The sequence below is a fragment of the Stenella coeruleoalba genome (assembly GCF_951394435.1).
Source record: "Stenella coeruleoalba genome assembly, chromosome: 10".
Classification (NCBI taxonomy): domain Eukaryota; kingdom Metazoa; phylum Chordata; class Mammalia; order Artiodactyla; family Delphinidae; genus Stenella; species Stenella coeruleoalba.
In genome coordinates this window covers 15,681,730-15,825,908 of record NC_137156.1, presented here as the reverse complement: position 1 = coordinate 15,825,908, position 144,179 = coordinate 15,681,730, and the positions used below count along the sequence as shown (strand labels likewise).

At 41.1% G+C, this 144,179-nt stretch overlaps 1 protein-coding gene across 4 annotated transcripts; it reads left to right on the top strand.

Annotated features, from left to right (window-relative positions):
* Window positions 1-22,795: 22,795 nt before the first annotated feature.
* On the top strand, window positions 22,796-136,583 carry MBOAT1 (membrane bound glycerophospholipid O-acyltransferase 1). Of its 4 annotated transcripts, none has more exons than XM_079935073.1 (13): window positions 22,796-23,141; window positions 78,810-78,955; window positions 79,840-79,917; window positions 84,174-84,269; window positions 105,984-106,039; window positions 108,308-108,362; window positions 109,820-110,003; window positions 111,978-112,104; window positions 116,783-116,886; window positions 118,861-118,925; window positions 121,027-121,159; window positions 123,696-123,847; window positions 135,270-136,583. In XM_079935073.1, exons 1-13 carry the CDS (start codon window positions 23,046-23,048, stop codon window positions 135,394-135,396), a joined length of 1,419 nt encoding a protein of 472 aa, XP_079791199.1. In that variant the 5' UTR covers window positions 22,796-23,045; the 3' UTR covers window positions 135,397-136,583. The 4 variants fall into 4 exon arrangements, with proteins under 4 accessions (XP_079791199.1, XP_079791198.1, XP_079791200.1 ...); XM_079935072.1 differs by having other exon boundaries at window positions 111,912-112,104; XM_079935074.1 differs by lacking the exon at window positions 22,796-23,141 and adding an exon at window positions 34,611-35,311 and having other exon boundaries at window positions 111,912-112,104.
* Window positions 136,584-144,179: the final 7,596 nt, after the last annotated feature.

The window sequence follows — 144,179 nt, the reverse complement described above, 5'->3', positions numbered from 1 at the left end:
AGATGGGTTAGCAAATTGCTCAAATTCCCAAAGCCATCAAGTAGTTAAGTGCGGAGGTGACCTTTATATCCAGTTCTGTCTGAGTTCAAGACCCCGGTTTTCCTTCTTTACACCATTCCATGTCGCACAAGGCAAACCTCAAATAGTTCTGGATTTTGGACTTCCTATTATTTCTTATAGGTCAGTATCATATTTTGCTGGTGCTTTGTTGTCTCCCTCCTTCCACCTTTCCTGAATATCATTTTAAAAATCAGAGTTAAATAGAGCTTGCAATTGTAACTCTTTTTTAAGATACACACCTCTCCTTTCCCCTTTGGTGAATATTTGCAATTATGAAATTAGAATTCCTCTCTTGAATACTTCCCAAGAGTCTTCTTCCATGTAGAGGACTACTTGCTGATTAATTGATAGTAGGCACTCAGTGAAGATTTTTAGAATTGAATTTAAGGATTCCCAGGGAGCTAGCATACTTGATAAACCTTACAGCCACAGGAATTTTAATCTTATTGTTGCTTACATTTGAGAATACATTTTACTTTTTAATTGTTTTTTGTTTTTGTCTGTTTTCTAAACTGAAGTATAGTTGATTTACGATACTATATTCATTTCAGGTGTACAGCATAGAGATTCAGTATTTTTACAGATAATACTCTATTACTATAAGATAATGGCTATAATTCCCTGTGCTGTGCAAAACATCCTCGCTGCTTATCTGTTTTATTTATTTATTATCCATTTTATACATGTTAGTGTATATATGTCAATCCCAATCTCCCAATTCATCACACCACTCCACCGCCCACCGCCCCCCCCCCGCCACTTTCCCCCCTTGGTGTCCATACATTTGTTCTCTGCATCTGTGTCTCAATTTCTGCCCTGCAAACCAGTTCATCTGTACCATTTTTCTAGGTTGCACATATATGCGTTAATATACGATATTTGTTTTTCTCTTTCTGACTTACTTCACTCTGTATGACAGTCTCTAGATCCATCCACGTCTCTACAAATGACCCAATTTCGTTCCTTTTTATAGCTGAGTAATATTCCATTGTATATATGTACCACATCTTCTTTATCCATTCATGTGTCGATGGGCATTTAGGATGCTTCCATGTCCAGGCTATTGTAAATAGTGCTGCAATGAACATTGGGGTGCATATGTCTTTTTGAATTATGGTTTTCTCTGGGTATATGCCCAGTACTGCAATTGCTGGGTCATATGGCAATTCGATTTTTAGTTTTTTAAGGAACCTCCATACTGTTCTCCACAGTGGCTGTTTCAGTTTACATTCCCACCAACAGTGAAAGAGGGTTCCCTTTTCTCCACACCCTCTCTAGCATTTGTTGTTTGTAGATTTTCTGATGATGCCCATTCTAACTGGTGTGAGGTGATACCTCATTGTAGTTTTGACTTGCATTTCTCTAATAATTAGTGACGTTGAGCAGCTTTTCATGTGCTTCTTGGCCATCTGTATGTCTTCTTTGGAGAAATGTCTATTTAGGTCTTCTGCACATTTTTGGATTGGGTTGTTTGATTTTTTTCCTATTTGAGCTGGATGACCTGTTTATATATTTTGGAGATTAATCCTTTGTCCATTGATTTGTTTGCAAATATTTTCTCCCATTCTGAGGGTTGTCTTTTCATCTTGTTTGTAGTTTCCCTTGCTGTGCAAAAGCTTTTAAGTTTCATTAAGTCCCATTTGTTTCTTTTTGTTTTTATTTCTATTACTCTAGGGGGTGGGTCAGAAAGGATCTTGCTGTCATTTATGTAAAAGAGTGTTCTTCCTATGTTTTCCTCTAAGAGTTTTATAGTATCCAGTCTTACATGTAGGTCTCTAATCCATTCTGAGTTTATTTTTGTATATAGTGTTAGGGAGTGTTCTAATTTCATTCTTTTACATGTAGCTGTCCAGTTCTCCCAGCACCACTTATTGAAGAGACTGTCTTTTCTCCATTGTATATCCTTGCTTCCTCTGTCATAGATTAGTTGACCAGAGGTGCCTGGGTTATCTCTGGGCTTTGCCTTTCTATCCTGTTCCATTGATCTGTATTTCTGTTTTTGTTCCAGTACCATATTGTATTGATTACTGTAGCTTTGTAGTATAGTCTGAAGTCAGGGAGCTTGATTCCTCCAGCTCCTTTTTTTCCCCTCAAGACTGCTTTGGCTATTTGGGGTCGTCTGTGTCTCAAATTTTAAGATTTTTTTGTTCTAGTTCCATAAAAAATGCCATTGGTAATTTGATAGGGATTGCACTGAATCGGTAGATTGCTCTGGGTAGTATAGTCATTTTCACAATATCGATTCTTCCAACCCAAATACATGGTATATCTCTTCATCCATTTGTATCATCTTTAATTTCTTTCATCAGTGTCTTACAGTTTTCTGCATATAGGTCTTTTGTCTCCCTAGGTAGGTTTATTCCTAGGTATTTTATTCTTTTTGTTAAAATGGTAAATGGGAGTGTTTCCAGTTTCTCTTTCAGACTTTCATCATTAGTGTATAGGAATGCAAGAGATTTCTGTGCATTAATTTTGTATCATGTTACTTTACCAAATTCATTGATTAGTTCTAGTAGTTTTCTGGTGGCATTTTTAGGACTCTCTATGTATAGTATCATGTCATCTGCAGTGACAGTTTTACTTCTTCTTTTCCAATTTGGATTCCTTTTATTTCTTTTTCTTCTCTGGTTGCCGTGGCTAGGACAACAAAAATATGTTGAATAATAGTGGTGAGAGTGGACATCCTTGTCTTGTTCCTGATCTTAGAGGAAATGCTTTCAGTTTTTCACCATTGAGAATGATGTTTGCAATGGGTTTGTCGTATATGGCCTTTATTATTTTGAAGTAGGTTCCCTCTATTCCCACTTTCTGGAGAGTTTTTATCATAAATGGGTGTTGAATTTTGTCAAAAGCTTTTTCTGCATCAATTGAGATGATCACATGGATTTTATTCTTCAGTTTGTTAATATGGTGTATCACATTGATTGATTTGCATATATTGAAGAATCCTTGCATCCCTGGGATAAATCTCACTTGATCATGGTGTATGATCCTTTAAATGTGTTGTTGGATTCCGTTTGCTAGTATTTTGTTGAGGATTTTTACATCTATATTCATCAGTGATATTGGCCTGTAATTTTTTTTTTTTTTCTGGTATCTTTGTCTGGTTTTGGTATCAGGGAGATGGTGGTCTCATAGAATGAGTTTGGGAGTGTTCCTTCCTCTGCAATTTTTTGGAAGAATTTGAGAAGGATGGGTGTTAGCTCTTCTCGAAATGTTTGATAGAAATCACCTGTGAAGCCATCAGGTCCTGGACTTTTGTTTGTTGGAAGATTTTTAATCACAGTTTCAATTTCATTACTTGTGATTGGTCTGTTCATATTTTCTATTTCTTCCTGGTTCAGTCTTGGAAGGTTATACCTTTCTCAGAATTTGTCCATTTCTTCCAGGTTGTCCATTTTATTGGCATAGAGTTGCTTGTAGTAGTCTCTTTGGATGTTTTGTATTTCTGCGTTGTCTCTTGTAACTTCTCCTTTTTCATTTCTAATTATAATGATTTGAGTCCTCTCCCTCTTTTTCTTGCTGAGTCTGGCTAATGGTTTATCAATTTTGTTTATCTTCTCAAAGAACCAGCCTTTAGTTTTATTGATCTTTGCTATTGTTTTCTTTGTTTCTATTTCATTTATTTCTGCTCTGATATTTATGATTTCTTTCCTTCTACTAACTTTGGGTTTTGTTTGTTCTTCTTTCTCTAGCTCTTTTAGGTGTAAGGTTAGATTGTTTATTTGAGTTGTTTGTTGTTTCTTGAGGTAGGATTGTATTGCTATAAACTTCCCTCTTAAAACTGCTTTTGCTGCATCCCATAGGTTTTGGATCATGGTGTTTTCATTGTCATTTGTCTCTAGGTATTTTTTGATTTCCTCTTTGATTTTGTCAGTGATCTCTTGGTTATTTAGTAACATATTGTTTAGCATTCATGTGTTCGTGGTTTTTACATTTTTTCCCCTGTAATTGATTTCTAATCTCATAGTGTTGTGGTCAGAAAAGATGCTTGATACGATTTAAATTTTCTTAAATTTACTGAGGCCTGATTTGTGACCCAAGATGTGATCTATCCTGGGGAATGTTTTGTGCGCACTTGAGAAGAAAGTGTAATCTGCTGTTTTTGGATGGAATGTCCTATAAATATCAATTAAATCTGTCTGGTCTATTGTGTCATTTAAAGCTTGTGTTTCCTTATTAATTTTCTGTTTGGATGATCTGTCCATTGGTGTAAGTGAGGTGTTAAAGTCCCCCACTATTATTGTGTTACTGTCGATTTCCTCTTTTATAGCTATTAGCAGTTGCCTTATGTAGTGAGGTGCTCCTATGTTGGGTGCATATATATTTATAATTGTTATATCTTCTTCTTGGACTGATCCCTTGATCATTATGTAGTGTCCTTCCTTGTCTCTTGTAACATTCTTTATTTTAAAGTCGATTTTATCTGATATGAGTATTGCTACTCCAGCTTTCTTTTGGTTTACATTTGCATGGAATATCTTTTTCCATCCCTGCACTTTCAGTTTGCATGTGTCCCTAGGTCTGAAGTGGGTCTCTTGTAGCATATATATGGGTCTTGTTTTTGTATCCATTCAGCCAGACTGTGTCTTTTGGTTGGAACATTTAATCCATTCACGTTTAAGGTAATTGTCAGTATGTATGTTCCTATGACCATTTTCTTAATTGTTTTGTGTTTGTTTCTGTAGGTCCTTTTCTTCTCTTGTGTTTCCCACCTAGAGAATTCCTTTAGCATTTGCTGTAGAGCTGGTTTGGTGGTGCTGAATTCTCTTAGCTTTTGCTTGTCTGTAAAGCTTTTGATTTCTCCATCGAATCTGAATGAGATCCTTGCCAGGTAGAGTAATATTGGTTTTAGGTTCTTCCCTTTCATCACTTTAAATATGTCATGCCACTCCCTTCTGGCTTGTAGAGTTTCTGCTGAGAAATCAAGTGTTAACCTTATGCGAGTTCCCTTGTATGTTACTTGTCATTTTTCCCTTGCTGCTTTCAATAATTTTTGTGTCTTTAATTTTTGCCAATTTGATTACTATGTGTCTCGACATGTTTCTCCTTAGGTTTATCCTGTATGGGACTCTCTGCGCTTCCTGGACTTTAGTGACTGTTTTCTTTCCCATATTAGGGAAGTTTTCAACTATAATCTCTTCAAATATTTTCTCTGGTCCTTTCTCTCTCTTCTCCTTCTGGGACCCCTATAATGCGAATGTTGTTGCATTTAATGTTGTCCTAGAGGTCTCTTAGGCTATCTTCATTTCTTTCCATTCTTTTCTCTTTATTCTGTTCTGCAGCAGTGAATTCCACCATTTTGTCTTCCAGGTCACTTATCCATTCTTCTATCTCAGTTACTCTGCTATTGATTCCTTCTAGTGTAGTTTTCATTTCAGTTTTTGTATTGTTCATCTCTGTTTGTTTGTTCTTTACTTCTTCTAGGTCTTTGTTAAACATTTCTTGCATCTTCTCAATCTTTTTTTTTTTTTTCCTGTGGTAGGCAGGCCTCTCACTGTTGTGGCCTCTCCTGTTGCGGAGCACAGGCTCCAGAGGCGCAGGCTCAGTGGCCATGGCTCACAGGCCTAGCCGCTCTGAGGCATGTGGGGTCTTCCCGGACCCGGGCACGAACCCCTGTCCTCTGCATTGGCAGGCGGACTCTCAACCAGTGCGCCACTAGGGAAGCCCCATCTTCTCGACCTTTGCCTCCATTCTTTTTCTGAGGTCCTGGATCATCTTCACTATCATTATTCTGAATTCTTTTTCTGGAAGGTTGCCTATCTCCACTTCATTTAATTGTTTTTCTGGGGTTTTATTTTGTTCCTTCATCTGGTACATAGCCCTCTGCCTTTTCATCTTGTCTTTCTGTGAATGTGGTTTTTGTTACACGACTGCAGGACTGTAGTTCTTCTTGCTTCTGCTGTCTGCCCTCTGGTGGATGAGACTATCTAAGAGGCTTGTGCAGGTTTCCTGATGGGAGGGGCTGGTGGTGGGTAGAGCTGGCTGTTGCTCTGGTGGGCAGAGCTCAGTAAAACTTTAATCCTCTTGACTGCTGATGGGTGGGGCTGAGTTCCCTCCGTGTTGGTTGTTTGGCCTGAGGCAACCCAATACTGGAGCCTACCTGGGCTCTTTGGTGGGGCTAATGGCAGATTCTGGGAGGGCTCACACCAAGGAGTATTTCCCAGAACCTGCTGCCAGTGTCTTTGTCCTCATGATGAGACACAGCCACCCCCTGCCTCTGGAGGAGACCCTCCAACACTAGTAGGTAGGTCTGGTTCAGTCTCCTATGGGGTCACTGCTCCTTCGCCTGGGTCTTGATGCACACACTACTTTGTGTGTGCCCTCCAAGAGTAGAGTCTCTGTTTCCCCCAGTCCTGTCGAAGTCCTGTAATCAAATCCCACTAACCTTCAAAGTCTGATTCTCTAGGAATTCCTCCTCCCATTGCTGGACTCCCAGATTGGGAAGCCTGACGTGGGCCTCAGAACCTTCACTCCAGTGGGTGGACTTCTGTGGTATAAGTGTTCTCCAGTTTGTGAGTCACCCACCCAGCAGTTATGGGATTTGATTTTATTGCGATTGTGCCCCTCCTACCGTCTCACTGTGGCTTCTCCTTTGTCTTTGGATGGGGAGTATTTTTTTGGTGAGTTCCAGTGTCTTCCTGTTAATGATTGTTCAGCAGTTAATTGTGATTCTGGTGCTCTGGCAAGAGGGAGTGACAGCATGTCCTTCTACTCCGCCATCTTGAAGAATGTAAGTCTGCTTATCTATTTTATACATGGTAGTTTGTATCTCTTAATCCTATACCCTAATTTGCCCCTCCTCCTTCCCTCTCCCCACTGGTAACCACTGGTTTGTTTTCTGTATCTGTGAGTTTGTTTCTGTTTGGTTATATACATTCATTTGCATTATTTTTGAGACTCTACATATAAGTGATGATATACAGTATTTGTCTTTGTCACTCTGACTTATTTTACTCATCATAATATTCTCTAGGTCCATCCACATTGCTACAAATGGCAGAATTTCACATTTGAGAATACATTTTAAAGTCCATTTACTTAACATATATACCATGAAATGAGGGAATTAAAAGTGGAAATAGCTTTAGTGACTATTTCCCCTCCTTCTCTGCCTTCATTTTACAATGAATTAACTAAGTTAAAGGGGTTAAATTATTAAACCAAAAGCATGTAGCTAGCTAGTGAAGACATCAACATTAGAATATAGAAATATGGGTTCAATTTAATAGAGATAAATATATCTGAACTGTAAAGCTAAAGTGGACATTTGTTTTTATTGAAAGCCTGAAATCCACTCCTCCTCCTTCTTTGGGTAACAGAACTCTATTTTTTTTTCTTAGAAAATTACTCTTCCCCCACTTTCAGTTGAAAGGTTGAGTTGTGCTAATTCAGTCTCCAGCTCCACAGATGGGCATGTGACCCAGGCCTGACCAGTCAGAGTGGTACATTCTTTATTTGGTTCAGAGATGGGCATGTGACCCATCCAGAGCCAATGAGACTCAATCCTGGGATTCCCGTTGGGAGGATAGGATGATAGCCTGGAACTGCAGGCAGCTGTTTTGCCATTTTAAGGGGAATATTGCATAAGAATGGAACATCATAGAGGAAAACAAAAGCCAGAGATGGCAAAAGACCAATCCTGAAAACACTGAGACCTGGGATATAGATGTGTCTGAAGTGTGAATACACTTGGACTTTGCAGTTATTTGACTAATCACTTTATTAGCCAATAAATCATCACCCTGTTTTTTTGTTTTGTTTTTTAATTGCCTAAGGATGCTTGCAATGGGATTTCTGTCATTTACAACTAAAAGAAACAATAAAAATGTGATCAAAAGCTAATAGATAAGGATAGGATTGGGGAGACATGGCCTAATAGTTATTTGTATGGAAGAGGCTCTTAGGAGAAATTCTTATTCATATTAATTTAAAATTGTTTTCTTGGAATAGATGACAATAGGTCTGAGTTCTATACTGAGGGACAAAAAGAAATAATGTAAATTTACTTCTATATGGCAGGGATATGTTTAACTTCTAGAAACAGCAATTTTATAGTCTCCATCTACAATGCACTGGTCATTTCTTCCTTGGAAATTTATTTTCAGTTTTGTGTAATGGTTTTTAAGAGAGACAGGGACATATAATAGTTTCTCAGGAGGGGGGGTAACTAAAATAGTATGGGATCTTAAAATCACACCATTATTGAAGGACTAGTTTAGCCAATGGAAAGGAAGGCTTAGAAGAGAAAAGAAAAAAAAGGCTCTTTTCACAGATTTTGACTGCAGTCAATTGGAAGAAAATATTTTTTATTTCATTTGGCAGAACTAGGAATAGTGGTTAAGAGTTTTGGGACAGCAGATTTTTAACGCAATATGAGCAAAATTTTTAACCAATATGCTTTTCCCACAGTGACTGTCATGGGTTACCTATGAGCCCCATATATTTGTTATTTTCTTGGAAGAACCAATTGACACAAAAATGTTTCACTGTTTAAACAGAGTCCCTCCCCTTCCCCAGTTAAAAACTGAGAGCAGACTGTGTTTGTCTGTGCATCAGTATACTGTATGGTTGGGGACAATGTTGGGTAAGGGTGTTATAAATATATGTTCAATACATGTATGAATAAAATAATTGTTTTTTAAAATCTATCTTCTCATTTCAAAAACAATGTTCTACCTGTCTTAAGACTTTGTGAATGATTATATAATTGACTTTGGTTAGCAAAATATTAATGTATACTTCTAAGCTACAATGATAAGTATTGCATGGGCCAAAAAGTTTGTTCAGGTTTTTTTGTAACATGTTGCCCAAATGAACTTTTTGGCCAACCCAATACATAGTAGGACCTGACCTCTGTCTTCTAGGGAGGAATTAAATGTAGCCATACTCAATTTCCATATAATTTATACAAACTATTCCTATGTCCTGTCACGATGTATCATATTGATGAGTTTACTTCCCTCAATAAAGCACTTCAAGGAGAAGGACTATGTCTTCTCAGATTCCATATGAAAGTACTGGAGGTTCTAGCCAGCTCAATAGGATTAAAAAAAAAAAGAAATAAAAACATAAAGATTAGAGAGGAGGACATAAACTATAACTTTTAAAAGAAGATATGATTTTCTACTTAGAAAAATTGAATCTATATACAAATAAATAAAATGAAAAAAAATTTAAAAGGTTGCTATATATAATAGATCAATTTCAAAAGTAAATTGCAACAAACAATATGTAGTGTAAAAAAAAAAGAGAGAGAGAGAGAACATTTACAAGTGCAAAAGAAAATGTAAAGTACCTGGAACAAATCTAATAAAAATGATCAAGGTATTTCAATAAGACTTTATTGAAAACATCAAGATCTGAATAAATCGAGAGAAATACAATACTCATAGAGCACAAGATTCTATATATCATAAAGGTTTCAGTTCTCCACAAATGAGAATTTCTCCACAAATTGAGAAAGAAATTCAATACAATTCCTGTCAAAGCCCAAGAGTTTTTCATGAAACTAACAAGCTGGTTCTAAAATTTATATGGAAGAAGAAGGTCCCACATTGTCAAGATGCTCCTGAAGAACTATGTGGTGGAACACATCATACCAGCTACCAAGACTTTCATACATCAACTGTAATTATGACGTTGTGGTATTGGCCCAGAGTAGACACAGAGGCCAGTGGAATAAAATAGTGAGCTTAGAAACAGATCAGCACAAAAATGAGAATTTGATATATGACAGAGCTGGATCGGTGGGAAAAATAGGAACAGGTTGATAAAAGTTTCTGAAACATCTAATAATCCATATGTAAAAAATGAAATCTGAATTCTATCTCACATCATACCCAAGAATTAATTCTAGATGAGACTTAAGTATAAAACAAAATTTTAAAAAGCTTTAGTCAACCAAGATGTCTTTCAGTAGGTAAATGGATAAACAACTGTGGTGCAGCCATACAATGGACTATTACACAGTGATGAAAAGAAATGAGGTGTCAAGCCATGAAAACACAGGGAGGAACCTTAAAAGCATGTTGTTAAATGAAAAGAGCCAAGCTGAAAAGACTACAAACTGTGGGATCTCTACTATATGACATTCTGGAGAAGGCAGATCTACAGAGGTGGAGATGGGGGAGGGAAGGATAGATAGGTGGAGCACAGAATATATTGAGAGCAGTGAAACCACATTGTTTGATACAGTAGTGATGGATACATGTCATTATACACATTTCAAAACATACAGAATGTACAACACAAAGAGTGAACTCTAAGCTGAACTGTGGATTCCCGTTAATAATAATGTATCAGTATTTGTTCATTAATTGTAACAAATGTATCACACTAATGCAAGATGTAAATAATAGAGAAAACTGGGGGTGGGTGGGAAGAGAGGGGTTTGTGGTAACTCTTTGTACTTTCCAATCAATTTTTCTGTAAACCTAAAATTGCTCTTCAAAAATCTATTAATTGGGCTTCCCTGGTGGCGCGGTGGTTGAGAGTCCGCCTGCCGATGCACGGGACGCGGGTTTGTGCCCCAGTCCGGGACGATCCCGCATGCTGCGGAGCGGCTGGGCCCGTGAGCCGTGACCACTGGGCCTGCGCGTCCGGAGCCTTTGCTCCGCAACGGGAGAGGCCACAACGGTGAGAGGACCGCGTACCACAAAAACAAAAACAAAACCAAAAAAAAAACCCTATTAATTAAAAATTTAGGAGATAACAGAAAATAAGCTTATCTGTGAATTATGGGTAAGATAGATTTCTTAAATAAGATGCAACAATAAAGAAAAAGGTTGAATATGTGACTAAATTTAAATTAAGATCATTTACTTAAAAACACCATGAAGAGAGTGAAACTCAAGCTACAGCCTGGGAGAAGATATTTGCAATAATTATGACTGATAAATGTTTAGTACTGGTATCCAGAACATATAAACTACTCCTAAAAATAAAACAGAAATAGATAAAACACAAAACGAGTTATAGAAAGATAGGCAAAAAACATGAATAGATATTTCAGAGAAAAGGACACATGAATGGTCCCTAGACAAATAGAAAGACGCTAAACTTCATTACTAATAAGAAAAAATAATAAAAGGACCTAACCTTCACCAGTCTGACAAAAGCTTAAAAGGCTATAAATACCAAGTGTGCTTTTAGTGTTTTTTTAGCTTTTTAAGGAACCTCCGTACTGTTCTCCATAGTGACTGTATCTATTTACATTCCCACCAACAGTGCAGGAGAGTTCCCTTTTCTTCACACCCTCTCCAGCATGTATTGTTTGTAGATTTTTTTTTTTTTTTTTTTTTTTTTTTGCGGTTCGCGGGCCTCTCACTGCTGCGGCCTCTCCCGCTGCAGAGCACAGGCGCCGGACGCGCAGGCTCAGCGGCCATGGCTCATGGGCCCAGCCGCTCCGCGGCACGTGGAATCTTCCCGGACCGGGGCACGAACCCATGTCCCCTGCATCGGCAGGCAGACCCCCAACCACTGCGCCACCAGGGAAGCCCTGTTTGTAGATTTTTTGATGATGGCCATTCTGAATGGTGTGAGGTGATAGATACCTCATTGTGGTTTTGATTTGTATTTCTCTAATGATTAGTGATGTTGAGCGAAGATGTGGCACATATATACAATGGAATATTACTCAGCCATAAAAAGGAACAAAACTGAGTTATTTGTAATGAGGTGGATCGATCTAGAGTCTGTCATACAGAGTGAAGTAAGTAAGAAAGACAAAAACAAATACCATGTGCTAACACATACATATGGAATCTAAAAAAATGGTTCTGATGAACCTAGTGGCAGGGCAGGAATAAAGATGCAGACATAGAGAACGGACTTGAGGACACAGGGGGGGAAGGGGAAGCTGAGACGAAGTTAGAGAGTAGCATGGACATATATACACTACCAAATGTAAAATAGACAGCTAGTGGGACGCAGCCACATAGCACAGGGAGATCAGCTCGGTGCTTTGTGAGGACCTAGGGGGTGGGATAGGGAGGGTGGGAGGGAGGCATAGGTGGGGGATATGGGGATATATGTATGCATATAGCTGATTCACTTTGTTATACAGCAGAAACTAAGACAGCACTGTAAAGCAATTTTACTCCAATAAAGATAAAAAAATACCAAGTGTGAGTGAGGATGTGGCAACTGGGAGTTTCATACACTGCTGGGGGAGGGCAGCTTGGTACAACCACTTTGGGAAACCATTTGGTCTCATCTTGAAATGTTGAATGTGCATTTAGCTTATGATCCAGCAATATTCACTCCTAAATCTTTACCACAAAGAAATTCTTATCTATGTTTACCAGGGGTTGAGAATATTTACATCAGCATTGTTATGGTTTTATGTTAGTGTTTTTAAAAGCAAAAATCTGGAATCCATTGTTTCCAGATATCAAACGAACCAGATAATTGTTAATTAATTTATTAATTTATTTATTTTTGGCTGCTTTGGGTCTTCGTTGCTGCGTGTGGGCTTTCTCTAGTTGTGGCATGCGGGCTTCTCATTGCAGTGGCTTCTCGTGTTGTGGAGCATGGGCTCTAGGCACCTGGGCTCAGTAGTTGTGGCATGCGGGCTTCAGCAGTTGTGGCTCATGGGCCCTAGGGTGCAGGCCCAGTAGTTGTGGTGCACAGGCTTAGTTGCTCTGTGGCATGTGGGATCTTCCTGGACCAAGGCTCAAACCAATGTCACCTGCATTGGCAGGTGGATTCTTAACCACTGCTAATGGTTAACTTGTGATAATTAATTGTTAAATAATTGTTAAATTGTGATATAGTTTATATAAAGGAATACCACACAGCAGTGAAAATGATTAAGGTATTTTAACCACATCCCTATATGGATGAATTGCAAAAACCTTTTGAGTGTTAAAAAAAAACCCCACAAGGAATGGGGAATTCTTGTACAGAGGTCAAAACCAGCTAACCCTAACAATTATGCTTAGAGATATATACATACATGGCAAAGTTACAAAAAGAAGCAAGTACATACTTAACATAAAATTCAAATAATTGTCACCTTTGTGAGATGGTAATTCATTGAGAAGGGACACATAGGACTTTTTAGTTCAAATCTTTTGTTCACTTATTCCCGTAAAGAATTTTGAGAAACTATGTATTTGTTCCTACATTTTAAAGTCACCATCTAAAAATGTTCATTATAAGTTGAAAGAGTTGCAAAGAATGTAATTTCCAGTGTTGTAAAATTTGACATTTAAAAATAAAACTGTCATATCTTGCTTTTAAAAGTATTCAATAAGATATAAAACTATAATAATTTTATACTGTTACCAACAACCATTTAAAACATATGTAAACAAGCTCTTTAACTTGTTAAAGAATATGGGGAAGGGGAGGAGGGATAAGTTAGGAGTTTGGGATTAACATATACACACTACTATATATAAAATAGATAACCAACAAGGACCTACTGTATAGCACAGGGAACTACTCAGTATTTTGTAATAACCTATAAGGGAAAAGAATCTGAAAAAAATAGGTATATAAGTAGGTATAACTGAATCACACTGCTGTACACCTGAAACTAACACAACATTGTAAATCAACTAATCTTCAGTAAAACAAAACATTAAAATATGTAAATCTTCCCTTTTTCTCTTTGAATAATATTTCTATCCTACTTCCTCCACAAGCTTTTGTCCTAATATATCTTTATGATCGAAACTCTTCTCTTGATTATCCTATCATACTTATCTAAAACAAAATACGCGTATACGTGTAATCTTAACATTTATTTCATTTTCTGAAGTCATAAGGCTCCAAGATTTAAAAAATTTACCTTTGTAATTATTATTAGTGTCCACTTTATCAAAAATTCTTAAATATGTTATAACTGTTGATAAATAATCATTAAACACAAAAAGTAAAATTTATTGGAAATAAATCCTTTTTTTTGCTTATTTATTTATTTATCTATTTTACATTTTACTGAAGTATAGTTGGCTTTGGAAATAAATCCTTTTATAAGAAGAATCATGATCTTCTTCTATGCTTTTAATAAAGAGAATGGTTTATACTGGTAATAACTGGTGGGGCTAGCAGTTATTTCATATACTTTTTTTTATTAATAGGAGATATAAAATAATAAACATTTCATAGGATGAAATAATATGAGGATGCAATGTAATTACAAAGAATTCATAATATAATTGATAAAATGGCTTTTAATTACTACATTGAGTACCACATACCAAAATGGAAAGAAGTTACATAAAAATTTTAACTTTGGATTTTACCCAAAGTTATCCTGATATTTTTGGCAGTCCCAGAAAACATTCCAGTAACACTGAAAAGAATCAGAATCATTCTGCTTCTTCAGCTGATCAAGATGTTTTTATTTCCAGCAAATGACACACCCTAGGAAAGAGTATTGAAAATAGCTGAAAAGAAATGCTTGTTTTTAAATATATGAAAAAAGAAAGCCCAAGTTTTCAGTGTTGAGTATTTCTCATCCATGCTTTCTTTGTTTTTCTCTCCCAGGACTCTTCCTCATTCTTTGAAAATAAACTGGGGAAGAAAGAGGTAGAAAATTATCATTGCCACCCCCATCCTTATCACTACCATAGATCTGATTTCAGAACATCTTGACAGGAGCCACAATACTTGATTCTAAAATTCATGCTTTACCATTGACAGAAATATGCATAAAATGGGAAACACAGAAAGGCCTGTGGGTTTATGGTACCTCGCTTAATCCTCAGGAGACCTGGCCCATTTGGAGATGAGAGGGGTTCACACCCAGGACCCTGGTGCACTGTGAGATTTGCAATGGGTGCTTTGGTCAAGTGGGAGAAGGACTATTGGGAACTCAAGAGTTCTCAGGCAAATTGAGTTAAGGAAGAGTATATATGGAATTTGGGTATCTAGAAATAACTTACTTAAACTGGTGGATGCTTAGGTACGCCCAGAAAGTCCTTATGTACCTGAGTTGGGGTGGGGGGATGAGGGCGGTACAAGCCTTGGTTTGGAGAGCACTGTTGATGATATTCCTGATGTTCTATTTCTTGAAAGAGTTGTGGGAACATGCATATATCTTTAATTTGGTTATTTTAATTTAAATTATATATATGTGTGTGTATATATATTATTACATTTACATATATAATGTATCTCTCAATAAATATAGTTTAAAAAATCTACAATGCTTGCAGGGCAGTTTTATTTCTCATCCACATACATGGAAACTGCAGCCCAGGAAGACTGAATTCATAGCTGTGACATTTGCCGGAAAATCTAAAATTTTCACAGCTGGCAGGAGAATCTCTTTCAGGGAGAAAATTATCTTTATGTAGGAAAATAATAAGTCCTTTTATAGGCTGGATTTTAAAGAGCTTGGAAGGAAAGAGATAGCTTAATTGTTTTACATTAAAAAATGAGGGAATTCAGATAAACCCTCACACATATGGTCAAATGATCTTCAACATATGGGTGTCAAGACTACTCAATGGGAAAAGGACAGTCTAAGATTGTGTTGAGAAGCTGGAAATCCATCTGCAAAAAACTGAAGTTGGACTCTTATCTTACACCATATCCGAAAATTAACTCAAAATGGATTAAAGACATACATGTAAGACCTAAAACTGGAAAACTAGAAGAAAACATAGGGGAAAAACGTTATGACATTGGATGTGGCAATGATTTTTATATATGACAAAAAAGCACAAGTAACAAAAGTAAAAAGGGAGAAATGGGACATCAAACTTAAAAACTTTTGTGCATCAAAGGACACAATCAACAGAGTGAAAAGGCAACATACAGAATGGGAGAAAATATTTGAAAATTATATATCTCATAAAGGGTTAATAGCCAGATATACGGAGAACTCCTACATCTCAACAAAAAATCAAATAACATGACCAAAACGTAGATAATGGGCTTAAACAGACATCTCTCTAAAGATGATGTAAAATGGTTAACAAGCATATGAAAATGTGCTCAGCATTACTAACCAGCAGAGAACTGTAAATCAAAACCACAATGAGATTACCTCACACCCGTTCGGATGGCTACTACCGAATAAAAACAAAACAGAAAATAACAAGCGTTGGTAAGAATGTTGAGAAATTGGAAGCCTGTGCACTGTTGATGGGATTGTAAAATGGCACAACTGCTATGGAAAACAGTACGATGGTTCCTCAAAAAATTAAAGAGAGAACTACCATATCATCCAGCAATCCCACTTATGGGGGATATACCCAAAGGGTTGAAAGTAGGGTCTCAAAGAGATATTTACACACCCATTTTGATAGCAGCACTATCACCATAGCAAAGAGGTGGAAACAATCCAAGTGTCCATCAACAGATGAATGGATAAACAAAATGTGGCCTTTACATATAATGAAATATTGTTCAGCCTTCAAAAGAAAGAAAATCCTGTCACATGCTACAACATGGATCAACCTTGAGGACATGAAATAAGCCAGTGACCAAAAGAAAAATATCGTATGATTCCACTTATAGGAGGTATCTAAGGTAGTCAAATTCATATAGAAACAGAAAGTAGAATGGTGGTTACCAGGGGCTAGGGGGAGGGGAAAGGGGAGCTGTTTAAAGAGTATAGGCACTCCTCTGCTCAAATCCCGATCGAAATCAGAGGAACAGACAAAGTTGTTGTAATGGCCCCCAAGGTCCCCATAGGCTGGCTCTCCATACCTCTCTGGCCCATCTCCTCCCTCTCTCCCCTCAATCACTCTGCACCAGGCTTCCTGGCAGCTTGTTGTTTCTCCACTCTGCCAGACCTACTCCTGTCGTTGGGCCTTTGTGCTAGACAGTTCCTCTTTCTGGAACAGTCTTTGCCCAGAAATCTGCCTGGCTAACTCCTTAGCTGCTTTCAAGTCTTTGTTCAAATGTGATCTTAATGAGGTCTACCCTGGCCACCCTATAAAACACTACAACATATGTACCCTGCATATACATATCATATACATATATACATATATATATATATATATATATATATATATATATTTAATGTTTTTGTTGTCTTCCCCTGCTAGAGTATGAGCTCCATTGGGGGAGGTATTTTTGTCTGTTTGTACTTTAGGATAGTGCTTTATAAATAACGGTTCCTTAATAAACATTTGCTGAATGTCAACTCAATCTTCACAAGCAAAAGCCCTGTCTCCCCAAGTGAATCTGGGGAATGTTAATTCTGAAGGATGCACCACGTACACACACAGAAAGTCCTGTGGTCAACGGAGCTTGACGTTCCTTTCTTAGAGACTGCCAACAGGAGCACCTGCTAGTATGTTTTTGAGATACTCTGAAATAATTGACCAATAATGATGGAAATTGTTTCAAAGTAAATGAAAGTTGCAGAAATGGCACAATAGGTATAGGAAAGGCTTAGGGAATAGGGACAAATACCTAGTTTAGTCCTATAAATAACAGACTACAGTGTACACTCAGCATTTAGGGCTGGCCAGCCTAATGTGCTGACACAGAGAGCCACGCAGGCTCTGAACAACAGGCTGGGTCATGAGGATTTAAGTGAAAAGTCATGAGTACCACTGGCCGCACTGATTGCCAGGAAACCATCCATCCCTTCATTCTAAAGCATTGTTGTGCTTGACACTATCATTGGGCCTAGGAATCAGGCAGCAGAACAAAGAGTGAAGAGTAAGGTAAAAATATGGGTTGAGGGAGCGTCCAAGTGGCCTCTGATCTGAAAACGAGGTCTAGGATTAAAGGATTAATGCTGGGCAGCTCCCTGAAGCCTAAGATGGCAGCGGTCTCAGCAACGACACCCACAGTGGGGCTGGGGCACGGGATGGAGAATGTCAGGACACCCAAAGCGTATCAGGACACCAAGCATGTCAGGACACCCAAAGGAAGTAAGAAAAAAAAACAAACAAACCTCTGAATATCCGAGATAGATAGCATAGAGCTTACTTAAAAACGAGGTACGGTCGGCCGTCCATACATATAGTTTGCATACAGTACTACGTTTTCCATCAGCAGTAGGTTGAATCCGCGGATGTGGAGCTCGCAGACAGGAGAGTCTACCGTAAGACTCGTGCTTCCATGGATTTTGATGTCTGCCGCACGTCCTGGAACCAACCGTCCCCGGATACTGAGGGACAACTGTACTTGACTTCTACAAGCACTCCTTAGGCATTCAGCCAAAGCCTAGCAATTTTAGAGTTCCCTAACTCACAGGAGAACCAGAATAGCAGTCAAGGCAGCAACAACCGAAATATGAGAGGAGATTGGAAAACTAGAAAGTAGACACAGTAATTGAAAAAGCTGACCTCTTTGGGCGTAGTTTAGTGTACGGACAAATTGTTGACAAGTCAGTGGACTCCAAGACATCACTCTATTGCAGGATGGGTTCTTGACTCATCAGCAAAAACTCAGTAATGGTCACGAACTCCATTTAAGTATGCAGGGACATGTGCGATCCATTTTAGAAACCTCTCCTTCCCCAAAGGCTAAAGTTAAAAATAAAATGTTAGCTTGTAGAGGGTAAGCTCCGCTGAGCAGAGATAATTAATATTTTTTGAACAATTACTTGATGATGGGTTATTTCGTATATAATCTTTCCTTCAGTCCTTACACCAGCCACAAGAGACTGTAATTCTTTTTTTTTTTTTTTTTTTTTTTTTTTTTTTTTTTTGCGGTACGCGGGCCTGTCACTGTTGTGGCCTCTCCCGTCGCGGAGCACAGGCTCTGGACGCGCAGGCTCAGTGGCCATGGCTCACGGGCCCAGCCGCTCCGAGGCATGTGGGATCCTCGCGGACCGGGGCACGAACCCACATCCCCTGCATCGGCAGGCGGACTCTCAACCACTGCGCCACCAGGGAAGCCCGAGACCATAATTCTTATTTCCACATTATAGAGGAGGAAGCGGAGACTTGCAGAAGATAATTGATTTGCTCAAAGTCACAAAACTAGTAGAAAGCAGTACTGGTTTTCGGGTCCAGTTTTGCTTTGCTTTAAAGGCTGGGTTCTTTAGATTTTCATTACCTGTTTCTTTTCTACATTTTAGCCTCCAATCCTGCCCACTCAGAAGTTGTGCAAAATCGTATTTATAAATATCATTCTGTGTATTTTTAGTTAATGGTGTTTTGTTAGTGAGATTTATTTCTACATTTGCTTATCCGTGACTAATTTCTGCTTCGTATTTCTCATAACTGGCTTCTTTCAGAGGTTGGCATATTATTTTGGATTCTTTTGTCTTTAGACATATCAGCATCTCCCTGATGTAAGTACAGAGGTTAGCAGGCTGAGAGGATTTGTGTCGATTTATCTGGAATGACTAAATGATAGTATTCTCAGGGGAAAATGCTATGTTATGCAGCAGTAAGAGCTAAATCTAGTAGGTGTTCAGCTATATTAATTTCTTAATTTTTCTGAACATGAACAATTATAAAAACGATGTTTAACTGAGACCTCAACTCAGAAAATACGTTAGGCAGGTAGGAGGTAACAGATGGTCCAAGCAAACGCAGAATGGTTGAGCTAAGACGTGACGGAGTAGGGCACTGATCGCAAAATCTAAATTCCCTGTGGTTTTGTGTGGACGATGCTTAAAGAAACTGCTTAAAAAGCAAGAGTGATACCCATCGTGGGTCAGTTCAGACCATTCTCCGGATCAGATCTCAAATGTTAGGCGTGGAGTTAAATGTTCTATGCAGGCAACAGTTTCTGCCGTTTTCCTGAAGGTGGACTCCTAGTATAATAAAAAGATCTCTGTGTAATAAAAAGAACAATGGAATAGCCAAGTTTGAATCCTACTTTTGCTGTTTACCAGCTGGATAAGCTAGCTGCGATGTACCAGAAACTTCGTACTCTCGTGAATAAAAATGGAGAGGGTGATGACATAACAATAAAAGTGATAACACCTGCCCTTTCAACCTCATAGAATTGTTGGGAGGATCAAAAGGGATGATATAACTGAGTGTGCTCTGTGAATACACAATATCATTACACGAATATGTGGTATTATTATCATGGTATTTTATTTTTACGTGGGTTATGTCCTTGTAGATGGTTTTAATTAGTTTTGTTGGTGATTATTTTTGATTGAATCATGAGAACTTATCTTCTTGAAGGGTTACACCTTTGTAAACTTTGAGGCTGATTTGAATTCAATTTTGTTGTTTGAGTATCTTTGGCTGGGTCTGGATTGGCATGAGACTGGTGTTGGATTTTTATCAGTCGACAGTATCACGCTGCCTCCCTGAAATATGCCAGATCCCTTTTCAGGTCTTTTTGTCTGGCCTTTAATTTTAGACCAGTCATCAGGATCAGCACTGGATCTTCTGGATGACTTCACATTCTGAGTATAGCTTCAGAAAGGAGATTAGAAACTTGACCTTGATATCATGCCTCATTCTACGGCAGACAGAGAACAGGTGAGACCGAGTGCCTGTAGCATCACCCCAAGCCACCTCATTTTTGAACAGTAAATACACTGCTTTGTCCACAGGAATGACAGGCCTGTGGGTGTATGAGTGGGCCTCTTGATAAAGAGAGAAATGTTTTGTTTCAGAGGAGGCAACGTGGCATAATGACTGAGGGCCCAGGTTCTGGAATCAGACAGGCATGTTTTATTCAACCTCCCTAAACACGGCCAAGATACTTAAACTCTCCAAACTGCAGGCTTCTCATCTATAAAATAGAGATTATAATAACAACCACGTGGGTTATTGTCATTGGTAAATGAGAGAGCTTTTTAAAAGGTGTATCTAACATGTAATAATTATTATTATGAATTGATCTCTGATGGAAACAGAGATAAAGGAGAAGGAAAAGAGAGTGATGAGTCCATGGTACAGCTCTTATACATCTTAGAATCATATCCCATCCTCCAGAAGCCAGCTGAATTAACCTATAGTGTAACCGATCCATTCTTTTGATGCTGCATCACCTGATAGTTCTTTGAACATTAATTGTACTACAGCATCAGTAAAACAGAATTATTAAGATTTAAGTTCTGTGCTGTTTTGTTTTCAAGATCTAAGCGTAGTTCCTCCATTTTTAAGGGGAAATTTTAGACTAGATGATAATCTGTGTTTTGTTGAGCAGAAGAAAATCCGTGGAGGGCTAATCTTCTGTTTTTAAACCTACGCCAATGTGAAGACTAGTTTTTGAAGTCTGAAGAGCATAGCTTTGCGGAAAATTATGAGTGGTCTGAGCATTTGCTTCGTAAACACTACCCAAACTGGCCTACTTTTCTTTTCTGGCAGTTCACATTTAAGTGTTGATTTTTTTTTTCTTTTAACAACGCTTTCTAGCTCCTTCTGCCCTCAGACACCTCATGTAAGCTGTCATTTTGCTCAAGATAAGAGGAACATTGCTTCAATTCTGGGCAGTTTCTAGAACTGTGTGATATTTAATGAGCCTGTCTGGCCTAACTGAGCCTCAAGCATATGCCTGTGTGTGTGTGTGTGAGTGTGTGTATATGTGTGCGTGGTGTGAAAAGCAGATTGTCATCTGGTGGCGGTGGCCTCCTATAAAATCTCCATGGGGACAGGGAGTGGTGGGGACATGAGTTGAGAAACTCTGGCCCGGCCATTTAAAGTTCTGTGCAGCTTTTTGGTGATGAAGCTCTTCCAGAAGGCCAGGGTGAGGCCCAGCCTTGGAGGGGAAGTTGTTGTGACCATCTGACAGGCCTTCAGTTGGATTTGAAGCTGGAAGCCATGTGGATGACAATGTTAGTTCTGCCCCAAAGTTACTGGCCCCCTGTTTGGTCGGATTCTCCACCAACTAATCCGCGGCTCTGTGGCTCCTACCAGCTCCCAGGAAACTGCTGATGCAAAGCTTTGGGCTTGGTTACCTGGTGAAGCCTAGAGATTGACACCAACTCAGTTTTCTTTGTTTTTTGTTTTTTCCTACCCATCTGATTTCCTGCTTTCCCGAAAGCCTTCTTCATCAGCGAGCATACAACAGTTCTTGGAAAGGATCAAGACGTTTATGATTCTCAAAACCTATTAATCAACTAAAGTTTTCCAAGTGCCAGTGATACACTTGGGTGTCTGAGGACAGAGAAGCGAAGGGGCCAGGTACCTCTTTTTAGAACCGGTTCTGGCAAAAGCTGATCAGAATGCACATAACTGTAGCGCCGTTTCTTACAGGGGTAAAAAGAATTCACAATCCAAAGGGCCGAACATTAATGGTCAGAAGCTAGCAGTCCTAGTGTCTGAGCCTGTGTGACACAGACCATGTCAGATCAGGGTGTAGGAAACTATGTCTTGCCCACAGGCATGTAAGGAGAAAAGGAGGCTGGGTGCTGGGGTGCTGGCTGGGAGCCCCGGGGTGTCCTTGGGCTTCGAGCCCCTGGCAGATTAACCCTTTGCCGCAAGGACTGCGAGGGAGAAGCCTTGCAAGGAAAGTGCAGGAAATCTTAGCCGGCGCGGGGACCGGGAGGGCCGCGGTGCCGACGCTGCGACGGAACCAGAACGGGGTGGGGTCAGGGTGCTCCCTAGCGCAAGGAGCGCGCCAGGGTGACCGGGATGGAGGTCGTTTCTTGTGGCGGGGAGGGAGGATGGGGAGCTCGGGCGAAGTAAGAGCAGAGGATCCTCCCGCCCCCGGGGCCGCGCGCCACCAGGCGCCGGGCTAGGCGGCGGCGTCCTTGTCGTCGCTTTCCCTCTCGGGTTGGCCCGGGCAGGGCGGGCCGGGTGGCGCTCGAGGGCCGGGCTCCGAGTCCGCACTTTTCCTCCCTCCCTTCCTCCCTCCTCCCGGGCAGTCCCGGGCGGCCGGGCCAATGAGCGGCGAGAGGAGGGGAGCGGGAAGCAAACGCTCTCGGCCGCAGCCCTCCTGCCGCGCCCGCGGCCACTGCGCCAACGCCAAGTTTGCGCCCCGAGAGTTTGCGCTGGGTCGCGTCCTCCGGCTCGCCGCTCGGTCCCCGCGAGCCAGGCGGCCGCGCGGCCCTCGGGACAGCCACCCGCGCGCACTCGGGCGGGAGGACGCCGAGCGGGGTGGCGCGGCCTGGGGCCGGGGCTGCCGCCTCCCGAAGATGCAGGATGGCAGCAGAGCCTCCTCCCAGCCTCTCCTACCGCACCACGGGCTCCACCTGTCTGCACCCGCTCAGCGAGCTCCTGGGCATCCCTCTGGACCAGGTAACGGCGGGCGGGCGGGCGGCCCTCGGCTGGGGCGAGAGCGCGGGAACCCTCCCGGAGCCGGAGCGGGCGTGAAGCCTGCGGGGGTGTTGGTTGGGATGTTATCTACCTCCGTCCCCGCCCCCATAGCAGATTTCACTGCTACAAACTAGACAGGTGGAGTTTTGTTTGTTGGCTTTAAATTGATGTTTTTCTCCTGTGAATGTGAAAAAAATTGGTATACCTTGCACAGAAGGTTCGAATAAACTTTTTTGTTTTGTTTGAAGTTTTGGGTTTCCTCGTTTCCTGTAACCCAGGGCTAAAACATTCTGATAAATGACTCAAGTGTTTCTTTCATCAGTGTAGTCAAGTCTTTATTATTTTTAAGTTAGATGAAACTACTTAGAAACTGAACCTGAGTGATCTATATGCAAAAGCCTGTAGCTTTTGAATGAGAGACCTGGGTTTTCTGCAGTGAGGCTTGTGAAATCGGGTTGACAGTTATTTTGTACCACCTGTGATCAACATCGTCAAGGGAGGAGGGACACAGGATGCTGTGGTTTTCCGAGGGCCTTAGGTTATTCAGTCAGTCTACCCTCGGGGGTCCAGGCTCCCTAGTAGGACGGGTTAGTGGGAGAAGAGAGGCACTGTTGCAGGTATTTGGACTGTCCAGCAACTGTCTGCTACCATTAAAACTGAAAATGGCAGCAAACAACAGTAATTCCAGGTAAGAAATTTTCCCAAGGGTTGAGGCTATCTTAACCTCTTTTCTTGTCTCCTTAGGTGCTGCAGGCTAGATAGGCCCTGTATTTAGCAGTGAGTCAATAAATATACAGTTGACCCGCGAACAACACGGGTTTGAACTGCATGGGCCCACTTATATGTGTATATTTTTCAATAGAAAATACTACAGTACTGTACCATCCGAGGTTGCTTGAATCCACAGTTTCCGAGGAACCACAGATACAAGGGGCCGACAGTAAATTATAGACAGATTAACCCCTATGTAGTTCAAGGGTCAGCTGTATGTTATTTAAATGGAATTGGGTAAGGCATGCTGGAGGACGGCCCACTAGTGATCTTTTAAAAAATTCTTCTTTCCTTCAAACAAGAGTATACCTGCTGCTCTTTCCACTCACATTCCCTCAGCAACGAGGAAGTGAGACCTAGATGTTTCCCGTACTCAGATGCTGTTTACTGAGCCACCCTTCCACCTGGCTCCCTCTGAGGATCTGATTCAGAACTCCACCTGACCTGACTGTCGGCCATCAGTTGTAAAATCCAGACGGTCAGGAAATTGGGAGAGGTATCAGCTGCTAACGCCTGTTCTTGTAGTGAGAGTGTAGTGACTGCCAAGGACCTGCAAAGGCAGAAATAATAGCAAATTCTTTAGCCCTGAAATGAAATATAACTCAGAGCTGAATTTCCTTCAGGGGAGTTCGTTGGTACTTACCCCTCTACTCTCCATCACAATTTATTTTAATTGCATTTTCCATTTTCAGCAATTCAGCACAGCTACAGAGAAGAGGAATCCAGGGAGGTTTTTTGTATGGAAAGAGTTAGATTGTTAATGAATCCCAGAGATTGACGACTGAGAGGTGCCTAGGATGATGTTATTAAGTGCTTTGTAACTGCATCCACCCTCATCTTCCATCTCCTGGATTTCTGGCAAAGGAATTCTGGCTTTAATTTATAAACAAGAACAAGAGAGCCTGTGGGATGTTTAAGGCTGGAAGGAAGGGATTTCTGGGATGAACTGAAGGAAAAATGTGGGCGATAGGCAAGGAAGGAGCACCTGTGATCTCTTAGATCTTAGGAAACCCCACTGCCCTCCAGCAGGGTCAAATCTAAGCAACTCTCAGTGGAAGAAGCACTGAAAGGGCAATGCCCCAGCTGGCTCATTTCAGGCCGAGGGAGAATCCCAAACCATAAATAATGTGGTTTGAGGCTAAACTGTGGCTTGAGAGTTTGGAAGCTTGATGTGTTTTTCTCCCTCGCACTTTCAGGGGCTTTTTAGTTGTTAGACTGACTTGGGAGTAATTTGTGCTCTGCCAGAAAACTTCCTTTATGACTGCTGGCTGGTATTCTACCCTCCTGGAGCCTCAGAGTCTTCACGTGTAAAATGGGAGACGACAAAAAGACCTACATTTTGGAGCCGAGACATTTTATATAGATATGAAATGCCCTACAGTCCTTGTATCAGACAGGGTCCTGGCAGGAAACAATTCAACTCAATGGATGGCAATGAAGAAACTTTGATGAACTACTTAGAGAGGTGTGGGTGGCATTAAGGGAACCAATAAAGGAGGTTCAGGTACCAAGACCTGGGCAAGGGAAAGGGAAGAAAGTCCTCTTGCCAGGATACAGGGGGGAAGTAGAGAGAGAACCTCAGCCCTTCTGCTCCCCATCTCCTGGCCTTTCCATCTCTTTTTTCTTGCGGTACGCGGGCCTCTCACTGTTGTGGCCTCTCTCGCTGCGGAGCACAGGCTCCGGATGCTCAGGCTCAGCGGCCATGGCTCACGGGCCCAGCTGCTCCGCGGCATGTGGGATCTTCCCGGACTGGGGCACGAACCCGTGTCCCCTGCATCGGCAGGCGGACTCTCAACCACTGCACCACCAGGGAAGCCCCCTTCCATCTCTTGCAGTGGCCCCCAGTGGGTGGCTGGCCTGGGGCACCTGGGCGATGTGGTCTGCAGGGGCTCCCCCTGGGGCACAAAATTGGGAAGAGAAAAGTGGAGCCAGGTCTGGAGGACAGTCCTAGGGTGAGAGCCCAGTCCTTGATACATGTTTGCTCCTGGCCCATTAAAGAGTGACTTTTTATTGGCCTTCGATTTGCTAACAGTGATAAAACATTAACCTCACGTTGTCCAAGTGGCTCTTCATATGCCACTTAAAGATAGTGAATCCTTTTCTTAATGTCTTAACATTTCACACGTATATTTTTAATTTCTGTATTGATTGCACTTGTGAGAATGTCTTTGGCTTCTGGGTCTCCCTGTGTCAAGTTGTTTATTATTTGCAAAACCTGAAATATCTGTTGAGCATTCTACTATGTGAGTGAAGAACTCTTTTTTTAAATATTTTTACTGGAGTACAGTTGATTTAAATGTTATGTTAGTTTCAGGTGTACAGCAAAGTGAATCAGTTATACATATACATATATCTACTCTTTCTTAGGTTATTTTCCCATATAGGTTATTACAGAGTATTGAGTAGAGTTCCCTGTGCTATACAGTAGGTCCTTATTAGTTATCTATTTTATAAATAGTAGTGTGTATATGTCAGTCCCAATCTCCCAATTTGTCCCTCCCCCAACCCTTTCCCCCTGGTAACCATGTTTGTTTTCTATATCTGTGACTCTGTCTTGTAAATAAGTTCATTTGTACCATTTTTTTTAGATTCCACATATAAGCGATATCATATGATATTTGTCTGACTTACTTCACTCAGTATGACAATCTCTAGGTCTATTCATATTGCTGCAGATGGCATTATTTCATTTTTTTTTTAATGGCTGAGTAACATTCCATTGTATACATGTACCACCTGTTCTTTATCCATTCATCTGTTGATGGACATTTAGGTGGCTTCCGTGTCCTGGCTATTGTAAATAGTGCTGCAGTGAACATTGGGGTTGCATGTATCTTTTCAAATTATGGTTTTCTCTGGATATATACTCAGGAGTGGGATTGCTGGATCATATATATGGTAGCTCTATTTTTAGTTTTTTAAGGAACCTCCATACTATTCTCCATAGCGGCTGTCTTTAATTATTTTTCATCTGATTCTTCCATTTATCTGTTCTGTTAGCTTATGGGGGGAGCCTGTGTGCAATTGTGACTATACTCAGGAAAAGTCTATGGTTTTAGTTTCCAGGGACTTTTACTAGCCTGGCCTCCTCCTAAAGATGTTAAATGCAAAATCATCTTATTTAATTAGAGACTAGAGCACAGCAGTTCAGATCCAGAGTATAGGAAATGGATGACTTGGGGCCTTCACAGGTGCCTCACAGATGAGTTTGATGAAAACTGCGTTTCTAGAATGAGTTTCTTTCGAGCAGATGTGGAGCTCGGGCAAAGAACTGAGGATGACTATTTTGTTTGATTTTTTTGTTTAAATCATCTGCTCATGCCCTCTCCACTCGGTTTTGGTCGTGGGGTATGGCATGATCTGTCTTTAAACTATCCTAGCCTTCGAAGTTTGCAGAGTTGACTCAGCTACCAGGATAGACGCGGTAATACTGACGTTCCTAATTTGTGTGGTACACGGTCGTATCCTAGGAGCTGTGCAAGAGGAGAAATTCCTGGCTTTAAGGAATTTGCAATTTGGTGGTGGGGAACTCTGAGTGCCAGGAAATGATTTTTGAGATTAAAGCAGTCCAGGTTTAGGCCTATTTATGTAAGCTTGTGTTACAGTTTAAAAGGCAAGATCAGTGAAGACCAGCTCTGAAGGCCTGACCCTCTCGACTTATGGTGATATCAGCAGTGGGTTTTGATGACTCCACCGGGGCCTCTGACCACAGTGTCTGTACCTGCCTGGAGCTTTCACCTGGTTGGTTCTTTTGCCTATTCTTGGAAAGCCCAACCCTCAATTTTCTCTTCTTATCTAAGTCTTGCCCTTGGTTAAAAGCCTAGCTCACATTCCACAGTCATTATTAAATCAATTAAATATTTATTTAACACTAGTAGTACCAGGTCTTAAAAAAAAAAAATCAAGGTTCCTATCTTTGAAGAGTTTATACGCCCATGGAGGAGACAAAAGACCTATAGAAGTGCTATGTCCTCACAGACCTATGTAGGTACTAATAGAGGTTTGTAGGTGGTACCTTAGTGAAACAGAGAAGGGAAAGCCACAGGACACCTTGGACTCTTGTGGAATTTACTGTTTACCTTTGACACGGTTTATATTTGACACTTGACACAAAATGTTACCTTATTTTGTTAGGTATCCTGCCTGGTTTATAATACTGAGTTTCAAACTAATTTAAAGTCTCCTTGAAGTCTAGGTTTTCTCTATCCTGGTATTCCAAGCAAGTAGTAGCGTGCTCAACAAATGCTTTTCATTAGTAGCAATATATGCCAGTGCTGACGATATACATGATCAGACTTTGATACAGAATCTTCTGTTTTTAAAGTGGAGAGAGATGGATCTTTGTGGGAGGGGTGGGGAGGGTCCTCTACCGAACATTCCCCCTGTGGGTGCTGCCTCCAGGCTGTACTCTTGGGTTTCTGACTTGAACAATCTACTCTCCACCCTGGGGCTTTCCAGCTGACCCCAGGCTCAGGATGCATATGGCAGGTCACAGAATGTCCATCCTGCAGAGAGCCACTTCATTCATTTTTTTGGCCTACAAGGCTAGGTCTCCTCTCCCTACTTAATTTCCCTTTCACTGTCTGATAGTGAAATCATCGGCTTATGGGAGGAGCATCATTTGGTTAGACTACAAACAGCAAATACTGAGTTTCTGCCATGTTCCAGGAATTCCTGGGACTGGGTGAGGCTGTTATCATTCAAACATGAATAAAATAGGGTCCATCCTCGAAAAACTCATTGTTGGGTGGGGTGGGGACACAGAAGTCAACCAATGTTGCTCCTGTGTGGTGCCTGGACCTGCAGCATCAGCCTTGAAACTTGTTAGAAAAGTTATTCTCTGCCTGGCACCCTGTCTGCTGCTCTGGGCACAGACCCAGCCAGCGGGGGATTTCATGAGCCCTCTCGGTGGTGCTGGGATGCCCCAAAATTTGAGAACCACTGCTGTATGCAGATAAATGGGATACAAATTAATTAAGCGCCGTGGAGGCGGGTGAGGTGTGGTTGTCAGAGAGCATCTCACAGGCGGGGAGGACCACGAACTGGGTCTTGAAGGCCGAAGAGGTATTTGTCAGGCAAAGTGGGTAGAAAGAACAGCACATACAGAGGTGGGGAGGTGTGAAACTGTGCACTTCGTTCAAGGAACTGAGTCCACTGAAGTGGCTGGTGAGGCTGCCCTTGTGAAGATTTTGGGACTCCAGGCTGGGGAGGGAGGCAGGGGTCACATCATGAGGAAGCTGGGAGGCTCTGGTGAGGTGTTTGTACTTCACCCTGCAGAGACCAGGGGGAAGCAAACTATTTCTGTAACGGGCCAGACAGTAAATATTTTCGGCTTTGCAGGCAGTACAGCCTTCGTTGCACGACTCAACTGTGCCATTGTGCGGTGAGAGCAACCATAGACAGTATGTAAATCGTCGGGCCTGGCTGTGTTCTCATGAAACTTTATTTATGGACTGAAATTTGAATTTTATGTAATTTGCACATGTTGTGAAATTTTCTTCTTTTGATATTTTTTTCCCAACCCTTTAAAGATGTAAAAACACGTAGCTAACATGCAGGCCACACAAAACAGGCAAGGGCTGGATTTGGCCTGAGGACTGGAGTTTGAGACCCCTGTTATAGATAATTTTCCTCACATTTGGCGGATGGACCGTCATCAGTATCTATTGCCAAATATGCTTCTGGGATTTGACTCAGACCTAGTGAATCCAAATACATTTCCGAGTGACAGGGCTGCCCAGGTGATCCTTGTGCTACCTGAAGTTTAGAGGCATTACTACCGTCCAAGGGAAGGCGTTGAAGGGTTTAAGATGTGAAAGGATTTTCATTTTGTGAAGTGGGGCGGGAGGTCCTGGCTGAAGGAGGCAGGGATGGAGCAGGGGTTTTTGACAATGAGTGGATGTTTGGAGTAGTCTTAATGGGGGAGCAGAGAAGGAGCGGCCTGGGGTCAATTTAATGGGTTGCTGAGTATAATCGACGCACTGAAAATCAAAAATTTCAGGATTGGTGCCAATATGTGGTTTTTGTCTTTCAGCAGCTCCTTGTAGGAGCAAAAGTAAAATAAATCGCTGGACGTTTGCAGGGAAGGTTGTTGGAACGTTAAGAAGTAAGGGTGTTGAAAGATGCTGACAGGTAGCTGGAGGTGATGGCAGTGAAAAGGGAAACATTTGGAGATTGGAGGGACTTTGAGGGGCGGGTGCAGGGGAAGTGAGAGAGCCGGGGGCCAGGGTATTTAAGATGAAGATTCCTAGGGAAGCTTCCCTGGGCAAGGATGAAAGTCAAGGTGTGGCCATGGGAGAAGGGGTGAAAGTCGACTCAGTTTAGCAAGTTGAGGAACTGGGGAATTTGGTTGATCGTCCTAAACATTGAAGCTGCCTAGGTGACTGGGGATGTGAAGTGGAGAGAAAGACTCTGTGCTACCTAAACTCTCCAGGAATGTGGAGGTAGATTGGTAGATCCTGACAATGAAGAAGGACCAGAGAGGGTATGACAGGCTCTGCTATCAGGCACTCAGCCAGCCACTCTCCAGGGCGCATCTCATTTAATGTTAGGACGCAGAGTGGGGTCTGGAGGGAGGTACTTCCTGGCTGCAAGGACGGTGCCTCTCAAAGGGCGTTGGAAGAGCTCTCTTAGCCCCTTTATCAAAGGAGGCAGCAGCTGAGCCTGTTGAGCGGGGGTCAGCCTGCTCTGTTCTTTCAGTCCCACCACCCCCTGTTCCCTCCAACCGCCATCCTAGGGCCCAGTTCACACTTGGCACTACTTAAACACTTTATTGAATAAATACAATACCAAACAAAATGCATTCAAATGCTTTCTAAAGAAGTCAATTTTAAAGGTCTTTCCATTCAGGTTAATGACAAACACAGTAAAGGCAGATACGCTACTTTCACATAATTGGCTGATTCTATACAGCACTTATATCTTTTAGTCCACAAGTATATTCTTAAATGACAGAAGGATGGTGGAAGAAAAATGGTCCAAAGCAGCAATGGGGGAATCTGGAAAAGCAGTGACTTTCTTCTCTCTCCTTGCCGTTTGTGGTGGTAAAATGGGAAAGCAGACACCTGGGGGCGGACAGTTCTCCCTCAAGGCTAAGAGGGAGGGAGAGAGCTGGGAAGACACCGAGGCTTCCGGGAGCAGAGCAGACTGAAGGCTTTGAGGAGGACCTCGGAGCCCATGACTGCAAGCCTGCATGCCGGGCACAGGAGGCTCAGGGATGAGCGGCGGGGTGCTTGGCAGGTAGAGGGGTCCCCGGGGGCCCCAGAGTCCTGGTAAGGCCGCGGCCAGCGACTCACCCTGGGCCTTGTGGTCTTTCCTGGAGCTGCACACAAAGAGGGTGGGCAGCCTGGGAGCTGGGCAGGGCTCGAACCCAGGACTGCCTCTGCAGACTTTGCTCGTAGTCACTGCCCTGCATCCCAGCCGCTGCTTCCCTGGGCGCTGTACCATCAGTGCAGCGGATGAGTTCTTTCCTGTGCCTCAGATCCACTGCGTCGTTCACACCTTCCAGCTTCTGCTCACACTTTTCCCTCTGCCTGATATTAGTCCTCATCCTCATCCTCATTTCCTTTTTCATCCCCTCCTGTCTGCTCTCTGGAACCCTGGCCTTGCTCTCTCCTCTCCCCTTATAGATCATCCCCCCGCCTCCCCCAGGGCCAAATGGATCCGATTTTATTTTCTTTTTTTCTCCATAGCACTCTCTCCATACTGTATGTGCTTCTCTTTTTGGTGGGAGAGATTATGTTTATTGACTTTGTATATGCATATCTACTTGTCTGCATATTGGTTATGTGTGTGTTTCTGTCTTTTTTAAAAAATTGAAATATATAGTTGATTTACAATGCTAGTTTCAGCTGTACAGCAAAGTGATTCAGTTATATGTATATTTTTCAGAGTATATTCCATTGTAGGTTATTACAATATATTGAATATACAGTACATATATTCCCTGTGCTATACAGTACATCCTTGTTGCTTACCTATTTTATGCGCAGTAGTTTGTATCTGTTAATCCCATACTTGTAATTTATCCCTGCCCCCTCCCTTTCCCCATTGGTAACCATGAATTTGTTTTCTATGTCTGTGAGTCTCTTTCTGTTTTGTATATAAATGCATTGGTATTATTTTTTAGGTTCCATATATAAGTGATATCATGTAATATTTGTCTTTGACTTACTTCACTTAGTAGGATATACGCTAGGTCCATCCATGTCACTGCAAATGGCAATATTTCATTCTTTTCTCCCACATGGTGCCTCTTACTTTATGTCTCACATATTTATCGTCTTGCTGCCCTGCCTGATTCTGAGAGGCTTCTCTCTGTACTTGCTTATGGAGTACCGGATGCCAAATATTGGGCTGGAAGGGGATACAGAGATTAATTAGGATCTCTGCCTTTTAGGAGACAAACCAATACGCACTTGGTAAATTACTTTATTACGTGTAAACTCTTGTAAAGCAGTGTGCTCAATGCTCCAGAAAATGTGTACGTGTGGGCCTCAGCACTCCTGGGCCTGTCCTGGGGAAGGTGAGGGGAGCTTCCTGGGAGCTGCTGCTTTAGAAGGAGAAGGGGAAAGTGCAGCGGTGAGGCCAGGTGGGACAGGCAGAATATGCCAGGAAGAGGAAGCTGTTTGAGCAAAGGTACTGAGGCTGAGGAAAGATGACCTTTCTTCTTGGGCAGTGAGTGAGGCTGCATCTTAGTCATCTTGGTATGCTTGTTAGTACGAAGTAAGAACTAAATAAACTTGGTTCCCTTGAAGTGGAATTTTATTTACATAATTTGCACTGGAATGGGTGACTAAGTGATGATAAAATTAGGAGCCGGTTCTTTTTACCAACTGGTTAAACCTGTTTATTATTTGGACCCTACACTTCAGATCGAATAGGCCTAATTTCTGATTTGAGAGTTAATTAATGGCCCAATTACTGATAGTTAAATGTGAATCTTGGGTGGTTTAAATATAAAATTCTCCATTCCCGTTTTCATTATGTGGAGTTGATAGATGCATTACCTACCATTATAAAGGCAGATATTAATATCATTTTTTTGGACCAGTTGTCTCAAGTGTGTGTGAACACCATGTACAGTTTTCCTTTTGCAGTTTGAAGTCAAGTCACTTACATACAGAAAGTGCTGTATACCCAAGTACTCCCAAGTGTTTTTGAAGCACAGCCTCTGAATTACATTTATAAAGAAAAATTTCATGGAAAGATTATAAGGAGATACAATCTGGAAATATCTTTTTGTAGCAGCAACTTGTAAAAAGAATTCAGCCTGTGTAATTTAATAACAGTATTTGGTTGTATGCTTTTCAGAAGCTTTCTATTTTAAGTAAGTCAACCCTTTCAGTAAACAAGACAAAGGGAGAACTTGCTGCAGTCTTGTTAATGACAATATCTAGTAGTTTTGCCAGGATAGCAGAAGGATAGAGAATAATCAGCGGGAAAAGTAACTTCAAGTAGTTTATTCGGGTTAAAAGTGTGCTTTTTTAAAAGCCCACTGTCCCATAGGGCTTAGAAATGTGATCATCTGCCACAAGATGAACTCATTAACCCATTTTAGTTAGCCAAAAAATAGGCACTCGGTTAATCATTTACCGTCTTCCTTGTAATAGTGGGGCTCTGCCTATAACTTTGTTATCAGTGGTTAATCATTTTTTGAAGTATGGTTTTGAAAGTCCACACAGCATAAAAGGGGCTCTCAGTGTTGCGTTAGGATTTCTGGCTGGGGGATGGTGCTGGGGATTTTGCAACCATCATATTATTACAGATACTCCATTCTCCAGCCTATTTACCAAAACAACAACACAAAGCTCGGGTTTGAAAGCTTCATTTGAAAAAGGAGCAGGGGTACATTGGAAAAGTTTTGTTCAGAGAGTTCTAACTTCTTATTTCAAACAAGTAATTAAAAAATGAGTGGTTGTCTCCCCCCCACCCCTATTTTTGTCTCATTCATCATTCTGTACTTCTCATTTGAAACAGTCAGCAGAGGTATACAACACAAGGTTGCTAAGGCCTAGAGGAAGTTGCTAAATTCAAAAGTCATTTTGTGAAATTTTATGAAGTGGTTTAACTGTGAGTGTCCCTGGGTTGAGACTTCTTTCCTCCAACGGCTTTTTTTTTTATCCCTGGCATCATTTTTTGCTCTTTTTTAAAATTTAATTTCATTTATTTTAAATATTTATTTATCTGTAATGTTTTGTGTTTGATTAATTTTTTTGGTTTTTATTTTGTATAAATACAGTTTAAAAAAATGAGTTTTCTGACTAGGTAGCTTATGGACTTAGTATCAAACCACAAGGCAGAAAAGGGGGTATAATGAAAGGTCAGTCCCTGTGGTGTACACCCCCCTCACGCCCCGCCCCCAGTTTGCAGCTGCTCAGATCCGCTCCCCGCTGGTGGCCAGAGGTAGGCGAGGCTTCCATGTACACAGAATCTTTTTGTCTTTTCTGACACAAACGAGAGTGTACGGTTCTTCCACTCTTCGCCTTTTTAAAAAAACTTAACAGTGTCTCTTAGGGATTGATTCATATCTGCATCTACAGAGTTCTTGTGACGTTGACTTCCTTTCTGCCTTTTCTGAGAGTTCTGCTTCTCTGCTTCCAGGAACGGCCTTGTCCTTTAGCAGACGCTGAAAGACGCTGGTGGGGGTGGGTGATGAGTTTGGAGAGGGGTCTCCCACATTGGCATGGTCCCCAGGAACATGGAGAACATGGGGACCACGTTCAGTGGGGCAGGTGGGGCGACGGGATGAGCACTGAGTTCAGGGCGAGCAGAAGATGGGCTTTGCCTCCAATTTCCCTGGGAGGGAGAGCGTACACTCTGGACTTAGGCATGAGGACATTAAAGATTCCCTTTCCCTTGTGCCCCAGGGATGAAAATGGTTCTGCCTCCCACTGACCCGGTGTCAGCGGAAGTTTTGGTCTCTCCGTCTGCTGGAAATGATGCTCTTTAAGCCCAATGCAGCTCTAAAATTCTGTGATTCCAAGATCTTCAACAATAGCAAGGAAGGCTTGGTTTTAGATTGTAAAGAAACACTTCTTGAGGGTAAAGGCCCCCCTCCAAGGCCTTTTCTTTCTCTTTTTACTTTTCAGTGGATGTAGCTAAAAGGATTGTATCTGTATATTTTCCTTTCTTGTTTCTCCCAGTGAAATGAGTGCATTTCCATGCATGTTGGCTGAAGCGAATTGACCTTCAGGGCTCTGGAATCTCTCTTCTTCCACCTCCTCCTTAGAGCAAGGTCAGAACGCCTTAGGAATTTGTGTGCTTTACAATGGAAATAAGACCGTGTGAAAAAGAGCTTCTGTTTCTTGTTTACTAGAGATGTTGAGCTGGTTTTCCTCCCTTCTCAATTCCAAAAGAGAATCGCCATTCATCTCCAAACAGTAAGTGTTAACCTGCCTGCAGGTTACTGAACAAAAGGGAAGCAACTCAATTTGTATATGAAATTCTACTCAGAGAGCTGTTTTCTACACATTGTGGAGGGAAGAACAAGAAGATTTTTCATTTTCTTAATGTGTAGGGTCTGGGGGCGGAGTTTACAAAAAGAGTATAATAAAGGACTATTTTGTAACCTCAGCCTTATCGAGTTAACATTTACCTCAGTTTTATAGTGAGCCTACGTTGCAAAGCTTAAGTTGACTTATGTGTTTATCTTTCTACTGAGGTATTGAGAGCCTTCATAGATATCTTTATCCGACGGCCAGTTTTGTTATCTTAGTTTGAAAGAAGGGCGAAAGGAGGCTATAAACTAAAAGTAATCATTTCATCAAGATACCAGGTGGGACCCAATTTCACTGTCATAACCAATAATGAATTATGCCTGTGCATCTTAGCTAGTGGAAACTGCAGAGAGAATTAGAAAGACAGTAGTGGGCTGTAAAATGATTTAGAAATTGACCACTTACAAGTTTTTAGGAGAGCTGGAAAACCAGCTCTTGTGTGGTTGGCAACCCTCAAACATTTATTAGAGTTATATGTGTCGAGATTTGGTTCTCTGTTGCAGAGTTTCTAGATGATATGGAGAAGTTAGAAACGAGCAGGAAAAATGGTTCTAAGAACAACTGAACTGAAGGTTCCTAAACAAAAAAGGAAATGAACTTGAGTAAAGGAGTTGACAAAAGATGGCAAGAGCCACAGACTGTGGATAGCCATCAGTGAGGACCATAAAATGCCGGTTAGGTAACCATGGATGGGGTGTGCCACTGATGCGCCTCATTTCCTGAAGAAGGCCTTGAACTTGATGGCCTCAGAGAAGTCCTTTGTTGTGTCATTTTGTAATTATCCCTCTTTAGCTCGAGGGAAAATACTAAGGGTCTCACCAATATTTCAAGAAGCGACTTGTACCTCATCTAAGGTTTGCCCTTTGCTTCATAATAATAGATCACATTCTATGGTAATTAAAGAAAAACAAACTTATTTTGGAATAATTTAAAATTCATAGAAAAACTGTACTGATAGTACAGACAGTTTTTATATGTGCCTCCCCAGGTTTTCCTCAATGTTAGGTACACTTGTCAAAAGTCAAACATCAACACTGATAGAAAACCATTAAATAAATTCCAGACTTTTTGAATTTCACCCATTTTTCCACTAATGTCCTCTTTCTAGTCTAGGATTCTGTACCTTACAATTCACCCATTTCAAGTGTACCAGTCAGTGTTTTTTTTAGTATATTCACCAGGTTGTGTAACCATTGGCATAACCAAGAGAAGTCTCAGGAGACATGACAAGTGAATGCAATGTGGTGTCCTGGATGGGATCCTGGAGCAGAAGAAGGGCATTGGGTAGTAAGGAAATCTGAGTAAAGTATGGGCTTTAGTTAATACTAGTGTATCAATATTGGTTCATTAACTATGACAGATGAAACCTTTATATGCTAATAATAAAGGAAATACGTTGTAGGATATATGAGAACTCTCTGTATTATCTTTGCAATTTTTCTGTAAATCTAAAACTGTTCTGAAAAATAAATTTTATTTAAGACATGATGCTTTTTATTTTAAATCAAGGATTGTTAGTTGTGCTATGTCTGTGAACATTGGGACCAGCGTGCTTTTAGAGAATTTTCGAGTCAGAAGAATGGAAAGAAAGCACACAGTTACACTGGTATGTGTCTGTGCTTTACTTTAAAGTCAGATTTATTAAAATCATTGCATGCATCTAAGTCACTTTCAGTAAAGATATAAAGGACTTTTGGTTCATCCTGAATCCATCCGGTAATCTTCATGAATGAATAGTTGTTTAGTAAGATAAATATTTCTCTCCCTGTAACATCAAACAGCAGAACCACCCCCGGACAAAACTCTCCAGGCATTTACCATTGCTCAATGAGGTATTTCCTCATTATTTTGACCACAGAAATGCTATTCTGCATCTCAGTTGTCCATTCAACCGGACCATTCTGAGTGTATATTGCTTAAGCCACAAGAATTCACGCGAAAATCTTCTCAAGGCATTATGGAGTGCAAGCTGTAAAAAGTGACTAAATTTTAGACCCAGGCTGTGTAATGAATGTTTGTGTTTCCTTCTGGGTTCTGTCCTGTGAACTTACCTTGCTCTAACATAGTAGGAACAATGCTGGAATAGACTTTGAAGAGCCGGGTTCTAGGCTTAGAGCCAGTCTTTTGTAGATGTGTGACCTTGGACAAGCTATTTAACCTTTCAGAGCCTGATTCCGTATTTGTAAAATGAGCTAATATATATACATGAGGGGTGTTTGTGTATTTCAAATGAGGCAGGTGATCCATAGGGAAGATCTTAGTAAACTGCTCAGTAATTATGTGGATGTTGTTTGCTATCATTTCCCCATCACCACCTTCATCACATTTTTGAAGCTCATAGGGAAAAATGCTTATGTTATAGCACTGAGCTTAAGTGAGGTGAGTGTAGGTGGCATTTGGAAGGGAAGTTGGGCTTTCAGTTAGAATCTGGTGAAGAGTAAGAAAAGACTCGACTTTGGGGATTCTATGGGATGAAGGAATTTCATACTTCAAGGCAGAAAAGATGGGGCAGAAGAAGGCAGTGAGTAAAGAAAGGGGTGACAGCTGGAAAGAAAACTTTTTTTTTCACTGTAGTGAAATGGGAAGGTGAGGATCCAAGCTGAAACATTAGTAAACTTAGTGAACCCAGGAAGTGAGAAAGAATCTCGCATAGGAATGACTCTTTTTATCAGGTAAACATTACCAGTGTTGGAATCAGATAACGTGAGAGGGAAGGTGAGAGATTTTGAACCTAGTTCCTATGAGGAGGATTACAGAAGGAAGAAGAGGTGTTTAACTTAAAGAAGAAAAGCCTTAGATAGGATATAATAGTAGTTTTCAGATATTTGAAGAATATAATTATGATGTGTCCTCTGCAGAATTAAAGGATGGAAACTTTAGCAAGGTAGGTTTCAATTGTCAGAAATTTCTTATTAATGAGAGTTGTGTAGATAAAAGAATTGATCATCATTGGAGTTCATGAGTCCCCCATCCCAGGCAGTATTCAAGCAGAGGCTGTGTGGTGATGACTCCTATTGTCAGGGTCTACTCCCTTCCTTCCTGATGTCCCTCCCTGCTTGCCCTGAGTTCTTTCTTTATCTAGCTGTCAGTCCACAGTGATCCTAGTTTCAGTATTAATTGACAAGTAAGTCAGTGGTTTAAAGAGTGACCTTTCTCAATGGGCATTTAAAGGTAGAAAGATCCCTAAATGTTAGGCAGTAGAGGAATAGTTAGATTGAATTATGGTATATACTCTAGCTGTGGAATTATATACAAGTGTTAGAGAAAATAAAGTCAGATTGAAAGATATTCATCATATTGAGTGAAAAGAGCAAGTTGAAGAACAGTATGTATATTATGATCCCATGTCCTGTTTAAATTTAAAAAAATAAAAATGCTCTCTCTTTCATCTATTTATCTGTCTGGTTTTGGAATGATAGTCACCAACGTGTAGCTAGTGGTCACAGTGACCTTGACCCTCTTAACAGTCACCCCGATTGCTGCAGAGGATAAAGGAAACTTTAAATTTTTTACATCTGTGTTTTCTTAAGCAAACATAGTATTTGGGTATTTAAAAACATTAAAAGGAAAGATCTTCAAGACCCAAAGGAATGAAATAATTGTGCAGAATATCAGGTTGTCTGGTGGTTATTTTGGGGCTCTCCCAGTCATAAAGCCAATGGGGTTGCAGAGGGGAGTATAAGAGTGTCTTGGCGAACGGAACTTCTTCTGACAGAAATGGAGAAACTGGAAACAGAGGTTGACTAAGAGGTGAACTAATGACTTCTGCTTGAGCCATATTAAGATGAGAGCAGGATTTCAAAAAAGAAATGCCCTGAAGGCAGTGTGAGGCATGAGAGATCAGAGCTGGGGAGATGGAGACTTGGAAGTCATTGGCATGGGTTGGGGTGGGGTGAATGAAACCAGGAAAAGGAACAAACTCACTGAGGGCGGAAATGAGATGAGACCACAGCAGAGACTTGTTCTGGTGAACACTCCCCATTGAACGCCTGTGGAGGAGCCCAGAGAGAGCGCAGCATTAGGAAGGTAATTTAGTAGCACAGAAATGGGTGAGGGTGGGAGGGGTGTTGCAGGGCCCTCAAGGGAGGAGGAGGGTTGAATTTTTTGAGAAAAATATTGTTTGGGATGGTGGAGAAGGCAGTTTTAGAGAAGTGGTGAAGAGGGAAAATGATACAGTGTTTAGGGAAGAAATGGACATATGTGTAGACCATTCATAAGAGGCATCTGATGGCTTTGAAGAAGAGAGATGAGACAATGGCAGGAAGGGCCAAGGGGAGGTTTGTTTTCAGTTTTAAAGATAGAGGGGAGGGCTTCCCTGGTGGCACAGTGGTTGAGAGTCCGCCTGCTGATGCAGGGGACACGGGTTTGTGCCCTGGTCAGGGAAGATCCCACATGCTGCGGAGTGGCTGGACCCGTGAGCCATGGCCGCTGAGCCTGCGCGTCCGGAGCCTGTGCTCCGCAAAGGGAGAGGCCACACAGTGTGAGGCCCGCATACCACAAAAAAAAAAAAAAAAAAAAAGAGGGGAGTTATCCATATCTGAAGACAGAAGTGAAGAAATCACAAAACCTGTGGAGAAGAAGTTGACAGAGACTTGATGCAGAGTGGGTTAAGTGTGAGAGGGGACAGGATCCAGCACATGGTCAGCTGAGGACACGGAGACAAGGTCCCCTCTGCACCTGGAAGGGTGGGTGTGGGCCTGAATCACTTCAAGATGGAGACAGGAAGAAGCATGGGGTGCTCCTCCTGAATAGCCTTGGCTTTGGTTCTTCATTTGACTGAAGAATACCTGGATGAACGTGTGAAAACAGATTTATCAGCATTTGTTCTTCAGAAAGAGCCGAGTAGATGGGAACCATCAGAAGGGTGGGACGGGGCTCAAAGTATCATAAGGACTTAAGGCATCCTAAGGACATAAGGTGTCATGAGGTGGCTCAAGTTGTCCTTGTTTACAGTGGTCACCATCAGAATCACCTGGGCAACACTTTAAACACAGGGATTCCTAGGCCCCACCCCTGATCTTTCTGAGTCAGAATTTCCTAAGAAGTCCCAGTCTAAGACTGAGGGAGTCTAAAGAATCGACCTACATCAGCGAGCAGGGAGACAGAGTAGTGGAAATCAGTGAAGGAGAACAGAAAAAAAGAATAAAAAGAAATGAGGACAGTTTAAGAGACTTCCAGGACAGCATCAAGCATACTAACATTCACATTTTACTGGTCCCAGAAAGAGAAAGGGGCAGAGAACATATTTGAAGACATAATAACTGAAAACTTCCCTAACCTGAGAAAGGAAACATATATTCAGATCCAGGAAGCACACAGAGTCCCAGATAGGATCAACCCAAAGAGGACTACATCAAGAGACACTGTAATTAAAAATGGCAAAAATTAAAGATAAAGAGAGAATCTTAAAAGCATCAAGGGAAACACAAGTTACAGGCAAGAAGGGAGTGGCATGATCAAATCGGATTTATCCAAGGGGTACAATATGGTTCAATATTCACAAATCAATCAGTATGATACACCACATTAACTGAAGAATAAAAATCATATGATTGGTACTCGTTGGTGGTCCAGTGGTTGGGACTCCGTGCTTCCACTACAGTGGGCAATGGTTTGATCCCTGGTTGGGGAACTGGGACCCTGCATGCCATGTGGTGCTGCCAAAAAAAAAAAAAAATCATATGATCATCCTAATAGATGCAGAGAAAGCTTTTGACAAAGTCAACATTCATTTATGATAAAAACTCTCAACACAGTGGGTATAGAGGGAACATACCTCAAAATAATAAAGGCCATATATGACAAGCCCACAGCTAACATCATACTCAATGGTGAAAAGCTGAAAGCATTTCCTCTAAGATCAAGACAAGGCTGCCCATGCTTGCCACTTTTATTCAACTACTATTAGAAGTCTTAGCCACAGCAATTAGATAAGAAAAAGAAATAAAAGGAATCCAAATTGAAAAGGAAGAAGTAAAACTGACACTACAGATGACATGATACTCTACATAGAAAATCCTAAAGACACCACCAAAAACTACTAGAGCTCATTAATGAATCTAGTAAAATTGCAGGATACCATTAATGTACAGAAATCTGTTGCATTTCTACATACTAACAATGAACTATCAGAAAGAAAAATTAATCCCATTTATAATTGCATCAAAAAGAATAAAATACCTAGAAATAAATCTAACTAAGGAGGAAAAAGACCTGTACTTGAAAAACTGTAATACACTGCTGAAAGAAATTGAATATGACACAAGCAGATGGAAAGATATACTGTGCTCATGGATTGGAAGAATTAATATTGTTAAAATGACCATACTCCCCAATGCAGTCTACAGATTTAATGTCATCTCTGTCAAAAAACCAATGACATTTTTCATAGAACTAGAACAAATAATTCTAAAATTTGTATGGAAAAACAAAAGGTCCTGAATAGCCAAAACAATCTTGAGAAAGAAGAACAAAGCTGAAGGTCATGTTCCCTGATTTCAAACTATACTACAAAGCTACAGTAATTAAAATAGTATGATATTGGCACAAAACCAGACACACAGATTAATGGAACAGAATAGAGAGCCCAGAAATGAGCCCACACTTAAATGGGAAATTATGACAAAGGAGGCAAGAATTTACAATGGGGAAAAGACAGCCTCTTCAATAAATGGTGTTGGGAATTTTGGACAGCTTCATGCACAAGAATCAAACTAGACTACTCTCTCTCACCGTGCACACAAAAAAATTGAAAATGGATCAAAGACTTAAATGTAAGATCTGAAACCATAAAACTTCTAAAAGAAAACATAAGCAGTGAGCTCTTTGACATCGGTCTTAGGCAATATTTTTTTGGGTATGTCTCCTCAGGCAAGGGAAGCAAAAATGAAAATGAACATATGGGACTACATCAAACTAAAAAGCTTTTTAGGGCTTCCCTGGTGGCGCAGTGGTTGAGAGTCCGCCTGCCGATGCAGGGGACACGGGTTCGTGCCCCGGTCTGGGAAGATCCCACATGCCGTGGAGCGGCTGGGCCCGTGAGCCATGGCTGCTGAGCCTGCGCGTCTGGAGCCTGTGCTCCGCAATGGGAGAGGCCACAACAGTGAGAGGCCCGTGTACCGCAAAAAAAAAAAAAAAAAAAAAAAGCTTTTTCACATTGAAGAAAACTATCAACCACACAAAAAGGTCACCTAATGAATTGGGGATGACATTTACAAGCAGTATATCTGATAAGGGGTTAGTAACCAAAATATACAAAGAACTCAGAAAACTCAATGTCAAAAAACCAAACAACCTGATTTAAAAATAAGCAGATGTTCACATCCCTGTTTGGGTCCCCAAAATGGGGGGGGCAGACAATCTGCATAGACATTTTCCCAAAGAAGACATACAGCTGGCCAACAGGTACATGAAAGGATGTTCAACATCACTAATCACCAGGGAAATGCAAATCAAAACCACAGTGAGATACAACCTCACCCCTGTCAGAATGGCTATTTCAGAAAGACAACAATTAACAAGTATTGACAAGGATGTAGAGAAAAGAGAGCCCTTCTGCACTGTTGGTGGGAATATAAACTGGTGCAGTCATCATGGAAAACAGTATGGAGATTCCTCAAAAAAGTAAAAATAGAATTATATAATCCAGCAATTCCTCTCCTGGCTATTTACTCAGAGAAAACAAAAACACTAATTAGAAAAGATATATGCACCCTTACGTTCACTGCAATATTATTTACAATAGCCAAGATATGGAAGTGACCTAAGTGCCTATCAATAGATGAATGGATAAAGAAGATATGGTATATATACACAATGGAATATTACTCAGCCATGAAAATAATGTAATCTTGCCATTTGTGACAACATGGGTATACCTAGAGGGTATTATGCTAAGTGAAATAAGTCAGACAGAGAAAGATAAATACTGTGTGATTTCACTTATATGTGGAATCTAAAAAACAAAACAAATGACCAAACATAGCAAAACAGAACAGAGTTATAGATACAGAGAACAAACAAGTGGTTGCCGGAGGGGAGGGTAGTGGAAGGAGAAAAGAAATAGGTGAGGGAGATTAAGAAATACAAACTTCCAGTTCTAACACATGTATGGAATCTAAAAAAAAAAAAAAAGGTTCTGAAGAACCTAGGGGCAGGACAGGAATAAAGACGCAGACGTAGAGAATGGACTTGAAGACATGGGGAGTGGGAAGGGTAAGCTGGGACGAAGTGAGAGAGTAGCATGGACATATATACACTACCAAATGTAAAACAGATAGCTAGTGGGAAGCAGCCACATAGCACAGGGAGATCAGCTCGGTGCTTTGTGACCACCTGGAGGGGTGGGATAGGGAGGGTGGGAGGGAGATGGAAGAGGGAGGGGATATGGGAATATATGTGTACGTATAGCTGATTCACTTTGTTATACAGCAGAAACTAACACACCATTGTAAAGCAATTATACTCCAATAAAGATGTTTAAAAAAAAAAGTTACAGTAACCAAAAATGAGTTACAGGTATAAAATTTACAGAATGGGGAATATAGTCAATAGCTATGTAATATCATTGTATGGTGATGTAACTAGACTCTTTGTGGTGATCATTTTGAAATGTATAGAAACATCGAATTATTATGTGTAAATGGAGCTAGCGTAGTGTGATAGGTCAATTACACTTCAAAAGCAAACAAACGATCTCATAGAGAAAGAGATCAGATTTGTTGTTACCAGAAGCAGGGGGTGGAAAGAGGCGGAACTGGATGAAGGTGGTCAAAGGGTACAAACTTCCAGCTGTAAGACAAATAAGTACTAGGGATGCAATGTACCACATGATAAATAGAATGAACACTGCTGTACGTTATATATGAAAGCTGTTAAGTGAGTAAATCCTAAGATTGCGCATCACAAGGAAAATCTTTGTTTCTTTCATTTTGTATCTATAAGAGATGATGGCCATTCACTAAACTTATTGTGATAGTTGTTCGTGATGTATGTAAGTCATATCATTACGTGGTACACCTGAAACTTCTTCGGTGCTGTATGTCAATAATATCTCAATAAAACTGGAAGGAAAAAAACCAGACTCAGTCTACACTTCAGGATCTGCCTGGGATGCTAGGAGTCATTTAAGAGGAAGCATGCCTTTCTGGAGCATAAATACTTTGCATATTGTCTGAAGGTTTGTCTGAGCCTTTACTTCTCTGGGGGCTTGTTCTGAATTTTTGCTCCCTTAGGGAAGTCAAGTCTTCCATGGTGATCAGGCACCTTGCTATTTCTAAGGCTGAGCTGGCGTTTGTAGGTGTGGATATGTGTTTGGTTGTTTACTGTTCTTAGCCTGCCGTGTCTTGTTCCCACAAAGATTCCAAGGCATTTCTGAGCACCGTGGAGTCCTTTTCTCTAGGTGCTCTTCCAGGTTCACAGGGTTGCCTCTTACGCCTCACACAGGCAGACCTCAGATATCTTGGGGGTTCAGTTCCAGACCACTGCAATAAAGCGAGTATCTCAATATAGCAATTTTTTCTGGTTTCCCGGTGCATGTAAAAGTTATATTTACACTATGCTATAGTCTGTTAAATGTGCAATAGCATTATGTCTAAAAAAACAAATGTGCCCACCTTAATTAAAGAATACCTTATTGCTAAAAAATGCTAACCATCATCTGACTACACAAGGTTGCCACAGACCTTCAATTCGTAAAAAACATTATCTGCAAAGCACAGAAAAGTGAAGTGCAATCAGACGAGGTATGCCTGTATAGTGTTCCCATTTCACTTTTAAACTTAGGTAGAAAACCAGTGCGCTGTTAAGTTTCTTCCTTTCTTGACCTGACTTATGGAAATTCTTCTTTTTCTGCTTATTCTTTCACATTAATTAATCCAGGAGTCTAACTCTTAGTGCCGAGACTCTCTTTTCTTCCTTCTTGCCGAAGGTAGAGATTGCTGAACCTCTTCTGGTGTTGTAAATTGTTTTAAATTTGTAAAATAAGAATTTGGAACTATTTTTGTAGGGGAAGTGGGAAGAAGAAAGTGAGCTCTATGGAACCATAGTAGACATTTGCCCCGGAGAACACTCCCCATAAACTGTGGAAGAGCCGTTTAGGTGCTTGTACGAGATGTGATCCCTATATTTTGTTATGGAATTTTCAGAATTATCCTGACAATTATTTTTTTCCCTTCCTCATTTTAAAGGCGAGCAGATCTAGGCTCATTAAGATTAGATCACTTGTCCAAGGACACCCGAGCTAGCTGGTGGCAGAACTGGTTGTCTGACACCAAAGTTGATGCTCTTTCCTATATGGCATGCTTACTATTTTGTTCATATCTTCAGAATTAATAAAAGGTGGCCATGGTGAGAAGGCTAGACCTCTGTATTACATGGTCATTGCACACAGAGTTGCTGTTGGTCGGTGTTTAAACATTCCAGGAAGCTTGGGAATCCTCTCTTATGTCTCAGAAGGACGTTATATTCGTATCTGAATGAACAAGTTGTGACGGTCCAAGATGTTTTAGCGGAAAAACATAGGAAGGTATTTTTATCCCAAAGATGTTTAGGTTTGAAATAAATGTTTCCAACCAACTTGGTAAATAGTTTTCTAACCATATTTACAGGCTGCAGGTTTTGCTTAAAACGGAGTGGCTTATGCTTTGCTTTCCACATGTCAGAGTGTAGAACTTGTTTAATTAACTAGAAATTAGTCATCGGGAATAACTCAAGGTTCTATGTTTTTTCTTCTGAATTTCTGGTTAGTTTATTTACTTTCAGAAGTAGATGTTCTCTTTCTCATGTGGTTTTCTTAAGTCCCAGACTCAGATAGAGTTAAAAAGCCTTTACATTGTCCAAGGTGTACCTTTGATGGAATATTCTGATCTGTGCTACTTCTTCAAAGGTTCCGCCAGGGCTCTGGTTCAAAGTGATGGCATTTCAGTCTGGCCTCATTGACCCTCCAGATTCAGGCCCGGCAGCCAGCCAGGGAAGAACTTGCCCGGCAAACTTGCTTCAAAGAGCAAGTGCTTATCTGTTCTACACAGGGTCACACTATTGCCTCTCTTTCTGTTTCTCATTCCCTTACCCTAGGCTGTAGAAAGGATGGTGAAACTCAGGACACGTGGATTTGTAAGTGGTTGGACCTGGAGAATGAGGACAGTAGGAATAGGTATGCTAGAAGCGTCACTGAAGATGGAACACTTGTTGGTACAGCCACTATGAAAAACAATGTGGAGGTTCCTCACAAAACTAAAAATAGAATCACTGTATGATTGAGCAATCCCACTTCTGGGTATATTTACAGAGGAAACGAAATCACTATCTCGAAGAGATATCTGCATCCCCATTTTCACTGCAGCATTATTCACAATAGCCAAGACATGGAAACAACCTGTGTCCAATGACAGATGAATGGATAAAGAAAGTGTGGTTTGTATATGTACTATAGAATATTATCCAGCCCTCCCCGCCCCCCCCCCCCAACCAAAAAAGGAAGTCTTACCATTTGTGACAACCTCGATGAACCTTGAGGGCATTATGCTAAGTGAGATGAGTCAGATACAGATAAGCACTGTATGGAAGCTTCCGGCAAACTCCAGCCCTCTTACCCACATTTCCTTCCTCCCAATCATTTATTGATGTACAATAGTAGTTAAAGGCAGGGAGTCAGAGCTGGTATTAACTCCCTGTGAGGGCAATTGGCTAACCCTCCCTGCATTTTAAAAAAAACGTTTTATTTTATGTTGGAGTATAGTTGATTAACAATGTTGTGTTAGTTTCAGGTGTACAGCAAAGTGATTCAGTTATACATGTATCTATTCTTTTTCAAATTCTTTTCCCATTTAGGTTATTACAGAATATTGTGCAGAGTTCTCAGTGTTACATAGTAGGTCCTTGTTGGTTATCTGTTTTAAATATAGCACTGTATACATGTCAATCCCAAACTCCCAGTCTATCCCCCCTTCCCCCCAGTAACCATAAGTTCCTTCTCTAAGTCTGTTTCTGTTTTATAACTAAATTCATTTGTATCATTTTTTTAGATAATGCATATAAGTGATATGATGTTTGTCTTTCTCTGTCTGACTTACTTCACTTAGTATAATAATCTCCAGGTCCATCCATATTGCTACAAATGGCATTATTTCATTCTTTTTAATGGCTAAGTAATATTCCATTGTATACATGTGCCACGTCTTTTTTTTTTAACACCTTTATTAGAGTATAATTGCTTTACAATGGTGTGTTAGTTTCTGCTTTATAACAAAGTGAATCAGCTATACATATACATATATCCCCATACTCCTCGCTCTTGCGTCTCCCTCCCACACTCCCTATCCCATCCCTCTAGGTGGTGGCAAAGCACTGAGCTGATCTCCCTGTGCTATGCGGCTGCTTCCCACTAGCTACCTGTTTTACCTTTAGTAGTGTGTATATATCCATGCCACTCTCTCACTTCGTCCCACCTTACCCTTCCACCTCCCCGTGTCCTCAAGTCCATTCTCTACTTCTGCGTCTTTATTCCTGTCCTGCCCCTAGGTTCTTCAGAACCTTTTTTTTTTTTGTAGATTCCATATATATGTGTTAGCATATGGTATTTATTTTTCTCTTTCTGACTTACTTCACTCTGTATGACAGTCTCTAGGTCCATCCACCTCCCTACAAATAACTCAATTTCATTTCTTTTTATGGCTGAGTAATATTCCATTGTATATATGTGCCACATCTTCTTTATCCATTCATCTGTCGATGGACACTTAGGTTGCTTCCATGTCCTGGGTATTATAAATAGAGCTGCAGTGAACATTGTGGTACGTGACTCTTTGAATTCTGTTTTTCTCAGGGTATATGCCCAGTAGTGGGATTGCTGGGTCATATGGTAGTTCTCTTTTTAGTTTTTTAAGGAACCTCCATACAGTTCTCCATAGGGGCGGTATCAATTTACATTCCCACCAACAGTGCAAGAGGGTTCCCGTTTCTCCACACCCTCTCCAGCATTTACTGTTTGTAGATTTTTTGATGATGGCCATTCTGACCGGTGTGAGGTGATAGCTCATTATAGTTTTGATTTGCGTTTCTCTAATGATTAATGATGTTGAGCATCCTTTCGTGTGTTTGTTGGCAATCTGTATATCTTCTTTGGAGAAATGTCTGTTTAGGTTTTCTGCCCATTTTTGGATTGGGTTGTTTGTGTTTTTTGATATTGAGCTGCATGAGCTGCTTGTAAATTTTGGAGATTAATCCTTTGTCAGTTGCTTCATTTGCAAATATTTTCTCCCATTCTGAGGATTGCTTTTCATCTTGTTTATGGTTTCCTTTGCTATGCAAAAGCTTTTAAGTTTCATTAGTTCCCATTTGTTTATTTCTGTTTTTATTTTCATTTCTCTAGGAGGTGGGTCAAAAAGGATCTTGCTGTGATGTATGTCATAGAGTGTTCTGCCTATGTTTTCCTCTAAGAATTTTATAGTGTCTGGCCTTACATTTAGGTTTTTAACCCATTTTGAGTTTATTTTTGTGTATGGTGTTAGGGAGTGTTCTAATTTCATTCTTTTACATGTAGCTGTCTAGTTTTCCCAGCATCACTTATTGAAGAGGCTGTCTTTTCTCCACTGTATATTCTTGCCTCCTTTATCCAAAATAAAGTGACTATATGTGCGTGGGTTTATCTCTGGGTTTTCTATCCTGTTCCATTGACCTGTATTTCTGTTTTTGTGCCAGAACCATACTGTCTTGATTACTGAAGCTTTGTAGTATAGTCTGAAGTCTGAGAGCCTAATTCCTCCAGCTCCGTGTTTCTTTCTCAAGGTTGCTTTGGCTATTCGGGGTCTTTTGTGTTTCCATACAAATTGTGAAATTTTTTGTTCTAGTTCTGTGAAAAATGCCATTTGTACTTTGATAGGGATTGCATTGAATCTGTAGATTGCTTTGGATAGTATAGTCATTTTCACAATGTTGATTCTTCCAATCCAAGAACATGGTATATCTCGCCATCTGTTTGTATCATCTTTAATTTCTTTCATCAGTGTCTTATAATTTTCTTATAATTGTCTCCGTAGATAGGTTTATTCCTAGGTATTTTATTCTTTTTGTTGCAGTGGTAAATGGGAGTATTTCCTTAATTTCTCTTTCAGATTTTTCATCATTAGTGTATAGGAATGCAAGAGATTTCTGTGCATCAATTTTGTATCATGCTACTTTACCAGATTCATTGATTAGCTCTAGTAGTTTTCTGGTAGCATCTTTAGGATTCTCTGTGTATAGTATCATGTCATCTGCAAAAAGTGACAGCTTTACTTCTTCTTTTCCGATTTGGATTCCTTTTATTTCTTTTTCTTCTCTGATTGCTGTGGCTAAAACTTGCAAAATTATGTTGAATAGTAGTGGTGAGAGTGGACAATGTTGTCTTGTTCCTGATCTTAGAGGAAATGTTTTCAGTTTTTCACCACTGAGAACGATGTTGGCTGTGGGTTTCTCATATATGGCCTTTATTATGTTGAGGTAAGTTCCCTCTATGCCTACTTTCTGGAGGGTTTTTATCATAAATGGCTGTTGAATTTTGTCGAAAACTTTTTCCGCATCTATTGAGGTGGTCATATGTTTTTTTCTTCAGTTTGTTAATTTGGTTTATTACGTTGATTGATTCTGTATACTGAAGAATCCTTGCATTCCTGGGATAAACCCCACTTGATCATGGTGATATCCTTTAATGTGCTGTTGGATTCTGTTTGCTAGTATTTTGTTGAGGATTTTTCCATCTATGTTCATCAGTGATATTGGCCTCTAGTTTTCGTTTTTGTGACCTCTTTGTCTGTTTTTGGTATCAGAGTGATGGTGGCCTCGTAGAATGAGTTTGGGAGTGTTCCTCCTTCTGCTATATTTTGGAAGAGTTTGAGAAGGATAGCTGTTAGCTCTTCTCTAAATGTTTGATAGACTTGGCCTGTGAAGCCATGTGGTCCTGGGCTTTTGTTTGTTGGAAGATTTTTAATCACAGTTTCAATTTCAGTGCTTGTGATTGGTCTGTTTATATTTTCTACTTCTTCCTGGTTTAGTCTTGGAAGGTTGTGCTTTTCTCAGAATTTGTCCATTTCTTCCAGGTTGTCCATTTTATTGGCATAGAGCTGCTCGTAGTAATCTCTCATGATCCTTTGTATTTCTGCAGTGTCAGTTGTTACTTCTCCTTTTTCATTTCTAATTCTATTGATATGAGTCATCCCTTTTTTTCTTAATGAGGCTGGCTAATGGTTTATCAATTTTGTTTATCTTCTCAAAGAACCAGCTTTTAGTTTTATTGATCTTTGCTATCGTTTCCTTCATTTCTTTTTCATTTATTTCTGATCTGATCTTTATGATTTCTTTCCTTTTGCTAACTTTGGGGTTTTTTGTTCTTCTTTCACTAATTGCTTTAGGTGTAAGGTTAGGTTGTTTATTTGAGGTGTTTCTTGCTTCTTGAGGTAGAATTGTATTGCTATAAACTTCCTTCTTAGAACTGCTTTTGCTGCATCCCATAGGTTTTGGGTCGTCGTGTTTTCATTGTCATTTGTTTCTAGGTATTTTTTGATTTCCTCTTTGATTTATTCAGTGACATCTTGGTTATTAAGTAGTGTATTGTTTAGCCTCCATGTGTTTGTATGTTTTACAGATTTTTTCCTGTAATTGATATCTAGTCTCATAGTGTTGTGGTCAGAAAAGATACTTGATAACGATTTCAACTTTGTTAAATTTACCAAGGCTTGATTTGTGACCCAAGATATGATCTATCCTGGAAAATGTTCCATGAGCACTTGAGAAGAAAGTGTGTTCTGCTGTTTTTGGATGGAATGTCCTATAAATATCAATAAAGTCCATCTTGTTTAATATATCATTTAAAGCTTGTGTTTCCTTATTTATTTTCATTTTGGATAATCTGTCCATTGGTGAAAGTGAGGTGTTAAAGTCCCCTTCTATGAGTGTGTTAACTGTCGATTTCCCCTTTTTGGCTGTTAGCATTTGCCTTATCTATTGAGGTGCTCCTATGTTGGGTGCATAAATATTTACAATTGTTATATCCTTTTCATGGATTGATCCCGTGATCAGTATGTAGTGTCCTTCTTTTTCTCTTGTAATAGTTTTTATTTTAAAGTCTATTTTGTCTGATATGAGAATTGCTACTCCAGCTTTCTTTTGATTTCCAGTTGCATGGAATATCTTTTTCCAGCCCCTCACTTTCAGTCTGTATGTGTCTCTAGGTCTGAAGTGGGTCTCTTGTAGACAGCATATATACGGGTCTTGTTTTTGTATCCATTCATCCAATCCATGTCTTTTGGTTGTAGCATTTAATCCATTTACATTTAAGGGTGTTATCGATATGTATGTTCCTATTCCCATTTTCTTAATTGTTTTGGGTTTGTTATTGTAGGTCTTTTCCTTCTCTTGTGTTTCCTGCCTAGAGAAGTTCCTTTAGTAATTGCTGTAAAGCTGGTTTGGTGGTGCTGAATTCTCTTAGCTTTTGCTTGTCTGTAAAGGTTTTAATTTCTCCATTGAATCTGAATGAGATCCTTGCTGGGTAGAGTAATCTTGGTGGTACGTTTTTCCCTTTCATCACTTTAAATATATCTTGCCACTCCCTTCTGGCTTGCAGAGTTTCTGCTCAATGATCAGCTGTTAACCTAATGGGGATTCCCTTGTATGTTATCTGTTGTTTCTCCCTTGCTGCTTTTAATATTTTTTCTTCGTATTTAATTTTTGATAGTTTGATTAATATGTGTCTTGGCGTGTTTCTCCTTGGATTTATCGTATATAGGACTCTCTGCACTTCCTGGACTTGGTTGACTACGTCCTTTCCCATATTAGAGATGTTTTCAAGTATAATCTCTTCAAATATTTTCTCAGTCCCTTTTGTTTTCTTGTCTTCTTCTGGGACCCCTATAATTCGAATGTTGGTGCGTTTAATGTTGTCCCAGAGGTCTCTGAGACTGTCCTCAATTCTTTTCATTCTTTTTTCTTTATTCTGCTCTGCAGTAGTTATTTCCACTACTTTATCTTCCAGCTCACTTATCCGTTCTTCTGCCTCAGTTATTTTTCTATTGATTCCTTCTAAAGAATTTTAAATTTCATTTATTGTTTGTTCATCATTGTTTGCTCTTTAGTTCTTCTATGTCCTTGTTAAAAGTGTCTTGTATTTATTCTATTTCCAAGATTTTGGGTCATCTTTACTATCATTACTCTGAATTCTTTTTCAGGTACTACCTATTTCCTCTTCATTTGTTTGGTCTGGTGGGTTTTTATCTTGCTCCTTCATCTGCTGTGTTTTTCTGTCTCTCATTTTGCTTAACTTACTGTGTTTGTGGTCTCCTTTTCGCAGGCTGCAGGTTCATAGTTCCCATTGTTTTTGGTGTCTGCCCCCAGTAGCTAAGGTTGGCCCAGTGGGTTGTGTAGGCTTCCTGGTAGAGGGACTAGTGCCTGTGTTCTGGTGGATGAGGCTGTATCCTGTCTTTCTGGTGGGCATGACCACGTCCAGTGGTGTTGTTTGGGGTTTCTGTGAACTTATTATGATTTTAGGTACCTTCTCTGCTAATGGGTGGGGTTGTGTTCTGGTCTTGCTAGTTGTTTGGCATAGGCTGTTCAGCACTGTAGCTTGCTGGTTGTTGAGTAGAGCTGGGTCTTAGCATTGAGATGGAGATCTCTGGGAGAGCTTTTGCCATTTGATATTACGTGGGGCCGGGAGGTCTCTGGTGGACCAGTGTCCTGAGCTCTGCTCTGCCACTTCAGCGGCACATGCCTGACACCTGGCTGGAGCATCAAGACCTGTCAGCCACACGGCTCAGAAGAAAAGGGAGAAAGAGAGAGAGAGAGAGAGAGAGGGAGAAAAGAAAAAGGATATAAAAAGAAATAAAGTTATTAAGATAAAAAAGTAAATCCACCAATAATAACAAGTGCTAAAAAGTATACTACAAAAAAGAAAAATGGAGAGGCAGAACCCTAGGACAAATGGTAAAAGCAAAGCTATACAGACATCACCCAAAGAAGCATACACATACACACTCACAAAAAGAGAAAAAGGAAAAATATATATCTCTATTTTTTTTAAAAAAGGGCTTCCCTGGTGGTGCAGTGGTTGAGGGTCCTCCTGCCAATGCAGGGGACACGGGTTCGTGCCCCGGTCCGGGAAGATCCCACATGCCGCGGAGCGGCTGGGCCCGTGAGCCATGGCCGCTGAGCCTGCGCATCCGGAGCCTGTGCTCCGCAACGGGAGAGGCCACAGCAGTGAGAGGCCTGCATACCGCAAAAAAAAGAGAGCAACCATATCAATAAACAAATCTACCAATGATAATAAACTCTAAATACTAAAGTAAGATAAACATAAAAGCAGAAACCAGTCAGTTGCATACAGCAAACCCCAAGTCTCCAGTTGCTCCCAAAGTCCACTGCCTCAATTTTGGGTTGATTCGTTGTCTATTCAGGTATTCCACAGATGCAGGTACATCAAGTTGATTGTGGAGCTTTAATCCGCTGCTCCTGAGGCTGCTGGGAGAGATTTCCCTTTCTCTTCTTTGTTCGCACAGCTCCCGGGGTTCAGCTTTGGATTTGGACCCGCCTCTGCGTGTAGGTCACCTTAGGGCGTCTGTTCTTCGCTCAGACAGAACGGGGTTAAAGTAGCAGTTGATTAGGGGGCTCTGGCTCACTCATGCCGCGGGAATGGAGGGTATGGAATTCGGGGGCAGCAGAGGCCAGCGTGAAGTTGCATCAGCCTGAGGATTGCCGTGTGTTCTCCCGGTGAAGTTGTCACTGGGTCACAGGACCCTGGCAGTGGCGGGCTGCACAGACTCCCCGGAAGCAGGGTGTGGATAGTGACCTGTGCTCGCACACAGGCTTCTTGGTGGCGGCAGCAGCAGCCTTAGTGTTTCATGCCTGTCTCTGGGGTCTGCGCTGATAGCCGTGGCTCGCGCCCGTCTCTGGAGCTCATTTACGCGGTGCTCTGAATCCCCTCTCCTCGCGCAACCATAAACAATGATCTCTTGCCTCTTAGGCAGTTCCAGACTTTTCCCAGACTCCCTCCCGGCTAGCCGTGGTGCACTAACTCCCTGCAGGCTGTGTTCACGCCGCCAACCCCAGTCCTCTCCTGGCCCTCTGACCGATGCCCGAGCCTCAGGTCCCAGCCCCCGCCCGCCCCGGCGGGTGAGCAGACAAGCCTCTCGGGCAGGTGAGTGCCGGTGGGCCCTGATCCTCTGTGCGGGAATCTTTCCGCTTTGCCCTCCGCACCCCTGTGGCTGCGCTCTCCTCCGTGGTTCCGAAGCTTCCCCCCTCCGCCACCACCCCCGTCTCTGCCCACGAAGGGGCTTCCTAGTGTGTGGGAACTTTTCCTCCTTCACAGCTCTCTCCCCGAGGTGCTGGCCCCATCCCTATTCTTTTGTCTCTGTTTTGCCTTTTTCTTTTGCCCTACCCAGGTACATGGGGGGTTTCTTGCCTTTGGGGAGGTCTGAGGTCTTCTGCCAGCGTTCAGTAGGTGTTCTATAGGAGTTGTTCCACATGTAGATGTATTTCTGATGTATTTGTGGGGAGGAAGATGATCTTCGTGTCTTACTCCTCCGCCATCTTGAAGGTCTCCCCTGTACCACATCTTCTTTATCCATTCATCTGTCGTTGGACATTTAGGGTGCTTCCATGTCTTGGCTACTGTAAACAGCACTGTAATGAACGTTGGGGTTCATGTATCCTTCCTAACCATGTTTTTCTCCAGATAATATGCCCAATGCATATATTTGAGCGATGCAGCTGAAACTAATTTTACTTTTTTAAGGACCCTCCATACTGTTCTCCATAGTGGTTATACCAATTTATATTCCCACCAACAGTGCCTGAAGGTTCTCTTTTTCCACACCCTCTCCAGCATTTATTGTTTGTAGATTTTTTGATGATGGCCATTCTGACTGGCATGTGGTGATATGTCATTGTAGTTTTGATTTGCATTTCTCTGATAATTAGCATTGTTGAGCATCTTTTCATGTGCCTACTGGCCATCTGTCCTCCCTGAGTTTTAAGTCTTTTCATTTGTTGAATGGATATGAGAATACCTGCCTCACAGCTTTCTTAAGAGGATGGAATGAAAAAATATGGAAAGTGCTGAGACTATAGAGAATGAAATTAATTTTGCTTATCCCGTGGTGGGCACTCTCCTAGGTGGTAGGCTTACAGAGATGAGTAAAACTTGTTCCTTGCCTACAGAGAATTCAAACGTAGCTAGAATATACACACACACAAAAAAACATTGCAATTATGTGTGCCAATTAAAATATTTGATACATACGGTAGTACAGAGGTAACGTACAGGCAGATACCTAGCTCTGTGTGCATATGTGTGTCCAGAGATGGGGGTTGGAGGGTGGGAATGAGGAGATGGTTTCCAAAAGAATGGAGTTAGGTAGGGAGTTGGGGGTTAGATGATGGCAGACGCTGGGCTGTATCTGAAGGGCTTTAAGCCTGGGAGAGACATGGCTGGGTTGCTCTAAGCAGTTCATTTGGTGGAGGATGGTTTGGGTAAGTATAGACGAATTGCTCACCACAAACTTTGGCGAGTCTTATAGTCACACAGGGGCTAGTTATCCAACCAGTGATTGAGGCCCAACCCTCAGCCTTGGCTTAGTGACTAGAGTCCTGCTCTCCAGGGTAACTGCCCATCCCTTGTGTGCCTGTCTGCCGGTGTGGGCTTCCAGTCTAGTCTAGTCTACCTGCATTGTCCCAGCTCTTCTCTGCCTACCTGTTGTGAATGGCATCACTGTAGACAGAGTCCCGTCCTCCCCCTGCGCCACCACCTACCCCATCTGCACAGTGACCAGGGATGCCGTGATCAACAGAGCTGGCTTTGGCAGCCAGGCTGGACTTCCCTGTTAACACCAGCCCCTAGATGGTCCCCAGCATGCTCCCCTCCTGGGTAACCCTGATGCTAGGTCCCTGCCTCTTCCCTTCTGTCTTGCTGTGAATTATTGCCTATGGATTCCTAAGATACTGTTCAATTTAAGGAGAAGCGATGTCAAAGATTGTGGAACTGAGTGGCAAGCCTTTGGCGCAGGGCCCTGTCAACAGTAGTAACAACTGTCCAGGTCCTGTTGTTAGCTTTGCTAATTAGTCTAGAATCTTGATTTTTGTTGGTGAACTTACACTTGATGGGACTCAGTGATAGACTCCAACCAAACAGAATGCCATCTTATCCATTCACTGTGACTAATACAACTGGTAAGCCGGATGGAACTACTGATGTTGGGTAGTCATTCTGTTTATCTCCCATATAGGAGACTTTCTCTGCAAATTCAAAGTCGGATCAGAAATAAATGGAGTCAGCTGGGTGTGGGCATCATGGTCACGGGTGATTGAGCCAGGCTGGCCAGATGGACCCAGTATGGCTGTACCTGAGTCAGCCGTTTGTTGTACCTGTTTACCTAGAGGGTGCTCACGTAGTCAACTCTTTTGTCTTTTTTTATTTGTTTTTTAATGAAATCCTTGCAGACCTCCCCTTTCTGTAAACACATTATCTAGATCATAGAACCATGGATTAGATTACAGTTTATTTTAGTTACATTCCAGCCTGGAGGACAAGATGGCCTTCCAGTCACCTTGACTGAGAGAGTAACAAAGGGGAGAAGAGGACAGAGAGTTCTCCTTGGCTGTAGCTATAGCTCAGCTCTCTGAAGTGGAGTGGGAGATAAGGTGAGTGGATTTTCAGTGTCTGGAGAGCTCTGTATGTCAACTTGTTCTTTTTTTTTTTTTTTTTTTTTTTTTTAGCGGTATGTGGGCCTCTCACTGTTGTGGCCTCTCCCGTTGCGGAGCACAGGCTCCGGACGCGCAGGCTCAGCGGCCATGGCTCACGGGCCCAGCTGCTCCGCAGCATGTGGGATCTTCCCGGACCGGGGCACGAACCCGCGTCCCCTGCATCGGCAGGCGGACTCCCAGCCACTGCGCCACCAGGGAAGCCCTGGGATTAGTTTTTTAGTTGAATAAATTTAAGTGACTACTTTTCATCTACTTTAGAGTTTGAGAGAGAAGAAAATATAATGGAGAGGAAAGGCCAGCAGTTGAAAACAGAATGAAGTGGGAACAGGAAGAGGAGGACAGAGGGAAACTGATAATGAGGAGGTGAAAGAAAAGAAATTTTAAAAAAGAAGAAAGAAGTGATTCAGGTCCGGGATGTTGTGCTTCCTCTTCCACCTGAGACGGTCCTACCCTTTTGAGTGGCTCTGATCACTCTTGTCTTAGTGGGGTTGGGTGGGTGCTTAGGGAGGGGAATCACTACAGCAGTGGCCAGAGGTCATTCCTAATTCATCCCTCTCTGTTGCAGCCACCAAGATGGGAAATGCCCTCAACGGGCAAGTCCTCTGGCAGCTGTGAAGTAGACAAGATTAAATTATCTGGTTTCTATTTTTAGCCTGCTGTTAGCACTGCCTAGAACTGATCAGTTTAAGGTAATCATTTGCTACTATTTCTATTTTAATTATAGTCTCCTTAAACTCAGTTTGGGCCACATCAAACTGGTTTCTGGTCATTTCACTTTCTTTCATTCTTAGATTTTAAGTTCTAATGAACTTAAAATTCTATACCTCCAACTGGAAAACATTTCACAAGTTTGCATAAGAGATGCCATTTATTAAATAGAAGTTTTCATTAAATTCACTTGTCCATGGATACTGTATGTTTTGAAGTTAAAAAATGAAAATTAACAAATAATTGGTATTAAAAAATAATTGGTATTTGTTGGGTGGTAGAAGGGAGAGTTGGTGTCATATTTAAAGGCCAGAAATTTAAATAATGTTAGGGTATAACTCAAAAGCGGAATTTCGTGGGCAGATTCACCAAATGCAGATGACTGTTGAGTTTAGTTAGCAAAATATCAGAGCAGCTGATTCTGTGAGGGGCAGAATGTGGGGTGCAGGCAATCCAGGGTCACTGGTGGTTATTGGAACAAGAAAGGGGTTAGTGAGTTGCCCATGAGGCCTGAGAATCCACGCTGGGAGGCCCTGGGGAGATGGCAGGGGTGGGCAAAGGATGGACAATGGCAGGGCCAGCGTGGGGAAAGATGGGCAGGAGAATCGGGAACATATGAAAATGGCCAGTAGTAAGAGCAAGGGGGATTGGGAGTGGTTGGAAAAAGGAATGAGGGGGAAATTAAAACAGGTCGGAGGGTATTAAACTACATCAGAGGTTTGTCAAAAAGAGCCGAGAGGTGTCTACTTTCTGGGCAGTGCAAAGATCATCCGGGTAAGGACCCACTCTGCAAGGAAGAAACAGCCTAGTAGTGGAGGTGGCATGTACACAGATACTTAGGGGACTAGGTAGGATGTGATGGGTGCAACAGGCTGGCATAAGGCAATCGCAGTGGCCGCCGAAGGGAGGGAGAGATTCAATGCTTGCCTCTCTCTGATTCTTTGAGAGAAGCTACTGGCTTTTTCTTTTTTAAAATCCAACTCTTAGCAAGTCCCTGATACCAACGAGGCACCCACTGTAGGTTTGGTTTTCTGAGAGTGGCCGTTCGGTGGGATGACTGTGCTCTAACCGTTCTATTGGTGTCAGTGTAATGGATTTATTTCCCATGCTGTCGGTGTAGACACCAGTGACTTTACGTGAAGTGGATCAGTTCATCATTGCCTGACAGATGGCAGCCAGCCTGCTCCCACAGGCTAAGTCACTTCGTCCCAGCCAAAGCACTGAAAACATTTGTAAGAATTTTTTGAGTTAGAAAGGATCTTACTGATCATTAGTATGATCTCCTGATTCTTCCACTTGGAAAGCTTAGGACCTAGGGGATTAGATGAGTTGTCTGATGTTCAGTGTATAATAGTCGTTGACTGCAGCCCACGATGAGCCTATCTCAGAGCCAGTCTGTGTCTGGTCCAAGATCAGGGAATGGAGATCCTTACTCTGATTCCAGGTGTCCTTGGAAGTGCCATCACATTTAGAACAACAACTAAATATTTCCCGGAGTCCTGTGATCCTTCTCTAACACTGTCCTGTTTCTGTAGCATTAGCTACTTGCTAAGTATTGCAACAGTGGAATCTTCATAAGAAGTAGGTAGCCATGGCAGGCTTAGCTTTTGCTCTAAAGAAAAATGGTGTCGTGTGGGGTGGTGTTAGGAGTCCATTCATTGAATAAACAAGTCATGGCTGTGTGTACAGTACGTACACATTGTAGGGACTTCCTTGGTCATCATGTGCAGGTGCCCTTCTTCCTCTGCCTCTTCCTCTTTCCCCGTAGAATTTACATCATTGGAAGCCAGTAGCAGGAGGCAGTAACTTCTGCCTTATACTGTGGAATGGTCAGATGTAAATGTAAGACAAATAGGAAAACCACAGTAGGAGACAGGAAGTCGCCTCTTGGCTTGGTAGGCTTCTGAGGTGAGTAATTTTTTTTTTTATGTTTACACTACTGAAAAAAATTAAATTACATACTTTAGAGGATGAATGGGTTACATATAAAACCCAAAGGTCTTTTCACGCCACACTGACAGGGAGTAGCTTTAATGCTCACGTGCACCTGTAGAACCTTTAGACAACTGTGGGATGTGAGTCTTGTGAGTGACACCTGATGCCAGCTAATCTGCCCCATCGTCATTCATCCTGCCACCAGGGACTTAGAGAAGCTGGCATCAGAGTAAAGGGAAGGAGGGAAGCAAGGTGGTAGAGGTGGCGGCAGACAGGCTGAGCTTTGGGGGAAAAAACAAAAGTGAGAAAATAAAGTTTTAGAGAAAGCAGACGTTTTAGGATGATGCGTCAGAAACATTTGCCAAGTTTCATAAGAAATCCGGTGTTGTGCTTCACTGTATCGTCCATATCGACGTACCTTGGTGGATTTTTTTATAGGCATACTTGTTATTATAGCGTCCCCAAGGCAGGTCTGAACGCTTCTGTTTGCTGCATAAGTTCATGAAGCAGGAGAGAATGTAACTTCCTGAAGATCAAAGGCCAGCTCACCGGCGAAAGGTGACTGAGCACCAGCCTATTTTTAATTGCCGAAACACCAACAATTAGGGTCTTTACTAGTGTTTTCATCTGGGTAGTGACTATGGGCCGGTAATTCTTGATGGTAGGCTAGACGGTTAAAAAAAATTTCAGGGTTTCTACTGTGTATGAGATAGCTTTGTAAACTGTCCAGTTCTATCCATTTTTATGGTTAATAATTATGAAGCTAGACATCTGTATAATCTTTGAAATGGAGTAAAAACTGATGGTAAATGCCAGTATCACTTCTGCCTCTTACTTTGGGACTGCTTAAAGCTTCAGCTTAAAAAAAAATTAGCTTTTAACCACAACGCTGCACTGTATTAATCCTGAAACAAACAAAGCCAAGAACGCGCGTGCCCTCATAATCACGCTCCAGAGAGTTCTGTGCCAGCAACAGTTGTGATGCTCTCTTGGGCTACTTGATATGTGTTGCAATTATATATATCTTTTTCAATATGTAATATTTTTTTTCTTGAATTTCTCTTGAAGAGAAAAATACAAATTTCTCTTAAGAACCTAGGCTTAAAATTCTCCATTTAAGAGAAAGCAGTGTCTGTGCTACAGATAATTTCTCTCCTAGGACCTTTCTGGCTATATTATTTTTATTAGCTAAAAGACATATTTTTGTGGGCTCTTAAAGGGGACCAGATTTTAGGGGAGGGAATGGTTTTTGGTTACTTCTCTGTTTCCCCTCCTTGCCCGCAGCCATCTTCATTCTGCATTCTGAACTTACCAGGCAGCAGCTTTGCTGTGAACTCTTTTTCTTGACTGTCTTAGTAAATGATATATCCAGGGTAGATTAATTTGCCTCTCGTGGATGTCACTGCCCCTTTTCTGGTGTGTCCCCATCATGTCAGACATGAAAATAGAAATCGAAGGAATTTAAAAATAGTAACTAAATTTTTGCTTTGAAAATTCCTCTCCATAATTAGCTACTTGGTATTATTTTTATTCAGTGTGGATCCCATGAGTGGAACTGTTTGCAAGTACTCTTGACCCCCCAGTGTGGCACACAGCAGGGCACCTGGTGCTGTGCGTGACACCAGGAGGGGCCGCCTGGAGGTGACCGGTGTGGCTGTGCTACACACCCTTCTATAGATTGGTGGCCTGGGCACCTGGACACGTGATACTTTTTTTTCCCCATTTCTCCCTCAGATGTTTTAATTTTCCTCTTTCGAGCATACTAAACAGCATGAACCGTATTATAAGGCTCAGTTTTTATCTAAGAACAAGTACGTCCTTACCACCTGGAAGAGGTGGTCCACTGACATCCACGTACATTGTGTATATGCGTACACACACACACACACACACACACACATACATGTCTTTCTTGGACCGCCTTGGATCTGGAGGGCACCACAAGCATTGCAATTAGTGCCATCACAGATTTGTTGAGTTACTGTGCTATCATTTCCAAGGTTCCTTCAAACCCTTTGTTTTTTGTAAAACATGCAAATCTCTGCAGAAGTCCTGACGTTTATTATGAGTCCCGTTTTTCATTTGAGTCTGCAGAGGCCCCAGTAAGTGGCTGGCCTCAGGTTACTGGGACAGGTAGCCTGTGGAACTTGGTCCTCAGGATGGAGAGAGAGCTGCTCCCCGGCCCCCGCCCGCCCCCCCCCCCCCCCCCCCCCCCCCCCCCCCCCGGCCTGGTGCATACTGTGATGTGTAGGACTGGTTGGTCCCTTGGGCATTGAGAAGGGGTGGGTGGAGTGTGAGAACATCAGGGTAGATTGACCTTTGCTCTTCCACTCTAGAGAAAAAAGAAGTCGGCAGTCTTCCAGTCAGCAAAGCCTGGGTGTCATTTTGCCTTTACTCACATAGCTGTGATCCACTGTAAAGCCAAGAAGGGAGCTAGTTAGAGTCATTCTTTGGAGCCACCAGTGGTGGGCACCACTGAGTGATACCTGTTGTAGCTGTCTTAGTATTTCTCCTTTCATTTCTACTTTCTTTCCTAGGTTTTTTTTAGCTTTCTTTGTTTTTTTTTTTTTTTTTTTTTTTTTTGCGTTACGCGGGCCTCTCACTGCTGTGGCCTCTCCCGTTGCGGAGCACAGGCTCCGGCTCCGGACGCGCAGGCTCAGCGGCCATGGCTCACGGGCCCAGCCGCTCCGCGGCACGTGGGATCTTCCCGGACCTGCGCACGAACCCGTGTCCCCTGCATCGGCAGGCGGACCCTCAACCACTGCGCCACCAGGGAAGCCCTTAGCTTTCTTTTTTATGCCTTTTCTCATTCCTTCACTCTACAGAGATTAAATGCTTATCACGTGCCAGGTACTGTGCTAGGTGCCGGGGATCCAAAGAGTAATAAGCCACTAGGTTTCTGTCCATGAGACCCTCACATTCTGTTCGGAAAATAGACTTTATCTAGAGTTTTAATTGTTTACACTGTTCTGCCAATTCTAGGACCTCATCTGAGTTGTAGAACAGTCTTGTAAGAAGCAGCAGTTAAACCGTATCCTTTTTGTCTTTTCCCTTCTTGTTTATTTCCCTTCCCCAACACTTTTGTCTTTCTCCCTTCTCTGTACTTTCAACCCAGTATTCCTAAATGTTTACTGGCACTGCCTAGTTCTTCATGTAATACTCAGATCTAAAGATTTGTCCGATTTCTGGTCTGTCTCTTCTAAGTCAAACAAAATTTTTAATCTCTTTTGTGTCCTCCTACGTATGAACAGCCAAATGTATTCTGACTTTATTTCAGGTATTTTCCAAAATGAGTCATTAATCGTTTCTGATGAAATGCTTCCATTCAATTGTGGTGTCTTTTAAAAACCGGTTTGAATCTCTATGATTATTTTATGGAATTTTAAGATTTAAATCCTGGATTAACTTTCAGAAGTTTTTCTCTTGTATGGGAACAGAGGTCTAGAAAATACCAGTTTCTATTACTCAGAGACCACAAAATTCCAGTTTTGTGTGACAGGGAGGAGAACTTGCCTTTTCTTCATAGAGTCCATCCAGGAAGCTAAACCGTGTTCATACATTGTTACACTTTTGGCCTTTTTTCCCATATGTTTTTGTGCGTCCTGTCACACTGAAATGTTTACTAAATATACGATTGATCTGTAGATCTACACCAAGGTGTTATATACGTATATATGTATATGTGTGTATACATACACACACCTATTTTACATTTATGTGTTTGCAGGACTTTTCACTGTAGTTCTGGGAACTTACTTTCCTTGGAACAAGAATATGGTATTTGCTAACTACAGATTTGGAAAGGCAAGAAAGCTGATTTCACGTTCTGTTTGCTTTTAAGAGCAAAAGTTGAGAAAGCAAGGCAGCAGATCCTCTGATTTGCAGGTAGAGTGTTGGAAAATTGAGGCATTCCTAGGAATCAGTTTCTCGTAGCAGTTTGTACCACAGCGTATTTATTATCTCCTCTTTTGTTTTCCTTCTGTTCAAGAATGTGTAAGGATCCCCTGCTGTTAGCAGTGCTGCTGGGGTTGGATTGATGGGGTTAACTGTAATGTTTACTGTTGAAGTTGGGAGGGAGGATTAGATTGGAAAGAGATTTTGGGGTTTGGTTTCTATTAATTTCCTCTAAATGTATGCACGTGAAATAACATTGATCATTTTAAAAAGTGACACCTGTGTCTCAAAGAAGGCCACTTCTGATGAAGTCACCCGTGGCTCCGAAACAGCCCATCCTTGCACATCAGCTTTTCAGTAAATGTTTTCTGAATGCCCGGTAGAGGCCTGGAACTGTATTCCTTACAGGATAAAGAGTAAGCATGGCCTTCAGAGCCCTTTATTACTTATTCTCTGCTCTGCCTTTCCTTTACCTACCTTTTCTTATCCCCCTAATGTGCTGACTAACCTCCCTTGCTCCTGAGCCTTTCATTCATTCATTCATTCATTCATTCATTCATTCCAATATTGAGAACCCAATATATAGCAGGCTCTCTGGATACACTGATCAAAAGGATAGACCTGACCTCTGCCTTCTTGAAGCTATTGCCCAGGCAATGAGATCATTACAACACAGTGCAAGAAGTGCTGTGACCGCAGAAGCTTGGGTGCTGGGGAGCGGCAGAAGGGAAGACTTCCTGTAGGAGGTGACTTCTAAGCTGCAGTTAGGAGGATGGAGGAGGAGGGGAGGGAAGGGTGGGCACGGTCAGAGGCTGGGAGATTAGTTAAATGGCTGTTGAAGTTGTCCAGGTGAAATGAATGAATGAAGGTAGATGTAGCGGGGGAAGCAGATGGATTTGAGAGACTTAGGAGGTAGAATTAATATAGTGAGGAGATTGATTCCGTTTATGGGATTTAAGAGAGAGGTACAGTTCTCTGGTTTCTGGCCTGAATAATTGGATGGTTGAAGGGCCCATCCTTAGATAAGAGGCCTGGCGAAAAGGACTAGGTGAGGTGGAAGATGATGAGCTGTTACGGACCTCGTGAAATTTAGGCGTCTGTGGTTTATCCAAGTGAGGATTCCAGTAGGCACGGGGGTGTATGCCTGGGAATGTAGGAGAGACATCTGGGTTGCAGAAAAAGATCTGGAAGTCATTGGCTGGTAATTGGAGGCACAGGCGTAAGAGAGATCCTTTGGCATATATTGGCAATCACTCGGCATGGGAAGCGAAGCTGGCCCAGAGGGCACCATCTTAGCAGGGGTGGGCGGTAGGGGAGCAGCTCTCAAAGGAGAGGGGTAAGGAGTGATCAGAAGGTAAAGACAACCAAGGGAATGTCAGGGAGTCAAGAAGAAAGAGCAGAGGGTAATGCACTGTGTTAGATGTTGCTGAGAGCTCATGGCAGGCACAGACTGGGTAAGGTTCATTGACTCTAGCAAACAAGGAGATGGTTGGCGATTTGCTCAGAGCAGTTGTTTTGGAGTGGTAGGGAGATGTCCTGATTTATGGCATGAGGGGGAGGGAAAGAAATAGAGTCTGATTTTAGGGGTTCTTTGTAATTAAATTTTAAAAGTACAAATCCTTCCCCCAGTCCCTCCCTATGACTCTATAGGTGGGAGAATTAATAAGCACCAAAGAAACGTTTGCCCACTACTTGAATTTTTTTTTTAACCTGTAGTTGGTCATTTGTTTCCTGCCTTTGAAAACGGTTGTCTTGTTTCCTGTTGAGTAGGCTAAGGTTGTTTTTTGTTTGTTCGTTTGTTTTTTTAAAAAGGGATACACAGTTCCTTTGACTCATGGTCCAAATTGGAGTTTCCCTTTTATTATAAACATATTTTAGAGAAGGTGATTACATAATAGAAACTGGAAATAGCTTAGTACTTAGGGACAGGCAGAATCACGGATATTCCTATTTTGATGTTCCCTGGTTGTCCAATGGCCACGAGGCCTTCGGTCTGCCCTCTCTTGGAATTGTGGCATTTGTGTTGTGTCCCGTCTGGCTCCACAAGAGCTCTGTTTTATAAAAGCTAAAAGGTGATCTGTTTTATTTTCAACTTAAAACTGAATTAAAATTAATTCCGTGTTGAGACTTTTGAGAATTTCATAAGTCTGAGATAATGGGTCACACCCTAGGGTGTTGCATAAGAAAATATAGCCCTGGTTCTGCATTTTCCCTTGTCCCCAAAGATCTCACTCACAGTAGCATCTTTTTTTTTTTTTCATCTTTATTGGAGTACAATTGCTTTACAATGGTGTGTTAGTTTCTGCTTTATAACAAAGTGAATCAGTTGTACCTATACGTATGTTCCCATATGTCTTTCACAGTAGCATGTTAAATAGTAAGTAGTATTATGGGTGATGGAAAAGCAGATCCACCTGTGGAAGGCACTTTCTTTGGAGTGGTAAAGTTTTTACTTAAGTCCACCAGGAAGGAAATTGTTCAGGTCAGGTGTTTTGTTTACGAGGCAGTGATAGGCTGTTGGGGAAAGAGGTGACTTGGGAGTCTGTTTTCCTCTGTTTTATTAAATAAACCTTATTTAACCTCTCCATTTTACCCACTGGGGAAACACTGATGATATTTGTACGTACTGCCTCCCTAGGGACATGAAATAACCAAATACAGTGTGTGTGTGTGTGTGTGTGTGTGTGTGTGTGTGTGTGTGTCTGTGTCTAGTTACTTTTTTTTATAAGATGACACTATAGTATCCTAGTGTAATTGATTCATGCTCCATTCCGGTTGGCTTGTTTATTGATTAATTCTACTATTTCAGATCGGTAATGTCTAAGAACTTTTAAATAATAAGGAGATTTTTTAAAATGTTAGAGTAATGAATGTGGCCTCGTTAAAGTACTCAGTTGAATCTCACTTGGGAGAGAAGATGGACTAATTGCATTTTTACATTTAGGACAGCTGCTGACTGTATAAGAACTTATGCATTTGGTAGGCCATAAGTGATGGGGGGGACGTTCATCATTTATATGCTTTTTTACTAAAGGATGTGCTGAGAAATTGATCAATTCTAATTAGTACATTTGAGCTCTTCTTCTTGTTACTGTGTTGGGTAAACAGCTTGATGGGGAAAAAAAGATAATATTTAGCACACTTGGAGCATTTCATGCTGGTCAGGCACCGTGCTCATCACTTTACATGTATTAACTCATTTAATTCTATGAGGGTAGCTATATTATTATCCTCATTTCACAGAAGAATTGGAGTACAGATTAGATAACTAGCTAAAGTTGAAGAGCTAGGAGGTAAGTTAGGGTGGGATTCAATCCTCGGTAGTCTGGCTCCAGAGCCTGTACTCTTATCCCTATACTCTGCTAGCTCTCATTACAGTGTGCCCTCCTTTGTCTGCGGATTAGAAGTTGGTTGAATCCGTGGATAGAACCTGAGGATAAGGAGGGCCAACAGTCCACAGATTTTGGCATCTGCTAGGGTCTTAGAACCAATCCCCACAGATACTGAGGGACCCTGTACTATTGATTAAATCTGAGTGCTTCATTGATCTGCATCACTGCCTTTCTACTGTAATGAAAATGTTAATCCAGTGGCTAATAAATTCATTGGCCAAAGGCCAATAATAAGTGAAAAGATGTTCAACCAGTAGTCAGGAAAATGCAAATTGAAATTAATATACTACCAATTCTCTACCTGATCGGAAAGATTAAACAGATTCATAACATCTGCTGCAGGCAAGGGTGTGGGGAAAGGACACATACTCATATGTAGCTGGCGGGAGGGCCAGCAGTTATTACAAAACTGCTTAAACTTTTAGAGAAAATAACTTGGTCATATTTATTGAAATTTTAAATAAATATTCTGTTTGATCAAACTCCTAGGAATTTATCTTAGAGACATAAAATCACCAGTACATAAGGATGTATGTACAAGGATTTTTTTTTTTTTAATGGTGCTATTTGTAATGGTCCCAAACTGGAAACCACTTGGCAGTTGGAGGATGCTTGCATAAATTATGTCACATACATAATATTGGCGTTTTGGGAAACTAATCAACAAAACCCTTTTCTTCCTCTCCTAGATGTGGAGCCAGTTAGGAAATAAGACCCAAGAGACAGCCAGAGGGAGATCAAAATATTATCTTTATTAGTGATAAAGCTGATTGACCAATCTTTACCCTTGAATGAGAAAGACTTATGCCCCCAACTACTGGTACTCATGGGAGAAGGGCAGTAGGGCAGGGAGCACAGAGCAGAGAATGTCCTTGTTTAAATGCAGACTGGCCCCCAAAGACAGAAGTCCCAGGGGGCTGAACCAGGCATGCCCAGTGTCTCCTCTGCGATTCACCAGTTGGCTAAGTCATTCTTCCCTCCCTGGGGAGGAGGAAGCAAGGGGTCAGGGTGGACAGAAGGTGGAAATTCTCCTTTTTTATTTTCCCTCCTAGGGAATGGACTGGAAATTATTTTGTCCTTATGGAAATCTACGAGGTGGGGAGTGTTCCCCCTCCCCCAACACGTATTTCGGAATATCATGCAGCTTTTTACTTTTCAAAGTATAAACTAGCTCAATGTGAGCAGACTTGGGAAGATATCTGTGATATTTTGTTAGTGAAAAATTGAGTTGCAGGTAATTTTTATACCGTGATTATATTCAAAGGAGAAACCGTGTATGGGTATATTTTTGCAAATAGTAGAAAGTATTTAAAAACATACTGTAGTTTGCTAAGAAGAATGGTGGGGAGTGTGTGTGGAAAGTTGGCAATGGGGAAACTGAGCTTTTACCCTGCACGTCTCTGTATTTGTTCAGTTGTTCAAATGAGCAATTATTAATTTTATAAGAAAATGAAATGTATATTTGAAAGTTGCTACCATATATATATATGCTATATGCTACCATATATATATTTTTTCAGATTACTTTTCCATTATAGGTTGTTACAGGATATTGAATATTGTTCCCTGTGTTGTACAGTAACTATGAGATAGATCTTGAAATTTCTCATCACAAGAAAAAAAAGTTGTAACTGTGTGTGGTGATGGCTGTTAACTAGAATTACTGTATTGATCATTTACAGTACATGCAAATATCAAATCATTATGTTGTACACCTGAAACTAATATAATGTTATATGTCAGTTGTATCTCAATAAAAAAAAGAAAAGTTTATAAAGTCATCTGCAGACGTTACACGTGCTTGTTCAGTGGTGTTTTCTACAGCAGCCTGTTTCCCCTCCCCGCTTTGGCAGTCCAGGGATCCTTACTCAGAACTTATTTCTAGATGGGCCTGTCTGACCCCCTGCACCCTGTTTTATTTCCATCCCACACCCAAGGCTGGTGGGGAATTTTGGGAAGTTGTGCTGGCCTCCTTCGTTCTTGTCCTAGTCTGATTCTCAGAGACTGTGTGACCCAGGCTGAGTGAGTGGGCATCTCTGGGCTCCACTTTCCTTATCCGGAAAATGAGATGTTGGAATTACGTGAGAAGATTGAACTAACTGAATCATTCTGGGGTGGCTGAGCCGATGGACTCTGGACCCAGTATCCCCAAGTTTAAATTGCAGTGTTGCCACTTACCAGGTGTGTGATTTTTGGGAAAATTTCTTAACCTCTCTGTGACTTACAGGCAGAAGGACTTAGAGCAGTGCTGGGATATAGTAAGCACCCTAAATACTAGCTACTATTATTATTAATATTTTAACTGGCTAACAATGGAATTAATTCTAATGGCGAAATGATATCTCCAGAGGAGGTGGGTGACAGCATGCTTGTGGACAAGGTTTTTCAGGATTCCTCAAATGGTTTTGAATTCTATCAAGTCTTCCCCGTACAGAGGTATCTCCAGGCGAGGAGGGGGCTCCAGCTTTTGCTGAGACTCAGCATCCCTCACAGTTTGCTTTGGGTCTTGCTAACTTCCCACCTGCAGGAGCAAGGAAAATGAGGTCTGTTTCATTCCATGTCTTTGAGTAGACGATTTTTATTGGGAAGTGTTACAGGTTGAACTGTGTTCCTGCAAAATCCAAATATTGAAGTCCTAACCCCCAGTATCTCAGAACATGACTGTATTTGGAGATAGTGTCTTTAAAGAGGTAACTCAGTTAAATGAGGTCATTTGGGTAGGTCCTAATCCAATGACGGATGTCCTTATAAAAAAGAGGCAAGGAGAGAGGCCTCAGAAGAAAACAACCCTGCCGACGTCTTGAATCCAGAGCCTCCAGAATTGTGAGATAATAAAGTTCTGTTGTTTAAGCCCCCCAGTCTGTGGTACTTTGATATGGCAGCCTGAGGAAATTAATCCAGGCAGCTACTAAATTCTCCCTGAGTGACGGTATTTCTGGGGAGAATGTTTGAAGTTGAGGGGAAGCAGTACAATGCAATGAGTGAGGACTCAGGCCAGGTTTTAAACCCTGGCTGTGTCACTCACTAGCTTTGTGAATTCAGCCTTTGTTTTTCCTTCTCTTACTGTGTAAAGTGGGAGTAAACTACTTCATCAAGTTGTGAAGCTGAAATTACATCATTTATGTAAAGTTTATCACTGTGCCCAACACTTGGTAAGCGCTCAGAAAAAAAAAGTGCTTATTGTTATGATGAGACAGACTATCAACTAGAAGTTTGTGTGGTTATACATTACCCACATTATCAGTCTTAAATCATATTTGTTCATCTACAAGCTTGGAAAACACTGGCTTATTACAGATTTAAAAGCATTTCTTGCTGACATTCCAAGGAGTTTAGATTTAAAGTATAACAAGGATGTCTTTGAAAGTGCAAAGTAGCTGGAGAGTATGGGACAGCCACTTTTTGTTCTGTGGTACAGAAGGGAATAGCATTTTTCATACTTTCCTGGGCCACACACATTTGTAGGAGGCGGTGCACAAAAAGCACTGTTTGTGGAGGAGGGACAGCCGCCTTTAAATAAGGAATTGCTTAATTAGATTGGTTTTGTCTGGGAACATATAAGGCAGCGTTGCTGAGAAGAACATTCCAGGCCTGGACAGTTGCCTCGGTCTCACTGGTGAACCTCCGGTAAATCACTGTAGCAGGGAAATCATTTTGGACTGTTAATCTTTGCTGTTCGTTAAAAATAGCCTGCTTGGGGGCTTCCCTGGTGATGCAGTGGTTGAGAATCTGCCTGCCAATGCAGGGGACACAGGTTCGAGCCCTGGTCTGGGAGGATCCCACATGCCGCGGAGCAACTGGGCCTGTGAGCCACAGCTACTGAGCCTGCGCATCGGAGCCTGTGCTCGGCAACAAGAGAGGCCGCGATAGTGAGAGGCCCGCGCACCGCGATGAAGAGTGGCCCCCACTCGCCGCAACTAGAGAAAGCCCGCGCACAGCAACGAAGACCCAACACAGCCATTAAAAAAAATAGCCTGCTTGCATCTCTTCATTAGGAGGAAGGCAATGTTTTGTGCTCCTGGCAAAGTTTGGTTTTTTTGGGAAGCGTATGAAGGCCATGGAACACAACTCCCAAAGAAATGCCTTTCTAGCAGCACATGAGAGCACAAAGATTGAAAACTTACACTGGAAAATTGCAGCTCAGTGTGATTGGGCTTTGGTGAAATAAGAAGTCAAACCCTTGGGTACGTGACTTTGAAATCTTGCGAGAGCAGTGAAAATTGAGCTCTTGCTGAATCCAAGTTATGTTGGATCAAAACAACTGTGCTCTACTGCTTCCTTCTGTAGAAGGGCCCACATAATTGTTTAACTGTGGAGGGCGTATTGTTGGAGATCACGAATGAAAGCGCAGCTTTCTTTCCTGCTCTAGAGGGAGGGCATCAGTAGAAAAATAAAAACTTGGCACACCTTCCTTTTTTTTTAATTTAAATTTTTAAAATTTAAAACAAAATAATTTTGTAATTATTTTGCAAAAACAATTGTAATTGTTTTGCAAAAACAAAATAATTTTGTAATTTTAGAGGTCTAGTTAGTAACAACGTTGTTCTGTAAAAATTTATAAATACACAAATGAAATATACAAATACAATTTTTACATGTTTTAAATGAAAATACAGTGGTCTGTGCTATTGACAGAATGTAATATTCATATATGAGTTTAAATAGTAGAATGGAACTAGAAATTAACTCGCCGCTTGGCATGTTTGTTTCAAAATAGTAAAATTTAAGAAATGGAAAAGAGGTTTTAAAAGCGATTTTTTAAAATTAAATAGTGCATCCAATATAGCATTACTAGAACAAATATGTTTATAAATACATTTATTCATGTAGTTTCTAATACTAAAAGTAAAAACTTGACTCTTTGACTGCAGAGTGCTATCGAGATTCTCGAGTGATATCGAGAATTAACACTTACCTTTTAAATGTGAAGAGTTTATTAAGTGTAAAGCTGCGTATTTTCATCTTCTCTGGCCATGCACACCACGGTTACTCCTGACATTTTGCTGCCTGTAAAGAGGGCGTTTTTCTCTAAGGTGAAACTTTTTACAAGTTGACTTCTATTTATGCCTAACTCCTCCCTAAACTTTATTTATAGTAGATGCTAATAAATGCAACCCTGAGGATAGAGTAGAATTAAATAAGAATTGTTGTGAGTTTCTTAGAGTGCCCTGATTGTGTGTGTGTGTGTGTGTGTGTGTGAGAGAGAGAGAGAGAGAGAAATTCGTTATGGAAATTACATTATGAGTTGAAAAAAAATTTACAAAGAATTTGCCTGGATTCCTGTCATCTTGATAAAACCGCCATGTTCAATTTTACATGTTATCTTTGCCTTTTTTCCATATGCCATTATTGTTTTTTTTAAAACATGGTTGTACATGTCCATACAGTTTTATATTCTGCTTTTTATTAGTTACAGCAAATGTTTTTCATTTCATTATAGGTGCTTTGTAATGCCCATTTTAATACTACTATACTGAATGGGTTTACCATTAATTACTATTCCTCTATTATCCTATATGTAGGTAGATTTTGCTTTATTTTGTCTTATAAATAATGCCTTGACAGTTTTTCAGCATTAAGCTTTTTACCAACCAATGAATACATTTCCAGGAATTGGTCAAAAGTATGACTTGTAGCAAATACTACCATATTCCTTTTGAAAAGGATTGTAGTGCAAGGTGCATCCTTTGTTTTACATGTTAACCAGCGCCTTGAACTTTTAGGTTCCTTCTTCTTGCTACTAGAAATAATACTGAGGTGTACTTTTTTTGTGTGTAAAAATTTGGTGCACATTTCTAATAGAGGTAATAACAGTGGGTTTAAAATTTATAGCCACAGACAGATATGCAAAAACGGAACTTTTAAAATTTCTCCCTACTAAACTTAATTTACCTTTCAAGCTGAATTGCCAGTTTTAGGCAGCTCACCTCCCATTTAAGGCTGTAAAGCTTCGTCTCCCTCTGCACCTGGGACTGAGAAGCAGACCTTCCCCGCGGCCTCGGCAGGCATCGGGTTCCCGTGCCATTGGAACCTTGCTGGCCTCTGCTCAAGAGGAGCCCATCTTGTGGTCCTCTGGAGTGCCTCTCTACAGGGCTGGCCATCTCCCCGGGCTGCATTCTGAGAAGCCGGGCCACCCTCTCTTCTGTGATAACCTGCATCTTCCTCCAGACTTCTCTAGGGATGCCATCCGTTTCGATGGTCTGAGCATCTTTGCTCTTACCCTTTTGTCCCCATGTCTAAGTGGTAGTCCTGACCCACGGAATCCCTCCTTCAGATCCCTGGCCAAACTCTTTTTTTTTTTTTTGTGGTACGTGGGCCTCTCACCGCTGTGGCCTCTCCCGTTGCGGAGCACAGGCTCCGGACGCGCAGGCTCAGCGGCCATGGCTCACGGGCCCAGCCGCTCCGCGGCATGTGGAATCCTCCCGGACCGGGGCACGAACCCGTGTCCCCTGCATCGGCAGGCGGACTCTCAACCACTGTGCCACCAGGGAAGCCCCCTGGCCAAGCTCTTTATCAACTTTTGTGCCGAAAAACAGCTCTTATATCATTAAGAGCTTTTCTTCCCTCTGGGATTATGGTAGAAACTCCAATGCTTTAAATTCTTCAGTTTTGCTCCTGATCTATGAAGATAAGCTTTCAGGATTAAAAAGGAAAAAGAGAGCTTTCCTAAATTTCCGGAGACTGCTTTGACTTTCAGATTTACCTCTGCTTTAGGTTTAGAAGAATCTAATCAGGAACTGGAAAACCCAGGGGTTGACTCTCTCGTCCTAGGCTGCATCGCCTCTCCCTGTGGAAGAAAGGGTACGTGGAAGACTCAGGCAGCTGCCTGGATGATGGGTGCGAAAGGGCATCCGTCCAAGAGCAGCAGGGAGGGGACTGGGGAAGCCGATTCTTAACAGCCCAACAGTGGTGACCGCATATTGAGTTTAATCTGTGCACAATTTGTGTGTTAACTTAGTGGATATAGAATAATATTAATAGCAAGTGTGTGTCAGAGCCAGGACTGTTTCCAGTGATTTTCTACGTTAACTTCTTTAGCCCTCAAAACAACCTGAGAAGCAGTACTACTGTTACTGCCTCCGTCACATGAACCCGGAGCCTAGACGAAGCGAGCTTTGTAACTCTTCAGCCAGTAAGTGGTGAAGCTGGGTCTTGCAGCCCAGTAGTCTGCCTCTGCTGGTAACCGCTGGTTCTGTTGCTGGTCACGGGCTGGGAGGCCACAAGTACTTAACTGATTATTATTGAAAAATGCTTTTCTCTTGCATTTGTTATAATTTGGTTCTCTTCTTTCGGGAGTTTGATCATTTCATAAAAGGTGGTTCTTTTCCTGTTTAGGAAGGCATCATCCCTTTATTGTTTTGGTTTGTTTCTATACTTACGTATATTTCCTCACTAACTTAGCTGTTTCTCTGATGTGGATAAAGAGACTTCTTTATCACTAGGGTTTAACTAACCTCTGTATCATCTCAGGCCAGTGATCTGCTTTCCAGAGTTGTGTAGTTATAAAAACCTGTTTATTAGGGAAAAGGGCAAAAATATGTGAAAGTGGAGAGATGAGTAGAGTGAACTTTTCATGTGCCCAGCACTCAGCCTCAGCAGTTTGAAGCTCATGGCCAATCTTGTTTCATCTATACCAGGAGTTCTTAACCTTGGCACTACTGACATTTTGGACTGGAAAATTCTCTGTGTGGGAGGCTGCCCTGTGCCTTGCAGGATGTTTAGCAGTATCCTTGGCCTCTACCTACTAGATGCCAGTAGCACCAGCCCCCCACCCCCTTTCTGGTTATGACAACCAAAAGTGTCCCCTGGGGAGCAGTTCATCCCTAGCTGAGGACCACGGGTTTATGCTCACTCCACTCTTCCCATCCCCTCAAGATTATTTGGAAGTAGATCCCATACATTAAATCAAACCCATTTGGGGATATATTTTTAAAATAGAATGTCTCCAAGTTTGTTAGTCCATTAGAGAGGAAGGGAACAAAGATCTCATTATGTTCCTGTACGAATTGTTGTCACGGCAGCTAGCCACTCTTGGCTGCAGAGATGCCCATAGTTCCTACCAGCTACCAGTATTGATATGAACAAGGAAACACTAAGAAATTGGTATCGTGCTCCAGCCTGTACATTTTTAAAAACCGTAGTAAAATATACATAGTGTAAAATTTTCCATTTTACCCATTTTTAAGCATATAGTGCAGTTCAGTGTCATTAAGTACATTCACATTGTCATGAGACTGTCACCACCATCCATCTCTCCACTCCTCAGTCCTTGGCAACCACTATTCTACTTTCAGTCTTGATGAATTTTACTTTTCTAGGTACCTCATATAAGTGGAGTTAGATACTTGTCCTTCTGTGTCTGGATGATTTCACTCAGCATAATATCTTCAAGGTTCATCCATGTTGTAGCATGTGTCAGAATTTTCTCCATTTTAAGGCTGAATAATATTCCACTGTATGTATATATACCACATTTTGTTTATCCCTTCAACTGTTTATAGATATTTGGGTTGTTTCCACATTTTGGCTATTGTGGTTAATACTGCTATAAACATGGTGGGCAAATATCTCTTCAAGACCCTGCTTTCAGTTCTTTTGGGTATATACTCAGGAGCGGAATTGCTGGATTGTATGTAATTATATTTTTAATTTTTTGAAGAACCACTGCTTTCCATGGCAGCTGCACCACTTTGCATTCCCACCAGCAGTGCACAAGGGTTCTAATTTCTCCACATCCTTGCCAATGCTCATTATTTTGTCTTTAAAATAATCACCATCCTAATGGTGTGAAGCGGTGTCTACTTGTGGTTCAGCCCGTACCTTTTAAGCTGTACCTCTGGTAATTGAAAAGCAATTCTGCTAGAACCTTCCTGCTAGAACTAAGTGCTGCTATTGTGCATTTCTACTTTTACCTTTGAACAGTTTGCCCTGAACCCTCAGCTAGCCATCTGTGACTTACTCCTGGGAAGAGGCGGGGGGAGTGGGTTGTGTTTGTATATAGGGGAAAGCTTTTAATCCATATTGAAGTGTTGCATTTGCACGTTTACCATGAACAGTTAAGGGAAAAGATTCTGGTTAGATATGTATGGAATCAGAGACCATTAGAGCTGGAAGAGGCATTAGAGACCAGTTCATAAAAGGAAATTGAAACCCAGAGCGTGTAAAGCTCCTCTTCTTGACTTGAGGGTAGTGACAATGTCTCGCTCACTGTCCCCAGTATCTAACACATAGAGTCAACCACTAAATGTTTGTGGAACTAATCCATGAATTACCTAAGCCTGACCAGTTGGCTTTTCAGTGTCAGGACTAGGGCATTCAGTTGGTTACGTATGACATTATGGTGACTAAATAATGGCAGTTTGCTTCAATGGCCAAGTGAGTCTTCTCTTTCTCCTTTTCAGTTGCTGGCGTGATAAGACTAGATGTAGTTTTCCCACAGTGAGGCCCTCTCTTCCTTGGAGATAGGTTTGAAGGGGTCTTGAAGACGACCAGCCCAGCTCAGGAGCCCTGAGGAGCCCTGGGTTGGCTGAGTGATGGCAGTCAGGCTTTGATCACTCTTAAATCTCTTCCACTTCATCCTTGCCTCAAGCTTGCATGGTCCAACCTCCCTGTCCTGTATTTGTGTTTTGCATTCTGGGTAAGCCCGGCTCCTAATGGGTGCCTCTGTAGGTCTCTCTCTTTATTCTTCTAATCTAGGAGGTCGCCATCCTGCCTGCATGTTAGAATCACCTGAACACTTTGAAAAGGCCTGACGACAGGCCAGATCAATCAGAATGGTTGAGGATAGGATGCAGGCAGTATTTTTTTAATTTTTTAATGTTCGTAACATCCCCCAATTTTCACCTGTTTCAACAGTTTTCCTGATTGTCTGCCTGAATCTCATCCCTCCTTAACGATGAACTTCTTGTCATTTACTTTGGATCTAAAGGCACACAATGTTGATGTTACTTTACAATTTCTTGTAGGTTATTTGTGTTCTCTTGCCAGTTAGATTATAAACTCCTGGAGGCAGGGATCATGCCTTTTTTCTCCTTTGTCCTGTTGGCTCTCAAACTCGAGTGTGCACCACAGTCACTTGGGGGGCCTGATAAAACACAGATTGCTGGGCCCACTCTGGGAATGTCTCATTTAGTAGGTCTGGGTGGGGCCGGGGAGTGTGCATTTCTAACAAGTTTCCAGGTGGTGCTACTCCTGCTGGTCTGGGGACCATACTTTTGAGAACTGCTGCTCTAGCCCCTGAACCATTCTTCATGCACAAGGGTGCTCAATAATTACTGGCCAGCCAAAAAGAATGGTGCAAATTTCCCCTTGCTTGCTCTTCTGAGTAACTATGTTCTGCTCTCACTGTGGGCTGAGAGAATGAAACAATGTGTGACCGATCGTCTACAAATAATCATAACTTTGACTTTCTAGTTGCCAATTCCTTTACATTCTGAACCTTGCTAAGACAGTTATTTTTCTTTTTGTGTATATGTGTGTGCGTGTGTGTGTGAGTGTGTGTGTGTGTTGTTGGTTGTGCATTTAGGCTATAAAGAGATATGACCACATCATGCAGGATAGGATCCCAGTTCATCTCCTGTCTTTCAAGGTAGAAATCAAGTATGAACAGTAATAAAATTTATTAGGAATAAGTTTTTGGAAAAACTGGGGAAGGGTGATCTCCAAATAGAGGGGAAATACAGCACAGTCAATTTTAAAAACAAGAAATTCTCTGAAAGTGTTATTTTCTATGAATTATAAGGAGTTTAAAGTATTCCTGTTGTTGGGAAAACAAATGAGCTTTGGGTGGAGCTGACGTTGGCTGCTTGCAGCCCTACCTTGGAGCATAACCCTGATGAATTTCACTAACAGCCACAGTTTTTCTGTAGCATGAAAAACTGTCGAGACTGAAGTTGAGGGTTTATTCAGATACTCATATCCTCCATCCGTTCTAAAAGCAAATTGATACCGAAGTTTTCATGCTGAATACTCTGCAAAGCTTAAACTGCTTTTCCCATGTTAATTAATGGTTAAACCACTTAATGTATTTTGGTTTTGTGTTAAATCAGCTGATCTTTTCTAAGGGTATTGGGGAATTATTTTATAGTTTCTTTTAGGTAAAATATTTTTGAGAGAGAGATCACCGAGATTTTTCTAAGGAGATGTGGTGCCTATTCTGCATAACCGGATAGTTTTGGTGTTGAAAGTTCATTGCAGGGCTGGTTCTTTCTTTGTGGGTCTTTACTGGTGCACCTTGGATTTGAGCAATGTTCTTGTTTATTTCGTGTTAATTTAAAATGAGAAAAATTAGACTCAGAAAACAGCTGATGATTGTTTTGGAGAAGCATGTGTTTTCTGAGGTACCAGTGAGGGAAGCCTCATGGATTTGATTCATCTGCATCTCGAGAAGAACATAATGCTGGGTGGTGGGGGAGGGGAAGACACCCAGCAAAGTGATCTCGCAGTCTGATAAGGCCCCTTCCAATAGAAAGTCTCCGGTTTGTTGGTGGGAAAGCAGCTTTGGCTAGTCTCAGAGATTGGCGAAGGAAGTTTTGGGTTTGTCACTTCTTATAACAGATGAGGGTGTGGTTATGTTTTCAGTCTCTCGCACCTCCTCCAAACGAACGCTCTACTGAGGAAAACATCCAAGTCTGAGATGCACCTTGACGTAGAATCTGAAAGAAGTAGGGAAAACTCACACACAGGCCAAACAGTAAAAGTCTCGATTCTCTCTTTTTTTTCCCATACAGGTGAATTTTGTGGCATGCCAGCTCTTTGCTTTGTTTGCTGCTTTCTGGTTCCGCAGCTACTTGAGTCCTGGTAAAACCAGTCCCGATGTCCGGCATGCGTTCGCCACCATTTTTGGCATCTGTTTTGTCATCTTTTGTTTTGGCTGGTGAGTACGAGCCTCCTGAATTCTAATATTTATCATTTGGTTTTGTAGCGATATTCTTGGCATTTCCCAGGCACTAAGGAAAAAAAAAAAGATATTTACTCGTATTGTAAAATGTTGGGGATGTTGAGAAATCTCTTTACTGTAAGAAACTGGAACCAATAAACGGACTCTATTAGAAATCAATTCAGTGAATTTTTCTTAAAATTAGACTTCTGCTGATCTCACCTTGGGTCATGTAAATGGAATGTTCTAAGGTTTAATTTTCCCAACGAGGGACCTTTCCTAACTGTTGTAGATGTTGGTGTTTTTCTTGCATCACTGCTAGAGATACTGGTGTTCATCCTGCATTTAGAATAGAACAATAGTTTTCGTGCTGGTGTTAGGGAATGTGTCATTCTTTAACAGAGAAAACCTGTGGTCTAAGACGTTCTCTACTAGGAAAGCTGTGCAAATCCCCTGGGAGGGGTACTTCTTGGGGAAGAAGTTTTAGGAATGAACATTTCTAGAAGTACAACTTAAGGGAATTTGTGACTTTGTTCAGGGTAGTAGATTATGGCTCTTCCTCCTTCAATGAAAATTTGAGAAAGGATGATGAGTATTTTGGTATCTGGGGCAGCTCGGTTGTGGTCTTGATACTTTAAAATTGAAAGAAAGAACTCTCTTCACTGCAGTTGGCAGACTATGTCATGTCTTCCTAGTGTCACACAGTATCTTAATTACATAGGACGAAAATACTTGATTTATTTTCTCCTACATAAACATGGGGTAACTGATCACTTGCTTTTTTGTGGGAGTGGAGGTGGAGGTGCAGTATGGGTGGCCAAGAGGTATGTTAATATGAAATATATTCAGTGTTTCCCTTTCCTCCCCATGATGGCCTACAGGTACTCTGTGCATCTTTTTGTGCTGGTGTTAATGTGCTATGGAATCATGGTCACTGCAAGCACATCCAATATTCACAGGTAAGACCCTGGGAATGAACGATGCAAGGTGAAGCTTTTCATGATCTTTGAAATATATTTCTAGGATGAAGGGATGCCCTCCCCATTTGCCACATGTGGCGTATCCTAAGTGCTTTGGGATATCAGAAAGGAGGGATGGGAGACCTTAAATGCTGGGAGTCTTCAGAGAAAGCTTTATGGAAAAAAAGTGTGATGTGAATTGGGACTCAGGAAAAAGAGAGTTTGTCAGAATGAGGCAGCCTCATTTGTGATAGCACCAACCTGGAAGCAACCCAGATGGTCACACTATGGAATACTACTCAGCAATAGAAAAGAACGAATGATTGCTACACACAGTGCCACGGATGAATTTCAAAATCAACATGCTGAATGAAGGAGGACCCACAAATTCTGTTCTCAAAAATGCAAGCTAATCTGTAGTGACAGAAATCAGATCAGAGGTAACCAGGGGTGAGATGGCTCAGGGAGATGTGAAAGGAACCACAAGAGGCATGAAGCAACCTGGGGGGTGATGGGTATGTCTGTTATCTTGAACTTGGCTGAGGTTTTCTGAGTATGAAATAGGTCAAAATTGTGTATACTTTACATATTTCCAATAAGTGTTAAAAAAAAGGAAGAAATATTCTTACTATGCTATTTTGACTTCAAAGTGCAGAAGTAATTTAATTCTCCCTTGAAGACTACACGCTTGAACAATCCAGGGAGATACCTGGAAGAGCTGTTTTGCACTGTCTCTGTTTCCCATGGTCTTTCTGAAACCTCAGAATTAATTCAGCCTCAGTAACACTGGAATGGAAGCTCTGTGGGAACAAAGACTTTTCTCTCCTTTTCACTGTTATAGCCTCAGAGCCTAGAACAATACCTGGCATAAATAAAGGCTCAATAAATATTTATGGAATGACTGAGTATACTTGAAAAGAGCTTCACCCTTCTATGGCTTCCTTTCTGATGGCTTCTCTTAAAAAGCAGATGCCTTATTTCAGCCTCAGAAAGTTCTTTGATTACTGAGACTATTAGCACAATCGTTTTCCTTCTTAAAAGCACTGTAATTTAATTTTTGAGTGTATAATCTTGTAATTACTTCCAATAAATTTCTGATTTGTAAGGGAAAATATTTTTGCCTGCTTTTAACTTGAATAGTCATTCAACTTTGTATTCAAAGGAGCTCTGGAAATTTGAATTCTAATCATCTCTCTTCTAAGTGCCCTTCTTGAAGGGGATAGAGTCATTCCTTCAGAAGGGAAATAGGAAATCCGTATTTCTATAATTTGGTACGAATGGGTTTTGGAAATGCTTCATATTATGACAAAATGCTTTTTTCCCTGGGAGGTAAAGATGCCTGGCTTTTCCTGCACTTGATGTTGGAAGCAATTAAATGATTTATAAAAGCGTTGTTGCATCTCTAGAGCACATTTCCAGCTGCCTTACCAGTTGTAATTTGTCACCTTTCCCCACACTTGTGTGATGTTGGTGAGGTGCAGTCTGTTTTGCAGAGGGTCAAGCTGCATTTCCAGGTTCTCTGGGTTAGTCTCCGGCCAGGAGTGGAATCTTCCAGCTTTGGCAGAGACTTTACAGACAGGCTCTGACTGTTTCCCCCAAATAATGTTGTGGTAGCAGAGAGCCATGTCATAAGACCGAAAAGAAAAAATGCCAGAACAAGTTCCTCCCCTCTTTCTTTGCTTGTGTGGTTGCCAATACTGCAGAAATAGGGAGTGGTTCACATTTCCCGATGGATGGAAGTTGTTTCCTATTGCTGCTGGGAAAGAACAAGAAACTGGAGTCAGGAAGCCTGGCTCTTTCCAGCAGTGTGGGTTTGGAAAAGCCGGGCAGCTTCTTCACATGTCAGGTTTCCTGCCTATGAAATGTAGGGTTTGTGGTGGTTTGAGCTTAAGTTCTCTTCAAGACTAGAATTTCTGGGTTCTCTGTGAATTGTTTTCCTCTTCCTTTCACCGAGTTATGAGCCCTGTCCTATGCATAGCTGGGAATAGGAGGGGACAGGGAACATTTGCAGCTATGTGGAACTAACCCATTTCAGGACTGATTGTTGTTATTCAGGATTTATCTAGAGAGTTCTTGGGGTACCATTTTCTGTTTCCTTCCCAAGCCACTCTGTTGGGCAGAAATCACAGGTAGTCACTTACCTCATATGAACCGACTGGAACAGAATATAATATCTCCTGGGATGGAAGGCCTCATGTGGGAACTTGGTGATGCAGTTGCCAATTCTGGAGTACTTGCTTAGTGCCAGGTGCTAGGCTGAGCCCTCGTAAATATATTATGTTTCACTATTTTGATCTATAGACCCTTATTTAGTATATCACTTAATGTTCTATTACATTTAATATTTCCTATCATTATTGCTAATATATTCTTTCTAGGACAACTCTATAGGATACAGACTTTTTTCCTGAGATGGAGAAAAATGAAAGCTCAGAGTTGGGGAAACAGATCCATACATATGATTTTAACGTTATAATTATATATGTTAGCAGGTAGCACTAGAGAAATACAGGCAGTGGAGCAGCGAATGGTGTTGGGAGTGGGGGTGGGATGGATACAGCAAGACTATGCCAGGTGACATTGGAGCTGAGCCTTATCTGATAGTTTCCAGCTAGACCATAGGAGGGAGCAAGTAGTTGCAGGCAGAGGAAGGAGAAAGATTCCTGGCCTGAAAATGCAGGATGTAGTTGTGGAAAGGGAGCAGTCCACTGTGGTTTAACACAGGGTGGATATGGAACATGGTTGGAGATGAGTCCAGAAGGAAAGGTAGAGCTTAGCATGCGAAGCACCTTGGATGCTGTGTTCAGGAGTTCTGATGTGATTAGATAGGGGGATCCACTGGAGACTTTTTTTTTTTTTTTTAACATATTTATTGGGGTATAATTGCTTTACAATGGTGTGTTAGTTTCTGCTTTATAACAAAGTGAATCAGTCATACATAAACATATGTTCCCATATGTCTTCCCTGTTGTGTCTCCCTCCCTCCCACCCTCCCCATCCCACCCCTCCAGGCTGTCACAAAGCACCGAGCCAATATCCCTGTGCCATGCGGCTGCTTCCCACTAGCTATCTACCTTACTGCGTTTGTTAGTGTGTATATGCCCATGACTCTCTCTCGCCCTGTCACAGCTCACCCTTCCCCCTCCCCATAACCACAAGTCCGTTCTCTAAGAGGTCTGCGTCTTTATTCCTGCTTTACCCCTAGGTTCTTCATGACATTTTTTTCTTAAATTCCATATATATGTGTTAGCATACGGTATTTGTCTTTTTCTTTCTGACTTACTTCACTCTGTATGACAGACTCTAGGTCTATCCACCTCATTACAAATAGCTCAATTTCGTTTCTTTTTATGGCTGAGCACTGGAGACTTTTAAGACCAGTAACATTCATTTGTTGTTTGTTCACTCAGCACACAGTAGGTTCACTCAGCACACAGTGGTGAATGAAACACACATGACCATCCTTGCTTTCATAGAGCTTTCAGGCTTGTAAGGGAGACGGTAGTTAATCAGATTATCACCGATCTTTATAGGTACAAGTTGATGAATGTTTTGAATGGTGTGTGTCTGTGCATTGGGGGTTTATACTATAGGACGGTCAGGACCTGTCTCTGAAGGAGGCCGGGGAGTGAACGTGAGTAGGTAGGTGGTAATTGAAGCCTCAGGCATCAGCAGGGAGGGTCCTAAGCAGAGCACTGGGAATGCTAACACCTAAGGAGTAGATTGAGGAAGATGAGCTGAGCAAACGCCTTGGAAGAACTGACCAGAGAGCTGGGAAGGAAACAAGGGGAATGGAAGCCAAGAGAACAAAGTGTTTTGGGAAGGGAGTGGTTGGCAGTATGATGATGGTTTGTATTTTAGGAAGATCATTGTGTAAACAGGATGGTTTGTGAAGAGGAAAATCTGAGTGAAGGACCTTACAGGCCAGCGGTTCCCAGCTCTGGCTGCACGTTGGAATTATACCTGCTAGGTGCACCCCATCCCAATGAAATCAGGGTATCTGGGGGTGGGGCCCGGTGCTCCCCAGGTGATTCCATTACGCTGCCGTAGTTGAGAACTACTGCAGTGGTCCAGGTGAGAAAAGACGAAGGGCTCAGAGCAGCGGGTGTGAAAGTGAGGAGAGGGGATGGGCTGGGATGGAGAAGGACCACGTAGGACTTTGTGACTAATTGCATGTGGCGGGTGAGGGAGAGAAAGAAGAGAAAGTTGACTGAACGGGTGCGCAACAATCTGATCCTCTGTGTTTTTGGTTCCAGATACTCCTTTTTTGTAGCAATGGGCTACCTTACGATATGCCACATCAGCCGAATATACATCTTCCACTACGGCATTCTCACTACAGATTTTTCTGGGTGAGTATCTTAATTCGTGTGGGGACAGTTGGACTGCTGACTCAGTCCAGCAGCCCCTTGACTGCTGAGTCCCTTGACTCGGTCCCTTGGGGTCTGTAAAGATCAAGCATGCGCGTAAGAGTCATCGGCAGCTCATTAAATCAGTTGGTAAGACTGTGCTAATGAGGTTGAGGTTGAAGATTTGATTGCTCTGTGAGACGGTGAGCTCTGCTATGGCCCACGGGCTATATCTGTCTGGCCACCCGTTTTTGTAGTTACACTGGAACATACCCAGGCACTCATTTATGTGTTGTCTCTGTCTGCTTTGGCACTACAGTGGTAGAGTTGAGTAGTTATGACAGAAATTATATGACCCACAAAAGCCAAAATATTTACAATCTTGCTCTTTACAGGGAAAGTCTGCCAACCCCTATTCTAAGGCCCTTAACACAGAGTTGGTGTTTATCACCTACTGGTTAATAATACAAAATTCTTCCATACTAGTTGATGAATAGCTGCTACCCTGAGCCCCGTGAGTGCTGCCTGGCTGCCCTGGCCCCCTCCCCAGATCCCCCAGACTTCTAGCGATGAGAAGGGCAATGCCTGGCACAGCAAGGGTCTCCATACTTCTTCTAAAAATTTTGTCTGTTACCATAGCCTTAACGTGGGGGCCACCCCTCTCCTGATTGGTCACTGGGTGAAGACGGCGGTGGATCAGTGAAAATTCTATTGCTCTGTTGGTATTTGTTTAGGAGCAACTTTTTATGAATCTTGAGGAATGGGTACTAAAGCAGAGCTACTTCTCATGACACATTGTACATTATCCACGTTATTTCCTTAGGAGTTTGGTCATGGTCTACGCAGGCAGCCTGGAGTCAGGGAGAGCCTGGGTTCTCCTTTCAGGTTGAATTGCCTTTCATTGGATGAGTTGGTAGAGAATAGTCAATGAAATAAAGACCTACAGATTACTGCCCATTGCTGTGAACTTTGCAAGTTGTGCAACTAAACTGTCCCACTGTGAAGAGGCTTCGGAAGGCAAAGTGTGGTTTGGGACACAAAAACTGTTGCATTGGGATTTCGATGACCGTAGTTTGGTCTCAGACTAGCTTTTTGGGCATCGGTTCCTCTTACCCTCGGTCCTTTCGATTTTACCATTTTCTCTTTGAATTGCCTCCTTTCTTTATTCCTTTCCTCCCAGATTGTAGAGCATAATTTTTCAATTTTTCTGAAACATGTTCACAAACTTCTTTACTTTTTAACAATGTGTACTGCTAATAAAATACGGGAAATATGGCAGCAACAAAGATAACAATATAGTCGTGAAGTTATAGCATTAAAAGTAATTTTATTTTATTTTTAATAATAACACACATGTGTCCTTTAGAGGAGTAATTGTAATCCCTTGTTTTTTTTAATATATTTTTTAACATCTTTATTGGAGTATAATTGCTTTACAATGGTGTGTTAGTTTCTGCTGTATAACAAAGTGAATCAGCTATACATAAACATACATCCCCATATCTTCTCCCTCTTGCATCTCGCTCCAACCCTCCCTCTCCCACCCCTGCAGGTGGACACAAAGCACAGCTGATCTCCCTGTGCTATGCGACTGCTTCCCACTAGCTATCTATTTTACATTTGGTAGTGTATATATGTCCATGCCACTCTCTCACTTCGTTCCAGCTTAACATTCCCTCTCCCCATGTCCTCAAGTCCATTCTCTATATCTGCGTGTTTATTCCTGTCCTGCCCCTAGGTTCTTCAGAACCATTTTTTTTTTTTAGATTCCATATATATGTGTTAGCATATGGTATTTGATTTTCTCTTTCTGACTTACTTCACTGTGTATGACAGTCTCTAGGTCCATCCACCTCACTGCAAATAACTCAATTTTGTTTCTTTTTGTGGCTGAGTAATATTCCATTGTATATATGTGCCATATCTTCTTTATCCATTCATCTGTCGATGGACACTCAGGTTGCTTCCATGTCCTGGCTATTGTAAATAGAGAATGAACATTGTGGTACATGACTCTTTTTGAATTATGGTTTTCTCAGGGTATATGCCCAGTAGTGGGATTGCTGGGTTGTATGGTAGTTCTATTTTTAGTTTTTTGAGGAACCTCCATACTGTTCTCCATAGTGGCTGTAGCAATGTATATTCCCACCAACAATGTAAGAGGGTTCCCTTTTTTCCACACCCTCTCCGGCATTTATTGTTTGTAGATTTTTTGATGATGGCCATTCTGACTGGTGTGGAGTGACACCTCATTGTAGTTTTGATTTGCATTTCTCTAATGATTAGTGATGTTGAGCATCCTTTCATGTGATTGCTGGCAATCTGTATATCTTCTTTGGAGAAATGTCCATTTAGGACTTCTGCCCATTTTTGGATTGGGCTCTTTGTTTTTTTGATATTGAGCTGCATGAGCTGCTTGTAAATGTTGGAGATTAATCCTTTGTCAGTTGCTTCATTTGTAAAGATTTTCTCCCATTCTGAGGGTTGTCTTTTCATCTTGTTTATGGTTTCCTTTGCTGTGCAAAAGCTTTTAAGTTTCATTAGTTCCCATTTGTTTATTTTTGTTTTTATTTCCATTTCTCTAGGAGGTGGGTCAAAAAGGATCTTGCTGTGATTTATGTCATGGAGTGTTCTGCTTGTGCTTTACTCTGAGAGTTTCATATTGTCTGGCCTTACATTTAGGTCTTTAATCCATTTTGAGTTTATTTTTGTGTATGGTGTTAGGGAGTGTTCTAATTTCATTCTTTTACGTATAGCTGTCTAGTTTTCCCAGCACCACTTATTGAAGAGGCTGTCTTTTCTCCATTGTATATTCTTGCCTCCTTTATCAAAGATAAGGTAACCATATGTGCGTGGGTTTATCTCTGGGCTTTCTATCCTGTTCCATTGATCTATATTTCTGTTTTTGTGCCAGTACCATACTGTCTTGTTTACCGTAACTTTGTACTATAGTCTGAAGTCAGGGAGTCTGATTCCTCCAGCTCCGTTTTTCTTTCTCAAGATTGCTTTGGCTATTCGGGGTCTTTTGTGTTTCCATACAAATTGTGAAATTTTTTGTTCTACTTCTGTGAAAAATGCCATTGGTACTTTGATAGGAATTGCACTGAATCTGTAGATTGCTTTGGGTAGTATAGTCATTTTCACAATGTTGATTCTTCCAATCCAAGAACATGGTATATCTCTCCATCTATTTGTATCATCTTTAATTTCTTTCATCAGTGTCTTATAGTTTTCTGCATACAGGTCTTTTGTCTCCCTAGGTAGGCTTATTCCTAGGTATTTTATTCTTCTTGCAATGGTAAATGGGAGTGTTTCCTTAATTTCTCTTTCAGATTTTTCATCATTAGTGTATAGGAATGCAAGAGACTTCTGTGCATCAATTTTGTATCCTGCTACTTTACCAAATTCATTGATTAGCTCTAGTAGTTTTCTGGTAGCGTCTTTAGGATTCTCTGTGTATAGTATCATGGCATTTGCAAACAGTGACAGCTTTACTTCCTTTCCGATTTGGATTCCTTTTATTTCTTTTTCTTCTCTGACTGCTGTGGCTAGAACTTCCAAAACTATGTTGAAGAGTAGTGGTGCGAATGGGCAACCCTGTCTTGTTCCTGATCTTAGAGGAAATGGTTTCAGTTTTTCACCATTGAGAACGATATTGGCTGGGGGTTTCTCATATATGGCCTTTATTATGTTGAGGTAAGTTCCCTCTATGCCTGCTTTCTGGAGGGTGTTTATCATAAATGGGTATTGAATTTTGTCGAAAGCTTTTTCTGCATCTATTGAGATGATCATATGGTTTCTCTCCTTCAATTTGTTAATATGGTTTATCGCATTGATTGATTTCTGTATACTGAAGAATTCTTGCATTCCTGGGATAAACCCCACTTGCTTATGGTGTATGATCCTTTTAATGTGCTGTTGGATTCTGTTTGCTGGTATTTTGTTGAGGATTTTTGCTTCTATGTTCATCAGTGATGTTGGCCTATAGTTTTCTTTTTCTGTGACATCTTTGTTTGGTTTTGGTATCAGGGTAATGATGGCCTCGTAGAATGAGTTTGGGAGTGTTCCTCCCTCTGCTATATTTTGGACGAGTTTGAGAAGGATAGGTGTTAGCTCTTCTCTAAATGTTTGATAGAATTCGCCTGTGAAGCCATCTGGTCCTGGGCTTTTGTTTGTTGGAAGTTTTTTGTTTGTTTTTTTTTTGCGGTACGCGGGCCTCTCACTATTGTGGCCTCTCCCGTTGCGGAGCACAGGCTCCGGATGCGCAGGCTCAGCGGCCATGGCTCACGGGCCTAGCCGCTCTGCGGCATGTGGGATCTTCCCAGACCTGGGCACGAACCCATGTCCCCTGCATCGGCAGGCGGACTCTCAACCACTGCACCACCAGGGAAGCCCCTGTTGGAAGATTTTTAATCACAGTTTCAATTTCAGTGCTTGTGATTGGTCTGTTTACATTTTCTAATTCTTTCTGCTTCAGTCCCAGAATGTTGTGCTTTTCTAAGAATTTGTCTATTTCTTTGAGGTTGTCCATTTTATTGGCATAGAGTTGATTGTAGTAATCTCTCATGATCCTTTGTATTTCTGCAGTGTCGGTTGTTACTTCTCCATTTTCATTTCTAATTCTATTGATTTGAGTATTCTCCCTTTGTTCGTGATGAGTCTGGCTAATGGTTTATCAATTTTGTTTATCTTCTCACAGAACCAGTTTTTAGTTTTATTGATCTTCGCTATCATTTCCTTCATTTCCTTTTCATTTATTTCCGATCCGATCTTTATGACTTCTTTCCTTCTGCTAACTTTGGGGGTTTTTTGTTCTAATTTCTATAATTCCTTTAGGTGTAAGGTTAGGTTGTTTATTCGAGGTTTTTCCTATTTCTTGAGGTAGGATTGTATTGCTATAACGTTCACTCTTAGAACTGCTTTTGCTGCATCCCATAGGTTTTGGGTCATTGTGTTTTCATTGTCATTTGTTTCTAGGTATTTTTTGATTTCCTCTCTGATTTCTTCAGTGATCTCTTGGTTATTTAGTAGTGTATTGTTTAGCCTCCACGTGTGTGTATTTTTTACAGACTTTTTCCTGTAATTGATATCTAATCTCATAGCATTGTGGTCGGAAAAGATACTTGATATGATTTCAGTTTTCTTAAATTTACCAAGGCTTGATTTGTGACCCAAGATATGATCTATCCTGGAGAATGTTCCATGAGCACTTAAGAAGAAAGTGTATTCTGCTGTTTTTGGATGGAATGTCCTATAAATATCAATTAAGTGCATCTTGTTTAATGTATCATTTAAAGCTTGTGTTTCCTTATTTATTTTCATTTTGTATGATCTGTCCATTGGTGAAAGTGGGGTGTTAAAAGTCCCCTTCTATGATTGTATTACTGTCGATTTCCCCTTTTATGCCTGTTAGCATTTGCCTTATGCATTGAGGTGCTCCTCTTTTGTGTGCATAAATATTTACAATTGTGTCTTGGATTGATCCCTTGATTAGTATGTAATGTCCTTCTTTGTCTCTTGTAATAGTCTTTATTTTAAAGTCTATTTTGTCTGATATGAGAATTGCTACTCCAGCGTTCTTTTGATTTCCATTTGCATGGAATATCTTTTTCCAGCCCCTCACTTTCAGTCTGTATGTGTCTCTAGGTCTGAAGTGGGTCTCTTGTAGACAGCATATATACGGGTCTTGTTTTTGTATCCATTCAACCAGTCTATGTCTTTTGGTTGGAGCATTTAATCCATTTACATTTAAGGGTGTTATCGATATGTATGTTCCTATTCCCATTTTCTTAATTGTTTTGGGTTTGTTATTGTAGGTCTTTTCCTTCTCTTGTGTTTCTTGCCTAGAAAAGATCCTTTAGCATTTGTTGTAAAGCTGGTTTGGTGGTGCTGAACTCTCTCAGCTTTTGCTTGTCTGTAAAGGTTTTAATTTCTCCATCTAATCTGAATGAGATCCTTGCTGGGTAGAGTAATCTTGTTTGTAGGTTTTTCTCCTTCATCACTTTAAATATGTCCTGCCACACCCTTCTGGCTTGCAGAGTTTCTGCTGAAAGATCAGCTGTTAACCTTATGGGGATTCCCTTGTGTGTTATTTGTTGTTTTTCCCTTGCTGCTTTTAATATGTTTTCTTTGTATTTAATTTTTGATAGTTTGATTAATATGTATCTTGGTGTGTTTCTCCTTGGATTTATCCTGTATGGGACTTTCTGTGCTTACTGGACTTGATTTACTCTTTCCTTTCCCATATTAGGGAAGTTTTCTACTATAATCTCTTCAAATATTTTCTCAGTCCCTTTCTTTTCCTCTTCTTCTTCTAGGACCCCTTTAATTCGAATGTTCGTGCATTTAATGCTGTCCCAGAGGTCTCTAAGACTGTCCTCAATTCTTTTCATTCTTTTTTTTTTTCTTTTTTCTTTATTCTGCTCTGCAGTAGTTAATTCCACTATTTTATATTCCAGGTCACTTATCCCTTCTTCTGCCTCAGTTATTCTGCTATTGATTCTTTCTAGATAATTTTAAATTTCATTTATTGTGTTGTTCATCATGGTTTGTTTGCTCTTTAGTTCTTCTAGGTCCTTGTTAAACATTTCTTATATTTTGTCCATTCTATTTCCAAGATTTTGGATCATCTTTACTATGATTACTCTGAATTCTTTTTCAGGTAGACTGCCTATTTCCTCTCCGTTTGTTTGGTCTGGTGGGTTTTTATCTTGCTCCTTCACCTGCTGTGTATTTCTCTGTCTTCTCATTTTGCTTAACTTACTCTGTTTGGGGCCTCCGTTTAGCAGTTGGCGGGTTCATAGGTCCCGTTGTTTTCGGTGTCTGCTCCCAGGCAGACACCAAAGGTTGGTTCAGTGTGTTGTGTAGGCTTCCTGGTGGAGGGGACTGGTGCCTGTGTTCTGGTGGATGAGGTGGATCTTGTCTTTATGGTGGGCAGGACCACGTCCAGTGGTGTTTTTGGGGGGTGTCTGTGAACTTATTATGATTTTAGGTAACCTCTCTGCTAACGGGTGGGTTTGTGTTCCTGTCTTGCTAGTTGTTTGGCATAGGGTGTTCAGCATTGTGGCTTGCTGGTCGTTGAGTGGAGCTTGGTCTTAGTGTTGAGATGGAGATCTCTGGGAGATCTTTCGCTGTTTCATATTACTTGGGACCGGGAGGTCTCTGGTGGACCAGTGTCCTAAACTCAGCTCTCCCACTTCAGAGGCTCAGGCCTGACACCTGGCCAGAACACCAAGACCCTGTCAGCCACATGGCTCAGAAGAAAAGGGAGAAAAGAGGGAGGGAGGGAGAGAAGGAGGGAGGAAGGGAGGGAGGAAGGAAGGAAGGAGGAAGGAAGGAAGGAAATTAAATAAAGTTGTTAAAATAGAAAAGAATTATTAAAAATAAAAAAGTAATAAAAAGAAAGGAAAGAGAGAAAGAAAGAAGAGAGCAACCAAACCAAAAACCAAATCCACCAATGGTAACAAACGCTAAAAACTATACTAAAAAAACCCAAAAAATCCCCCCAAAACAGACAGTCAGAACCATAGGAGAAATGGCAAAAGCAAAGCTATACAGGCAAAATCACACAAAGAAGCATACACACTCACAAAAAGAGAAAAAGGAAAAAATGTATATATAAAAAAATTAAAAAAGGAAGAGGGCAACCAAATCAATAAACAAATCTACCAATGATAATAAGCTGTAAATACTAAACTAAGATAAACATAAAACCAGAAACAAATTAGATGCAGAAAGGAAACCCTAGGTCTACAGTTGCTCCCAAAGTCCACCACCTCAATTTTGGGATGATTCTTTGTCTATTCAGGTATTCCTCAGATGCAGGTACATCAAGTTGATTGTGGAGATTTAATCTGCTGTTCCTGAGGCTGCTGAGAGAGATTTCGTTTTCTCTTCTTTGTTCTCACAGCTCCCGGGGCTCAGCTTTGGATTTGGACCCGCCTCTGAGTGTAGGTCACCTGAGGGCATAAGTTCTTTGCTCATACAGTACAGGGTTAAAGTAGCAGTTGATTTGGGGGCTCTGGCTCACTCAGGGAAAGGGGTAGGGGTGCAGAATGTGGGGCAAGCCTGTGGTGGCAGAGGCCGGCATGACGTGGCACCAGCCTGAGGTGCGCCGTGTGTTCTCCCGGTGAAGTTGTCCCTGGGTCACGGGACCCTGGCAGTGGTGGGCTGCACAGGCTCACGGGAGGGGAGGTGTGGAGAGTGACCTGTGCTCGCACACAGGCTTCTTGGGGCTGCAGTAGCAGCCTTGGCATCTCCTGCCCGTCTCTGGGGTCCGCACTTTTAGCCGCGGCTCATGCCTGTCTCTGGAGCTCATTTAGGCGGTGCTCTGAATCCCCTCTCCTCATGCACCCTGAAACAATGGTCTCCTGCCTCTTAGGCAGATCCAGAGTTTTTCCCGGACTCCCTCCTGGCTAGCTGTGGCGCACTAGCCCCCTTCAGGCTGTGTTCACGCCGCCAACCCCAGTCCTGTCTCTGGGATCTGACCTCCGAAGCCTGAGCCTCAGCTCCCAGGTCCTGCCTGCCCCGGCAGGTGAGCAGACAAGCCTCTTGGGCTGATGAGTGCTGGTCGGCAGGGATCCTCTGTGCGGAAATCTCTCCTCTTTGCCCTCCACACCCCTGTGGCTGCGCTCTCTGAAGATTCCCCCCTGCCCACGCCCCGTCTCCACCAGTGAAGGGGCTTCCTAGTGTTTGGAAACTTTTCCTCCTTCACAGCTCCCTCCCACTGGTGCAGGTCCCTGGTGCAGGTCCCATCCCTATCCTTTTGTCTCTGTTTATTGTTTTTTCTTTTGCCCTGCCCAGGTACGTGTGGAGTTTCTTGCCTTTTGGGAGGTCTGAGGTCTTCTGCCAGTGTTCAGTAGGTGTTCTGTAGGAGTTGTTCCACATGTACATGTAGTTTTGATGTATTTGTGGGGAGGAAGGTGATCTCCATATCTTACTTCTCTGCTATCTTGAAGGCCCCCTTTTTAACAATATTTATTTATTTTTGGCTGCATTGGGTCTCAGTTGTGACACGCATCCTCCTCTGCAGTGCGTGGGCTTCTCTCCAGTTGTGGCGCGTGGGCTCCAGAGTGTGCAGCCTCTGTAGTGGCGGCATGTCGGCTCTCTGGTTGTGGTGTGTGGACTCAGTAGTTGCGCGCCAGCTTAATTGCCCCACGGCAGGTGGGATCTTAATTCCCTGAACAGGGATCGAACCCCTGTCCCCTGCATTGGAAGGTGGAATCTTAACCACTGGACCACTAGGGAAGTCTCAAAAGTAGTTTTAAATGGTGGTCATAACTTTCCCTAGTGTTTAATCAGCAAACTTTATTTTTTGGGGTTCAACCTCACAACTGGGCTCCCCCACCCTGTCCCCCATACTTAGAAGAGTTCCTGGCTCTTCATAGATGTTCACTAAAGGAATGAGTTAAATACTCTAGTATTTGTCAGTCCTTTTTTTTTTTTAATGCTTCCAGGAGCCTCAATTAAACAGCTCCTCCAGCCATATTTGGTTGGGATATTGAACAAAAAACTTTGACTTTAGCCTAAAGTAGATTATTATTTGTTTCTCATCTATATCATCTTTCTTTTTAGGACACAAGTGTATATTCATTCATTCATTTCTACAACAATTTTTTAGTCTGCAATATGCTATGCACAGTGCCAAGTGTCAGAGACACCATGCATTTTAGCAGGAGGAGGGGTATTCCTGGCAAAGGGAATAGCTCTGCAGGAGCACAGACATGTGAGGTGCTTGTGGAGGTCTCAGAAAGCCACCTTCCTTTCCCTGCCACCCACATTCTTATGTCAGCAGCCTGGCAGTCCCCAGAATCCGTCCACTGCCCCTCATGCCCACTGCCACCACCCTGGATCACCATGTCTGCACCTTTCCTAATTGGCCATCTTTCCTTCCATCCTGCACCTCTTCTCCAGCCTATGCTCTCTGGAGTATCAAAGCCGATGGTGATTTGGACCTGCTTCCTCTGCTGCATCGCCTCCCTGTGTGCACTGCATGTGGCAGCAGTGCAGAAGAGTGTAGGGTCTGTGCATGCGCTTGGTTACTTCATGTCTCTGCGCCTCTGCCTTACTCGTTCCCCTGATTAGAAGCCCCTTTTCCATCCTTAAGTGCATGGAAATCTCTCACTTCACTTTTTATAACCCAGCTCAAAGATTACTGCTTTACAGAGCTTTCCCTGCTGGCCGCCTCCTCCCTCCCGCACCCCCTTCCTTCCACCTCGTGAGTCCCTGCATTTGGACCTGTGTAGCAGGAGGCCTCTCATCTGCTCTCACTGGCTGGTGCTGCCCATCGCCCGTGAATCATACTCACTGAGACCCCAGTGCACGGAGTGTTTGTAGGTGGTGAGCATGGGCACTTCTGCTCTCATCCATTGATTTGTACGCTTAGGTAGTGTCATGTGTTTATCCCCAAATTTGTTTATTCCAGTTTGTACTCATTATAAATAAGCTGATTATATATGGATGTGAAAGGAGAGAGAGTGGTTTGTCTAAATCTAGGTAGGGACCTTTGGAAAGCCACCGAAGCAAATTTAGTATATTAAAAGTAATAGTGGTTGAATTAAATGTGATGTGGCTGAGAAGGCCGAAAGAACCTCAGGGAGGATTATACCAAGTAAAAACTCTGCACTCAAATTGCTCTGCAAGCATCTTTACTTCCTTTTACCTTCTCAATCCTTGTTAGAGGAAACAACTCTGGAGATAGTGGATGGGATTTATGTAAGAGAGTAGCCACCACTGATCAGATCCACACTCCAAGGAAGAGCTTTGGTCCTGCATTGAAAGGTTCATTCATTCATCATTCAGCAGACCTGACTGAGAAGCTCTATATGGCAGGCACAATTATAGGAGACAGAGGTGACCAAAGACTGTGGAATGAATGTAGTTACCTATTTCAGGTTTGTACAGGAAGGTCAAATGTGAGCATGTCATTGTGTACTGGCTTGTCGCGTGTTCCCCCAAATTCGCGTCCCCCTGGAGCCTCAGAATATGTCCTTATATGGAAATAGGACCTTGGCAGATGTAACTAGCTAAAGTGAGGGCATACTAGATTCGGGTGGGCCCTAAATTCATTATGACTGGTGTCCTTCTAAGAAGGCCATGAGAGAGACAGACACAGAGACACAGGGAAGATGGCCATGTGAAGATGGAGGTGGAGGTAAGAGTGACACAGCCACAAGCCAAGGAGCTCCAGGGGTTGCCATCAGCCACAGAAGCTAGGAAGAAGCATGGAACAGATTCTCCTTCAAAGCTTCCAGAAAAAGACAACTCTGCCAACACCTTGATTGGGACTTTCTGATCTCTGGAACTGTGAGACATTACGTTTCTGGTTTTAAGCCCCCCAATCTGTGGTCATCTGTTATGGCAGCTCTAGGAAATGAATACCCATTCTTATATGATTCCATACCCTTTGATGAGCTGACAGCTGTCCCCTGGTCCTGGTCATGCCTCCATTCTCCACGTTTCACTCTGTTCTCGTCACATCTCCTCCTCCAGTGGTTTTGCCCATAAAACTATAAACTCGTGAATGACTGTTATGTCATTTTTAATATAATCAGAATTGTGGAAAGTTACCGAAAGGAAAAAATAAAGAGCAAATAAAGGGAAGACAGTCATGTGCTTGTGAAATGGGGTGGATTTGGGGTTTGACAGCAGGGGAGGATGGATATCAGTTCCTGTCCATTCCGCTTTCAGTGGCATAGGCATAGTCATGATAAATTTCCTTAGGTGGTGTTTGTTCTCTGGCATTTTTTGGATCTTCTTGTATTAAGAAATCTCTGACTTTACACACAAAAGTGTAGACTGTTTGAATGAGAAAGGACACTTTTGTTTGGGAAAGGATACAACAAAAATGTGTCTGCTCCTGTAAGTAGAATGTGATTTAGATCCCTGATTGTGGAGTGACCATACTTTATCCAGTTCTTGGAGGGTATGTCTTTTTTAAAAAAAATTATAGGGCATTATTAAGCAGCAGAATTATTTTTTTTTCCTGTCACCATAAATGCACAGTGCCTCACTGATATAAATCCATCTTCTCGGATAATGTCAGAAACATAAATGGACGGGTTCGTACTGAAATTGATAAGATGTTTTAAATCACAAATGGTCAATAAGAGAAATTCTTTTCCAGTGTCTAGTCTCATTAAGAACATGCAAGCAACCACCAGTTCTCCTTCAGAACGGAATTTGTTTAACACTACTATTTATTTCAGCCTAAAAATCTTATTTAGGATTTTGTTGAGGAATGAAGCAGTGATTTGAAGTTGAACTTGGCGTTTTAAAGCAGCCTGATGTGATAGCTATTCTCTTTTGAGCATGCATGTGAACCTATGTGCTTAACGTACTTACTTAGAGTAAGAGCACAGACAGGAATTGAACAGGATTGGAGTATGTTAGTGTTTGTGTCCAATGACGTATATATGTTTTTAATTTGGGGGGAGCACATAAACTTGTACTTCAGATGATTCTGGGGCTCGCAATTTTGTTACCATTCTGAAAGTAATCAAGCCTGATGTTAAATGGTGAGGACGACACACAAGATACACTTTTATTAGTGCTGCTAATGTAGTTTGTCTCAATACATGTAGAAGCCAGTGTCCTCCATGTTTTCTCTGTGAATATGGGTGATTAACAATACTGGAACATTTACTGTTCTCCCCGGGGAAGCTCAACAACTGCTTGTAATAAAGCTGATACTTGATTCCTTTTAAGTTGGTGATAGTGAACTGATTCCTTTTTGCTCACAGAAGGGCGCAAATCGAGTTTTCTTCTGAGGGAAGCAGCAAGAAGGAACCTTAATTCCTTTTGCAGGCGAGGCCAGATTCAGGCAGATAATTGCTCTCCCATCATGTTGGCAATCTGAGTTACCCATGTGTTTTTGAAAACATTATGAAATGAGAACTCATACGCTGCTAGTGGGAGTATGAATTGGTACAACCGTTCTGGAAGGCAAGTTAGCCATAAATTTTAAGCAAGAATTTTTTTAAAGTTTATATCCTATAATAGGATAAATTCCTAGGAACTGAATTACCTTAAGGAAATCAAATTTATTCATAAGCGTGTTCAGCTGTTGTCAATAATAGTGCAAAATTGGAAGCTCCTAATTGGTCCAAAAGAGGTGAATGATTAAATTATGATACTAATATACGTCCATTAAAAATGATGTCGTCAAAGAATATTTAATGACATTGGAAAATGCTTACAGTATAATGGAAAATCAAAACCACAAAACAAATACATGTATTAAGATTCCTTTTTTTTTTTTTTGTGATACGTGGGTCTCTCACTGTTGTGGCCTCTCCCATTGTGGAGCAACAGGTTCCGGACGCGCAGCCTCAGCGGCCGTGGCTCACGGGCCCAGCCGCTCCGCGGCATGTGGGATCTTCCCAGACCAGGGCACGAACCCATGTCCCCTGCATCGACAGGAGGACTCTCAACCACTGTGCCACAAGGGAAGCCCTAAGATTCCATTTTTATGAATGTGGACATGTGTAGAAAAAAGAGTGGAAGGAAATAATACATACTAAGACAGTGATTCTGTCTGGGGTTGGGGGGTGGTCTTTATTGGAGATTTTAATAATTGTTTTATATGATTATAATAATAAATTCTAAATGTTATTTAAATATATTTGAATGCATACTATGCATGCGTATCGTGGTGAACTGCAGCCTACACCAGTGGAACGATAGTCGTTTGTGTTCCTGGTTATCCTGTTGGGCATTCTAGAAGTATCACTTGCCCACATCCCTTGGAGCAGTGGAGATCATTGCCCTGTTGTTCCATGCGAGATGTTTTCCTCTGTTGGTTTATGATATCCTGATCACTTTACCTAACCAGCCCAGTACGTGCAAATAACTGGGTTCTATAATATGAACAAAAGAAGAGATTTGCAAAGAGATTTCCAGATTAGCGTATTTCATGTTTCTCCTTCAGTCTGCTGCCAGCTTTTCAGTAATTAGCACCATCACTTGGAATTTAATTCTGAGGACACGAGTATAAGTTATACCAAGTATATTTGGCGGGTTCCTGTTAAAATGGAGAGCTGGTGATTTTGTTGTTGTTGAGTGCCAAAAATATAGAGATTAGGTGGGTCTGAACAGATACCAGTGAACTCTGAAGTGAGTCCAGAGGAGTTTCCATTGCCTTCATTTGCAGCCCTAGGAAGCCTGGTGGAACCATGTACTTTCTTTGCTGTGACTCCAGGAGTCCCTTGTTTTCTTCCCCCAGGCTGGCATAGTTGATAGGAGTTTGGGAGCATTGTACTAAAGGTATGATATCATCACCCTCCTCTTCAGTAATCCCGGGAGCAGGGGGATACTGGAGGGGCAGAAGCAAGAGCCTCCTGTCTGGCCCTCAGCTCTTGGGTCTGGGCCACGGGCTGCAGTTTGCATTGTATCTTGGCGCCCCTAGTTGTTGTGCAAGATCCAGCCCCGTCCTAGATTGTGGTTGATTGGAAGTTTGTTGCATTGGATTCTCCCATCCTGTCAAACTTCTTGCTGCCCTGACTCCTTGCTTTCCTAGTATGTGTGCATTGTAAGTGGATTTGTATTATAAACAAAGAATTGATGAAAAGATAAAGTATAACTTTTTGCATCTAAAATTACCTGTTAGGGAAAATAAGATCCTTGAATGTCAGATTTGGCTTGATGCTGTCCAGCCAGCTGTGATTGGTTGGCTCTTTTGACACCTCTAACTGATGACTGCATCATCTCATTGTTCCATCCTAGCTTTACCAGGACAGAGAACTTAACCACTTAAGGTCCAAAGATTAAGCTACAATAGGCAGGTTATCCTGGAATACTGCTCAAAACAGAGTTTTGCTTAGTGTTTTAAAAACAGGTTATTTTTTGTTGGGAGTTGATACAGGAAATGGAAATGAATGAATGGGTACCACTACTGGTAAATTGCCCGAAGTCTGTATCAGAAGACATTGATTTTGTGTGTGTGTGTGTGTGTGTGGTGGGGAGAGCAGAGTGGCATGGTTGTTTCTTTTTACTCTAAACATATCTCTATCTGCCTGTTTTCCCCGTACTTTATTTCCCCCTATATTTCTTTATCCAAATTAGACTAATAATTTTAGGTTCAGGAAGAAAAAATTTTCTTCAGCATTTTTTTTTTTATCATGAAAAAAATTCACAGGACAAAAGAGAAATGGCCCCATCTCAACCCTGCTGGATTCAAACCTTGGTTTCCGATTGGTCAGATAGTTCCCATAGGTGCAAGGGCAGGGGCCTCTGACTGGTGAGTGTGTAAAAATCCAGGGACAGGGCCTACTTCTCAGGGGGTGGATGATCTGAGCACAGCTAAGCTTCTAAGGCCTCGTTGTCCTGAAGAAGTCCTTTGGCTGCATCAGGGAGCCTTTCTGTGCCCTTCGTGTGCTTGTAGTATGTGCTTCGATCTCCTGGGTTTTGTATTTTTGCCGGAAAAAAACATGAATTCCGATCACAGACCAACAAACACGTCTTAGATTATATTATGTTTTGATTGAAATGCAACGTCGATGGTATTTGAGTGTTTTTTAAAATATATTTATGTATTTATTTTTGGCTGCGTTGGGTCTTCGTTGCTGCGTGCGGGCTTTCTCTAGTTGCGGCGAGCGGGGGCTACTCTTCATTGTGGTGCGCGGGCTTCTCATTGCGGTGGCTTCTCTTATTGCGGAGCATGGGCTCTAGGCACGCTGGCTTCAGTAGTTGTGGTACACGGGCTCAGTGGTTGTGGCTCATGGGCTCTAGAGTGCAGGATCAGTAGTTGTGGTGCACGGGCTTAGTTGCTCCGCGGCATGTGGGATCTTCTCGGATCAGGGCTCGAACCCGTGTCCCCTGCATTGGCAGGCGGATTCTTAACCACTGTGCCACCAGGGAAGTCCCGGTATTTGAGTTTTATCCTAAGTCGGTAACTCTCTGGATTTGACTCTGAAATCTCAGTAAGCTGTGCAGTCTGAGTTTGGCATCTGATCTACCCATTGGTTTAAATAAATTGATCAGTGAAAAGTGTTCAGAATGGACTTCCTCTGTTCAGGAGCGTATGGCGCTCTTCCCTACACCCACAGAAAAGTAAGAATGTAGGAGGACTCTAACTCCATTTCCTTTTCTGCAAGTTGTCAGTATGTTGTTTTTTATAAGCCCATGATCACATGTGTGAGTCGCTTCTTATTTAAGTTACTAGAAACTTCTTCAGATATTTAAAACAGAAACAATATATTATTAAAAGTATAGTCTAGATCATGGGTAACAAAATTTGATCCATAGCTTCTTGTTTTTTCCCCCCAAAAGGGAGACTTTTTTTCCCTTAAAGAATGATAACAATGTGGTTCTTACATAGGCTCAAAGGTACAGATTGAACATGGAGTAATTATTATTTATTTACATTGATCTAGATGCTCAGTAGTGTGTATTACATTAGTCTGGGTTCTCTGAGAAGCAGACGCCAAGGTGAGAACAGATGTATGAGATTTGTTGGGCGAAACACCTGTGAGGGAAAACAGGGAGGCAACTGGATGAGGCTGGGAGAGCCATCAGATTAAAATGCACGTCTCACCCCTGAGATGGGAGAGGGAAGGAAGGAAGGGAGGTCTTGGGCTGCCGTGCAGTTCTGAGCCTGTTTCAGCGAGTTCAAGGATGAGTCCTCGAGCTGGAATTCCCGGGCTGAGGAGCACCGCGCCTGGTCTGGAGGGCGTGGCTACCCTGCTGTGCTCAGTCATTGGCTGGACGTAGCCTCAGGGAGGCGTGGGCTGAGCACCAGCAAGGTGGTGGAATCAGAGGATGCAGCTGCAGCCAGTCAGTTACGCACCCCCAGCAGCCAACCTGAGAGGTGCTTTCTCATGCCCACCACTTCTGTGAATAGACTCTAAATGCTTTGCTGAACGTGTGCCTAATTATGGAATACATTAAATCTAACCCCAGAAAGAGGAAAACAAATGGTACATTTCTATAGAGGCTGAAGGTCAGGCTAATTCCATGACACATTTCCTTTATGGATATATCAATGTTTTAGACCCTTTGAAAATGAAGTTGTGAATTAAATCAGATGTAGGAACTTGGTTTGCAAATTGCATGGTCACCAGAATGTGTGTCTCAAAACACAAAAAACGTGTGCCGGGCTTTGTGTAAAGAAGGCTGGGAGTTTAAGTCCTGTTACTGATTCCTCAGGCTTACAATCTTACAGGAAAAAAAAAAGCACAAAGAGGCTTTGAAAACAAAAACAGTCATATTTGGCAACTACATTGAATGTGATGCTTAGTGTAAGTCCCTGTCAAGAAAAACAGCTCTCAGCATCTGTTATACATTCTGGGTCAGAGGTGTTGTTGAACATCAAGAAGATGAGCTGTGAAGTTATATATTTGTCTGTAAGACGAAATTGCTCTTATAGAAAGTTTTGATGTAATCCTTATTTCTAGGACCCCAACCTCGGTGTTCTGGAAGCAGTTATTTTTTTCACTATACAAGAGAGTGGTCAAAATTACTGTCAGCTGTGAGCATGTCTTGCTGCCCTAGAATGACCACTTTGGGGGCTCCCTTGTCTGCCACCCCCCACTTCTCCCCAGTCCTGGAGAGCAAGTCACCCCTCCCTTCCACAGTCAGACAAATCACTTCTCCTTCTCTTCGCCTTACACAACATTAGGAATCTTGTTTCAAACGTTGGCCACTGGACTTTTACAAATAAGATATAAAGTTGGGTGTAGGTGTTAAGATGTCAAAGGGCATTTGTTGACACTTTCTTTAAAATAGTTTATCTTATTCGTTCATATTGACAGTTGAAAATATTACATGCTTATTATTTTAAAGAGATGGAAAATGGAAATGAGAACGAGAGGAATTAAAGAAAATGGACTCACAGAGAGGTGGCCGAGTGCAGTGGACACATCAGCCTTGGCCTAAAGATGGTTTGCGTCTGATCCCATCCTGCCACGCCTGGGTGTGGCCTGAGCTCAGGGCACAGAGGCTGTGCGGCATCCTAGGTTTATCCCAGGGATGCTATCATAGGACGTTGACCAAACCTCAGCTTTCTATGTAAATGAGTCATCAGTCCATACGGGTCAGAGATAGCAAATTCAATAAGAAGCTATGAGAATGGAGATCAGATAACCAGGCTAAACTTAGAAGGTTTGAAGGAAAGTAGGGTAGTTGGGCAGTGGGATTTTATCTTGTCTCACTGGGCAAGGATAGAGCTATTAAAGGTACTAAGCTAGGCTAGATGATTGGAAAAACAGATGTCTTTTTTAAAATTAATTTTTTATTGGAGTAGAGTTGATTTACAATGTTATGTTCATTTCTGCTGTACAGCAAAGTGAGTTGGTTATACATTCACATATATCCACTGGTTTTTAGATTCTATTCCCATATAGGTCATTACAGAGTATTGAATAGAGTTCCCTGTGCTATTCAGTAGGTTCTTATTAGTTATGTGATCTACATACAGTAGTGTGTATATATCAAACCCAATCTCCCAATTTATCCCTCCCTCCCTTTCCCCCCTGGTAACCACAAGTTTGTTTTCTACATCTGTGACTCTATTCTGTTTTGTAAGTACGTTCCTTTGTACCATTTTTTAGATTCCACATATAAGCGATACGATATTTGTCTGTCTTTGTCTGACTTACTTCACTCAGTATGATAATCTCTAGGTCCAACCACGTTGCTGCAAATGGCATTTTTCATTCTTTTTTATGGCTGAGTAATATTCCATTGTGTGTGTGTGTGTGTGTGTGTGTGTGGGTGTGTGTGTGTGTGAGATGTGTGTATGTGTATGTATATATATATATATATATATATATATATATATATATATATATATATGTACACACTACATCTTCTTTATCCATTCCTCCACTGATGGACATTTAGGTTGCTTCCATGTCCTGGTTATTGTAAATAGTGCTGCAATGAACATTGAGGTGGATGTATCATTTCGAATTATGGTTTTCTCTGGATATATCCCCAGGAGTGGGATTGCTGGATCATATGGTAGCTCTATTTTTAGTTTTTTAAGGAACCTCCATACTGTTCTCCATAGTGGCTGTACCAATTTACATTCCCACCAACAGTGTCAGAGGGTTCCCTTTTCTCCACACCCTCGCCAGCATTTATTGTTTGTAGATTTTTTTGATGATGGCCAGTCTAAACCGGTAGGAGGTGATACCTCATTGTAGTTTTGATTTGCATTTCTCTAATAATTAGTGATGTTGAGCATCTTTTCATGTGCCTCTTGGCCATCTCTATGTCTTCTTTGGAGAAATGTCTATTTAGATCTTCTGCCCATTTTTTGATTGGGTTGTTTGTTTTTTTGATATTGAGCTACATGTGCTATTTGTATAGTTTGGAGATTAATCCCTTATCCGCTGCTTCGCTTGCAAATATTTTCTCCCATTCTGTGGGTTTTCTTTTTGTTTTATTGATGGTTTCCTTCACAGTATAAAAGCTTGTAAGTTTCATTAGGTCCCATTTGTTTGCTTTTATTTTCATTACTCTCAGAGGTGGATCAAAAAAGATCTTGCTGCGATTTATGTCAGAGAGTGTTCTGCCTATGTTTCCAAGAGTTTTATAGTGTCTGGCCTTACATTTAGATCTTTAATCCATTTTGAGTTTATTTTTGTGCTTATTTTGTGTTTATTTTTATGGTGTTAGAGAACGTTCTCGTTTCATTCTTTTACGTGTAGCTGTTCAGTTTTCAGGTGTCATTTTAATTGCAGCTTTATTGAGATATAATTCACATACAATGCAATTCAACCACTTAAAGTATACAATTCAGCAGGTTTAAACACATATGCAGAGTGAATTTACAGAGTGTAACCATTTTACCACAGTTAATTTTGCAACATTTTCATCACCCACCCAACCCGAAGAAACCTGTATGCATTCGCTGTCACACCTCACTTCCTCCCAATTCCCCGAGACTTAGGCAACCAGCAACCCATTTCTCTGTGGATTTGCCTAGTCTAGATAGTTCATATAAATGGAATCATACAATATGTGGCCATTTATGTCTGGCTTTTTTCACTTAGCATAGTGTTTTCAAGGTCTATCCATGTTGTAGCATGTATCAGTACTTTATTGTTTCTATTGCTGAATAATAGTCTATTAGAGGGACATATCACATTTTATTTATCCATTCATCAGTTGATGGACATTTGGGTTATTTCTTTTGGGGCTGTTATGAATAATGTTGCTCTGAACATGTATGTACAAGTTTTTGTGTAGACATGTTTTTATTTCTCATGGGTATATACCTAGGAGTGGAATTGCTTGGTCATGTGGTAATTCTATGTTTAACGTTTTGAGGAACTGCCAGACTGTTTCTCAGGTAGCTGCACTGTTTAATGTTCCCACCAGTAATGTGTGAGGGTTCCAATTCTCCACCTTGTGGCCAAAACAATCTGTCTTTTTGATTCTGGTCATCCTAGTGCTTGTGAAGTCGTATCTCATTGTGGTTTTGATTTGCATTTCTCTGAGGGTTGATTACTACTGAGCATCTTTTCATGTGCTTATTCACCATTTCTTTATCTTTTTTTAATATAAATGTCCATTCAGATCCTTTGGCCATTTTTAAATTGTTACTTTTGTCTTTTTATTATTGAGTTGGAAGTGTTCTTTATATAGTCTAGTACGAGTTCCTTAGCAGATATATGATTTGCACATATTTTCATGCATTCTGTGAATTTCACTTTCTTGATTGTGTGTGTCCTTTGAAGCACAAAATTTTAAGTTTTAATGATATCCATTTAATCTATCTTTTCCTTTTGTTACTTGTGCTTTTGGTGTTACATCTAAGAAGTCATCGCCAAATCTAAGGTCATGAAGATTTATGCCTGTGTTTTCTTCTAAGAGTTTTATAGTTTAACTCTTACATTTAGGTCTTTGAACCATTTTTAGTTACTTTTTGTATGCTTTTTATGTGGCTATCTAGTTGTCCCATCGCTATTTGTTGAAGAGACTATTGCTTCCATTGAATTATCTTTTTGTGTGTGTATGATTTTTTTTTTGAACATCTTCATTGCAGCATAATTGCTTTACAGTGTTGTGTTAGTTTCTGCTGGATAACAAAGTGAATCAGCTATATGTATACATATATATGGGGATATAGGTATACACTGAATTATCTTGACATGCTTGTCGACATGGGTGTCACTTCTTAGGCTTGTATTGGATGGCTTTTTTCAAAATAAGATTGGTGCTATTTTTGGTCACTAAATGGTTTATTTCCAGGCAGCTACATTTTACAAATGTATCTTTCACTATGTGTGAATGCAAGAATTACCTTTAAATAGAACGAAGCAGGTTAGAGCATATTCACATGAAGAAGCCAAGATCATATCCATCCAGGTGGAACCAGGGCCCTGGATTAGGTCACCTCCCAAACCAGCGCTGCTTACATTTAAATGTGCATTTGAATTCCATGGAGATCTTGTGAAAATGCAGGTTCTCATTTTCCGGTGGGAATGGAGTGTGAAAGTCTATGTTTCTGACAAGCTCCAGGCGATGCTGGCGGGGCTGGTCCTAGAACTTAGCTTAGAGTAAGAACGCAAGAGGGAGTTTCTCCGGTGATCTCCTTGTTCACTGTTGCCTATCTACTTCTTTAAAGTGATTTGGAAGGGAAAAACCATTGTTTGAATTCTGTATTTTATTTCATAATCTTCAAGATGAAACACTACCATGCCCAGAAATGGAATAAACGTTTTCTCCAGTGGCAGTCCTGCCAATCTTGATTGTTTTCTATCTTCCTTTTAGGCCTTTGATGATTGTCACTCAGAAGATCACAACCTTGGCATTCCAAGTTCATGACGGTGAGAAAAACAGCCCTCCTTTTGGTTCTAAGAGTGAGCCTGACCTTCAGAGCTCTTCTTTTCTACCGTATACACAGTCCAAAGGTTAGACAAGGGCTGGCAGATCTTGCAAAAAAAAATTGCAGCCCACTTTAATCATAGCTTTTTACTTTCCCAGCTATTATTTACCATTTCCCTGCTGAATCCATAGTCTTGGCTAAAATGTTTATATTGAGAACGGTGGGTTTTCTGTTTAGTTTTACAGCGTTTTAAATTTAAGTTAATGTGTGGTGCTCTCTGCCCTTCATTTCCAAATCCATTCAGAAGAAATGGAATCCTTTTTCTTTGGTTTAATCTCTGAGAAGCTCATGAGGTAATAAAATGTTAAACAGCATTGGCTAGTTAACCATTTTTGGGGGGTGCGGGGGCTTGGAAAATTATCTAATGAGATTAGCCCAAACCTATAAAAAGCTGGGAAGAAAAATTATCTTTTCTTTCTATAAAACTGAACATTTTCTTCGCTCAGGCCCTTCCTGATAATGGCCAGAAAGTGTGATTATTTCCACTGTTGATACTGGGTTCCAGGAAAGGAGGATGGCCCTTCCATCCATGTGGAAGGTTTCAATATGGGCTTAAGAGATGCCAGGTGCAATTAGTAAAGGTATCTTCTGCGGATTTGTACGGCTCTGGCAAATGCTTTGCGACTGTTGAAACTTCTTTATGTGTTGACGGGTTGGGAAGATTTAGTCTCTGCTAGCGAGTCTTCCTGTTTTTCCTTACAGCTGGGGAGCTGATTTAATTTCATTTTGACCCTGTTTATTCCTAGTTCATACTTGGTGATTTAGTCATTCTGTAGAGAACTGAGTAATTTTATTCTGAGGATGGAGTCTTTCTAGGGTGAGCAACTGTCCTGGTTTGCCCAGAACCCAGAAGTTTCCCAGGATATGAGATTTTTAGTGCCCACGTTGGCAAAGTCCTGGGCAAAATGGGATGATTTGGTCAATATTTTTGTACCTGAAAACCATTTGGTAGTTGTTATAGACTCACATTAGCACCGTAAGTCAATAGCTAAAATCAATTTAATTCCTGGGATTGCCAGAGCTGTACTATTTGATGAGATCTTAGAAAAAAGTGAGTGTGATATTTTTCTTTTATTAACATTGCTTCTTGGTTTTGTTTTGTTTTTAATACACAGGATTTTTGCCTAAATTTACTTTTTAAAGCATTCTCAGTTTACCCTGTTTTTTGGAACATCCCTTACATGCAGCAAAATGTTTATTTGCCTTTTTCTTTTTTTTTTCTTGGGTGTGGGAGGAACAAGTAAATTCCAGAAACACTCTGCCTTCTCTTAGGCATGTTTTTGAGTTGCCTTGATGGTCGGTAACCCTAATCAGTCTTAGCTGAATATACAGTTTTAAAGTCGACTTCTTCTGCTCTTAAGATGACAGTTCGGTTTCCTTGACTATTAGTTAACATACAGATTTTATAGGAAGCACAAATGTGATTTGGTTGGGAGTTTTTCTGGCATGGATGAGTTTTAAAAGAAGAAAAACCTCTTGATAATTCTTTTGTGTTTTCCGTGCATTCAGGGTTACATTTCCTGTTTTTTGTGGAAGAGGAAAGTCCCCTATTCCTTTCCCCATCCATTCCATTGCATTCCCAGCTTATACCAGGTATCTGCACCCAGCATAATCAGGAAGGCAGTTAGGCAGGTGCTGGCTGCAAAGGCAGGCTTATGTCTCTCATGGAGCATTGAAAACGTATACAGCGTGGTAAGGAGTGTATGAGGTGTGAAGGGTTCTCTGGGATCCATGTTCATACTGTGTGAATTAAATCGGGGTAACCCCTGAATTCTCCCCTCTTCATAACCTATAGAGACTTTCCTCCTCACACGTGTCCTTACAGGCAGCGCTTTGATCCATTGAAAAAAATGGAGAACGGGGACTGTTTATGATTGATGAAACAAAAACGAATCACTTCTTTCAAATGAGTTTTTATAAGCCTCTTTAAGGATTAAGTTATCTACTTCACTTAAAACTTCTTATTTCTTGGGACTTCCCCGGTGGCACAGTGGTTAAGACTGCACTCTCAGTGCAGGGGGCCCAGGTTCTATCCCTGGTCAGGGAACTAGATCCCACATTCCACAACTAAGAGCTCACATGCCACAAGGAAGATCCCATATGCTGCAACTAAGACCCAGTGCAGCCAAATAAATTAAATAAATAAATAAATATTTTAAAAAAAACAAAAAACAAAAAACTTCTTATTTCTCAATATTTCTTTTCATAGGATTAGGTCGAAAGGCTGAAGATCTTTCCACTGAGCAACGTCGGCTTGCTGTAAAGTAAGTGTGACAATATATTCTTGAGCCCCTTGGGTATCAGTATCCAGAGATCTTCCTTAATGTTGTTTATTGAATGAATCTGCTGTTGATGGACACTTGGGTTGTCTACCAGTCTTTGGCTCTTATAAATGGTAAGCCATGATAACCTTGTCCATAGGTCATTTTAAATGGGTTTGGGTATAGCTGTGGGATAGATTCCCAGAACTGAGAGTGCTAGATCGAAGGGTAAATGGCTCTGTATTTTGTTAGTTTTACAGGATTCTCCTTCAGTGGGGTTGTTCTCTTTATTCCAAAATTATTTTTATTGGGCATGTGTCTGAGGGTTGCCAAGAAACAGTTAATTATCAGTGCCTATCAGTATGATTATGCTGGCATGAAAAAAGATAGGAAGTGGGGTTGGAGAGATAAATATGGGCTGGAGAATAGGATGAAGGAGGAAGCTGAAGGTGGTCTTTGGCCAGTGTTGATATGTAGTAGAAAGAGGATGGGTATCGGAGAGGAAGGGAGGCCGTATAAAGTAGGAGAATAACGCTGACAGAGGAGCAGAAATGGCTCATGGGGTAGCACATGGGGGAGAGTGGTGCAGCCATGGTGGAGGGTTCCTACCAGAGAGTAGCGGGAAATAACTGGGATATGTAAGAGAGGGTCCCAGCTTCATTCCTTCATTAAGATATTGGGACTTGGAAGCCACATAGAAAGTTATCATTGGAAGTCTAATGAACCAAGTTCTTTGCTAAGCATCATGGGGGTGTAAATGCTATAGGGCATAATTCCAGTGACTGGTTAGCAATGGCATCTGAGGAAGCCTTTGCCCACAATTCTGTCCTGCTTGACGAGCATGCCCTTTCAAAGGCCCTTAAAACACTAGACAGAACTGGTCTCTAGAAATTTTTTCCCGCCACTACCCTTGTCCGTTGTCCAGGACCTCGTGTCTGGATGCCAAAGCAGACAAGAGGCTGTTACAGCTGTAGTTTGTGTGGCCTCAAGTGGAAACCGGTTCCACCCGTCATTTGTTTTGTATTTATTTTGGCAGTTGGGAGGGAGTTTTCCCATTTCAAAGCATCTCAACCAACTCACGTTAGGTCGGGTTCCGACCCTGCCTTATGTTCAGTACCTTCATTTTCTCTGGTAGACAGAAAGCCAAGGTTGTTGAGAAAGAACGTTTCCCAGCCTCAGGGTTGCCTTTGGCCCACTCCTGGCCCTCCGCGTTTATAGCTGTGGGTGGCCAGCAGAGGGCGCCACGGAGTGCTGTGCCTTCTCTGCGCCACCCACCTCAATAACTTCCTTTCAACTAGATTTCTCCTTAGACGGATTTTTAAAGAACCAGAACAAGGAAAGATCATGCCGCGTTTAACAACCCACAGAAACAACACCTGTGTTTACGATCGGCATATTTGCAAATATGAACGAAAAATCGAAGACTGAAGACTCTTCAACTTTTTACTTTATTTTCGCAGAGCAAAACCCTCCTTTTTGGAATACGTAAGCTACCTTCTCAACTTCATGAGTGTCATAGCAGGCCCTTGTAACAATTTCAAGGAGTATATAGCCTTCATTGAGGGAAGACATACACACATGAAGTTGCTGGAAGTGAACTGGAAGGAAAAAGGCTTCCACAGCCTGCCAGAGCCTTCTCCCACTGTAAGTTTTTAGTGCCAAGTATTTACCCAGAGGTCCAGAAAATGAGCTTTGCTGCCAGGGCTGACTGTCACTTTTAATTGTTCTAATTAAAAAGCCAAACAGTTTATCAGAAATCTTGGCTGGTAACATTTTCCCCCCGTTTGTTTAAAATATCAATATTGGTATTTATTTGCAGTAGTTCTCTGTGTTGGAGCAACAGATGTTTATTTCACAGAGCCAATTCACAGCTCATTGGCTGGGAATATTGAAGCAATTAACCCATTTGCCAACCAGCCAATATTTAGTGCCTACAATGTGCCTATGACTGTGCTTGTGAACACATTCAAATTTATGAGTGTTTTCTCTTTATGAATAGAAATTCATAGACAGCCAAAAGATACTATGTCATAAATGGTGGAGGAGGAAAGAGTGGGACCAGAATAAATGTGCTTTTTATTGCAGATCCTGCTTTTATGGCAAGGGAAACCAGTTTTACACTGGCATGCCTGTAGTTTGGTCATATTGACTTTGAGAGAGTTTAGGTGGTTTTTTAAAACAACATTTAAATTTTAATCTGAAGTGTATTAACCTCAGATTAGTCAACGTGCGCTTAATTCACTGAACTTTACAAATATGCTGAATATATCCAGATCAAATATCCTATATTTAAGGGAAATTTGTAATTAATTGAAGGGATAGGGAACATTGGAAAGGGAGAAATTGAGGATAATTTAAATATTTTTAAAGTGCTACCATCAGGCAGCATTAAGTATTTGAAAATTTAAGTGATTAATACAGCATGCATTTTTGGAGAGTTTTGACACATTTGGGTCCTCGGCTCTTTATGATTACTTAGATGTCTCAGCCCCAGCGGTTTTATTGACATAATCTAGGAGTGAGGTCACCGTGGCTGGGAGACATCAAAGTAACCACAGGTGTTTCTAGGGAGTCTCTGTCACAGGAGTGCTGCGTTTCACGTACTTGAATTTGGAAAATAACATTATTAGAGAGTCTTCACATCACCCTCCAAGGAGACTCTCGCATTTTTTTGTGCCCAGAGAACATGAAGCGGTAAGGTTGCATTTTGGCTAAGGACACACGGATGGGAGGGGCTGGCGCACACAAGCTGCTGGCCCCTCAGCAGTGTCATCATAGTTAAGCGTGGTGCGCACTTAACGGGGAGCCCCGCACTGCTTTCAGCCCCTTGTAAATATTGACGCGCTGAAACCCCAAGCCACCCTCTGGGGGAGGTGCTACTGCTATCCCTATGTTACAAGTAAAAGAAGTCTGTTTTTATAAAGTTGGGAACTATAATTCTGTTGATGTTTGGAATTTCAGGGGAACCAGGCAAAACGATTCCATCCAGAGGAATCTGAAACCTCTGTATAGCTTAACCCCAGAGCAGACTACATGTAAACCATCCAGAAAGGTTTTCTAAAGCTTTCTACTACCTGCCCACGTTCTGGCTCAGACATGTAATCATGTGCACATAATCCTTCCCAACTAAGCCTCTGTGCCCCTTGCTGGTGATTCAAACCCATTTGCTTGGCTCTGCTGGCTGCAGGACAGCAAGGCCAATGGTTCGTTCTTTCTGATGGAAGATCGCCACCCTGTAATGTTACTGATTTCTCTTACGTTTTGGGTAATAAAACCAGCTGCCCATTGTTGGTAGAATGTGCCGGTAAACGTTTTCTTTTGTTTTAGATCCATCCACCTCCGGTGTCAGAGGTGTATTCTGCATCTAAATATAGCACATAATGCCCATCACCCAATACGTGCCCCGAGGAAGAATGCCTTTTGCCACTCCTTCTAGAGAATATTGCCAAAGCAGCTTTGAAACGGCTTTGTTCTCAGTATGCCTTTGCTGAAATTGTTTTCCTCATACCAGTGTCTTCTGAATAGTTACCTCATTTTTCCCCCCATTTTCAGGGAGCCGTGATACACAAATTGTGCATGACCTTGGTGTCTCTCCTTTTGTTTTTGACGCTTACGAAGACCTTCCCTGTCACCTGCCTGGTTGACGACTGGTTTGTTCATAAAGCAAACTTTCTGACCCGACTCTGCTACTTATATGTGGTCATGCAAGCCTCGAAGCCGAAGTATTACTTTGCCTGGACGTTAGGTGAGTTTGTTGGAGGGTGCTAAATGAATGAGGGAAAAATGATACTCCTTGGACGGCTTGGCCAGGGCAGCATTTGGATCAGCTAATCTAAAAAAAGTCCAATGCGTGATGGAAGGCAGTTGAGCCAGGATCACTTTCTACCTTCCGGAGTAACCCTCTTCTTTCCCGCCGCCCATAAACTCAATTATCTGTGATAAGGAGGAAAGAAATCCCGGCTGTTGTTATCAAAAGACGTCACAACCTGGAAGCTGCTTCTTCTACCAATCCTACTTGGAAAGTTAGGGGAAAATTCCAGAATGATCTGGCTTTCTGGTAATTTTTCTGGCTTGTCTGTAATACAGGATATACACTGACTTAATTGTATCAACACACGTGCTCATTTAGGTTACACTTCTTTAAGAAATGGTTGGTTAAGCTTTATGCCTTAGAAAGAAACTGATTTCAAGTGACTTTTTTTTTTTAAAGGTAGAAAGTTCAACTTAATTTGGTATTATCACACTTGTTTCCCCCCTGTGAGATAACTTTAGTCAATATTAAGGTTTCATCTCTTTCCTTTTAAATAATTTTAGACCAGAAAAGTTGAAACCTTTGCTAAAGTGAGCAGTAAACCTTCTGTTTACTTACCAAGAATGGTAAAGTATTTTGATAAGGCATGGTAACCGTATCTATTTCACATTTGGAACCCTTTCAGGAATGGAAGTTTAACACCTTAGCTGCCAGTGACCTGGGGCTTGATGTCAGGGAACAGTGACTTGGTTTATGAAGCCAAATAGATTATTAAACTCAGTTCCCAGTGCTTAGTCCATATTTCATAAGGGCACAGCACTTAATTGAGTTCTCTTCTCTCATTTCATGCTCCACGTTTATAGCCCCCAAATCAAGTTCGTAGCTACTGTTTTTTTCATTTATTATTTTTATTACGGTAAAATATACAGAATGTAAAAGTTGCCATTTTAACCATCTTTAGTGTACGATTTAATGGCATTAAGTTCATTCACAGTGTTGTGCAACCATCGTCACCAGCATCCATCTCCAGAACTTTTCCTGAAACAGAAACTGTCCATTAAACAAAGCAATAACCCCCCATTCCTCTTTCTTCCCTGCTCCTGGTCCAAATTATTTTTAAAGGTCACAATGTTCAGAGACAAGTTCAGTCTAGCGCAGTATTTATGTTACGCTTGACCAGAGAGAGACTTCAGAGCTTTTCCAAAATTTGCCACGGGGGAAATTTTGTTTCTGGTCCCATTCAGTTTAATTCAAGGAGTTTTTTTGTGGAGTACCAGTCTGTGTGCTGTGAGGAACTCAAAGGTGAGTAAGATATCTCAGCCCTCAAGACCGTTACAGTCTGTGAGGACACAGACGTGTACACCAACCAGGCAATACACGTCAAGAGCTGCCCCAGGAGTAGGATTACAGAGGGGATGATGTATATGGACTGGTCCTTGGGGAGGGCTTCCAGAGTCTCCGTGTATCTGATTCCTTTTTCTGCAGATGCTTTATTATTGAAAACTAATTTCCTTCGTAGGTAGGCATTAGGCCTACTATGGATGGAATACTGGGCATATTTTTGTATGTGAAGTAGAGTTTTCGCTTTGCTCCAACCTTGAGAGAGAGAGAGAGGGGGAGAGAGAGAGAGAGAGAGAGAGAGAGAGAGAGAGAGAGAGAGAGAGAGAGAGAGAGAGTGTGTGTGTGTGTGTGTGTGTGTGTGTGTGTGTGTGTGTGTGTGTGTGTGTAATAGAATCTCACTCCTTTCCTAACCTCTACTTCTTCACTTTTCCTCCTTTTCTTTTCCCCTCTCCCTCCCCTTCCCGCTGCCGTATTCTGTATCCCAGGGCTTATGGGCTGGCTTCTGGAGTAAAGCAGCTCCTGATTTAAGGAGGAAAGAAAGGCCATGCCGTAGTCTCATAGGGAAAGTCTAACACGAGGTGGGTTGTGCTGGCGGGGACCTGGGTGGGGAGGGGCTTACGGGGCACAGGGGTGTCCGCCGTCAGTCTGCTCGTTGCGGAGTGACCCCAGATATTTGGAATAGAGGAGTGACCCTTTCCATGGACAGCTTTCTCTGTGGACTTACCTCTTTGTCTGTTCTCCCCCACTGCCCTTTCTTTATTGTTTCTCGTGGCTTCCGTAGAAACACTTCATTACTTTGGCCTCCATTTGAAGTTTGTTGTAGTTTCGATTGCATGGGCTGGTCTGAAATTAAGCTTTGTATTATTTATGAGTAAAGAAGCAATGAATAGTGTAACAGGGAATGTTTAAACTGCTTAACTGAATAATTGTTTTATCCAGCTCCTTCAAACACCATTTACATATAATTGATTAATAATACATGATTATAAATTTAATCCTTAAAGCTGGCCTCTTGATGAATCTCAGCTAAGTTGCACTGTGTAAGCCTAATTCTAGTTACCGTTTCTATGGAAAGAGTACAGCTATTTTCTTTGGACTTAGCATAGGAGGCTGGGTGGTTGTTTTTCTTCTAATTAGTACTAATGAGTGAGACTCAATTTTAGCCCAGGCTGTGTTCTAAAGATCACAGATTCCAAAATGTGGGTGTCTAAATGAATTTATCTTCAGTCATATGTTAGAGCCGTGTACCATGCAAGCGAAGCCAGTTTTAGACTGGTGAAATTAGAACCTCTAACTGCTCTAAAGCAAAAACCAGTCTTGGATACAGAGTAGCAGAATGCGCTCGGGGGAGCAGGGAATTCTGACCTCCTCTAAATGCAGCAGTTCGGAGAGTCACCGCTTCTGGTTCTTACATTTATCTTTCAGACGACTCCTAGCCACTCAGGCTGTGGAACCAGAGTTCTAGTATTCAGATTCTAGCACTGTTTAACATTAAGATCACTCAGGTGGTAACATTACTAAGCTTTAGTCTTCTCAATAGCAAGATGGGGGTGGTAATAATAATGATAATAATGGTGGCAGCTGACCATTCTTGAGCGCTGTCTTGGGCCGGGGCCTGTGTTATGCACTCTACATATATTCAATTTGGTTTAATCCTTTCAACATCCCTTTAAAATGGGTACTGTTATTACATCCATTTTCTACTCAGGGGAATAGGTTTCTAGAAGTTAGACAACTCTCCCAAGGCTGTGAATTGACCCTGTTCCCAAGTGGAGAAGGGAACCCAGGAGAGCTGTCATTCCCACCCTGAACCACCACCTTGCTCACAATGGTGTGATTAAATGAGAAATGTCTATGGAATGCTTTACAGAATCCTGGGAAAATAGTAAGGACCAAAAAAAAAAAAAGTCATTCTTCTTCTTTTTTTTAGATCTGAGGCTGGAGATGGGAGAGGGAATTCCGGGGTTGCTATGCCGGTCCCAGCATGGTCAGCCCAGCCCTGTTTTTAGTTGTCAACACAACCCTCAAGGGCTTGTCCTCTCCTGGTTTAGTTTATTTCTGTCATTCACAGTTTGTGCCCACACATTTTAAAACTCTTGGTTTCTTAACTGGTACACTCTGCCTTTGTTCTTCTTTTTCTTTTCCACTGAGTTTCCCTCCGGTCGGCTTGGGAGAAAGACGTATTAGGACTCGGTACTTTTCCTCCTTTCTTCTAAAAGAAACCAGATCATTTTACAGTGAAGCTAAGAATAAGATAAGCGATACTAAATCATCAACGATGCCAAAAGGGAAAGGAGGCATACTTAGAGCGGGTGATTTTTCTTCAGAAGTCCAGCTGGAGTTGGACCTGAACTCCCATAGAAATGGAATGAACAGAACTAGCGAAGGAAAGGTTTCTCTGAGCTCTCCCCCAGATCTCAGACTTTAAAATTTCATGAGTTTATTTTTCTTAGGAAAATATTCTAACAGACTGAACTTGAAAGAAGATAAGTGAAGAGAAAAAATTAGCCTCTTGGCCATCATAATACAGCTGTGTTGATTTCATCAGATCTCTTTTTGAGTGTAAAAAATTTCATTAAGGAATTGAGTAGAACTGAATTACAGCAGGGGGACATTTTCATAGAGTTCAGTGAAGTGACATAACGGTGGACACAGGAGCTTTTGGACTGACTTTGTGGGTAGGGTGGCTTTGGTCATTGTGTCCACATGTGGCCTCTATGGCAGCTGGTCCCAAATTCACATCTCTAGAACCGTTCTTTTTCTTAGGTTCTAAATTTTTCTAACTGTATCTTGGCTGCCCCAACTGATATCCTACTGGCATGTCATGCTTAACGTGTCCAGAACGAGCTCCAATTTCTCTTTCAGAGCTGGTTCTCCTCCTGATATAATGATATCAGCCTGTGTCCCGCCATCTTTAATGACAGCTCTTGGACGGAGTCCCCTATATCTTCTGGTCTCTGAGCTTATATGTATTTTCACCTTTTCCCCTTTCTCCCCTTATACCCAGTTGGTCACTAAATCTTCCTGTTTCTTTGTTTTGCTTCTTCATTTCTCTTGTTTTCATTTTGCATTCTGTGAGCATCTAGCACCTTCCTTCTTACTTAGCAGGTGCTCACTAAATGCTAGTGAATGAATAAAAATGAATAAAAGTTGAGGTCACCCAAGAGCCCAAACTGATTCATAATGGTGCCAGGTCCTTTAAATTTATTTTGGTTTCTTTTCCAAGGAAACTCTCTCTCTTCATCTTAAAGCTAGACAGACATTTAGTATCTGTTAAAGCAGCAATGTGACTTTTGCTCCACATCCTAATGTGTTGTTTTAAAAACCATAGCTGACGCAGTGAATAACGCAGCTGGCTTTGGGTTCAGCGGAGTGGATAAGAATGGAAATTTCTGTTGGGATCTGCTTTCTAACCTAAACATCTGGAAAATTGAGGTGAGTTTATCATGCTTTTGAATCAAGCTGCCATTGTGAATAAAGCAGATGGTTTGCTGTGAGTGTGGCATCCACAGAAGTTTATCATCAGTGTACGAGGAAAAGCTGCTAGCAGGAAATGCTGGCTCCAGCAGGCTCGGGGACATTTTGTATCTTGGAACTTCTTTCCTTTTTTTTTTTTTTTTTTCTTTTCTTTTAAGGTGCCTACTTTCTTGGCAGTATTAATGGTTCAAGTAGTAACAACACACGAAAAATCTGAAAAAGAGCCAGGAAAATCTTTTTGTTGCTTACATTCCTGTCCTGTCAACTAGAAAGTACAGATATCATTTTCTCTTGTTCACATTCTCCTTTCCTCAGTCAAGGGTACAGACTAGCAGTTGTATTTAGATTTCAGCATTGCCAGTGTTCTTGGTGGTTCCTTTGGAAACATTTGTAATGCCTTCGCTTTTAAGAATTGTAATTGGTGCACAGCTTTTAGGCCACTAGAATTAGTGTGGTTTTTCTTTTTCGCTGGCTTTGTTCTTGGACCACAGTTCTGGATATGTTTCCGTCTCTAGAGGTGGTCTCTCTGGGGCCCCATCCTTCTTGGTTCCCTTGGCATTGTCATCCCTCGGAGCTGAAAGGAATGCCAAGTCTTGGGCCCTTTTCCTCCTGGCAGCTGGTTGGGAGGAAGGGCATGATTCTCAACATACCAAAGTGTTGGTTCTCCAGCCACGTGACTCATGGTTGCTGGTGGTTGATTTTCCACCTGCCACAGGGCAGGCAGAGTGCCACTGGAGAGTTTGGGCAGAAAGGGGATGCCATATAGGGCAGGAAACCCGGGATGTGGAGACTGACCACCTGCCACCCACATTTGGTGGAAACTAGGCCTTCAGGGGACCTGTGTTCTGGGTAAAGGGCTGAGTTATGTATTTATTATAAAAGAAAACCAGAAGGAGAAAGTTTGTATTTCCAATAAAGTTGATATAGAGCAAGGAGCTAAAGGATACCAAGGAAGTCCGACTTATTTAAGGCACCTTGAAGCTGTGTGTATAGCATTTTATCAGCCATAGAAGGTGTCTAAATGGATAAATAAAACTCCGTAGGGTTTTGACATTAAAAACTCATAGTACAAAAGTCTGTCTGTCTGTCCATCATTGGTCTGATATCTCTCTCCCTTCCTTCCAAACATATTACATTAGGCCAGTGTGTGGCCTAAGATTTTCTTACGGTTGAAACAGAAAACAGTGACATTTGCACTTTTCAACTTCGTTAGGAATTCTGGTTCTTAAATGTTTGCTTCATGCTGTCTACCACCAGCCTTTATTAAGTCTTTTTGTCTTCTTTTTTCTTTTGAATGAGAAAACCCAGTTGATGACTTATTTTGGAATCTCTTTTTCTCAATGGTTGATTTACCTGCATCATTGCCAGTTGGATGATATCTGTTTCCTTTTCTGTATTGTGACTCCTTCCTGCATAAAATCTCCTTACTATTCTAGATACAAGTGGAAGCACTTGAACCTGTGCTATTTGTAGAATAACTTCACCAGACTGACCTGGTTTACAGATGGCCACAGAATGAAAAGATGACAATTAAATTCAAGCCGTCTCCGTAAAGGCGCTAAATTCACATGATGAAACTTTTCCGGTGGCAAATCCCATTTTAGAGTATTTAGTTTTAAAATTCAGATGACTTAAATTTTGTGTTTCACCAGAATGGAAGGAAAACCTACAAAACGTTCCTTCAGTCGTCCTATAATTTGAAAATAGATTTAGAAAAATTGAGACTTTGTGAGCCAAGTTTTAGTTGCAAAGTAAATCTTATAAACCCCCGAAAATTTGACTGTGTGCAATGGAACAGCGGATCTGCTCCTGAGTCAGTACTCACTGTTGAAATAGCACGTCTAATCTGCCGCCAGGGAAATTCTGGGGAGGACTCTCCATTTCTTGGGGTATTTTTAAAGCTAATGATAGGTGTTATTTTCTCCTTTCTAGACTGCCACAAGTTTCAAAATGTACTTAGAAAACTGGAATATTCAGACAGCTACTTGGCTAAAGCGGTAAGGAAACCAAAAACGACCTCATTACTCATGGCACTGGGATATGTTTAGATGGGTGTCATTAGATGAACAGCGATAGTCTGCCAGTGGTAACCTCATCTGACATTTGTGTTTGGTATTAACATCTATGCTGTGTAGATGAAAAAGTAGAAATACAGTAATTTGAGAAGGTCACAAGGTAGCATATTTATTTTACTGTACCAAATACTTCATACTGCCATTACTGTGTACCAGGTACTCATTTAATCCTCATAACGATCCCATGAGGTGTTGGTAATTATTATCCCCATTTTACAGATGAGGAAAGTGAGGCACAGAGGGGTTATGTAACTTGCCCAAAGTCACACAGCTTATGAGCAATAGATATGAGGCCATATCTCATAGATAATAGATATGAGTGTCTCTCCAGAGCCAGGCTCTTAAGCTCTATGATGTGCTGCCTCTTATGTAGAGGAGAGCCTATTGCTCAGATGTCATGGAAAGTCAGTGTCAGCATCAGATCACTGAAGATTGCTGTGTTTATTTTATCCCCCGTATCGAAAGCTTTATGGTGCCCCAAATGCTTGTGCTTTTCAACTTTGTATTTTTGTTGTTTCTCTGTCCTTTTGTTTTTCTACACATTCCAAAATTAGAAACATTAGTTATTGTGGAGCTAATGATATGCTATCCTTGAAGTGGCAAAGTTGAGCTCGTGAATATTCCTTTCACATGAGTGCAGGGAGAGTATAAAGATATTAAGCTGTTGATTCTGCTGTTTTTGATAAGTAGCATTTTTCATCAGTTAAAACATCGGGGTAAAAGAAGAGACAATGTATAATAATTCCAACAAAGTAAACTCATGCAACTACTCTGAACATGCAGTTTTTGAAAATTTGCCCTTAATGTTATTGCTATTCATTTTGCAAGTCATTTTAGCATAAACCTCTTTCTGTATATTGAATAATCCCAATGTATGGAGAGTCCTACAGTCTCCACTAGGAGTTTGTTCTACATAAACATTTTTTATGTGACTGAACATACATGTGGGCACATAAAAAATGAAAAAACACTATTTAAAAATCATTTTAGAAAATGGAATATTTCATTCATACAAAAATACAGAGGGTAAGAAACAAATACCCATGCAAACTACCTCTCATTTCAAAAAGAAACATTACAAATGGAGTCCCATCCTGTGTTTCTTTCCTCAAATGCATTCCCTTTCTTCCTATGAAGAGAGAGCCATAGTCCTTAGTTTGGGTTTAACTTGGTCACTTTTGACAGCCCATCCAGGCTGGATTGGTATTAACTGTTGGGATTTCTGTTTTACTTTTCATCTGGGCCCTCTCATTTAGGAAGCCATGTCGTTGCTCCTATGGTGCCACTGGCAATCCGTGGACTGAATTTGGCAGGAAGTCCCCTGTCATGTTGTTTTAATAAACAACCAAGAAGCTAAAGATCTCCAGAGTATTTGCTGACAGTTTCTAGATTCTTACGATGTCCTCACTCTTTAAGGCAAATTCATGGATTGGAATCCAGTAGATACTGAGGACTGAAGAAGCCATATAACTGACACGTTGATTTTGTGCTGGAGTCATGGCCAGGAGAGATGAGAAGGCTGCAGTGTTGATGAGTTAGATGACATTGGGGCCAGTGTGGAAAAGTAACTTAATTTAGACGAAATAAGGATCTCACTTCTAAAGACCCTGATTCTAAAAGTTTTAGTGCCAGTGACACTTATTTATCCATAAGTATCCTGGTAGATTAGGCCATTGGTGGAATAAGCTTCTATAAGGCAGGAGCTCTCATTGGGGAAAAGCGACCACTCTTTTATTAGATATTGTGTGATGGGGTCCAGATCATTTAGTCCTATGGAGGTTAAACATTCATGCATCTTACAAAGGGATTGGACTGTGTGAATGGCCCATCTGGGAGTGTTTAAGAAAACTAGAGCTCAAAGCTGCTTGGATTGCGCTGCAAGTGCCTGAAAAGGGTGAGGCAGGCACCCCATCAATATTGGATCAGATGATTTCTGCATGATTGGTTCCAAAATGATGCAGGTGTAGGCGGAAGTTTCTGGTATGTTTGACCTGTGGCCCGTTGTACCTTCCTGTCTTCACAGAGTGTGCTATGAGCGGGTTCCCTGGCACCCCACAGTGCTAACCTTCATCCTGTCTGCCTTGTGGCATGGTGTCTACCCTGGATACTACTTTACCTTCTTAACTGGAATCCTTGTCACACTAGCAGCCAGAACGGTAAGCTCCCTTTGGCTGTGGGGTCTTTTCCTTAGTAATCGGATGCCTGTGTGTTTGTGTTTTAGGTCCCAGCAGAAGTGGTGTTGGGGGTGATGGTAGGAGTGATGTTTTGAAAAATCAACAAAAGTCTTCCCATTAGAGAAATACTTAAATATATTGGAACTTATGGTCATAAAATGGTTAAGCATTTTATTTTCATATTACTTGCAGGGGGTGTATGCAAAACAAAAGGACTTTTAGGAACAATGTTTAGTGCCTTAAGAGATGAAAACATGTTTAATCATTAAAGGCTGTAAACATACAGTCTACTAATTACAGGTGACAATGATTATAACGTAGGCTCTGTAAAACTTCATTTTGCTTATAGTCTACTTGATTTCTCTTTTCATTATCCTACACCTAAAAATAATTTGGTTTCAGAGCAACTGGAAAAATTGCAGCCATAGGAACTGTTCTCTTAAAGATTGCTCTCAGCCCTCATGTTGGATCCAGTTAAATTAGTTTGTGTAAAGTCCTTTGTGAATTTGATAAATTTGGTTCTCTAGGTTTTGGGGGTAGCCTTCCGTTTGTCCTAGACTGTTCCTGCCATTTGCTGGCTGTAGAGCAAGAATAATAACAGAATTAAAAAATATGCCTGCCCTCAAAGAATGAGATGAACATGTATATAAGTAATTACAATTCACTGTATTCTGAATTTTATTTCAATACTTGATAATGATTTTGGCATTCCTGATTCAGGTGCCAGAAGCTTTTACTGAGATTTGTTGAGCTGTATTTTTAGATGTGGATTTGGGAGCCCCAGCACAGCTATTCACTCGTTCTTTTTTTTTTATCTTAAAAATATATTTATTGAGTGCCTAGTACGTGCCAAGTACTGTGATGGGTACTGGAGAAAAAATGGAGAGTAGAACACACGTGGCCCCTGCTCCTGGTCTAGTGCCGGGAATAGAAATGGATAACTTCTTCATATTTGTTAGATGGAGAGACAGGTAGAGTGGGAATTTTTTTCCACTTCTTTTAGCTAGTCACTGATTCTTGAATTCATCTGTTCTATTAATATTTCAGGAGGCCTACTATATGCTAGTAGGTGCTGGGCTATTGCAGTGAACAAAAGTTCCTCGCCCATGGAATTTCTATTTTAGTTAGAAGAAGGTTTGTGGGGATACATGTGTGAACAAGATGGATAATTGATTATTCTGATTAGCACTCTTTAAAGTACATATTTTACATATTTGTGCATTGAAAACAGAAGACATTTTCTTTTCTCCCGTACATATACTGACTTGGATCACAAAACTAAAACACAGATGGGAGGACAAACTTGAACAAAGGCCAGAATTTTGTTAATACTTTCAGAGTATTATTTCTTAAGCTGTCTTTAGTTGATTTCAGTGGGTATAAAAGGATTAATTTATGTAAAGCCTCTTGGGTGACCTGGAAATGTTTTTTCACAAATAAGTTAGGTAAGGGATGGAGGGGAGAGGGTTGATAGAACAGTATTTCCATTTTTTTTCCAAAAGGAGAATGAACTCAAACAGTCATGAAGTGTCTCAGGCCCAGGAAGTTACCTAGTAAAATCTCTTACATGCTTTTCAGTACTGCCCACAGATGGACCCCTAGCCTCTGTCCTGAGGAACTCAGAGCCTAGGAGGTGCCCTCAGCTTCCCAGGCAGCCCTAGGAAGCCTTTCCTGATTTGAGGCTGACCTACCTGTAAGCCTGCCATTGTTGCAGCTCTGTCTTTGGTTCTGGCATCTGGAAATTAAGTGTCTTTCTGGAGCCAAATCTGGAGCCAAACCTACAAATGAGTATCCTTTGACCCAGCATTTTCCATCTCAAAGAATGTTGTTTCCTTGTCTGGAAAATAGGTATACTGATGCTTACATGATAGGCCTGTGTCCCGGGAGAGTCAACAGAGATGATACCCATAAGGAATTCGCACAGGCTTGGCACACAGTAAGCACTCAATAAATGGTAGCTCATGTTATTATACTATTATATTATTACTGTTATTCAAAGGAAATAATTAGGCAACAGGGCAGAGACTTCTCTACAAGAGTATACATCACAGAATTGTTTACAATAGCAGGGGAGAGGAGACTAACTTTCCCATAATTAAAATTGTATCAGATGAATATTTAATGACATGGAAGAACATTCATGCTATGTTACTAAATGAAAAAACAGGCTAAACATATATTGACGCCACTGGAAACGTAAATATGGATATATATGAATATAAAAGGACTTGGAAGGTATGTGCCAAGTTTTTCAACGGTGCTTTTCTCTGGGAGATATTAAAGAAAAAAAAATCTGATTCTGCTTAGCTCTTTAAACATTTTTCTACAGTGAATGAACTTATATTTTTTTAATAATAAGAAAAACCATAGTGGTATTTTTCGTTGAAAATAGAACTCAGATGGTTGGTAGTTTTTATCTCCTGTGTTCCTGAGGGGTATTACCTGCATGCATGGAGTAAAAGTTTCTATTTTTTCATCCCCCCCACCCCACATCCACCATGACTTCCTTGGTGAGCAGGTGAGGAACAACTACAGACATTACTTCCTTTCGTCAAAAACCCTCAAGGTTGTTTATGACATAGTCACCTGGGCTGCCACTCAGCTGGCCGTCTCTTATACCGTCGCCCCCTTCGTTATGTTGGCCGTTGAACCCACCATCAGTTTATACAAGTAAGTTTCCACTGTTCTCGGTTGCTCTATAGTAAACTTGTCTGTTCTGTGTTGGACTTAGGAGTTGGCAAATTGAATCAATCAGGACTGGCAATCTCTATGTACGCTTTCGATGGGAAAATGTCTAGAGAAAGCTTTAGGAGGAAGTGTCCATCCTGGAGATGCCAACAGACGAGTAGTAATACAGTGAGCAGAGTTGACAGATAGCCCCTCAGCCATGACTAATGTAAGTAAGAGATGCTTACGGCAGTGAATTCTGAAGGGATGTATCCAGATTACAGACTCAGAGGGTGAGTTCGCTGCCCTTTGCCTCTGTTTCCGGGGGTTAGGCTATGTTGGGGCCTCAGAGAGGGACAGAAGCAGGCCGCAGCTGGGGCTGGGTTCACCCTACAGACAAGAGGCCTTTAGGGAAAGGGTGTCTTAGGGAAAGGGTGTCAGGCCCTTATATTCAAACACCAGCCCTCCAGATGAACTGCAGACCTCTTTGTGCTTTTATTGTTTCCCTCTTTTGTTGAATTAGTCGTGTTTCTCTGCTCTTGGAGAAATGGTTACATGACCTCTGGCAAGTTATTAACCTCTTTTACCAGTGTTTTCTCAACTGTACAATGAAGGTAAGAATAGAATTCACCTCCAAGCACCTTTAGGTGTTAGGATTGAATGAGGCAAACGTGCAAGGGGCTCAGCCCAGTGTCTGGCGTGTAGTCTGTACTGGATAAATACCAACTTGTGTTCTTTACTGATTTGCAGAGACTTTTGCAGATTGAGTTTGGACCATAGCTACCGTCAGAAAAGTGGCTTAGAAATAAACATGCAAACATGCCTTATTGTACGTCAGGGATTGGACTCGCTGGTCAGGAATGATCAAAGAAATTTTACTACTTGGTACAGGTATCAATGTCTAGGATGATTTTTTTTTTTTTAGGTTATAGGAAAAGAAGGTAGAGGGAAGTACACCGTGCTCCTCAATGAATTCTGTTTCTATAATGCCGGATAGGTCACAGGAGTTATGTCCGTATAATATGGAAGTTGAGCTGGTTTATACACAAATTTTTCTAGATAAGGGATGCCAGAAGAGTGGAAAAACGATGAAATCTTCAGCCAAAAATAGCCCTCAGTTCAGCTGCTACAGCGGTAGGAGCCATGAGTGCCCGCCCAGCGCTGGGCTTCCTCTTCTCAGAGGCGCCCTGCCCAAGCTGCACCGTCTTGGTTTACCTCCTCTGCACCTTCCCTCTGGGCAGCCCCACTTGCTCACAGCTCTATTGTCCTTTCTCTTGTCTCAGTGCCCTCTAGCCAGCATTTGCCCTTCATTATCTGGGACTTTTATTGCCCCCTGAAGCAGCCTTAGCCCGTTGAGCTATCTGCCTAGGCTGTCCAAGTTTCTGGCTTGGGTGTTCATTGTGTTACGAAGTCTCATAGGTTTTGAGTTGTCTGCTTCCGTCTTCATAGGTTAACTTGTAACCCTGGGCCCTTCTCTCCCTTTTCTTTGGAGGTGCCCAATCCCCTCCACACTCCCTTACTCTAGGACAGAGAGCTGCTAGTGAGGAGATGACTTTTATAAAAGAAATGGAACGGTGAAATAAAAAATGTTCCATTAAATCAGATTTTTAAAAATGAGGTACTTGTTTTTTTATAACAGGCATTGAAACACATTGACTTGCATTCCTGAGTAAGATGGATGGGGCTGAGGGTTTCCCCCCGTGTTTGGAAAATCTAAGTGCCTATGAAGACTAATAAACAGGAACTAGAGAGAGACAGAAAAACCACCCTAGTCCTGGTGTTTTAGGCACGTGATGTTGCCAGATGCAAGATTTTTTTCAGGAATATATGTATCATGTTGTAGCAGAAATGCCTGTATTTAACTCAGTACCATTTAATACCTACAGTGTGCTGGGCACTTTTCTAGAAGCTGGGGGATGGGATGGTGAGCAAAAGATAGCAATCATTCTTACGTCCATGGAGGAGATAGCTTGGTGGAAGTGACAGGAAATAATTGACAAATTGATAAATACCCACTAAGATCATACTCTGAGTGAATGGTACAAAGATTTATGAGAGCCTGTAACAGGAATCTGCTCTTGGGAGGAAGCAGCGTTTGAGTCCTGGAGTCTGAGGGTGCTGAGAGTGGTGGATGGGACACTGTGGGTTGTGTTCCAGACCCAGGGAGCAGTTGTGATAGGAGGAAGCCCCGAGAAACATGTGTGGGCAGAATATAGAATCAATCCAAGGTAGAGAGTAGTGAGCTGAGAAGAGACAAGAGTAGGTATCAGTGTCCCTGTTTATCATATATGGAAGTGTAGGCTCAGAGAGGGTGAGCAGTTAAAACACACACAGCAAGGCCCAAGTTTCAGATGCAAAATTTTTTTTCTTTCTTTTTTTTTTTTTTTAAACAGCAAGAGCAGTAGTGCAGTTACTAAAAATTTCTCTAGGAGAAGCTATTTTGGAAGAATGTTACTGCTAGGGGAGTAGCACAAAGTGGTGATTTGTTTGTGATCACATGCATTTAACCAACTAAGCATGCTAATTTCTATATTTAGGCAGGAGTTCTAGGGAAAGAATTCAATCATTATCAATCCAGATCACTCATGTAGATTTCCATTTCTTTTTAAAAACAATCTTTTTTTTTTTTTAGAAAACACCTTTGTTTAGGGTGAAATTGACATTTCTGTCACTTCTGTCAATTACAAGCAATTCAACCTAATATGTTATCTTGTTTTCGTAGTTGCTTATGTATATAATTTAAGTTCCCTATCTAGATCAGCTCTGTCCAATAAAAGTTTCTACAATGACCAAAATGCCATCCAATATGTTGGCCACCAGTGCATGTGGCTGTTGAGCTTTTGAAATGTGGCTAGTGTGACTGAGGAACGGAGTTTTCAATTTATCTAATTTGAATTTTAACAGCCACATGTTGTCAATGGCTACTAGATTGCCTCTCAAAAAAAGTTTTTTTCAGAAACTCTTAAGAGAATCACTGAATCTGGCAAAAGAAATAAAAATTGAATCATCTTTTTAGTCCAGGTGGGTCTAGATGCATTCCAGATCTGTTCCTCACTAGGGGATAATTTAAATAACTGGCAATGAATGGCAGTTGTATGCAAATCCATTTCTCAGGATACCCTTCCCTGATTGACATTTAAATGTCAGATGGGCTTCATTTTTCTGGCTAGTCACTTTTCAATGTACAGTGACTACAAATCCCAGCTTTAAATTTCTTAGTCTAATTTTTTTCCTTTAAGTTGTAAATGAGCCCCAAGTGAACATCTAAATGTATTATGAAAGAACTTGTGATTCCGAAAAGATGATAGAGTAGAAGGACTTGAGCTTACCTCTTCTTGTGAAAACACCAAAATCACAACTAACTGCTGACCAACCATCAACAAAAAAGACTGGAATCTACCAAAAGAGATATTTTATATTCAAAGACAAAGAAGAAGCCACAACGAGACGGTAGGAGGGGTGCTTTTGTGACATAAATCCTATAACCGTCAGGTGGGTGACCCACAAACTGGAAAATAATTATATCACAGAGGTTCTCCCACAAGAATGAGAGTCCTGAGCCCCACGTCAGGCTCCCCAGCATGAGGGTCTGGCATCAGAGCATTTGGCTCTCAAGGCCCGTGGGGCTTGAGTACAGGAGCTCCACAGGACTGGGGGAAACAGAGACTGCACTCTTGGAGGGCATGCACAAGTTTTCATGTACCCTGGGACCCAGCACAAAGCAGTACCTCCATAGGAGCTGGGGCTGGACCTACCTACAAGTCTTGGAGGGTCTCACAGAGGTTGCCATTTTGGCATCAAGACATGGCCCTTCCCACCAGCCTACAGGCTCCAGTGCTTGGACGCCTCAGGCCAAACAACCAGTAGGGTAGGAACACAGCCCCACCCATCAGCAGAGTGCATAAAGCCATACTGAGCTCACAGCCACCTCTAAACACACCCCTTTACATGGCCCTGACCACCAGAGGGATAAGACCCAGCTCCACCTACAAGTGGGCAGGCACCAGTCCCTCCCACCAGGAAGCCTGCACAAACCTCAAGACCAGCCTCACCCACCAGAGGGCAGACACCAGAAGCAAGAGGAGCTATGATCCTCCAGCCAGCAGAAAGAAGACCACAAACACAGAAAGTTAGACAAAATGGGACAGCAGAGAAATATGTTCCAGACGAAGGAACAAGATAAAAACCGACAAGAACAACTAAATGAAGTGGACATAGGCAACCTACCTGAAAAAGAATTTAGAGTAATGATAGTAGAGATGATCATGATCTCAGAAAAAGAATGGAGGCACAGATGAAGAAGTTACAAGAGATGTTTAACAAAGAGCTAGAAGATTTAAAGAACAAACGAATAGAAATGAACAATACAATAACTGGAATGAAAAATAAAGTAGAAGGGATCGAGAGCAGAATAACTGAAGCAGAAGAACAAATAAGTAAGCTGAAATACAGAATGGTAGAAATCACTGCCGTGAAACAGAATAAAGAATGAAAAGAAGTGAGGACAGTCTCAGAGACCTCTGGGACAACATTAAATGCACAAACATTCACATCATAGGGGTCCCAGAAGGAGAAGAGAGAGATAAAGGGCCTGAGAAAATATTTGGAGAGATTATAGCTGAAAACTTTCCTAACATGAGAGAGGAAACAATCAAGTCCAGGAAATGCAGAGAGTCCCATACAAGATAAACCCAAGGAGGAACACACTGAGACTAAAGACAAAAAATATTAAAAGCACCAAGGGACAAGTAACAAATAACATACAAGGGTATCCCCTTAAGGTTATGAGCTGAAACTCAAACTCTGCAGGCCAGAAAGGAGTGGTATATTATGTAAAGTGATGAAAGGGAAAAACCTACACCCAAGAATACCCTACCCAGCAAGGCTCTCATTCAGATTCAACAGAGAAAAAGTTTTACAGACAAGCAAAAGCTAAGAGAATTCAGCACCACCAAACCAGCTTTATAACAAATCCTACAGGAACTTCTCTAGGCAGAAAAGAAAAGGCCACAACTAGAATCAAGAAAATTAAGAATGGGAAAGCTCATCAGTAAAGGCAAACATAAAGTAAAGGTAGGAAATCATCTGCACACAAATATGATATCAAAACCAGCACTTGTGAGAAGAGGAGAGCACAAATGCAGGATATTGGAAATGCATTGGAAATTAAGTGACCAGCAACTTAAAACAATCTTGTACATATATAGACTGCTATATCAAAACCTCATGGGAACCATAAGCCAAAAATCTACAATAGATACACACACAAAAAAAGAAAAAGCAGTCCAAACACAACAATAAAGGTAGACATCAAATCACAAGAGAAGAGAACAAAAGAGGAAGGGGAGAAAAAAAGACCTTCAAAAACAAATCTAAAACAATTAACAAAATGGCCATAAGAACATTAATATTGATAATTACCTTAAATGTAAATGGATTAAATGCTCCTACCTAAAGACATAGACTGGCTGAATGGATACAAAAACAAGATCCATATATATGCCGTCTACAAGAGACCCACTTCAGATCTAGGGACACATACAGACTGAAAGTGAGGGGATGGAAAAAGGTATTCCACGCAAATGCAAATCAAAAGAAAGCTGGAGTAGCAATACTCATGTCAGACAAAATAAACTTTAAAATAAAGACTGTTACAGGAGACAAAGAAGAACACTACAAAATGATCAAGGGATCAAGCCAAGAAGAAGATATGACAATTGTAAATATGTGTGCACCCAACATAGGAGCACCTCAATATATAAGGCAAATGTTAACAGCCATAAAAGGAGAAATCGACAGTAACACAATAATGGGGGGGACTTTAACACCCCACTTTCATCAATGGACAGATCATTCAGAGAGAAAATCAATAAGGAAACACAGGCCTTAAATGACACATTAGACCAGATGGACTTAATTGATATTTGTAGACCATTACATCCAAAAGCAGCAGAATACACTTTCTTCTGAAGTGCAGATGGAACATTCTCTAGGATCACATCTTGGGTCACAAATCACGCCTTGGTAATTTTAAGAAAATTGAAATCATATCAAGCATCTTTTCCAACCACAACACTTGAAATTAGAAATCAATTACAGGAAAAAAACTGTAAGAAACAAACATGTGGAGGCTAAACAATATGTTACTAAACAACCAATGGATCACTGAAGAAATCAAAGAGGAAATCAAAAAAATACCTTGAGACAAATGACAATGAAAACACAATGACCCAAAACCTATGGGACACAGCAAAAGCAGTTATAGGAGGGAAGTTTATAGCAATACAGTCTTACCTCAGGAAACAAGAAAAATTTCAAACAACCTAACCTTACACCTAAAGCAACTAGAGAAAGAAGAACAAAGAAAACCCAAAGTTAGCAGAAGGAAAGAAATCATAAAGATCAGAGCAGAAATAAATGAAATAGAGATGAAAACATTAGCAAAGATCAGTGAAACTAAAAGCAGGTTCTTTGAGAAGATAAACAAAATTGATAAAGCTTTATCCAGACACATCAAGAAAAAAAGGAAGAGGACTCTATAAATCAATAAAGTTAGAAATGAAAAAGGAGAAGTTAAACTGACAGCACAGAAATACAAAAGATAAGAGACTACAACAGATAACTATATGCCAATAAAATGGACAAATTCTTACAAAGGTACAACCTTCCAAGACTGAACCAGGAAGAAATAGAAAATATGAACAGACCAATTACAAGTACTGTAACTGAAACAGCAATTAAAAACTTCCAACAAAAAAATTCCAGGACCAGATGGCTTCACAGGTAAATGCTATCAAACATTTAGAGAATAGTTAAACACATATCCTTCTGAAACCCTTCCAAAAAATTGCAGAGGAAGGAACACTCCCAAGCTCATTCTATGAGGTCACCATCATTCTGATAACAAAACCAGACAAAGTCATCACACACACACAAAATTACAGGCCAATATCACTGATCCTCAACAAAATACTAGCAAACTGAATCCAGCAACACATTCAAAGGATCATACACCATGATCAAGTGGGATTTATCCCAGGGATGGAAGAATTTTTCAATATCCACAAATCAATCAGTGTGATACACCACATTAACAAACTGAAGAATAAAAACCATATTATCATCTCAATAGATGCAGAAAAAGCTTTGGACAAAATTCAACATCCATTTATGATATAAACTCTCCAGAAAATGGGAATAGAGGGAAATTACCTCAACATAATAAAGGCCATATATGACAAACCTACAGCTAACATCATTCTCAATGGTTAAACCTGAAAGCATTCCCACTAAGATCAGCAACAAGGCTAGGATGTCCATTGTTGCCACCTTTATTCAACATAGTTTTGGAAGTCCTAGTCATGTCAATCAGAGAAAAGAAGAAATAAAAGGAACCCAAATTGGAAAAGAAGAAGTAAAGCCGTCACTGTTTGCAGATGACATGATACTATACGTAGAAAGTCATAAAGATGCTACCAGAAAACTACTAGAGCTCATCAATGAATTCAGTAAAGTTGCAGGATACAAAATTAATACACAGAAATCTCTTGCATTCCTATACACTAACAATGAAAGATCAGAAAAAGAAATTGAGACAATCCCATTTATCATTGCATCAAAAAGAACAAAATACATAGGAATAAATCTACCTAAGGAGACAAAAGACCTGTACTCAGAAAACTATGACACTGATGAAAGAAATCAAAGATGACACAAACAGATGGAAAGATATATACCATGTTCTTGGAATTGGAAGAATCAATATTGTCAAAATGACTATACTACCCAAGACAATCTACAGATTCAATGCAATCCCTACCAAATTACCAATGACATTTTTCACAGAACTAGAACAAAAAACTTTAAAATTCGTATGGAGACACAAAAGACCCCAAATAGCCAAAGCAATCCTGAGAAAGAAAAACGGAGTAGGAGGAATCAGATTCCCTGACTTCAGACTATACTTACAAAGCTACAGTAATCAAAACAGTATGGTACTGGCACAAAAAAAGACATATAGATCAATGGAACAGGATAGAAAGCCCAGAAATAAACCCACGGACCTATGGTCAATTAATCTACGACAAAGGAAGCAAGAATATACAATGGAGAAAAGACAGTCTTTTCAGTAAGTGGTGCTGGGAAAATGGGACAGCTACATGTAAAAGAATAAAATCAGAACATTCTCTAACACCATTTGCAAAGAGGAACTCAAAATGCATCACAGACCTGTAAAACTCTTAGAAGAAAACATAGGCACAACACTCTGACATAAATTGCAGCAATATCTTTTTGGACCCACCTCCTAATAAAAATAAAAACAAAAATAAACAAATGGGACTTAATTAAATTTAAAAGCTTCTGTACAGCAAAAGGAACCATAAAGCAAAAAGACAACCCATAGAATGGAAGATAATATTTGCAAACGAAGCAGCTGACAAGGGATTAATCTCCAGAATATGCAAACAGCTCATGCAGCTCTATGTCAAACAAAACCCCATAAAACGAACAACCCAATCAAAAAATGGGCAGAAGACTTAAATAGACATTTCTCCAAAGAAGCAATACAGATGGCCAAAAAGTATATGAAAAGATGCTCAACATCACTAATTATTAGAGAACTGCAAATCAAAACTACAATGTGGAATCACCTCACACCAGTCAGAATGTCCATCATCAAAGTCTATGAACACTCAATTCTGGAGAGGGTATGGAGAAAAAGGAACCCTCCTACACTGTTGGTAGGAATGTAAATTTGTACAACCACTATGGAGAACAGTCTGGAGATTCCTTAAAAAACTAAAAATAGAAATCCCACTCCTGGGCATATATCCGGAGAAAACCATAATTTGAAAAGGAACATGCACCCCAATGTTCATTGCAGCACTATTTAAAATAGCCAAGACATGGAAGCAACATAAAATGTCCCTTTACAGAGGAATGGATAAAGAAGATGTAGTACATATATACAGTGAATACTACTCAGCCATAAAAAAAGAATGAAATAATGCTATTTGCAGCAACATGGATGGACCTAGAGATGTCATACTAAGTGAAGTCAGACAGAGAAAGACAAATATCATATGATATCACCCATATCTAGAATCTAATTTAAAAAAATGATACAAGTGAATTTATTTACAAAACAGAAAGACTTACAGATATCAGAAACAAACTTACATTTACCAAAGGGGACATGTAGGTTGGGGGGATAAATCAGGAGCTTGGGATTAACATACAAACACTACTATATTATAAGATATCAATTGATAACCAACAAGGACCTCCTGTATAGCACAGGGAACTCTACTCAATATTCTGTGATAACCTATATGAGAAAAGAATAAAAATGTAGGTGTATATATATATATATATAAAACTGAATCCCTTTGCTGTACACCTGAAACTAACACAACATTGTAAAGCAACTATAATCCAATAAATTTTTTTAAAAAAGAACGAAGTTGTCTTAGCTCAGGCTGCTATGGCTAAATAGTATAGACTGGGTGACTTAAACAGCAGACATTTATGTCTCACAATCTTGGAGGCTGAGAAGTCCAAGATCAAGATGCCAGCAGATTTGGTTTCCGATGAAAGCTCTCTTTCTGGCTTGCAGAAGGCTACCTTCTCACTGTGTCCTCACATAGCAGAGAGAGAGACCGAGGGAGACAAGGACAGCAAAAGAGATGGGGTGAGGGACAGTGAGAGGGACACAGAGAAAGATGGCTCACGCTCTGATTTGCCTTTATTTTCTAATAAGGGTACTAATGCTGTCATGGGGGGCCCACCATCATTGCCTCATCTAAACCAAATTACCACCCAAAGTCTACTTCTCCAAATACCATCAGATTGGAAGTCAGGGCTTCGACGTATGAATTTGGGGGAGGACACAAACATTTAGCCAGAGCAGAACCTTTCTATGAAATCATTTTCAAAAGCAAAATCTCATATGTTGTTGTCTTTAACTAGATAGCACTTTATTAAATTCAATGTATAAGAATGTTAGAATTTGTGTAGGAATTTTTGTAGATAGCAAACTCCTTGAGAGTAGAACTATGCTTTATTCATCTGTGTATCTGGAGTACCTAGTTTAGTCCTAGCATGCTCTATAAATGTTAGCTGAGTTTTTCCATAACAAAAAGATGGAGGTATTGCTTAAAATTTGAGAGAAGTATGGAGTGTCAGAATAGGTTACTAAACCTCCCTGGGAAGTTGAAGTTTTTCTCCCTTGACTTCCAGAATATTTGGCTTTAATCTAACAAAATTGCTCCAGTGTAGATTTGGCCACATGTAAAAGATTAAGGCAAAATGCAAGAACAAAGTACATTTTACGAGAGCAGACTCTGAAAGATGGAGTTCCCTCTGCCTGGGGTGTGCCTGTGAGAATCCCAGCTTACACTTGCTGAACCAGTGTGTTTCTCTGTAGAGCTGTTATTCACCCTCATTAATGTCCTGGTTTAAATAGTAAATCAGATGGTCACTTACCTGTGGCTCTTCACCCCTCTGCTAATTACTACCATTGTGTCTATACGTCTCTTCTTTTCCATTCCCAAAAGGAGGGGTGGGGTCTTTGCCTTTTTGTAGATCCCAGTTCAATGCTTCGTACATCCTAGGCAGTAAATGCTTATTGAAAGAAGAAATGAAGATATGTTTGCTTCTGCTGAAGCTTTTAACTATTCTATATAGACCTGACATTATGATCACAAAAGCTGGGGAATTATATGTAAATCAATTGTGGGTCCCCTGCCCCTTAACATTATTTTCCTTTGCCCTTGAAAAAGCATTGGAGAAAGTGTAAGTTCAGTTTTCCCAAATGGATGTAGAACAATTTTATAACAGCTGCTTTCTAATTACTTGCATTCATTGATGTGTACAGCATTTATTGAGCATCTACCCTGTGTCCAGTATCACACTTATACAATAAGTCCACAAACCTCGAAAGCAAAACTTGTTTTAGTTTGGATGAAAATCGAGTTATGGAGTAGGCTTTTGAAATCTGGATTCCTCAGGCTCATAATATATACAGGAACCCCTGACACTTAGTGGAGCACATTGGCCAAAGGGTCAGTTGCATTTGCGTTTGGGGAACATAGGGTAGGGCTTCAATTTCATTCCATGCATCCTTAGACTTTTAATATGGTGGGTTTCTAGCTGTCAGGGTTAATTCTCTCCATCTGCTTATTACGTCAGTGGGACATTGCCATACGTCTGTCTGCAGATGGGCTGGTTGGTTTGCTCTGCCCAGCTTTGTGGTTTTGGTCCATCCCTGGCCCACTCACCCACCAAAGGGAGTTATCTGTGGAGTGGATCAAGGCGAGCCTGAGTGCAGTCAGGTCCGCCAGTGCCAAAAGGTGATGTAATTGCCTCATGTGACATTTCCCACATACACCCTTGTTTGAAATATAATTTGTGTGTTTATTCCTAGGTCCATGTACTTTTACTTACACATTATCAGTCTCCTGATCATACTGTTCCTGCCAATCAAACCACAAGCTCATAATCAAAGGCGGCCTCAGACTCTGAACTCTGTTAATAAGAAAAAAATAGATTGATACCTCCAAAGAAAAGAAACAAACAAAAGCTGAACACATAAGACTGCAAATCACTGGACAGAGGAGATAAAGACTCCAGGGTTCTCCAGTGACTTAGAGGTGATGTTTACATGCATCTATTTTGTTTTGATTTTTTAAGTGCAGGGAGTATTTTTATAAAGCTTTTTTTTGTACCATTGAATCAGCCATGTCCAGTTGAGTTAATACTTTCTAGGACATTTGAGTAGTGTGGAGGTGTGTGGAGAATGTGCTAGAACTGCAGAGACAGTCCATTCTGGGCCAGCTGGGTCTTCACTTTTCTGGCATGATCTCCAACCACTGAAATCTGGACGTTGGGAACCCGGGCGTCTGCTCCAGAAGTTAGAAGGTAAAGCTGAGATGACTTGTCTTCCAGAACATATGCAAGACGGTTGTTCCTTGGGAAGCCCCCAGTCCCTTGACTTGTGACATTACTGTTCTCAAACACATTAACTACACTCAGAAGACTGCCGGGGAGGGACCGTGTGGAGGGAGGTTTGCAGAATACTGAAAATTCAATGAGCCTGGAGGACTGTGAATGGACACTTCAATGGACTGGAGGTCAGGCACGTGCCCTGAAGGTGGCTGCGTTTCCCCTGCCACCCCACCCCCCCCCCCCCCGCCCCAGGGATGTAACCCTTCTTTCTTCTGAAATGAGCCAAGATTGGAAATCAGAAAGTCTCCTGTCCACATACCAGAAGTCTCAGAGGGGCTACTGTTTTCCATTGCATATGTGCCATCTGCTGGCCCAGGCATGGCCCTGAGAAGACACCCAGATTTCACACCATTAAGGCAGAGGGATGTCTTTTTATAAATATTTTTTAAAGTAATTTAAAGTTATATTGAAGTTTGGGAAGAAGAGGCAGATATTTCTCTTTTCTCCCCTCACTTCTCAGAGATGTTCATGATCACAGCCCATGATGTTCACTCGGGCTGGTCTCCATTTTTTTTCAGTTTCATAGCTGATTAAATCCGATATTGTTTTAGTTGAATCATCCTATTAGAAAGCAGAGATTGAAAAACGGTTTTCCTTTCTATCTTTGTAATGAATGTGCTGTGGCTCCTTTGGGAAACTTCTATTGGGTGATATTCTATGTGGGAGAAGGAAACGTGGTATTAAATGTGGAAAATAATAATGATAATAATAAAATATATGCTACAATGTTGTACCCTCAATCAAATACTTTGGGAGGAGAGAATTTGTTCAAATCAGATGGTTAAAAATGAGTTTCTTACTAAATCAATACTGCATTTCTACATAAAGGAAATATTTCTAAAAAGAAGTGCTTTTTGTTTGTGTCAGACTTGCCGTTCTGAAGCATGTGTGTGTATTTTGTGTGTGTTTTAACAAATGTGTACAAGGTTTTACTTGCTTAAAATTTGAGCATCACACGTTCAATATGTACATGTCAGGTGCTTGGATGTTTTTGGTTTGATTTCTGATCTTCGTTCCTAACAGTGCAGGTAAGATTAACCTCCTTTTAGAGATGAGGAAACAGAATCAGGAAGATGGCTGCTAACTGCCCCGGAGTCACAGACTTAGTGCTTGAGCTGAGATTTGAACCCAAGACGGTCCCAAGAGAGCCAATGGCCGTAGATCTTTCTATGAGGTATCCTGCTGGTGCGTCTCTTTGGACAATGAAATGTGAAATGATGTGCTTGTCCCTTAAATAGTTTGTGTGGTCCTGATGCTGCTCAGAACCTGAGCTCTAGTCCTTATGTGAGACAATGGAAGTTAAGAAGTAGCACTTTTGTGCCAGCATAGGAGGCTTACCCCAGTTTAACCAGGGAGCCTTGTGGTAACCCTACTTTGCTGTCCCAGGAGGAATATTAGATAGTGGATAGAGGGAAGAGAATGTAGGTGCCTAAAATCTGTCAGGGTCTGTCTCCAACAGGAATATTTTGAGATGCAAGACCAAGAAAAATACCCATCTTGCACACCAGCAAAAATGGTATACATCACCATTGGCATGGAGTGTGTGGAATAATCCATCTTACAATGAAATCTTTGAACTTGCAACATGATTTCTGTCTGGGGTTCTCTGTATTTAGTATCTTCATTTCTGAGAGAAGAACTTTGGTGGCGAGAGGAGAGGTGATCATTAGGGAGACCAGCAGTCCTGCTTTGCAGAGACTCTGCCAACCTCTCAGTCCTGGGCAGACAAGGACCACTGGTCCCTTAAGAGACCACTCAGAATCAATTACTCATTATGGAATGGAAGTCAAGCCTGTGGAACCTGGGCTTATAGATTCTCTATTTCAGACAGTGCTAGGTCCTGGGACACCCTTTTCATATTATGAGGCCTTATTCAGTACTAAAAGGACAACAACTCCAAGAGCAATTAGTACCTTTTTTCCCCTGAGAACATTTAACCATAGAAAAAATTTCAATTTAGGACAAAAGTTTAAACAGAAGATTGGGACTGTTCCTATTGCCTTAGAGTTCCTAGTTGTCCTAAACATAATATGCATTTAATAAATATGTTTTGGGTCGATGAGCTTGCAGTTTAAAAGAAGCACTTTTTAGGTTTTGTTTTTGAAAAGGCCAGATTTAAAATATTCTATTCTAGTTCAACATCACTAATCATCATGGAAATGTGAATCAAAACGACAATGAGATCTCACCTCACACCAGTCAGAATGGCTATCATCAAAAAGAACACAAGGATAGAAAGCCCAGAGATAAACCCATGCACCTATGGTCACCTAATCTATGACAAAGTCGGTGAGAATATACAATGGAGAAAAGATCGTCTCTTCAATAAGTGGTGCTGGGAAAACTGGACAACTACATGTAAAAGAATGAAATTAGAACATTCCCTACCACCATACATGAAAATAAACTCAAAATGGATTAAAGACCTAAATGTAAGGCTGGATACTATAAAACACTTAGAGGAAAATATAGGAAGAACACTCTTTGACATAAATCACAGTAAAATCTTTTTCAATCCACTGCCTACAGTAATGAAAATAAAAACAAAAATAAATAAACAGGACCTAATTAAAAGCTTTTGCATAGCAAAGGAAACCGTAAACAAAACAAAAAGACAACCCTCAGAATGGGAGAAAATATTTGCAAACGAAGCAACTGACAAGGGAATAGTTTCCAAAATATACAAACAGCTCATGCAGCTCAATATCAAAAAAAAATAAACAACCCAATCAAAATATGGGCAGAAGACCTAAATAGACATTTCTCCAAAGAAGACATACAGATTGCCAACAAACACATGAAAAGCTCCTCAACATCACTAATTATTAGAGAAATGCAAATCAAAACTACAATGAGGTATCACCTCATACGGGTCAGGTTGGCCATCATCAAAAAGTCTACAAACAGTAAATGCTGGAGAGGGTATGGAGAAAAGGGAACCCTCCTACACTTTTGGTGGGAATGTAAATTGGTACAGCTATTATGGAGAACGGTATGGAGGTTCTTAAAAAACTAAAACTAGAGCTATCACATGACCCAGCAATTCTACTCCTAGGCATATACCTGGAGAAAACCAGAATTCTAAAGGATGCATGCACCCTGATGTTCACTACAGCACTATTTACAATAGTCAGGACATGGAAGCAACCTAAATGTCCATTGACAGAGGAATAAAGAAGATGTGGTACATATGTCCAATGGAATATTACTCAGCCATAAAAGGAACAAAATAGTGCCATTTGCAGAGACGTGGATGGACCTAGAGATTGTCATAGAGAGCGAAGTAAGTCAGAAAGAGAAAAACAAATATGTGGAATCTAGAAAAATGGTACAGATGAGCTTATTGGTAAAGGAGAAATAGAGTCACAGATGGAGAGAACAAACTTACAGTTATCAAGGGGGGAAGGAGAGGGTTGGATGAGTTAGGAGATTGGGATTGACATATATACACTACTATGTATAAAAGAGATAACTAATGAGAACCTACTGTATAGCACAGGGAACTCTACTCAGTGCTCTGTGGTGACCTAAATGGGAAGGAAATCTAAAAAAGAGTGGATGTATGGATACATATAACTGATTCATTTTGCTGCACAGCAGAAACCAACAACATTGTAAAGCGACTATACTCCAATAAAAATTAATTAAAAAAAAGAACACAAGTAACAAATGTTGGCAAGAAGGTGAAGAAAAGGGAGCCCTTGTACACTGTTGGTAGGAGTGAGATTTGGTACAGTCACTGTGGAAAACAGTATGGAGGTTTCTCAAAAAACTAAAAGTAGAACTAGCAGATGACTCAACAATTCCACTCCTGGATATATATCCAAAAAACCCCAAAACACTAATTCAAAAAGAAACAAGCACCCCGGTGTTCACAGCAGCATTATTTACAATTGCCAATGTATGGAAGCAACCTAAATGTCCATCAACAGATGAATGGGTAAAGAAGATACACACACAAACATATATACATATATATGTACACACACACCTACTGGAATACTACTCAGCCATAAAAAAGAATGAAATTTTTCCATTTGCAGCAACATGGAGTGACTTAGAGGGCATTATGTATGCTCAGTGAAATAAGACAGAGAAAGACAAGTACTGTATGACATCATTTATATGTGGAACCTAAAAAATACAACAAACTAGTGAATAAAACAAAAGAAGTAAACTCACAGATATAGAGAACAAACTAGTGGTTACCAGTAGGGAGAGGGAAGGGAGGGGCAACACGGGTAGGAGAAAAAAGGGGTTATTATGGGATTATATGAAATCATGTATATGAAACTTTTGAAAATTATAAAGCACTATAGACTTTAAAGAATATTTCATTCAATTAAAAACATTTCTATTTTAGTTTTAAGGTTACCATAAAGAAGAGGAATATTATTCAGTAGTTGCAAAAAATCAGTAAGTGCTTCAGTCTGAGATTTTGACAGGCTGAGAGAGAAAAAGGCAGAAAGCGGGAGGAAAAAAGAGGAGTTGGTGGGTGGTCCCAGAATGGGGTGGGTGTGCCCTCTGTACTCTGCAGGCTGAGGGCGGTGAGCAGAGGGTCCTCCTGGCCAGCCCTTCTCCACCCTTGCTGCACATCACAACCACAACAAGAAGTTTAAAAAGAAGTGATCGATGCCCAGCCTTGCGAGAGACCACATCTTATCTCTTCTTGTCTCCAGCACTTGGCATAGTGCTTGACATGTAATGAAGAGTCAGTAAGTGTTCACTGAATGAATGAGGAATTGAAGCATGTTTAATGCGTTGTTGGGTTTGACAGTTTTGATGGAGTCAGTTTTGTGCTGGGGAACATCTTTTCTGCTTTTCAGAATTAGTTTTTGAAATGAAGGCATGTGTCTTCAGGGAATTCTGAAAGCACATTATGTGAAATAGCCACTCAGGCAGGCAGTTTACATAGTCTGAAACCCCCTGATCTGCCCATCCATTAATGAATGCATTTTCATATTTATCAAATTTTGTTGGGTCTGGAATGGGTCTGGCATTCTGTTAGGCACTGCAGGTAAAGATGCTGAAGACCCATTCTCTGCCCTTGAAGAGCTCACAGTGTGACCAGAAAGACAAGATCCAGAGCATGTGCTGCAGGAATACCTGGAGGAATCCCAGCATGCAGAATGACAGCGTGATTGGTCGCTGTATCCTTGTTTTCCTGTAAGTTTGGAGCTACCTCATCTCACAGTGCCTGAAGGCTACCCAGCACAGCACCGTCACCACTCACCAGCCTCTTGTCCGGGTGAAGTTAAGCCTGCCCTTATCCTGAAATTGGATGCTGCCTTTGCATCAAATCAGTACCAGTTAATGCAGTGGCCACCCAAAGGAGCAGGCTGTGCTTTCACAGTTGCCCAGAGATAGTGGGGTGGCTAGTCCCCTCCTGGAAGGATCTTTAGTGAAGGTTCCAGGCTCAGTGAATGATGTGATGAGGCCCAAGAGGAAGGGCATTTGCTGAGAGAAGGCCCAGCCCACCTGAGCTTTGTCTAACTCCCTAAACTTACATAAGGCTACAAACTCCAGGAACAATCACAAGCCGCCATCCCACCCCCACCCCTGGGCTACAGGAGTGGTTGCAAGCCACTGCCGCTGGACTCCTGGACTCCAGGAGAGGTCTTGAACTGTCACCATTTCCATCGTGTGCTCTGGGGGTACACATGAGCTGCTGATGCCACCGAAAACCCCAGGACAGAGCACCAATCACCTCATCTGCACAGTCCCTATCAAGGGCGTAATGGTCAGCACACACCGAGGAAAGGGGCGACAGACATCCACACTAAAAACAGCCCTCACACCAAAAATATTAAAGCTACACAGGGACACTCCACATATATATAACCCTCTAAGACCATAGTAGATAATTGTTTCTCCTAAACCCCCAAAATAAGAGAAATATAAGTAAAATGAAGAAGCAGAGGAACCACTTCCAGTTAAAAGACCAAGAGAATTCCCTTGAAAGAACAAACAGTGAAACAGACCTCTTAAGTCTAATAGACACTGATTTCATAAAGGAGATAATGAAGATACTGAAGCAATTAAGAAAGGCTATTGACAGAAATGCAGAGTACTGTAAAAAGGAACTAGAGACTAAAGAAGAACCAAGAAAAATTAGGAAACTCATTTGCTGAGACAAAAGCTGAGCTAAAGGCAATGAATAGCAGAATGAGTAAATGACCTGGAAGATAGAATGATGGAAAGTACCCAATCAGGACAGCAGACAGAAGGCCAAATGAAAAAAAATGAAAAAAAAAATGATACAAATGAACTTATTTACAAGATAGAAACAGACTCACAGATTTAGAGAACAAACTTATTATTACTGGGGGGAGGGGGAGGGGAAGTGGAGGGATAGATTGGGAGTTTGGGATTGACACAGACACACTGTTATATTTAAAATAGATAACCAACAAGGACCTACCATATAGCACAGGGAACTCTATTCAATATTCTGTAATAACCTATATGAGAAAAGAATTTGAAAAAGAATAGATACTTGTATATGTATAACTGAATCATTTTGCTGTACACCTGAAACTAACACACCATTGTTAATCAATGATACTCCAATATAAAATAAAAAATTTCTTAAATGAAAGCAATATGAGACCTATGGGATAGTATAGAATGTGCTAATCTATGCATAATAGGGATTCCAGAAGGGGAAGAAGGACGAAAGGGGAATGAAAATGTATTTGAAGAAATTATGGCTGAAAACTTCCCAAACTTAGACAAGGAAACATATCCAGGTACAGGAAGCACAGAGACAGCCACACACATCCACACTAAAAACAGCCCTCACACCAAAAATATTAAAGCTACACAGGAACACTCCCAAACAAGATAAACCCAAAACAGACCTACACCAAGGCATATTATAATAAAAATGACAAAAGTTAAAGAGAGGATTCTAAAGGCAGCAAGAGAAAAACAAAGGGTTAATTACAAGGGAACCCCTATAAGGCTATCAGCTGATTTCTGATAGCCTTGCAACAGAAATGTTACAAGCCAGAAATGGAGTGGCAAGATATATTCAAAGTCCTGAAAGGGAAAAATCTGCAACCTAGGATACTCTACCCAGCAAGACCATCATTTAGAATAGAAGGAGAGAAAGAATTTCTCAAACAAGCAAAAACTAAAAGAATACAGCAATACTAATCCTAAAAGAAATATTTCTATTCTCTAAATAGAAAAGTAGTAAGAATCTATAGGAAAGAGAAAATCACAATTGGGAAGCAAATCACCCAAATAAGCCAGTACACAAATCAAAAAACAAAAAAAAAAAATCAAAAAATTTCTGTGAAAGTGAAGATAACCACAGTGAACAGCAAAAGGATGAACGTGAAGATGTAAAAGAGGACATCAGAATCATAAAATGTGGGGGAGGAGAGTAAGAAAATGAGAAAATGTAGGGTTTTTTTTCATTTCCTAGAAGGTGTTTGAGCCTATATGACTACCGGTCTAAGGCAACTAGATATAGGAAGCAGTTAATAATACTTGAAAAACAGGGTAAACACAAGTCAAAAACATACAATAGATTCACAAAAAACAAAAAGAAGAGAACATAAGTATAATACAAAAGGAAATTGTCAAACCACAAAAGGAAGAACAGAAAGGGACACAGAAGAAACATAACATCAATGGGAAATAAGGTTTAAAATGGCAATAAATACATATCTATCAATAATTACCTTAAATGTCAATGGACTAAATGTTCCAATCTAAAGACACAGGTGGCAGGTTGGATTAAAAAAAAAAAAAAAAGAGCCCACAATATGCTGCCTATACAAGTCTCACTTTAGGGTAAAGGACACACGTAGATTGAAAGTGAGGGGATGGAAAAACACATTTCATGCAAACAGAAATGACAAGAAAGCGGGGGCCGCAATACTCATATCAGACAAAATAGACTTTAAAACAAAGGTTATAAAGAAAGATAAAAAAGGACACTATAGTAAGTCCCCTACATACAAACCTCTAAGTTATGAAATTTCAAAGATGCGAACATGCGTTCACATGTCCAATCACATAAGTTTGTTCACGTGTCTGGTGTTCATTGTCACATGTGTGCATCCTCTACAAGTGGTTGTGCCTTTGTGTACTTTATTGTACAGTACTGTATAGAGTACAGTAGTACAGTATCTTTATTTCAAGCCCAGGATGTCCAGAAGCAAGTGTAAAAGCAGTGGTGATGTAGCTGGTACTACTGTACTTTTCAAGGTACTGTACTGTAATATTAAAAACGTTCTCTTTATTTTTTGTGTTTGTTTTTTATGTATTATTTGTGTGAAAAGTATTATACACCTATTACAGTACAGTACTATATAGC

Bases quoted from the DNA above. Each gene is read 5' to 3' on its own strand.
- MBOAT1 (XM_079935072.1), top strand. From the start codon at position 23,046: ATGGCAGCAGAGCCTCCTCCCAGCCTCTCCTACCGCACCACGGGCTCC. The intron at 79,918-84,173 runs GTAAGACCCTGG...TTTTGGTTCCAG, and splicing joins AGCACATCCAATATTCACAG to ATACTCCTTTTTTGTAGCAA. The intron at 84,270-105,983 runs GTGAGTATCTTA...TCTTCCTTTTAG, and splicing joins CTCACTACAGATTTTTCTGG to GCCTTTGATGATTGTCACTC.